This window comes from Dermacentor albipictus, chromosome 9, assembly GCF_038994185.2.
Source record: "Dermacentor albipictus isolate Rhodes 1998 colony chromosome 9, USDA_Dalb.pri_finalv2, whole genome shotgun sequence".
In the NCBI taxonomy this organism is placed as follows: Eukaryota; Metazoa; Arthropoda; class Arachnida; order Ixodida; family Ixodidae; genus Dermacentor; species Dermacentor albipictus.
Genome location: NC_091829.1, coordinates 96,915,341 through 97,037,236, shown reverse-complemented (window position 1 = coordinate 97,037,236; position 121,896 = coordinate 96,915,341). Strand labels below are relative to the sequence as shown.

At 44.9% G+C, this 121,896-nt stretch overlaps 4 protein-coding genes and 1 long non-coding RNA gene across 10 annotated transcripts; 2 read left to right on the top strand and 3 right to left on the bottom strand.

Moving 5' to 3' along the window:
- Positions 1 to 3,035: 3,035 nt before the first annotated feature.
- Positions 3,036 to 14,257, bottom strand: LOC139049535 (ubiquitin-conjugating enzyme E2 T-like). The gene is made up of 5 exons (XM_070525077.1): positions 13,925 to 14,257; positions 13,478 to 13,547; positions 12,627 to 12,732; positions 9,153 to 9,251; positions 3,036 to 6,075 (listed from the first exon to the last, which is right to left on the bottom strand). The coding sequence occupies exons 1-5, from the start codon at positions 14,031 to 14,033 to the stop codon at positions 5,998 to 6,000; spliced, it is 462 nt and encodes a 153-aa protein (XP_070381178.1). The 5' UTR covers positions 14,034 to 14,257; the 3' UTR covers positions 3,036 to 5,997.
- Positions 14,258 to 19,458: 5,201 nt separating this feature from the next.
- LOC139049536 (uncharacterized) lies at positions 19,459 to 28,311 on the top strand. The gene is made up of 3 exons (XR_011508377.1): positions 19,459 to 19,696; positions 24,204 to 24,263; positions 28,174 to 28,311. It is a non-coding gene; the product is annotated as an uncharacterized lncRNA (long non-coding RNA).
- On the bottom strand, positions 28,199 to 37,504 carry LOC139049534 (PHD finger protein 13-like). Of its 2 annotated transcripts, XM_070525075.1 has the most exons (5): positions 37,343 to 37,504; positions 37,026 to 37,072; positions 36,661 to 36,850; positions 30,631 to 30,726; positions 28,199 to 28,712 (listed from the first exon to the last, which is right to left on the bottom strand). In XM_070525075.1, the coding sequence occupies exons 1-5, from the start codon at positions 37,359 to 37,361 to the stop codon at positions 28,435 to 28,437; spliced, it is 630 nt and encodes a 209-aa protein (XP_070381176.1). In that variant the 5' UTR covers positions 37,362 to 37,504; the 3' UTR covers positions 28,199 to 28,434. The 2 variants fall into 2 exon arrangements, with proteins under 2 accessions (XP_070381176.1, XP_070381177.1); XM_070525076.1 differs by lacking the exon at positions 30,631 to 30,726.
- A 628-nt stretch (positions 37,505 to 38,132) lies between these two features.
- LOC139049532 (rho GTPase-activating protein 39-like) lies at positions 38,133 to 95,542 on the bottom strand. 4 transcript variants are annotated; one of them, XM_070525071.1, is made up of 13 exons: positions 95,408 to 95,542; positions 82,935 to 83,036; positions 80,893 to 81,031; positions 74,286 to 74,366; positions 71,075 to 71,173; positions 68,245 to 68,500; positions 67,803 to 67,930; positions 66,136 to 66,396; positions 60,761 to 61,005; positions 59,615 to 59,915; positions 52,175 to 52,420; positions 49,461 to 49,601; positions 38,133 to 39,580 (listed from the first exon to the last, which is right to left on the bottom strand). In XM_070525071.1, the coding sequence occupies exons 1-13, from the start codon at positions 95,419 to 95,421 to the stop codon at positions 39,572 to 39,574; spliced, it is 2,022 nt and encodes a 673-aa protein (XP_070381172.1). In that variant the 5' UTR covers positions 95,422 to 95,542; the 3' UTR covers positions 38,133 to 39,571. The 4 variants fall into 4 exon arrangements, with proteins under 4 accessions (XP_070381172.1, XP_070381173.1, XP_070381170.1 ...); XM_070525072.1 differs by having other exon boundaries at positions 49,542 to 49,601; XM_070525069.1 differs by having other exon boundaries at positions 38,133 to 49,601.
- A 30-nt stretch (positions 95,543 to 95,572) lies between these two features.
- On the top strand, positions 95,573 to 118,186 carry LOC139049533 (glucose-induced degradation protein 8 homolog). 2 transcript variants are annotated; one of them, XM_070525073.1, is made up of 4 exons: positions 95,573 to 95,892; positions 97,340 to 97,575; positions 114,168 to 114,353; positions 117,548 to 118,186. In XM_070525073.1, exons 1-4 carry the CDS (start codon positions 95,859 to 95,861, stop codon positions 117,836 to 117,838), a joined length of 747 nt encoding a protein of 248 aa, XP_070381174.1. In that variant the 5' UTR covers positions 95,573 to 95,858; the 3' UTR covers positions 117,839 to 118,186. The 2 variants fall into 2 exon arrangements, with proteins under 2 accessions (XP_070381174.1, XP_070381175.1); XM_070525074.1 differs by having other exon boundaries at positions 95,579 to 95,892; positions 117,560 to 118,186.
- Positions 118,187 to 121,896: the final 3,710 nt, after the last annotated feature.

Genomic DNA, 121,896 nt, shown 5'->3' with positions numbered 1-121,896 from the left:
TTACACTGCACGACATACAGTGAATTAATCTTGTGCACAAGGCTTATTAAAGCCATTGAAATATGTACATTTGTACAGAAGCTTTGTTCTCTTCAAGAGTCTTAACAAAACAGACTACTGGTACAAATTTGAATGGTCTTACTCCTTTAGACTCACAAGCGGGAATTGCGACATGGCTCTCAAAAATGCTCATAAAGAGCACAGGGCTTCCTTTCACATACACTTTCGAATAGATTACAATTACATTAACTTGACTCCAGTTAACTCGATCCCAACCAAAGGTCACGTGTTGGGCCCAAGCTTTCATTATTTCAATCTTAAAATTGGCTTTCGCCAGATAATTGAAACTTGACCAGTCAGCACGTATGACCCCAATAGCGACCCCTTTAGTGGCAGCATCTGTCTTGGCAGAGCTATAGACCCAGACGGTAAATTCTGTTTGCCCCCGAAGCTTACACGGAGCAAAACATCATTGCTACACAGGATTCGGCTCAGCGTTGCTTTCACCCGTCACTACGCACAACTCATCGGCCAATCGAACAGCCCTGATTGTGTACACTGTCAGATGCCCGAAACACTGCAACACGTACTGTGCGACTGCCCAGCATATATGCTGGAGCGAAGGACGTTAGACAGTTTCCTAGCCAGCGTTGGCAGACTACTGTCGGAGGAAGCTATCCTCGGCCCATGGCCTGACACTGCAATTTCAATGCGTGCAACAAAAGTATTGTTGAAGTTCCTGCAGGACACCAAGCTCGACGAACGGCTCTAGCGAGGCAACTGTCTCATGTACATAAGCACTCACCACTTCTCTTATCATCATCATCCATCCCAATACTTTCACTCCCCTTCCCTCTTCCCCAGTGCAGAGTACCAGACTAGAGCGCACTAGCTCAGGTCGACCTCTCTGTCTTTCCTATCAATAAATTCTATTCATTCATTCATATAGGGCACTGAACGTGTTAAACACGCATGGAAAAATCTCCCATCGAAAACACTTATTTTCTGCCTGTTCTAGGTACATTTTCAAGCAATAACCGTTGCCGACAATGTCTGATTACGCCATTTACCAGATTCTAACACATGCCTTTTTTTTTTGTTAACAAAATTAGGCCTGGCATTGCCTGCACGGTGCAATCAGAAACGAAACCAAAGCCACCTTCGTGACATTCGTATGCTTTACCGCATAACATGTATTGCGGCGAAGCTGACTTTTGGAAAATGTCCATCATTGTCCAACACATATCAGACCCTTGCCCATTGTCGCCAGAAAATCGGGTGCACCTTAGATTTCCACTTTATTTAGGTGCTTTAATGTCATCGCTACATTAGTTTACTTTGGATGTGCAGAAAGTGGGCGCATGTTTGACTTAGGGGGCCATGTTCCAATCAGGCAAATACTGCCAAATGAATTGGTGGTGTTTTGGAGATTTTCTTTCACATCTTGTTTATTCGACCTGTCGGATAATTCGATAAATTTTGTCGGTCCCATCGTGGTCAAATTAACTTAAGTCGGCTGTTACAGTTTTGTTACAGGTAACCTTAAAACGTTATCGTTTTAAGGTTACCTTAACCTTAAAACGATAACGTTTTTGTGTTACACTACAAATTTTCTTAAATTGAGGTTTCCGCATTACGATTGTGAGAAATTCTTTTCATTGCAATAGCAATTATACAGACACTCCAGGTGCATTTTTGCCATCAGTGTCACCATGATGTTCCTTATAAAGTCAAAGGGCGATAACACCGTTGCCGCATACCATACTCTGCAAGTGCAAGTGAAAGCGTGTGAGGGGAGGCAAAGATTTTACTGCGTACTCTGCGACCGAGCACATTGTATCTTGAAAGCGATCTGCGTTGAGGGCAGAGTGTAGGCACTTCGATGGCTCATACCTTTGTGCATGCTGCGTTCTTGCCACTCAGCTTGCATGAAGTGACAAACCGCACGAAGGTCACTTTGCTCTCTTCCTCCGCGCTTCCTCGCGCAAGCGTTTAGACAGCGACTGTCCTCACTCATTTTGAGTGTGATGTGTTTGCGTTTGCCTGCGTGCGCTCACACCATGCTTAATTTAGCTAGTCAATGAATGTTTACAAGTTCATACGGCTGATAGAACTACTATCCTTACTTTGGGTAGCTGTCTATAAACGCGTTAAGGGCCACAGAAATTCTGGTGTTGGCGCTGGTCGTCCAGTGAGTGAAAATTGCCGTTTATTTTCTATATGGCACTAAAATCCTTCTACCACCAAAGTTGCTCGTACTTTGTCTGACAGTCTTTACAAAGTTACTGATCGCAATTTTGGGAATGACAGCCCAAAAAACAAGTGTCATGAAATAAAACACCGACAGTCCATGGCTTATCTGTTGAATCTTTCAAGACACAAATATTAAAAGTGCAAAACAATAACAGACGATGGGCCCATGCAAGAGGCTACATTTCCACCAGAAAGCTCACCTTCGTGCATATCGCTCATGGCCAGCGCCTCCAGGTAAACATTACGGTTACATAAGCTGCAGTTGACGGTAAGTGTGAACAGCAGTCGGGGATCTTTGAATGCTGTTGCTTTCCTCACTTAAAGGCAAAGCTTAAGTGTCTTCCAAATTTTTACTTTGCTATCGCAATTGATGCCTCACCTTTCGGATGAAACTGCAACTTTTGTTCACATAGTATTAGGCTTAACAGATAACATGTCATAAATGAGTTTCTCGGCTCTTACACATAGAAACAGCAGACATGTTATCCAAGAGGCTAACATGCCCAACATGCAGTGCGCAAACTATAGTGTTGGAAGGCCAGTGGTTTCATTCCCACTTTCAAAATGGTCTTTTGCTTTCTGCTTTTGGCGCAGTGATAAAGACCCAGCAAATTCCAGAAAGGGAGTCTACAGAACTTATTTGTATGAAAGTATGTAGACAATGAGGCAGCATTTTTTTGTCTCAATTCCTTGTGTAGCTTTGTAAAAACTGTACGCTTGGTCGGCCACAATCAATTCGCCGTGCGAAACAACAGATGAAAGAGCATCGACAAGGCACGAGCTGGCTCTCAAACATACATCTTTATTTCCAAACAGTGAAGATTGATTTCACAGTGTCTCTTGAAGGCTGGCACTTCTATATGCCAATGTTCTAGCAATAGATAAGGCACTAGTAATGAACAAACCAGACAATCTTCTCGGGACCTTTATGTAGTTCAGTGTACGCTAACATGAACATGAAGATGCTATCACATTGGCACATGTACACTGCTTATCTTACTCTGGTGACCATTTTTCAGCGGTTAACCACTGTTCGGATTAAGCCAAACTAGGTCAGCATTAAGTGTAGCAAAGCTAGTTGACACCGTCCAGTCAGCATGGAACTGCATGATGCTGAGTACATAGCACATTAATACATGGAACACGTTTTTGTAGCATTTGGAATGTTGAATTGCCTAGTGCTGGTATGTGCATCCATTTTGCACACCGCAGTGACCACGCTGTTGAACACAAATAGAATGCATGTGGTATCAATTTTAACTGACAACCATAAGGAACACATTTAGGCTGGTATTAACCCTGTAATGCCCCATGTATCACACACAAACCATCACATTCCCAGCATGGAAATCAACAAAGAATTCAGAGGAATTCCTCTGGTAGGCAATAAATAAACCAAATGGTTTGGGAAGTCTTAGTACATATGTATGTCAAAATTCAGTTTTCACTAGTGACAAATCTGAAGCTTACAGCTGGGAATAATGCTGTGCATGACACATGAACAATGCACAGTCAACATTACATGGTTAAAAGTGTCTGCATTGTGCAGCACAACATAGGTGGCGCCATGAATGAAAACGTTTGGTTCCTACCTAAGAGTGGAATTACGGTAAGGCTAGCTGAAGCCAGAAAAGCAGGAAATTGGGACGATTCGGGGCAAGCCATGTCTCCGTTACATCATTCCCCAATTTCATCACTTTGGCACAGAAAGCTGGTATGATCTGCTTGTTCTCCGTCCTTATTCCTTCGTAACAATTCCATACTTCCAAACATGCCACGTCAGTACATGATTCAGGAAGCTCCAATGCTTTGGCATCAACGTGTCATTACTTGGACAGTGCAAATTTAGTAATCAGCATTGTAAGTGTCCAATTCGCCAGTCTAGATATGCAAGAAACACAAACACATCTCAAATGGTACCATCTAAAATACTCTGTCAATTAGCTAAGAAAGCTGGACTTTGCTGAAATAAACTAGACATAAAATATTGGAAGTTTTGGAAAACCAGGCTTAATTCGTAAATTTGACTCTGGCTAATTTGATCCCAACTGAAGGTCCCAGCTGGTGCCCATAGATTTCTATGGGCCAGAACCTGTTACTTAAATCCCAAAATTGGCCGTCACCGGATAACTCAAACTTGACTCGTTGACATGAATGCACCTGACCCAAATTGTGACCCCAATCCAGACGCCAATGCCTGCAGTATCTGTATAGGCGGTGCTCGAGTACAGTGAATGCATTGGAAGACGCGTTCCCTCCCGCCAAAAACATGTATTTTTAGGCCTGGCTTGGGTAAATTTACAAGGAATAATAATAATTATTATCACATTTACACAATTCTAATATGCACCTTTTTTCCCCCAGAACACTGGGCTGAAAATTGCTTGCGTGTTGTAGCCTGATATGAAACCATGTTCACAAACACCTACCGTTAATGACCAGCATAATCACCATTGTCGTCACATGGCAACAGATTGAGTTCCCATGTAGGATGTCGACAACGGTGTGCTGCCTTCACTGTTTAATTACAAAAGCTCATTGGAAAGAGCAGTCATGTTACATGCTAAGCTAATGGCAACAAAGCCATATCATGCGCTTTCAGCGTTCAAGAGAACTGCACGTGTCATAGGATGAACCAGCAAAGCAGTTAGTCTAGGTTTGCTCCACTACCCCGTTTACAGAGCCACTTGATAAATGCAGAGTATCAAGCGCTTAGTAGACCATAAGAAAAACATTTTGCGCTCTGTAGACAGCGATAAACTGCTGTCTGAGAGTGGTGTCAATGTATATCGGGTGTAAATAAATTTCCATTCTGTGAAGATTAGCTTCACTGGTTTTGCCGTTTCCTGATGGTGGAGTCACGCTGCATCTTTCTTGTTAAAGGAGCTTATTCTAATGTAATTTTTACAATAGTTTCTTACTCTGGACTGCTAAAGACATGGTGAAAGTTAGATTCAGGGGTGTGTCAGAATAGGATCAATGCTGCCATACAAAGCAGCACTGTGTTTGAGTTTTCTTTCTGTTTCTTTTTTAATTCCAACCAATTCAAGGTCCCATCAAGGTTAACGGATGACGGTAGTAGTTGATTCTGCGGCAACATTATTGCCTCGAAGTATCAGAAATTTCAATGCTGTCATTGCAAAGGCAAATCATGCATGACAAATATGCTATGGTATCTTAAGTATTCTGTTTTGGTTGGTATTGGTTTCGAATGACATACCTTGAAACAGCTTCACAACGCCAAGGAAACATTCTGCTCCTTAGTTCACTAAAGCCTGAATTTTTTCTAAATGTGACTAGTGTAGCGCTTGATTAAAAAAAAAAAAGAAATGAATCCATAGGTCACCGTGCTGGTGTGATTACTAAAGCTAAAGCTCCCTCCAGAATGGCTTTCTTTTGCAGCTCATTTCCACGAAAGCTTCCATTGCATAATACAGAGTCCAATGTAAGGCTCCAAACCTGTCGGCACAGTAGAAAATTGTGACACTGTAACACGACGGTACACAGAACCTGATCATGAACATCACTGCAGGGCTGATCGTAAACATAAATAAAGGCATGAACAGGTTTGCTCAGTGAAGAGATTCTTGCAAGCCCATATGCTTAAAATCTTAAATAAGTAAAAGCATTGAGGTATGAAGAACTCATTCTTAGTTCCCAACTCTTCTTGCAGGATGAAATGAGGAAAACCCATTGGCCCAAACGGCCGCAGTGTAAACAAAACTGGGTCGGCGTGCCGAAGGCTCAGCCCATGGCGTGTCGTCGCGTGTGTTCTGCGGCCAGCCTGTTGAACATGTCCCTCTGGTACTTGAACTGGTCAGCCTGGGAAGAGGGGGATTGAAACAAAAAGTGGTACATAGGAGTCTCATTTCTTTGTGTTCCAGATGTTTTTCCAAAGTGCAACAAACTAAATTTCTGTCTAAGTAACACATTTGCAGGCTTTAAATTTGATAACAGTATGCTACTGAACATTTTAGTTTTTTTTAATAAGGAAATTTAGAAATTAGTTTTATGCTAATTATTGAATGAGTTCCTTCTTTCCTGTCGCTTTGTCTATGCCTGCCTCTTGATTTCTTTTCCTTTTCCAAGTTTTCTGGCATTCTCCTAGTATAGTAAAGTAATTTAAGATAATTAGTGTTCCTCAGGCGACATGGCCTCTTATTTTCTGCCACTGTCCCTCAAAGGCACCTTGTAATCAACGTTGAAGTCCTCCGAGTTGGAGTTCGAAAAAAAGTGTTCGAACTTCAGCATCACTCAAAATACAAACTAGCCTTTCGCACCAGCCTGCTACGTCTGCGAATCAGAGACAAGAGCAACACCAACAGTGGATAAGCTTTGCCGCACGACCTGTCGTATAAAGACGAAAGTCACAAAACCCATCATAACATTTCAGTTTAACCAAATTTTGAGCAGAAGGCGCCACCAGTTCACAAATGTTTCACGTACTTCACTTGCCTCGGGCATGGCTAGGGATGTGCATCAACAGCCACGTGATTACATTGGGGAGCAGCACCTAAAGGCGCTACAGGAACACTAGAGTCAAACAGTGAACCAATTTACTACACATAACATACGGTCAGGTTCTGGCTAAACCACTGTGTTGTAGGTGCTCATACTCTGCAGTGGCCACATCTACAGCCAAAGCTACAGAATCAATGTAGAATTTAAGCTGGGCTAGTCGGTCTATGTTCATGGTGGTGAACAGCGCGGCCGATGGGAGAAGTGGCACCACACATCTATCCTGCTCGCATCTGTTGTCTCGTTGTCTGCAGTGTACACCATGTTGCTGTGGAATGGGCACACATTTCAAGACCTCTGTGCTGGGTACAGTACTTGCAAAGCCTCCTGTATTTTTTAAACGCACTGCCCAGGGACAGTAAATTAAAGACCGCTTAGAGGGTGCCATGTTCCCAATAGTCGGTCACAATTTATGGGGCACTGTTAGCATCGTATCAACTTTCTTTCACTGCACGTCATGTGGAAACAAAGTAGTGAGTGCGGCACGGCAGCAGTACTTGGCGAACGTACTAGTCCATGCTCAAGCAACACGAGGTCCGGGAACGCGGCCCCAACACAGTGGACCACAGACTACCGTGTACTGTAGAGGAAGTCGGGAGGCATTGTAAAATATCAGGAGGTTACGGTCCCACATTTAAATGACACTCTTATACGAAATCACAACCACGTGAGCCCAACAGATAACGAAGCCAAGAAAAGCATAGGGGAAGTTATTCATAGTTGTAATTGAAATATAGAAATGATAAATTCAAGGGAAATGAAAGCGAACGTGAAAACAACTCGCCGCTTGCGAGTCAAACTTACAGCCTTCGCATTATGTGTTAGATACACTACCAATTAATTGTGCTAGGGCGACGTCACTTCCAATGTCCACAATATAGTGTATTTATGTGTGTGTAACAATGGGAGTGTTATTAGCCAGTTAGCATCACATAATGCGAAGATTGTGGGTTCGGCTTCTACTGGCAACAGGTTCTTTTTTTTATCCACTTTCATTTCCCGGTATTACTTATATACTTCAATTAACACTACATATAACTTACCCTATGCTTTCCTTGGCTTCGTTATCTGTTGGCTTCATATGGCAGAGATTAACAAAAAGTAAGTTCCCCCTTTTTTTTTTCAGTTTAGTGAAAAGATTGTATGCTAGTATTCACATCTGTCTTTAAACAGTCAAACCTGTTTATAACGAACTCGATAGTTCCACGAAACGAGATTGTTTTATCAGTAGTTCATTATGTATGAACCTGCCGTTAAAAACTACAATATTACCTACAATGAAGCTAGCATCAGCAGTTACAAGTTGACAGCACTTTGGTCCAAAAAACCAGATTTTCAGTGTCTTCTTTGTTCGCGGTGCATTCCCACACATAGCTGCAAACTTCTGTTAGACATGTTTATCTACAGAACGAAATGCGGCGGCTTGTCACTCTCTAAAAATGGCACCCAGATCCGATCGCCTGTCACATCAACTGCAAGTGCTGTCGGCATTTTTTATTTGTGAGCTTGTTATATATTTTACTACCAGTGAGACATGACTGAATTCTGCACACAAGAGTGAAGCGTTCTAGTTGGCCAGAAGCGTAAACTTCAGAAGCTACTGCGCAAAGTCGCCATTTTGCGAAGGTCTCAGACACCATGGTCTTGGCATTATGAATCGACATCAGCTCCACAAGAGTCGCAAAATTACATTATCTATGATGCTTCGGCCAAAAAAATATGTGATGTTCGAAAGATAAAACATCACTGCAAACCGTTACCAGCAATCGGCAACACATAAACAAAACCAAAATGCAAACGTGACCAAAACGTTGTTCCTAGCATCCTGGAAACACTAAGATGCAAAAATAATATGTGATTTGGCATAACCTTAAGTCCGCAAGCTGTAGTTGTAATATATGAGGCAGCTATTTCCTGGACAGCATCGCAGATCTAATACGACTGTATCGTAAAAATGCATGGAGTGAGACTCCTATGACCACTCTACTTGCCTAACTTCTGTAGGGTTACTTGCTAGACATGAAACGAAGTATAGGGTCAACCTTGTGATCAGTGTTGCAGTTTGCGTGAAGGTATCATTTGAGACAGGGAACATGAGACAAAAGCCCTGCAGCATTTAAACGAAGTAATTAAGTTACACAGTGTTGCCGTGATTTACAGTAAGGTACCTCCAATAAAATGTTTTTCACGAGACCATAGGAATAGAATGCAGCAGTAGCAAGGAAAAATTACTCAACGAACAAAACCTGGTTTCTATGATGGCATCATCATCATGGGGACCGCACTTAAGCAGCATCACAATGGGTAAATTGTAACGAGGGATAGATTAGTGAAGTTCCACTGCATATGACATTCACTGTCATGGATTGTAGTCAACTCACAAGTTCTGGCACAAGAGGATCGTCAGGATTTGGCTGTGCCAGCAGGGCGTGAAGTGACAGGAGGACGACCTTGAGGTTCAGCGATGGCCGCCAGCGACCCTGCACATAACATGCCATGACAAAGAGTCGATTGCCAAGATTTTACGAGCCTTGCCCTCTTGTTTCAGGGCCTACTAAAGTAAGCATTAGCGAAGATAGGCCGTGCAAACACATACATACAAAAGCCACTGGAATAGTGCCCGAATCTGAGCCAGCTGGTTCACCGTCAACTGTCAGCTGTCAACAACCGTCAGCTGAAGCAATGCACAAAAGAACATGAAGTCACGAGACTTCATGTTCATTACCACTGTCCTGTTCATAGAATATAATATGTTCACATATGCCAGCGGAGTGGGCAGGGAGCATTCCATCGTCTTCTTGATTAACAAACATCTGAAAACTATGCCCACATTCTTTATTGAAACATGAATATAGACAGCAGCACTTGCACGGTGAATCATGTCGCGTTTCTTTTGAGCATTGTTTCAGTAGACAGTTTGTGCAAACTGGCTACTTCCTCATGTCCCCTGACACTCTGCTTCCCCACATGACACATACGACCGCAGGAGTCAGCATCACAGTACGCAGCGACGACAACAGATGGTACCAGACTATACTGATGCTAGTGCCATCCGATGACTTGGATAGCTGAGGCAAAAGAGAGAAAGATAAAGTGCAAGAAAGTGCAGAACAGACCAGAATGGTGGAAGCCGAAAGATCAACGCAATGGGCATGAAACTCAGACGTATGCTCACAGCCGTTCACAGCACAAACATAATGAACAGCGGTAAATGCCAAAGCCATTAGCATATGTCTGTTGCTCTTAAGAATTATAGCAGCGCATTGGTGCAGCTTAAACAGAGACTGTAATGTATGCCTACTGTTCTGATTGGCCGTTTAACCAGGAAAATCAGTCGCTCACGTAGAACGCCACAATGGTATGTAAGCCGACGGCCTCGCCAGAGCCATCTCCAACTGCGATTATTCAGGGCAAACTGATGGACACCGCCAGAACAAGTTTGGGCAATTTCCAAAAAGACATTCCTTCACATGATTTGGGGCGACTAGGGAGCCAACAAGACACAGAAGCCCTTCTGGGATACCACTGGGCTCAAACTGCCTCATCTATGTTGGAGACGGGGTCATTGTGCTCTCCGCTTTCCCTGTTTGTGCACAGTGATGTGTGTATTTTTGAGGCCAAACCAACATTAACTTCTCCTCGGAGGAACGGAACTGCAATCCTATCGATTGGCAAGGAATGGTGTCGTCCGTATCCTGACTCTGGATTGGGGGAAAGTGACGGGACCAGGGCGACGGAAGTGTTAAAAGATGAGACGGACACTTGGTGATAGAGATTCGGCAGCTTGAACTTGAACACCTTGTACAAGGCAGCTTGAACTTGAGCATTTTGTACAAGAATGATGCAAAAAAGCATCATTCTTGTACAAAATGCAAATATGCAAATGCAAAAAGTGTTTTAAAACATCCTGGATGGCCCAGCTATACATTCTTTACTCCACCATGGTGCCTGAGGTTTGCACATCTTCAGACCCCCAGTCACAACAGTACCTTCCTGGAGCACATTTTTTTTACCAGATGCCATAAATTCAGAGTTGCAATCATGCAGTAGCAATTGTGCTGATGTGACTATCACTTATATATGTGAGCTAGAGAGGCTAGTGTGAAATTTCAGGCCAACGGCAAGACTGCCACCTTGCGGAACACGTTTCGCATGTAAGGAACAGCAAAACCAATGTGCCTTGGCAAAAAGTGCACGATGAGAGGCTACAAATTAAAAGGGCAGTAAATACATTATATTCAGTCGTATCCATGATCAGATTCTCCTCAACTACAAACAAAGCATTGCTATCGCTCACACAATGCTTCCACTGTATTCCAAGGAATTGTTCGACTCTTCCTAGAAATTAAGCGGGCACACGAACAACCTCATGAAGGCACATACACACCAGAAAATGATGATAAAACAGTCGCAGTCATGTTACACGCTGACAATCAAAACAAGCCCAGGTAAGATAACCAACCAGCTGAAATTAGTGAGCCTATTTACAATAGGTAGCAGCAGGCTACTGCTTGTTTCTAGATGTTCCAACCATGCTTGCTACAAGAAAAGGAATTGCAATACAGTTAAACCAATATGACAAGGTGCCCACTACGTTGGCACTTTCAAGTTCTCTTTTTTTTCCAGGTTTTCCCCAACTACTTTTACGAAAATTTCCTGGCGGTCTATGACCCTAGAGGTTCAGGCAAGGAAATATTACTGGGTTAAAACTTGCCAAGTTGTTATGCCATACCATAATTTTCCGTCAGCTGTAAATCGGGTGAGATGTACTATATCAATTTGACTGAATCAGCAAGTTTCATAATCTTTCAACCACCCAGCCAGGCTCACACTAATAAAACCAGCAAAAGACACCATTATTTGCGAATCTAGGTTCGGTTGAAAAATCTACTTCGTTCTGGCATATCACTAAATTCACAACTGTCATGATTACCCATTTAGTGCTTTATTTGAAGCAACCAGTGTGAAAATTCTTTCTTTTTTCCCTGAATTATCTGGAACTGACAAATCCCCTAAAATATCTACGAAAATTTTGACAGTAAACACTCCTGAATAAGTTATTTCTAAACTTATCACTTGGAAGTACTCATGCTAAAATAGTCACCTCTATGTGAGTACTTGAGCATGAGTTCTAACCTCCCGATACCCCTTGTACACTATATTTGCATAATACTTTCAATCCTTTCCAAAGTTAACTTGTGAGCGATTACATAAAATATTCATCCTGGCTATTAAGTCAGATGCATGCGCAGGTGCATGGAAGTGGTAAACACCCCGAATAAGTTATCTCTAAACTTAGTCTCAGGTTTTGGAGAAATCTATGTATTCACATACGAAAAGTAACCATAGTGTGCATTCCAACTACTGCTAGTTGGCATGAAAATCCATGATACAGCATCAAAATGTTAACCTGTTATGCAATGTTACACTTTCACCTCTGTTTACAAGAATTGAAATTTGGGTAAGCTTGTACGATTGCATGATGCCAATTGTATGATTGCATTGAGGATGCAAAAGTGACGACGACAAAAGAGAAAACAGAATAAGCACTAACTTCAAACTAAAGTTTATTCCCAACAAAAACCACTTCTTTAACCGCCATCACAAAAGTGATAAATCAAGAACACTCATGGCACGAGTGCCCTCAAAACACCAAAACACAATCTCTGTGTTGGGGTCAGGAAAAGCAGCATTTACCGTAACAAACATCAGGGTTTTTCACATTTTTTCACATACCAGTCAGTAATGAGAACCGACTTGAAAAACGATTGTATGCATGAGCCGTCTTCATGCCTCAAGAGGCTATGACAAGACGTTATGGTTAGCTGCCAGCCGAATCCCATTGCCTGCCTCACCTTCGGTGGCATCTGGAGCACATCTAGGCAGATGCGGCCCGTAGAGTCCACATTGGGGTGGTACACCGGTGTCTGGAAGACTGCAACGGGTGCCTCAAATGGGTACCTGCACAGTGCAGCCACCAGACAGAGAAATCCTCACCTCCATGCAGAAATACCTGTGCCAACAGGTTGCACGTTTGGGAAAGTTGGTCGATCATTTACCGTAAAGTGCAATCATCAGCCAGAATTTGAAAAGGATGGTTAAAGTCAACTCCGCCAGAGCAACACTGAAATATTGGAAGCATTGCACTGTTAGGGGTGCTTGATCACAAATTATCTCGCAACCGCATTACGAGATAAGGGCACCACCCACATAATTAACTGAACAACTAGTCATGTGACAGTTTCCAACGGACACAAGAGAGGCTACTCTTGAGAGTAGCGCCTTGTCCTGTCATCTCTGTTGTGTCCGTTGTTTTGCGCTAAACAAAGTAATTATGGATTCGCACCAAGTAGCCCGCCAACGCATTGTGCTGAACTATTTTTCACAGGTAATTTTGGCTACATCGTAAGAAGATTGAATTACGCTGCACTTAAGTAACAGTGTGAAAAAATTATTTTCTTTGCAAGGCTGCTGAATGAGATTATAAAGAAGCAACGGGCATGCATATATATTTGTTAAAATTTTCTTTCGCAGGATGCTTGATTCGATCGGCACCTCACAACTGTCTACGTATGTACCGGTGGACTTCGTAAGATTCTGTCGTTGAGCATGCGGGTGCACATTCTGGACGAGAAAGGCATGCGCTCATCAAGTTTCAAATGAGATACGAGAAATGACAGCAACAATGCGGCGTTTGGCAACGCACCTTTCGGGGATGCGAATGTTGAGCTTGAAGGTTCCGCCTTCGTATGGTGTTCCGCTAGCTCCGGTGATGGCTGCAACGATCGAAAGCAGCGACAGGCTCAGATAATGACACCAATCGTGTGCAGTAACACGAACTCGTCTCTTGAAGTCAACGAGGGTAGCGATGGGGGCTTGTTGGTGAATCGATCAGGAACACTTTTGATGAAGCGCGAAACCTAACACGGACGCGAGGGGGCACTTATAGAAAGGCACATATATCGCTGTGTGTTGTCTTTTTTTGATTGTGCCTTCTCATGTCTGTGTTAATTACGTTTCGCGCTGCATCAAAAGCGTCTCCCGAAACGTGATAACTGCGAAACAGGGGTAGAAACGAAACAATACTTGCGCTCCGTTACTCGACCCATTCACAAATGTACGGCCGTTCGCGCCTCGTAAACGAGATACTCACCAGCTTCAAAGTTGTCCAACATATCGGCGACCGGGTTGCACACGATGCCAGGAGGCAACTGCGAGTTTAGCATCTCCAGCTCTCTCTGAATACGCACGTTGCGAAGCATCGTAGCTCTCGGGAAATTCGTCCCGCAAGGCTGGGTGCGTCGATATACTTTTATGATAAGAGCTCCGTGCCCGTTTGTCCGTGCGACACTATGCTGGTAGGAAACTGACACACGCAAAAATCAGCATACAACTTCAAATGACTTATCGGCACGCAAGTCTGTTCGTAGTTCGTGGCTCGCGGTGTCGGCCGTCATTCCATAAAGGCGCGCGCCAGCTGGAAACGGATTGGCCAGCTGCGTTATGACGAAGGCCGTGAAATTGCTGTTCGCCTTATTTTGACGTCTCTGACTATTTTACCCCGCGCATTTTGAACAGAATTTTTGCACAGATGTGTCCTGTTCTATCCGTATTCTTACACCGTGGTTTTATGACAGTATTTTGCGCGGAGACAAATGCAGCCTCAAATCCTGCGGAATGCCTCTTGCTCATCGGTGGAACCATTGTGGAAGTAAACGGCCCCTCACTACACGGTTTACCGTGTTTCGCTCAGCACTATTCCTGCATGAGGTAAGGATCGAGGTGGTGTTATACATCATCGCGGCCATGAGTTCGTACAGCCTTGTTATCCTACGTCACGACTTCCAAAAATGTGCCGCAGTATAATTCAATTGCCTTATTTGGCTGTTTCGCCTGTTTTATTGTCGGAGGCCGGACTTACCGATGCAAAAGGCACGTTCTCTCGCGCAACCGAGTTGCAGGACGCGATCGTCGCTCATTCACACCGGCGACTCGCAGAGGTCGCGTGGCCAAGTACGTTTTGCAAACGGTCACTTTGTTCGAAAAGCGACTATTTTGGGTCGTCGTTCGATTTTTTTTTCTCTCAATCGACGTTTGCAGTCTCAAACTTACTGAACCAGTCAGCGGCGAAGAAACAGCCAGCTAGGACGTCTGTTGACGATTATTTTACACGGCGATGACTGTGCGCGCAGACGTGAACGGCAGCAACCGCGAAACATGTAGGTGTGAACCACGTGTGAACCTCGATCGGTCGATCTACCTTTGTCAATCGCCGGTCTCGGCGAGGGCAGGGAGTCTGGAGGTTTAGTGTAGACAGTGTAAAGACGCTGTGGTCAGTGGCGGCGCCGCGATAAAATAAAGAATCTGACTCTGTGTCGCTTCAAAATTCTTTCTCTCGATCCTCACTCCCGTTCCGGACCCCATAGGCGCTGAGCCGTGCTTCCGCAAGGACTGCAGAAGTAGCATCTTTTCCACAACACAGTTTACCACACCACACACTAGGTCGGCGTGTAAACATTTCGGAACTCTTGAAACCGCTTGCCACTGAGGACTTGTATGTCGTTATTTTCCGGGCAAAAGTTTCCAACAAGAAAGGCCATTATATATTACATTCCGCCCCCCCATTATTAATTATTATTATTATTATTATTATTATTATTATTATTATTATTATTATTATTATTATTATTATTATTATTATTATTATTATTATTGCTGTTGCATCACAGCTGCACTCTGGAGTAGCCAGCTGGGTGTGTTAATATTAAAAAAAAATAGAATATGAATCGAATAATTCGGCCTTCGAATCAAGTAGTCGGTATTCGTAAATATGAATATTCTTCAAATATTTTGAGTCCTATATGTGCAATCAAACGTACAATTTGAGCAAATATTCGATAAATTTAATCCCCGCGACCATACCAGACAAGAAAATTGGGAGGACGCCAGGCACGTACCCAGGATTTTTTTTCGGGGGGGGGCCCACCACCTCCATCATCATCATCATCATCATCATCATCATCATCATCATGTTTTATGTCCACTGCAGGACGAAGGCCTCTCGCGATCTCCATTTACCCCTGTCCTGCGCCAACCGATTCCAACTAGCGCCCGCGAATTTCCTAATTTCATCGCTCCACTTAGTGTTTTGTCGTCCTCGATTGCGTTTTCCTTCTCTTGGTACCCATTCTGTAACCCTAAATGTCCAACGGTTATCTAACCGGCGCATTTCATGACCTGCCCAGCTACATTTTTTCCTCTTGATGTCAATTAGAATATCGTCTATACCCGTTCGCTCTCTGATCCAAACCGCTCTCTTTCTCTCTCTTAACGTTATGCCTAGCAATCTTCGTTCGATCGCTCTTTTCGCGGTCCTTAACTCATTCTCAAGTCTCTGCCCCATATGTCAGCACTGGCAAAATGCACTGATTGCACACCTTACTTTTCAGTAATAATGGTAAGCTTCCAGTCAGGAGCTGGCAATGTCTGCCGTATGCAATCCAACCTATTTTTATTCTTCTGTGAATTTCCTTCTCATGATCAGGGTTCCCAGTGATTAATTGACCTAGGTAAACGTACTCCTTCACAGTCTCTAGTGGCCGACTGGCGATCCTGATCTCTTGTTCCTTTGCCCGGCTATTTATCATTATCGTCATCTTCTGCATATTAATATTCAACCCGACGGTTACACTCTCTCTGTTAAGGTCTCCAATCATTTGTTGTAACTCGTCTGCATTGTTGTTGAATAGAACAATGTCATCGGCAAACCGAAGGTTGCTGAGATATTTGCCGTTGGTCTTTACTCCTAAGCCTTCCCAGTTTAATAGCTTGAATTCATCTAAGCACGCAGTGAATAGCTTTGAACAAATTGTGTCTCCCTGTCACACCCATTTCTCTATAGGTATCTCCCTGCTTTTCTTGTATAGAATTAAGGTAGCTGTAGAACCTCTGTATATATTCTTACGCGAAGGACGAACCAGTAAGACGAGAAACTATTTACAGATTATATTTACAACAACGGTTGCAGCGCTGACCGGTTAGATTCACAGCGCGAGCCCAGTTCGTTCTTCCTACTCTTTTCTGGAGTGATGGCGCCCACGCACCTCGTTCAAACAAACAAATACCACACGCATGTAGCAATATTTTTCAAGCTTTTTACGTAAGCGTTCTGTAGTCCTTGATTACGTTGTGCCTCTAGACTGCTGGTATCTCTACTGAATCAAATGCATTTTTGTAATCTATATAAACCACATAGAGAGGCTTATTGTACTCTGCAGATTTCGCGATAACCTGATTGATGACATGGATGTGATCCATTGTAAGGTATCTCTTCCTGAAGCCAGCCTGTTCCCTTGGTTGACAAAATCCAGTGTTGCCCTTATTTTATTGGAGATTATTTTGGTAAATATCTTATATAATACTGGGAGCAAGCTAATGGTTCTATAATTTTTCAATTCCTTAACGTCTCCTTTTTTTGTGGATTAGTATAATGTCTGCATTCTTCCGGTTTTCTGGGACCCTTGCAGTCGATATGCACTTCGTATAAAGACCCGCCAGTTTTCCAAGCATTATGTCGCCTCCATCTTTGATTAGATGGACTGTTACTCCACCTTCTCCCCCCGCTCTTTATCGTTTCATGTCTTGCAGGGCCCTTCTGACCTCATTGCTAGTTATAGGAGAGTTTCTGTATGCTGTTCATTACTGTGTCAAAGTGAGGTATCGTGACTCCTCTGGTTACTGTATACAGGTCAGCTTAGAATTTTTCCGCTGCTTTTACTGTATCTTCAAGATTGCTTATGACATTATCCCTCTTATCTTTTAGTGCATACATCATGGTTTGTCCTATGCCAGGTTTCTTTTTTACTGATTTCAGGCTGCGTTCATTTTTTTCCGGCTTCTTCAGTCTTTCACATGTTATAGTTTCGAATATCAGTTATTTTCGCCTTGTGGATCAGTTTTGACAGTTCCGCGAATTGCGTAACGCTGTGCGGCCGCCCGTCCCATGCAACCACGTAGAGCGCAGGACTCTGCGATTCTAGACGTACTGCGCTCACCGAGAAAGGTTAGAAAAACACCCACATAAGCACACCAGAGAAGTGGCTGCGTGAGGCGGTTCAACCGATAACTGTAGAAGCGTCATTCAAAGCAAGTAATTATTCTCCACTTCCGGCGGCGTTTTCTCTACTTCCTTTTTAAATAAAATAATGTTGATCCATAAATATTCTCATAAACAACGGTTAACATTTTTATTATTCGCTTTTGCTTGCAGTTTCGTTGTTGCGTTGGCTCTCTCCCTTAGTAGATCGCTTAATTTCTAAACTCCCTGCGATTTTTGTTTCCAGTTTCCAAATTTACACGAAAAGTGCTATACAATTAAGGAGAACAGACGAGGTAAGGGGCGACAGTCATCTTGCTTATGGGTTTAAGGGTTATTGCAGGGTTTCATGATGGACGCTCTTTCACATCATTTTATTTCCCACCTTATCTAACCCATATCACGTGTATATGGTTCCGGGCATCTGCCAGCGTCGCGGCGAGCCGTAACTCAAGGAAATAATGAAGTAAAGGGAAAAGTTAAACGCAATTGGCGTTTTCTCCGGCCGCAGCTAGTTCCATGAGAGTACAGACCAGCTGAGTAACAGCCGCATCCCTCTCCTGGTCCCAGGATCAGCCTAAACAAAGAAGGTTGAACTAACAAAAGCAACAGCTATGCGCGTGACGGATGAATAAATGGTGACAACTGAACGCATCTCGAGTTAATCGCGCAGGTGCGGAATCTATGAGAAAACTGTCCTTCACATTACAAGAGATGCCGATAACTGCCACCATCTAAAAGGAATGAAAAAGGCAGCATAAGGCTGACCGATGAACAGCTGCCAAGTCTCAACATTAATCTGGCGGCGCTTTAGGAATGTGTGAGGAGTGGTGGCGTGGGTGGGGAGGGGGGGGGGGTATGCCACTTGATTTCGGGGGGGGGCCCGGGCCCCCCCGGGCCCCCCCCCTCGGTACGTGCCTGGAGGACGCTCAATCTTCGCCTAGAGGAAGCTTTAGCTCGGGCCCAACTCCGACGCGGCCTATTCAAATACATGTAAAACGCAAAAACGTTTTTCTGAGATAATCCTTGGACCGATTTTAATGAAATTTGTGGCACTTAAAAGAAAAAGTTGAATTCTAGTGACTGTTTGAAGCGGAAGCTTGTTTTAGGGCCTGTATTTTGTGAAAACGATTTTCAAGAATTCGAAAGTTCGGAAAAAAATAGACGCACTAAGTGTACAAATTAATATATCGGCATCAAGAACAAATATCGCGTTTCTGTAAACGTCATTCATTAGATCATTCAAAACGGACAAATTCGATATGTCAATTTATACTTTACGGGTAATTGTTACGTTGTGTACAAGGGTTCTGCAAAAGCTGCATTTCCATATTGCTATTTTTTTAGATCATATGGATGTTGTCCGCTTCAGATGCACTATTAGATGGAATTTACAGAATGTAATATCAATTTTCCTTGCTGAGCTACATAGTTGTAAACTTCATCGTTTCGTTTTTTGCGAATTTTTAATAAAGAATTGACGATCTACATAATATATCGGAAATTAACAGTCGCTAGATATTATGTTTTTCTTTTAAATTCAACAAACCTCGTCAAATTTGGTGCAGTGGTTGCCGAGAAAAACGAATTCTCCTTTTACATGTATTTAGATATCAGCACCCGAGCTAAAGCTTCCTCTTAAAAAGTGTGGAACGCGATAGCGTTCAAAGATGCTTGCTTCTCGGCGGCTGCAGCTTATGTAACCGTAGGAGGGACGCACGTCGCGTTCGAGAAGCAAGACGTGCCCCGCTTCGGCTCTGAGCGCAAATCTTCTTTTCGTGCGACCCACACGGCCTAGTGCCTCGCCTCTTTATCAAACGCTTCCTGAAGGTGAGCTCTTTTCAATCATTACGACCATTATTGCAACGTAACCTGTTTTCGGACCGTATCGACGCCGGAAAGTCTGTTCACCGTAATGTTTACCGGGAAACGCTGGCGGCTAACGCTATGCACGAAGGCGAGATTTCTTGTAGAAACGCAGCCTCTTCCGTGGGCCGCGATGCGGCGTAGGCGAGCGCCAGCTGGATGTGTTGCAAGGAACCGGGTATTATGGTCCTTGAAATTTGCGCGCGCTAATCTCGGAGGCTATGGTCGCTCTATTATTTATTTATTTACAGAGTACCTACATCGCCATAAAGGCATTACGTAGGGGGGAACAAAATACAACCAGTAATACAGAGAAGCTTTCAGACAGATATACTGACAAACAGAATCACTACAATAGCTGTTAGAGAAAGGCATACAAGTAACGTGAAACAAGCATGTTCCAAGATATATAACACATACATTTGTTTTACAAGAGCGCCGTCACAGCATTGAATAGAATAGTTCGTTATTTGACACATTTACTATATCATTTGATAAACTGTTCCATTGTCTAATTGTGTTGGGGAAAAAAGAGTAGTAAAAAGTGTTTGTTCGGCAGTTATAGGCTGAGATCTTTTTGTTGTTATCACAGCGAGTCGATATATAATCTGGTTCCAGGAGATAGTTATAGCGATTAATACCTGTTTGATTATTATATATTCGGTGCAATAGTTTAAGCCTTAACTTCTGCCTACGCATATGTAGTAGATCCCATCCTAAAGTGGCCTTCATTTCGGAAACGCTAGAGTACGGGCTGTAATTATTGCAAACAAACCTTGCTGCTTGGTTCTGTAGTTTTTCCAGTCTATTAATGAGGTAATCTTGATAGGGATCCCATATTACACAAGCATAATCAAGTATTGTTCTAACATGTAAGAAGTATAACGTTTCTTTAACTTCGCGTGTTGCCTGTTTAAAATTTCTGTGAATAAAATGTAACATCCTGCTAGCTTTTGCTATGACAGTGTCAATCTGTTTATGCCAAGTGAGTGATTCGGTAAAATAGACTCCTAAATACTTATATTCCGACTTTATGTCGATAAGCGTGCCATTGATGTTATATCGGTGCTGAAATTTGGATAATTTTCTGGAAAAACTTACGCTACTGCACTTTTCTATATTTAAATTCATGTTCCATTTTTTACACCAGATCGCTACCTTATCTAAATCTGTTTGCAATGTATCTATGTCATCTTCAGTGGTAATTTCTCTGTAAATCACACAGTCATCAGCAAATAGTTACACAGTCATCAGCAAATAGTTTTATGGGTGATGTAATTAGTTCGACAATGTCATTTATGTAGATTAAAAATAGCAAGGGCCCCAGTACGCTTCCCTGAGGAACGCCCGAAGAAACAGTTATTGGTGAAGATGCAACGTTGTTTAGGACAACAGACTAGGTTCTTCCGTTTAGGTAGTTGCGTATCCAATTTTGAACGTTTTCGTTTTTATTTAATGCAGCGAGCTTTACATCTAGGAGCTTATGGGACACAATATCGAAAGCTTTTTGAAAATCAATAAAAACCGCGTCTACCTGACTATTGTTATCAATGGTTTTAGATAAGAAGTGCTGGAATTCTATTAGTTGTGTGTTGCAGGAATAACCTTTTCGAAATCCGTGCTGAGAAGGTGTAAAAAAAGCGTTTGAGTCAAGGAATGCAGATATGTTGCTATATAAAATGTGTTCGAATATTTTGCAACATATTGACGTTAGTGAAATCGGCCTATAGTTTTCTCTGAGTTTTCTATCGCCCGATTTAAAAACGGGTGTCACGCTTGCCGTTTTCCAATCTTGGGGAATGAGGCCTGTTTCAAGGGAAAGCTTATAAATGATCGTTAAATACAGAGAAATGATGTCATGACACTCTTTCAGGACTATCGATTCGATTCGGACTTTCGATTGGTAGAAACACCGGACAAGGGGTTTGCGTTTCGAGTTTGTATGTAACAGAATTATGTTTTCTCGTATATTCAAATTATATTCCGACGCTATCATGTCTGTACGTGGTATGTAAGTCGTACTTTACAATTTTTCTGATGTATTTTACCCTGAGAAAATGAATTAGTTCACTAACTTCCTTGCGCTACTTGGAGGGCCTGCATTACATAGGGAATTACGCTATACATCGCTCATGGAGCCAGACTTTTCCTTCTAAACCACAACCATTCACAATGCCAGGGCCGCTATTTTGTAGCGATGCCTTATTCTATGCTATTCTTATTATCCACCACACACGTTGATAATGTGGGCAGACCGTCGCTCTGACCACTGGCCAAGTGCAAGAAGCCTGAAAAAGCATAGCATCGGAAAAGGCATTGCTACAAAATACCGGCCCAGGTATGCAAGCAAACTGCTTATTTGTTCCTAATGCTCCATTGGAATTTTGAATAAAGAAGGCTTCATAAGTTGCAATGTTATGCAATGCAATGTTATTCACAACATTGTGAATAATAGGATTTGAACCTAATTTTATATAACATGTTTGTCCCTCCTCAATAAATGTTTTGTCGACATCATAATTAAGGTGAAAATGAGTATATTTTCATATGAAAACTGTTCGAAAGGTATTACATATTTCTGGCACTATTTGACCTGCATTCGGTCTCAAATATTACGATTTGCACACCGCTAGGAATCGCCCAGCCACGCCATCTCAACATCCAAACAGTCATCTCTGGTACACTGTTGTCAGTCCTTTTAGATAATAGCCTTTCCTTTCTTTGGGGGGGGAGGGGGGGGGTTGTATTTCTTGGCCTTACCCTTGACAGTTTAGCCGAGAGTAATAAAAGTCTGGTCAGCTGGTCACTTGGAATAGCAAGCACAAATAAGTACAAACTTACCGTCATCTCGACGAGCAGTCCCCAAGCCATTCTGAAAATTTGGCAACGATGCACGGCCACACCTGTAAGCCAAATTTGCATGAGGAGATGCAATTCTGGCTTGCCCATGAATTGAACCATCATGATTACTTACCCGCATTAATTACCCAGAGATTTCAAGAAAAACCTATGGATACCCCTATTTATAGCATCTGCAACAACTCTGCTTGTTCCACTGTGTTGGCCCAAATCCTTGTGCATCTTGAAGGGCCGAGGGCCAAATTCTAGCACATAAATAGCTTTCATAGAACACTTTTCCCACATACAGGCGCCGACAAAAGTGGTATACTCCACGCAGCGGGAGCCGGAGCAGCTGCACACTGCATCGCGACGCCATCTACATTGACAAGAGTCAAGCGACATGTCTGCAGATAAAGGGCACCCATTGGCTGTCTCGATCCCAGATGTTACCTGTAGATGGCGTTGCGATGCAGTTTGCAATTGCTCCGACTCCTGCTGCGTGGAGTATACCACTTTTGTCGGCGCCTGTACATAAGCTCAGTTTAGATTTTGTCGTAATATCGCTTCACCAACGCAAGAAACAAAACTTATCTAGCAAACAAAACAAGCTCAGGGATTGTAAACTACGTTGAAGGAACCGCAAGCTTAACAAGCTTCGGCAATATTAAAGACATAGGCTACAAGGAATGCAGTAGCAATGTGCCAACATCGCACACCTACCGTTAACGCACGTGGAACAAACGTGTCAACTTGAAGGTCAAACACAAGAGCTTACACTGCACTGTTAATTGTACAAAATGCCACACAGAATGTGCTTTTCTTCCACGCTTACACCATGGAGTGCAACTTTTCTTTTACAAATATTATAGGGCACATAGGAATGTTCACTCTCCAAATTCACATGACTATTGATTAGACTATCAATGACTATTAATGTAGATCATTATTTTGCATACAGCTTGTATGTATACAATGTGTGCATGTTGTTTTTTTGGTAAATATCATTGAATTTTGACTTTGTATGAAATGCATACTTGCCTTTTTTTGTTTTGCGTGTGTTATAGATTTTATATTACATTACGATTTTCCATTACGGTTTCATAGGTCTTCCTGACATTCCACTCACTCCAGGGCGTCTGCTTTGAAATCGCAACTCAATAAATTTCAACTTTAACCCACATGCAGCAGCAGCAGGTTGCCCTAGCTTGGCATCACAAGAAAGTAACCCATCTTAGCAATCTTCAGAAGCAGAATGAATGCCGTCACCAGACCTACATAGCTTTGAATTTAAATTTCATGAGAACCATTACAGGGCTCCGCAACTTTATCTCAACCATCTACGACTATGACTGAGAACCTTGAACATTTCCAGAGAGGCAATTCAGTCTGAAGCAGTACCACTTTTGATTGTAACCATTCAAAGCATTAGGTAGTTCACGTTGGGAGAACAAGGAGATCGATACTTTTTCAAGTTATAAACATTTGCATGGCATACTGTATACTTGCTTGAAAGCATAATATAGTACACCGAGTGAATGTGCCTCGCTTACGCCGGATCCTTTTCAAGACAACTTACACGTTCCATGCCATTATATGCGTGGGTGTCTGCTGGGCTTTGTTTGCCTTACAGATGCTGCTTCGATTTGCTGGTTCAGGGGGCTCCTTTTAACCCATGTGTGACCACACAAAGGTAAACTATACGATCCGGCATCACAAGCTTACGAAATACGAGATCTCAGAAAATCTTAAATGTTTTAGTTGTGGCCGAGGCTGGTAAAACCGTATACCATTATGTTCTCACTTGCTAGTACCAGCTGGAAATGCAAATAATTGACTGTGGATTCTGGCTGTGGTTTCCCACAACCCATGGTTGGAAAACTTTTGATGCCTACTGTACAAATACAGTGCTGAAGCTGCCGAACACACACAGCTGAAAGAAAGTACAGTGGCCTCCACAATGCAGCGGACCTGCGAGGATCAATTATGATGCTGCGAAGACGCGAAAGGCAACACTGCTTTGGTGCCTTAGTGCACAATGATGGCATAAGGTCTTGCACATGCCAAGACCTCCTCTAATAGCAGCTGGAAACATGCAACATCCCAATGGCTGACATTACTGCATGCAGCTCAAATTATAAAGCCTAGACGTGAACTATCTTCTCTCCAATGATGTGCAGAGAGAGAACACAGCATAAAATGTGCAGTATTTGTCAAAAAATAATGAAGCCAATGCATGCGTTGACTTCCATTGAACTGACATTAAACAGTCTGCATCACGTTACGTATGCACAGCTCAAAAGCTTTAGGTCTGTATCCCCAAACTTCTTTATGCAAGTGCCATCTTCAACTGGCCAAAGCCAAAATGTCTGTCAATGAGGGAAAGGCAAGCTCTCATCCTCAAACTCCAAATCTTTCCAGTGCTGGGAGCACCATAGAAATGACAGATCTGACCTGGATTTATCTCCAAACGTGTAGCGGCTCTGTTGCTTTTGAGGAAGGCTGTACACGAGAGACTCAGACTCGTGCGAATGCATTAATGCAAGACTCCGAGTATACCGCAAATGTGGCGACACTGTAGGATCTATATTTGTCCTCCCATGGAATAATAATAATAAAAAAAACTTCCTATGTATACAGCGGCAGTGTTTGAGAAGAAGCTGGCTAATAACTAATTGGTAAATGTAGGGATCCTGGTCTCTACACATACATTACATATGTCATCTGTAATGTATGTATCAATGTATGTATGTATCAATGTATGTAATGTATCATCTGTAATGTAATGTACTACGCATGTTAGCTGAACCCAAAATTGGTGTCATGAACCAGAGTTTCCAACAAGAAGCACTAGAGGGAAATTGGGCACTAATGTCTATGGGAGCTGCAAACATGGCATTCGGACAGCGCAGGACGTATTTGCCTGAACTATGCCCTTCTAGCTCCAAACTACTTTGCATATTATTAATCATGTTCAACAAAATGTTGCATTATAAATGCAATCATATTCAAGCTGATTGTGCATGTGCACATATTCTTATTGGTTTATGCGTTAAGAAAAATATGGTTGCTTGGAAATTTAGGAGCAGATATGGAAAATAAAAGCAGATAAAGTGTAACAGATCCACAAGTGCAAAGATTAGACAAATCTATGTACTGCTGATCATTTTCATAGTAGCTGAACTATTGCAGGGCTGGAATCCCTTTAGGCAATACCCTGTCACACGGACACTCAAGTCTCTTGGACAAAAAGACTTCGCCTAAAAAATAGTTTTGCTCACAGACACACGACAAGGACCGATCTCTTTTTAAGAAGCGATCTTTTCTGGAAGCAGAGTTCGTCAATTTCCTTTATGCCCAAAAAGAAGTAGCCTCAAAACAAATGGGGGCCAGCAATTATCATATATTAAATAAAAAGAAATAAGCAAATGTATATTTCTCTTGTCGTCTAGGCTCTTCGTAAAAAATAATTTTGTCTCACAGAAGGTATAGTAAACCCAGTAATGCTCATTTTCTTCTGTACCATAGTAAGCGGGTCGAACACTCTGTAAACTACTACAATAAATCTTTACATTAACATCTCTTAATCTGGTGTTGTTACATTTATTTGAAAACAGTGTAATAAAATGTTTTTACTTCATACTTCTGGATACATCTGTTTACTTTGGCCGAGTTTGTTTCAAACGCTAGCGCCAAGCTTTCTGTATAGCCTATCCAGAAGCAAACACTAAAAAGAGATTGTCGGTGCGTGTGTCTGCCGCGCAACACCTCTTAAATAAAAAGTCTTTCAACTTGGTAAAAAGACTGCTTACGTAAAAGAGTTTTTGCGTGCTCGTGTGACAGAGGTAGGAAACTCAGTCAAAAACATGCTTGAACTTGACTCTCCTGGTTCGGTTTAATGTGGCTCTATAAACCGAGCGTGTGTGGAAATGTGCACTAGGAAGAAGAATGCAAGGTTTCCCTGCTTTTTGCGAGCCTCTGTGCATAAACTTACTCATGCATTTGGAAATGTACCTTTGATTTGAAGCCCATGCTTGACTTGGTCAAGATTATGCCAGACATGAACGTGCCAAAGGAAAGGCAATGAGCATATCGGGCAGGTTCACGCCAGCGGTCATCTTGTGCAAGTCGAGCATGGGCTTCAAGTTGAGGTATATTTCTGAATACAGGGAAGGGGGTGGGGGGGTGGGGGGGCTTAGTTACCACGGTAGGTCACTGGGGGTACAACTTGCGAGCAAGAAATTCAAGAAGGGGGGGGGGGGGGGCTGCCTGCCCCCTCAGCGCGTCTCCTCGAAGGCAGGGTGGACGAGTACAGTGCCGATAAAAGTGGACCATGAAAAGTAAAAGCAGATAGACAAGAGAGCCCCGGATGGTGCACCCGTTCGGGTTGGAAGCACACTATGGTGTTGGGCTAGTTGGTGCGCGTTTCGACTGGAACCGTTGCACAAACAAAGAGGATGACGGCAGAGAGAGAACATAGAGCGTTGGTCTTTTCTATCTATACTCCGTTTTATACTTGGCAGGCAATGCTATGAAATCTGTGCAAGTATAGTGTGGTTGAAGAAGTGTCACTCCTCACGCTTCAAAGTGCTCTGCGATACTTTAAACTAAGGATGGCTACTTTATGTTGAAACTACAATTTGTAGACGAAAGGCTAAGTCGAATCAGGCATTATTCCTACACTTTTGCACTTCCAGTATGCGTAGCACTGTTTTGGCCACACCGAGCACAGTGGCCATTGGTTGCCAAAACGTGTCACTCCACTCGTTGGATAGTAAACAAATTCAAATCTGCAACGCCTTCCTTGCAGTAGCAAAATATAAGACAATGTTACGTCGAATTACGTGAGGCATGCGTATATTTCTGTATTTCTCTTGTATGTGATGTACTACTTATTGGTTGTGAATGCAAGAAGAGAGAAAAGTTTCCCTAGCCTCTGTAGCGTTGCCTGCTGTGTATGAAACGAAGTGTAGCTTATTCTGTTAAGAAGACAGTGCATACACCCTGCACATGACGATAATGCAGGAAAGGGAGCTGGGCAACAGGTTTTGTCTACCACCGCATGTGCTGTGTGTGTACAGAGAGTTACAAAGATGGAAGCACCAGGCGCACACAACTGTTCCCAGCTAGAGCATTAGCTCGTTTCCGCTGAAATTCAGCACACAGGCAGAATTTTCTGATAGTTTTCGTTTAACACTATGTCTGCGAGCATTATTTGCCCCGTTTCTGTCCACGACAAACCCAAAGTATGTGTTGCCTGTGGCAATGGCACTAAAAAAAAAACATTTTCATTTTGCTGCAACGGAATGGCAACACTGTCGGTCTCCTATATGGCAAACATCCGGCAACATTACCTGTGCGTGAAATTTCAGCACCAGCGAGCCAGCAGTTTAGGTACGAGTTACGTACACCCGACACTCAATTCATGGAAGACTACTAGGTGCAGTGTCACCCTTCTTTGTAGGATAACTAAGTAAAAGCCTGTCTGCATTTTGTCGTCGTCCTCTCTGGTTTCGTCTTAGCTGGAAGCAAATGAGGGAAGCACTTGCTGAGCTACTCGTGCAGAGTGAACACAGCAACAGGTGGCATTATCCCCACCGCAGGCCGGCCAGGGAAAGGGTGCAAGGATGCCAAACAGCCAAGCTCTTTATCTCAGCCACACACACTGGGTCACCACCCCCCCACACAGAGAGGCCTGCCCCCGTGGGGGAGGCAAGGAACGCGCCCCGAGGCACACCGCGAGTCTGTACAGCGGCCACCGCGAGGCCCGAGCAGAAGACTAGAGTGCCGGCGCATGGCGGCGCGCCCCCCCAATCCCGTGAGGTCCGCACCGTCACGCACACACACGGTCGTCGTCAACACTGTCACGTCGAGGGCCTTCGCCGCTGGGGTGGCGTCGTGCCGCCCGCACGTATCCGCTGCGAACGCCTCGTCGTGTGCTTGGCCTCACGACAGCGCTGACAGGTGAACTCATCGGGAATGTTGTTGCGCCGAATCTTGGCGCACGACAGGTGGATCCAGGTGAGGCACTCGGAGCACTCAATCATGGGCCGCCCGGCAAATGGCTTCAGGCAGAAGCAGGTGATCAGGTCGTGAGAGTCGTCGTCCGCGAGCGTGGTAACCTCGGACAAGGTGCCCCCTCCTGTGGCGAAGCGACACAGAAATTGTGGTCAGCGCTCCGTACTGCCGATTTTATGAGAGGCGGTATCTTAAATCAAGAATATGGACATCCAAGACAGCCCATGCCTCCATGTGCTCAGCAATTATTAAATGAAAAAAAAAAATTAAAGAAATAGTATATTGAAAGTGCATCCACATTTCAGTTCTTGCATCCCATGGCACCTTTGCCTGTTCAACCTATTGGCTAGGCCAATTGGTGCCATAGTGAAAAAAATACTGCCAAAGCATATTAGTTGAGAACATGAGCTCCAAATCAGGCGAAAGCTTTGCAGCGACAAGGGGAAAATGGAACCACCACTGCCCCAGTGAAGCCAGGGGAAAAGGCTTTCACCTTCCTTGCTGCAAAAATGTCACAACACACCCAAAAGAGGCACATGCAGTGGCGCGAGAATTGTGCGCACGTAAGTACAATTTTGCAACAGCAGTCGGAAAGCTTCCTTGAAGTGTGCTTGCTAGGGACAACAGGTGTGTGGTTCCTCAAGTTTCAGTGTAAAAATAGTTCAAGAGACGAGCCAGTTTACTGCACTGTGTGTGCTCAGTATAAATGTGCGAAAAAGATCCATATCGATAATTTCCAACTCCACATTTGCTCCATCTCGACAAACCCACTCTGTTACTATGGGGAATGGTTTCATTGCAAACAAGTCATGCCTTAATTAAACAAGGTATCACACATTGCCATGCAGGGCAAAAATAAAATGTTAAAAGGGAGCGCTGGGAAGGGGCGTTATTTGCTCTTTCACAGTGGCACACAGAGCTCAGATCTGTTAACAGCAAAATGCAGCTGCACAGCCGGCACTATCGTCTGTGCCATCCGCTGACGACCACTGGTGCTATCGGTGAGGGTAAAAGGGTGCACTGCAAGAACTAGGTGCCCAAATTTGGCTCGTGTCCACTTTCCGGCAGACGAGAGTGACAGCTCTCGTGTGCTATAGCGATGATGCTGGGTCACAGGCACTTGCCGATGCATACATCAGCAGATTGCAAGCACCTTGCCATTCGTCAGTTCTCACGCCCCGGGATCGAGCCAGCATTTGTGAAAACTATGACTCACAACGGGATCATAGTGCAAAGAGAGATGTCTGGTTAATACAGTTCAGGCATATGACACTGCTGATCATGATCATGGCACCATTGGTAGATGGCATAGATGGTATTGCTGGCTACACGTTCGCATCGTGCTGTTAGCAGATCTGAGCCACGTGCCAACTCTCCAATGGGGTTATAGAACACTGAAACCACTGGGAGGGTGACACCCAAATTTTCTTTAAGCCTACAGGTGGACAAATTCTCAGAGTGCAGGAAGGTGTGAAGCTAAACATTCCAAAAGGTTTGGTGAAAACATTAGAAGGTAGGCGATGTCTCCTAATAAATGATAAAAGGGCTTGCAACAAACTACTGTATTTACTCGCATATTGCTCGCACCTAGCACACTGGCCATCAGATGTCCGATTTCTTTTTTTTTTTTTCAAATTATGCAGGAGGATTTCCCCCACATAATAATCACACCCCTCAACATTGCATCTATCTCTAGCTGAAATAAAAGTGCGAGCATTATGCAAGTGTATACGGTACGCTTTCCCCATTGGAAACCTCTGCTCTGTTTTATCTGCTATTCAATGAAAACTGCAGCTCCTGTCTTCATTCTATAAGGAGGCTGCAGTTGACTGCATGTCTTGGGAACACTTTTCGTTCCCATGTGACTAAGCCTTCAAGCTCTGCACAGTTCGTGAACTACAAACCCTGTAATGCCCCCTCAATTACTTTTACCAAGTGACAAGCCACATTCTCAACTTAACGTCGGAAAAACATCTAAACAGACAATCGTCACACCAGGACGTGCAGTGACAAAAGATATGGATCAGGGTGCTAAAACTCACGCAAGCCGTCGGACTGCATTAAGAGCACGTGGCTCATTGCGGGCTGCACAGTGGCACGTTCGGGCGGCGCGGCAGGGCAGCCCAAGGTTTTGCCAACTGAAACGGGGGGTGGGGCAAGGTGAGCACTCGTGAACCAGTTGATCAAGAGCAAGTTTGCTCCGGATCGAAGAATTCACATTCCACTGGTGGATCTGCGGAGGGTTCGCGCATTTCACTAGTTGCATCAAATCGACACATCCAGCGCTTGCGTGTTTGTCCCCGCCAGTGCACAGAGTGCTCCTGACAAGCCAGCCGAGCGTAAGAGAAGAGTCTTGCCTGGTTTTAACACTTCGTGGAAGCATCAGGCCACAGCACTTTTCACGACGGCTGCATTTATGCTGACGCGGCACTGAATCTGACATACTTTTGCACTTTCTTTTTGTGATGGCTGTATTTTATGCTGATGCAGATGTTATCATTCGAAGTAGCGACGCCCAAATTACCATGGTGCCCGAGTAATCGCAAAAAGCTTAAGACTCAACAGAAACGAAGTGGTCTTTCTGCAATAATTTGGCGTGAAACCGTTTTTTTGCTTGCCACACATCAGATATGTATTTGCCAAACCAGAGCGCTTGCTCGAGGGTTTGACCAACTGCTGCAGATCCATCAGTGGAATCCACGCCTCACTAGTCACTCGTTTGTCACCCTTCACGTAGACGAGCCACAAATTCATTAAAAAAAAAGGCATGACAATATGCAGTGCAGACAACAAGGGCAGACGAATGCATTTAAACCCTCTTCTCTGCGCTTTCCCACTTTTATCTTCACTATACAACCTTTCAAAACTTCACTAGCAGTAGAGTTCATCACACATCTATATTGCCTGCACTGAATCTGATGGCAAAGCCACCTCTCATGACATCATGCCTTGCAGCCTTCCTATAGTTGAATAGCAGTAGCATCTGTTCCAACTTGTCAGCTTTTGCCAGTGTTGAATCCGGAGAGTGAATCTCAATATAAGAATGTGGCACAGCATGTAGAACATGCTGGGCATTGCAGGGTTAAAGGCAATTAGGTCAAGTTAGGTAATTACACATCAAGGACAACAAAAAGTCACATGTCTGCTTGGGATTAGTAAATTGTTTATCAGTAAAGGACTACAATGCTTTTTAAATGTTAAAGAAGGAAGGGGGGGACACAGTAGAGCAGGTTGTGAGAATGCCTCCTGCACAGGAAGTGTGCTGTAACATGCCAAAATACTTTGAAACCCATGAAGTAATGTCAACCACCAATACTGCATTTTATTTTAACAAGTTAGGCCTTCATTTTCATTGCTAGTAATCAAGCTGTTCCCACTAAATAAATGCAAAAATAGTGTTGAAAAAATACCTTACCACTTTGAAAATGATTTGGTGTTGCTTTAGCGTTCCTTTAGTGTTGATACTGCAGATCACTTACAGTAAAAGGCAGAATGAAGCGAGAGAGAAATTTGCAAAACATTACACCAATTTCAAATTTACATCGTACATCATGCTTCGTTTTACCCAATCGCTTATAGTCAGTTTGTTTTTATAAATTATAAATGCAGTCTTGGTCATGCATTATGCTAAAAATATTGTTTCCCTATTTAAAGAATCATCAATTGAGTTCAGCGTGTTAGAGGCACAGAAATGTACGATTATCGTGCCATGAATGTGGCTTCCTCATAGCGTCACATGTTTGTGACAATGCATAGACGGGCCAATGAGACAAGTCATACTTAAGATACACATGGTCTCTTGAGTCAAATGCCGAAACTACGTCTGTTCTAGCCAATTTGTATGTCATCACATTCCAGAAAACACATCTAGGCAAAGACTGAAGTGCGTGATTTTCATGCAATGAATGTGGATTTCTCATAGTGTCACGTGTTTGTGATAACACAGATGAGCCAACGAGACAGGTCGTACTTAACATACACATGGTCTGTCAAGTCAAATGTCACAACTCCAACGTCTGTTCTAGCCAATTTGTATGTCATCACATTACAGAAAACACAGACAGCTCTGAAATCAAAACAAGTACAAAAGCAGAAGATATAAACCGTGCGTCGAATTCAGAGGCATCACTGCTGCCTCGTCTTTGTGATAACTCTCAGTGCAGCCACTTTTTGGAATAAGGTAATGCAGCAAAGCCATGTTTAATGCAAAACATGTTAGATAAACTGCTTATACCAGAGTTGGGCATCGAAGCGGCAAGGAAAATGCAACACGCCTACATTCCCAAACATTGCATTTGGTTGGACAGTATTCACCTCTGATTGCCCAGCTATGACCTGCAGCACCGATACATCCCTGCACTGTATTTGCCATGTGACTAGTGACGAGGTCACATGTACAGGGTTACAGAGTTGTATGAAGGAAGATAAAGGTGTTGCTATTAAGATGGCCTGCTTTAGTGCTGCTGCATTCAACAACAAAATGCATGCCACTTATTGGTAGACCACAACACAGCATAGACAACAAGTCATATCATAAAGGCTATTGGCAATCTATAAATATAGTGTTAAAAAAAGAACACCACTCAAAAAGAATGGTGTGTCTCAACTTGCGGATGAACCGAAATAACCGCTGCCGCCGTTAGTGTGTCACCTCCTTGAAAGGCGAGTTTATCTTTTCAGCAGCCTAGGAGACTTCGGAATTTTTCAATTAGAAACTTGTTCGAATGCTTTACAGTTACGTGCACGAGGCTGTCCTTAAAAAGTATCCAATTGTACAAATTAGACTTGCATCACTCGAAGGAAGTTACGGCCCAGGGTTTCACCGAAATGAACCTGCATGCTGCATGTACAACTTTTGCTGCAGAATTGCAGGAAGCCAGTGTTAATTGGCATTTTGCATCCACGTCTTTATCGCATCTGGCGATCACCCAAGGATATCCCAATATTGGACAGCACACACACATTAATACACTTCGTTACTCGAGTGGAACTTGTATATCATTGGCTGTCTCAAATGCGTGCCTTTTCCAAGTGCCCACACGGCATCTTCACAATTTATAGGCAAAAGCAGTCACCGATGCTGCCATGTAACTTGCGTGAATAAAGACGGCTGCCATTATCTTAACAGGTACAGTTGCATTCTCTACTGCTCAAACAAGTGAATTTAGAGGTGCCCTTCTCACAATACAGTGGCGATTGTTCACACATGCCCTTCATTACTAAGTTCATCACTAAGTACTTCATTACTTCACCAAAGGCACAAATCCAAAAATGTGCTCATAAGCTGTGCAGATGTTATGATGTGCGTAAAGTAGACATGTGTAGTTTAATACGTCACGGTCGGTGGAATGAAGGCGCAGATGACAACGCCGCCGCACTAAGATGAGCGGCTACGGTGTATAGATTCCACGTGCACGTTCACAGCATCGAGACGAAAAAGAAGCAGGTGGAAAAGCGCGTGAGAGGGTCAAGAGGGAGACGGTGAGTGTGGCAGACGTGGTGGGACTGAGAAGATGGTGTCCAGGGCATGGGAGTAGTGGCCTTCTGAGTTCCTGGCCAAAGGTTGCCGCAAGCTCCCACATGGGCACCACACGCATCGCCAAGCTCCCTCCCACAGCCCACGGTTGGCAAATGTTGCAAGGAAGTCTAACCCGGGCACAGCCAGCATCTCTACTACCATGCTCCAGCTCCAGCTGGCGAACGCTGAAAGGGCGTCTGGCCATTGCCTCCTCCTCATCCAACCCCGACGTGCTACAGCGCCATCAACTGCCGCCGCTTCATCGCGTTTGCACCAAGGTCAAACCTCGCTGCCAGCATCGCCGCAAGTCCCACAGTGTGTCCGCCATCTGTACCATGACTCGGTGGCATTTTTCCTTTACCCATTATAGGGACTTTTCAACAGTGTTGTTAATGCTGACTTAGTTTCTATTACAATTTTTATGTTTGCTATGAATCTGTACAAACGGCCTTGTCTTTTATATTGCTTCAATAACAATAAAAATAAATTGGCAATACTGGCTTTCAAGTGCTTTGTTTTAAAAAGCATCCTAAACATGAACCGCACAGCTTCGTGACAGTGGTGAACATATAGCCCAAGCACAAGTGCGACGAGATGTCTAGGCACAAAGCCACATAGTTTGTGCTATTATGCAACACGGAATATTTCCGTGATGCAGAGGCTGCACGGTAACGACAGTACGTGAACACACTTTCTTGGGATCAAACGAATATGTAAGGCAATCAAACTACTGCTGATTGCCTGGTTTTAATACATCATAAATGCACTTGTGTCGCGCATTCAGGTTTCCATAGTATATCTTCACGTCTTGGGATTCGTAAACAAGCACAGAAAGCTCAGTGCATAAGTGTAGTGGCACTCAAACATGGCTGTAAAGTGATCGCAGCACCTTATCACACAGCCACCCCAGTGCAACATCCAATAAGCCACCATTTATTAGCTAACAAACCACTGCTGAAGGCCATGAAACAGCTTTCTGTATATGATGCATTGCGACTAGTTCGAAAGGTCTTATCCTGGGAAGAAGGAGTATTAGATAAATGCTCAGAAACAATGTTGAAGAACGTAAGGGCAATATGCATAAATGTGGACGAGCGCTAAGCTAAACCACGGCCAATTGAGAGCAAGCAGTACACCTGGTTCTTGCGAGCTCTTAATTGTATTCTCAAACAACTTACACTCAGCAGTATGTAGAAAAAGCTGCACTACTTTAATGTCACTTGGTCTGGCCATGTGTGGACAAAGGTGCACAGTAAAGAACCAGCAACATTATAGCAATTTCTAAAAGCAATTTCTAAACATGTATAATGTCAAACGACCAGATGTACAGGACAGAAGGATGCCTTTGTAGTAAAGATGACTGCTTGACTAAGGGCAGCACGAGTAGCCATGGAGAAGTAACAAGCAACATTAACAGTAAGGAGGATGCGCAAAAGATGGCTAACCTGCCTTCTTGAATGGACTGCTGGGCAGTAACCACTTCTTGTGCGGCCATCTAGCAATCTAGCATGTAGTGTCTTCTCCAGGCAATAAGAAATGCTGTGCATGGGCTGGCAACTTGACGAAATGGCATTACGACTACAGGCTCACAGTACACAACAGCAAACTTGCCGGCTCGCAAACGCCGCTGTAGCTTGACAGCGATGCGCTGAGACCCAATGCATGCACTTTGGCTTGTGTAGCAGAGTTAGATAATCTCCTACTGCCATTTCTCGAACTATCAACCACCAAAAGTGGCCAGTCGACACAGTTCCAACCTCCTTTCTGGTTTCGGATTACGACTGAGCACCTCGGGTGAATGGCTGCGGTGCTGACGTCAGCACCAGGATTCTGCTGTCAAATTTAGCACTCCTATCATACTGGGAAGTTTTCCAGGCGGCACTGCAGCTTTTCATCTACCAGGTCGCACGAACTCGCGCGAGGTCCGACTTTCAGACGTTCAAGAACATGGCATACACAGATGTGGCGGTTATGTGCAGAACCGTCATTGAGCACAAGCCCGAAACCAACGCAATGCAGTGTGCCTGGCCCGTGACAGACTTGCGTGCACGAGTCGTTGACGCCTCGCATGCGATACTGTGCCGTGCATTCGAACATGTCGCGGTGTGCGCTCTGTTTGTCCCCCGCTGCGGCAGTTCACGGGCAGGTCGAACCGACGATTCGAATCGTTTCGTGAACGTGTGCAGGCATCGGGCACACACTGCCTTTCCAGCTTCAAATACGTCCTCACCGTAGGCTGCAAGTGCGAACACGGTATGCGAGCGTCCTGGCGATGCTTCGGTGCGGCACTAACCTAGCAGCAGCCAGTCACCAACCGTACTACGTCCGCGCTAGCAGTTCGGCGAGGCTGCAGGAAAAGACCACGAATCGAAAAGTGCGGCGCAGATACCGCGCCCAAGCCACGAACGCCGATGCCGCCATTGAAATGCGAGGACGGCCGACGAGTCCGACCCGGGCTTGTGGCCGTGTGCCTCGAATGCACGGCAGACTTCTCGCGTTCGGCGCCTTCGATCGGCGTCGGGTCGCGGCGACGGAACAGGCTAGCCCCTCTCACCTTGCTCGCTGTCTTCTTGCTTGACGCTGTCGACGCTGTCCGCCGAGCTGTCGGAAGGGCTGGCCGCGTCCTTTTCTTGCAGCTCCTCCTGCTTGATGCTCTCGTAGTTCTCGTACTCGAGGATGAACTTGCAGAACGAGATGAAGTCCTCGGAAGTCCGCTGGCGCTTTCGCGGAGGCTCGCCATCGGCCTGCGCAACAACGAACCGTAGTGAGCTTCAGCGATGGTGGCCGAGTGCACGATCACGGTCCGCCCGATCCCGCTAGCCTATACATGGCGTCGCGGAGAACGTCACCGCAGTGTTCGGGCCCGTGACCGCCCGCTGGGCCAGCAAAAAGAGACACCACTTTTCGAGTAGCACTCACCGTCGACGAAGTGAAGCACTCGCTCCTGAATACAAGTGTCTTGGTGCCTGCGAGACGAGAAGACACGGGGTAAGAATCGGGGTCATCATGACAGCAGTCAAGACGACCAGGCTGCCTGCTGCCACACGAAACATTCCGACAGCCGTCAAAGGCCACCGGGACTCGATGTCCGTCTCGTGAGAGACGTCGAAGGCCCTAAAACACAGTCGCCCGGGCGGCAGGGGCACAGTGGAAACTGCCCATCGCCGTACCTCTCACCGAATGGAGGGGGGGCTACCTCCCAAGTTTTTTGCCGGCCAGCGCCGACAGACACCTACCATTCACGTCTCCTTCCATGCTCGTCAGATGCACGCTGGTGGTCGGAAACGATCATTACATTATCGTCGAGGGGCTCGACCAAACTACGGAAACTTTTAGTCGAGTGGGAACGCAGATCACTCGCTCCAACAGCCAGACGATTTCCCGGCATTCCTCATTGCTCGGGCAAGCTCACTAGCGCCTCTTGACGGCGGGGGTGTCCGGCCGATTAGCCACTTAGCCATTTCGAGCCACTGCACCCACCTTTTCCGCAGAATGGAATCGCCCGCTGCAAGATTCCGAAATGATACCGGATCGCGTGTCGAGTTTTATGCATGCGTCGAGTGTGTACGAACCGTGCACAGTATATACGCATCGTTCCATAGTTTGCTCTGTTTGACGCACCCTCTTCGATGCTACCGATTGCCCTGTTGCGTTTGCCGCGGCGTATTCTGCCTCGCGTGCTTCTTACAAACTATTGCCGCCTTGTTGCTATGCGATCGGCGTAGGAGGAAAACGTGCAGCCATTAGACAGTCTAGCAGAGCGTTGTTTCCGCGGTACGTCAGCAACGGCACGCACTGCACCTTCAGCGGCCAACTACATCCTTATAACTTTCACGGTACCAACCTTTCTTTTCTACGTATTGTCTGTTCAGCATGCAAAAGGTCTCAGAATGACTCATCAAAGTTCCTCTTCTACGGTCGAAATAGGTTCCGATTTTCGCGTTACCTTACGGTGTTTCAAAGTACACTGCAGCATCTGGTTTAAGTATGTGCCACCTTTTTTTCCATACCGCACAGGCATCGCAGTGCTTTGCAGACTCTCTTTATTGTCACTAAAACAGACTGTACATTTTATTGACGTCGTGGAATAAATACATACATTGATGAGTTGCCATTGCCAGAGTATTTAAGCAGGCTCTCTCTCTAATAACAGCGTGTATACCATCAGAATGATGATGCCGCACAATGCAAAGCCCCCTGTTTTCCCTATATGACACACACACACACACACAAAAAAGTACAATCTAAAAAATGCAAATGTGAAGACACAAGACTAGAACTTTACTCGAGGGGGCAGAAAGGCAGCATAGCATCTGTTCACTAAGTGACCAGGCCGCTAAGTAAAGTCACTACTACGCGCTATGTCAAACTTGGCACAGCCAACCCCAACTGGTCCTGCGAACGCTGGCGGCGCATGGGTTTGCCACTTGTAGATGAAATGAACGACTCCCCTCATTCACAGGCACAGCAGCATGCAGACATTGCATTACTCGCAAGCAAGGCCAGTCTGCAGAACTCCGCATCTTAACTAATCACAATTCTGCGTTTTGAGGGAACTCCCTTCCACTAGCTCGCTGCAGGATGCTAGGGATGCAAGAATGGCTGCACATAGTAGGAACAGAGGCAAAATGCAGTTGTAGTAAAACAATTTTGGGCTTTTGTAATCATGTTACCGAAAACGTCACAATTGCAACACAAAATTAGCAGCTATGTGTAAGCTCATCCGCACAAACGGCTAAAACTACACATGCTTTAGTCTTATGGAAAGTCTCTATAAACATAGGGGGATCAGGTGCCTCCGTTAATTTGATCTGTTAGCTCTGTGCAGTACCAGAAGCTGCAAAACAGCATTTTGTCTGGTAGCACATACCTACAGCAGCTTCACGTTGGTGAGCAAGCGCAGTAAAACAAATTTATGGACTTCTAGCTAGCGAAAAAGGCTCAAGCTCGAGGCATTGAAACCTGCAGTTTTTCGCACATTGCTGTAACCGAGTGGGAAAGTAACAGTGAAGCGCAGTTCCCTCAAAACACTCGGCACCCGACTCTGCAAATAAGCAGATGCGCTAACACAATTGCAATGCTCCACTTTCAACAAATAAGATGCGCTCCTCCCCCAACAGTCTTTCACACTAATATACATCTTTCTTGTTTGCAGACACTCATCGTAGATGACAACAAAGATCAAACGTGTAAAGAAAAAAAAAGTTTCAATGTAGATGACAGCCAAAATGTGGAGGAACACATCTGGTGTCGCACTAGTTGTTCGACGTGGCATACACTGATCGGAAGCGTTCCCAGTTCGATGGGAGCTGTGCGGGTAGCAGCTCAAACGAGGGCGAAGGCCCCAGCCTTTCACAACAGTCTCTCTTTGCTGGCAACGTGAAAACAGCACATCTTGATCAAGACGTAGATATGCAGGTGTACAGAAGAGTCCATCAAACTTATCCTATGACAGTTCCATCCTCTCACTGATGCTGTAAAAGTCAGATAGTGGGCCAGCATAAACAAGAAAAATATGTCACGTTTTCATATTCAAAAGCAGCATGCACAGAATGCTCAATGAACCCACTGTCATAAAAATACAGCAATGATAGTAACCTGTTGACAATTGGTATGGGTAGAGAATAGAATAGGATCAATGTACTAACTACTTTGGCCTAGGTCTTGTTGCATGTCGCGCTCCATTCCACCAACACAATGCACTGCAGCAAAAGCAGTGAGTTGTGTCAGCCAACCGGAAAAGACAACCAGAAGGGCTCCTGCACTGTCCACACCTGATCATGTGATGTTAACTGAATGGTAGTTTCACGGAAGGATTAGTACCGCAGAATGAACAAGCTGCCCCCCCCCCCGGCTGTATTGTAAACGAAGTGGCCAGCTCTCATTGCTGATTGGCCGACACAAACTCCAGCCTTGCCTACACTGCAAGGAGTTGGCAGGACAGAGAATAGCGCAGTTGCACACATTTCTGAAGTCACATCAGTGGAGATACATGCCTTGGCACCATACACGTACATTACTGCCCGGTGCAATGTCTGTTAGAAGGCACAGGGCACTTTGGATGCGTTGTCTACAAACACCACAGCCACATTTGCCAGTCTCTCAGATGGTGCTGACCATTCCAATACAGCATTTAACCTCTGACACGCCACTGCGCATAACGAGAATCTCGAGGGTCGTTCTGCACCGCTGTGTACAGACTGTCATTCTTCACACAGGCAGCAACATTGAGCTAGCGTTGCGACAACTGTAAGTTCAGCAAACCAAGTTTGTTTAAAAACATCACACCACAACAGGAGCGGTTCAAAGGAGTTTTAAAATAAAAGCTTTCTCCTCTCATCATTGGTGACATCGTAATGTCACCAGATTCCTCCTGCTTGCACATCCCCTTTTGTAACAGCTTTGGACACTCATTTCTTTTTTTTTTTTTCATATGATGCATAATTGTACAACTACATTAGAATAGACATGGGTGAGCGTGACAGGGAAAAGCATAAGGAAGCATCACGTCACTTCACAGCATTGCCTTGTGGCCCAAAAGCCAAACGTGCGATAGCTCGATCAACCTAGAACTCTGACGAACGCCACGTTTGAACATCCATGTGCACCCTGCAAGTAACAGTGCCAGCAGCAACATAATCGTGGTGCCTGAGTGCCCAGAACATCTGTCCGGCATTAGGAATTTGCAATGTTTGCAAAGATTAGGCTCAACGTCGCATAATGAACTTTTGTAGCATCATGAAAAGTCGGTAGGATGTCTGCTTATGGGAAGCATTCTCGCGAATGGCAGGAAGAGCAGACAACAGTGCAGACACAGCACGTGAGGTAACCCCTGTACTTCTGAAAATTTCTCCACTTGGTGCACTGCCTTTCAAAAGTGAAGGGCAGCACCAGCTAGCTGAAGTGGTTGACACACTTCAGTAAGGTGACTCGTCAGCTCCAGGTCTGTATTATTTTGTTACTGTGCACCCCCAGATTATGTCAGGGTGTGGGATGTTTCTCAAGCAACTCCTCACTGCAGGTGTCGCTGAGGAGTATTATTAAGTGCAGTTTACTGCCTTTCCAGTGAGTACGCTTCAGTGAGTTCACCCCCTGAGTGGATCCGGTCTAGTAATACTGTCATCGTGTTTTCAACATTTACTTTCAAAGCACTGCAATATAGGAGTGCTCTTCAAGCAACTCCTTACTGCAAGTACCATTAACTCATTTGGGAGTGCTACTAAAGGGGCTGTGCTACTGCATTCTGCTCCCAGAAGCCAAGAAAGCATGTGATGACGAAGAAGCCTTAAGAATAGAGATGTAACTGTACGCAACAGGTCTGCGATAAATGCCAGCTATGGCAGCTGTATCGGGGACTGCTTCGCGAAACTGATCTCAAAAAGAGTGCAAATGGCGTCAATGCTCAAGGTAATCGCTTCTAATATGTTACACCACGAAAAAACAAAAAGAAAAATGGAAGGATAGCATCTTGGTTTCGAGACTTAAGTGTTTTAAACACGATTATGTGGTATTAGGATTCCAAAGCATGAAGGCACCCTTCTTTATCGCTAAGCACCAATTGCTGACATAAAGCTACTGCCACGAACAAGTGACATCGTGCCTCAGTGATGCACTGCCCACTATGACTTAGTTCAGCATGTGAACCCATTGTTACGAGGCACCACAAAGCCGTCATTCACTTAAGATTAGGTTTCATGCAATCAACAATAAAGATGTAAGCCCAAATGCACAGGTCTTTTCGGGAAAAAGAGGTGTGTAGTGTTTCGAGTAAGACGTGAATATCTGGATAATAAAACTTTGGCTGTTCTTGACTGAACCCATTTTCCCTCCTGGGCTGTGTGGATAACAGAAGCCGCACACCGGACAATAAAAAAAAATCTTACTGCTTGCCAGAAGCCATACTTTATATTGCAGAGGCAAGGCTTGTCCACTGTTATTTTTCTGAGCCTTCCATGTGTTGCATACGCTTGGCTCATCCAATAATGGCAGTGTGTTGAACACAGATGGTGATAAAAAAAAAGCATTGACAAGTGAGTGGGGATCTGCAGCCAGGAACGGCATTCTTGGTCAACCACTTTCAAGGATACGAATGATTTTGCCTGACTTGGTGCCGGAAACAAGCAATACTGGTCCTGGCACCACGTGCAGCTTGCATGGAGCCTCACAAAGGCCATAGCATCCCCAAAAGACATCAACCGAGAATACAGTCCCAGTTGCAAGCACACCTTGTTCCAACTTATCCTAAAAGGTGGTGCCACAAATAGTTATATAATGTGTGTTCTACAGGTGTGTTTGCAACACTGTTAAGTAACAAGTTCCACATCCGAAACACATGCAAGAAATTTGGGATCAAGTGATGCTGGGCAGTTCTTCAAGCTATTGATGCAGAAGGCCGTCTAACTTGTGTTTCGAAATGCTTCAAACAGAACGCTAAAAATTTAAGTAACATCAAAGAACATTGCATGCTAAATAACAATAGTAAAGAAAATTATAAAGTAGCACTTAAGTGAAAGGGCATAACTGCGCAGCATTCTTTTTGGGCCACAAAATAGCGTACATGGTGTTCGTGCCTGAACAATGGTATTCGTGTACAGTCGACCTGCATTAATTAAAACTCTTAAATAACACATCCTTTGTTTGAGTGATCAGAAGTTAAATAATGCATGGTCCAAGCAAGATAATTCTGAATTATTATCCAACAGATATTCAGGTCTGTGGACTGGAGCAAGTATACAAATGAATGCACAACCTGGGCTCTGCCGATGCCCCAACTATACTGCCAATTGCACTGCTGGCCACGCTTCATGAGCGTACTCTCACTAGCCACATTTTGTTGCATCACTGTGCCCTGGGAAACCCAAAAGCTTTGAACTGAAAGCCTTTGTTTGAATAGCTTAATCTGCATTGAAAACAAGAGTGCACACCAAAATTTTGACATGATGTTCGAAATCACCAGAGCTATGAACTATCAAGGGTTTAAATTATCGCAAGTTGACTGTATCAATTTAACCTGGGCCCAAATGACCAAAGTAGACAGTGTCAGAAGTGAACTTGATGCCACAATGAAAGGCTTAGATGAATGCTACACCCTTGTCAGTACACCACACACACGTGGGCACAAACAGAAATGCACATGCACATGTAAACAAACAAACAAAATGGCAGACGCATACCACAGCAAGCATTGCAAACAGATTTCTGTCTCCTAAAGGCAGTGAAAGTGACTTAGGTATTCAATAGGCTCCACAAGCATCAAACCTTAACACAGACAGGAACAAAACGAGGCAGCCTCATAAACGACACATCATGAAACGTGGACCAAAACCATAAAGGAAAGGTTGATCAAGCACAGGATAAAATGCTTCGCTGTACAGCTAAACCTCGATATAACGAACTTCAATATAACAAAATTCTCGATATAACGAAGTATTCAACTTTTCATAACCTCTTGTCCATACAACGCCATGTATTTATAACCTAAACATAACGAAGTGTGTGTGCGATTTCAATAAAACGAAATTTCACTGCCGCCGCAAAAGAATGCCGACACAATAAATGGAAACTTCCGCGGAAGCATATGGTCACGTGATTGAACTACAAGCGGCTGCTTGCAAACGCACCTCTCGTATCGCGTGTCGTGCGACAAGAGCGACCGCCGAAGTGGAGTCGCATCATGTTGTGTATAAAGTCCAAGTGCGAGAAGATCCTATCGCGCCTCGCGCACTGTGTGCTTAAGGCGCGAGTGAAAGTGTGCGAGGGTGAGACAAGAAAGATGGTGGCTTAAGGGGTGCCGCGTTCCTGCGCGAGCAAAGGGAAAGAGGGGGAGGGGAGCGAGCTAACGCGATCAAGCGCGCGCGAGGGGGCGGAGTAGGGTGGGAGGGGGGTAAGCTGGCGCCTGCCTCGATTTCTGGCGGGCATCTGTCTCGGCCATGGCTGTAAGCGCGGCTGATCGCATACGTAGACGCGCACCCTGCTTTAGAGGTAATCTGCCTCGCGTGCAAAGAGACGGCGTGGCACCATGTAAGCTGTCTTGCCGCGGGTTTAGTATTGGAGGTTGCGTAATCTCGAGTTTCGGTGACCCGCTGGAGCGAGAGGCAGCCTAAGGATTCGCTCCCTGCCGCCAGCGCTTTTACCGATAGCGTCGTCCCAGTGCGGGCGACGCTATCAGCCGCTGGGGGCGGAGTGCACGCGAAAGCATGGCTGGCTTCGCTTAATTCCTACCGCCGATGTGAAGATATCGTCGACGTACGTGGCGTGAAACCGTATCATTGGTCGCCGACTCCCAAATCTTATCAAAATGAAAATTTTCATTCAAATTCGCTTTTTACGACTGCCCGATAATTAGGAAAACTCTGCGGCCCCTTTCCGTGTAAGAAAAATCGATCGGTGACTGTACTTATTTGCATAAAAGGTCGAAGTTCAATACAACAAAATTTCGATATAACGGAACAAACTGCCGATTTTACCGACTTCGTTATATCGAGGTTTAACTACAAAAAAAAAGGACTGTCCATTCTAAAAGCAAGCACAGGTAGATCAAACATCCGTGCCATGTAATGAAAGGAGGCAATCACGAAACAGCAAAAGGCACTGTAGAAGGCTCTGTAAGCTAAGAACAAGGAGAATGAGCCAGGTGGTGTAATATAAAAAATGTGCGAAAATGGAACTGTGCGCAAACTGTGCGCAAACTGTGCAATGATACGAACGCAAAAACTGGTAAACCGTAAAAGCAAAACGCAAAACTTATAAAACGGATGAAGAAAGTACTGTACTAGCATCTTCGGCAGCGCAAAGCAAAGTAATGATACGACGCTCTGACATAACTCGCAGTCTCTCTGAAAAGGGGCCATTCCAACTGCTAAAGCCGTTTAAGACGAGCTGGTTGGTCCCGATAGAACCTGATGATGTTTGCCAGAAATTTGGTGGATGTGGTTGTGGGTATGATGGCCACACGTCAGACCGCATGCGAAATTGTGTCACGCGTCTTGTGCTTTATAGTGATGAACGCAATGCCCGAGGCGCAGTTCCAAGTCATCAGTCACTGTTTACTGAAAACATTTCTGAGAAACGAGAGAAGGTGACAGAAAAGAAATGCCTGTAACGATGGGATGTGTGGAGAGGCCAGAAGCAAGAGCGTTACTGCTGGTCTGGCACTCCATGTTGGAGTTAAAGGGACGCTGAAGAGAAGCGCTAAATCAGTTTTCAGTGGTAACCCACTGTCTCAAAACCTTATCTGCATATTGATCACCAGTGGAGAACTCAGTAGAACTCAGTAGAACTCAGTAGAACTCAGAACTCAGGAAATCAGTAGTGTCAGTGTGATATTGCAAATTTTTTCACATGTTTCGGCCATAGTGCTGAAGCAACACGGGGGCTGTGAGAGGCACGTAGTGGAGAGCTCTGGATTAGTTTTGAACTATCTGAGGTTCTTCAATGTGCACCTAAATCTAAGCACACAGGCGTTATCGTTATCCACACATTTTTGTTTGTGCGCGCTTCCTGACTTGCCAATCCTCGGCTCACAGTGAAGCTAACCCGTATCCTCTTCAGGCGCAAATTAATTCTGGCCTGCAAATTTTGTTTCACAAGGCCTCCTGCACCTTCAGAATCATTAAAAGCATACTGCAGCAGAAGAGATGAGGACTTTTCAGTTCATCAGTGAGCTTGTCAAGTTTACAAAATCTGTAGCACTTCATACATAAATCCTCTACAGAAACGTCAGATATCTCAAAGTCAACCCTTTCATGTTTAGCGTACTTGGAGAGCACTCAGCCAGCCATTAAAAAACACGTCTGATATAAAACATTGTCAGAAAGGAAGTCAACCAACTACGTGATCACACCGGCACTGAGCAGCCACCAGTACGTCTGTCTTCCAAGTTCTTTCACAAAAACAGCTTGCACACATTGTTCAAATTTGTAGTAGAGGTCCAGTCAGAAGTGCCCCAAGATGTGTACGACACATTTTACGCTACATATTCTTGCTAGCGCTCTTGCCTTTGATGCGCTATCTTGGCGCATACAACTGCAAGCGCAGTGCCTAATGGTGATATAGAACTGCAAAAGTGTGCCCTTCCAATCTAGGTTAGTTGGCTACATCTCACCAGTGCCTCTTTAAAAGATGGGAAGATATGGGTAATGACGTGGAAAGTAAGAGAAAGATGCCAGGTGACAATGGCCAGACCACAATTAGCATCGGTGGTTTCTGCCGATGTGCGTCAAACTGCCTCGACAGACGGGAGGTGTCAGAGCAAGGTGAAGATGATGAATATGGTTTTTAAATGCACCAGTGCATTTTGTTAAATTGACAAAAATATATAAACGAATAGAACATTGCTGTTAAGCTGTTTGGCCCACTGTACCTGAACTGTTAATTACATGCAGAAAAAGGATGGCTGCTCTCAACATTGGAACACCGTGTCCGGTGCAATGAAACTGTCTCGTTCATTTCATCCGACTGTATCGCACTCCTTCTTGCCATGTCAAAAAGGTCAATATCAGCTCAAATCGTGCTAAGGCTTTGTTCAAGTCAACGGAAAAAGGGATGGGTAAGTGAAAAAACTGAACGGCACAGAGTTGAAAGTCAAAGTGTTCTTGCTTAGACATTTTTCCAGAGTTTATATTAAGCTCGCTCATGGTGAGATCTCCTTTAAAGCAGCTGAAGGAAGGTGGAGGTATACAAAATTATGTCCACAGTTTGATGCTTTCTTGTGTCCTGATGTGAACTCTGGTGCGTGGGAGTATAAGTTTGGGGCCCTCGGGCAGAAGAGTGCTGCATGCAACTAAGGCTATGAATGCTCCGTTTGCAGCTTGATGGCTGTACCAAATGTGAAACTGCATGTCATGTGCATTTGTCACATGACATGTCACATGCTTTTGCCTTGATTTCTCATCTTTCTAGTCATCCTGAGCCATTTCTTTCATTTCGCACCCCCACTACAGGCTCTATAGTCTGTAAAACTTGAATATGCAAGTTGTACCCTTGCCCTGTTGCTATTCGTGGCTATTGTGCTGGAACCGCCTGCTACCTTTTCAAGATAGCGAATCCAAACAACAGTGTGTAAATCTGTCAGGTCACAAATGAAAGAGTGTGAAACTGAAGTTCCCAGTGCATAGGCTCACTCAAAGAAACAAAAGTGCATCAAACTGTCCAGCACGAAACAATGGCAGCCCATGCTGGATAGGGAACCTGGAAGACAGCATGCGGCACTACGTTTCTCGCTTAAACAACATTGCACAACTGTATGGGTAATGCACAGCTTTTCCATGACAGTTGGCTTCGAAAAGAGAGTCCATCCAGCACTGCTAAGCATCTGCCGGTAACTGCCGAGTAAAGTAAGTCCAGCTAACTGAGGTGAAGCACACACAAGCATCCACACAGATGAGACACTGCTGCGAATGAGTGTGCTGCCCTCTGGCTTCTCTGAACTGCACTCAAGGATTGCACAAGCCCTGGTCATGTGATGAAAGTTAAGCATTACAAGGGTCGAACGAACAAGAGCTCTGCTATGACAAAGCAAACGCAGTCGTCTCTAAGATCCATCTGCGAGTGAATGCACCGGACTAAACAACAGTCCAAGTGTGGCCCATCAAGAGGACGCACGGAGCAGGCACAATCCAATGCTTGCTGCACTTTGGTGTAAAACAACGATAATGTAGGTGTGGTGATAATCTGTCAAAATTACCACCACATATGCTCAGACTTGCACCCACTTTTTATCCAGCGCACCGGTATTGTAAATATGTAAAACACTATGAGTTGCCCAGAGCCTCAAAGTCATTCATGAGTCACGTTTGCTGACTACAAATCAGATCGAATACTGAAATTTTTGGACAGATGATCTGAGGCAGTATTGAGTAAAATAAAAAAAAGAATGCAACTTTACCAGCCCAACAAATGCTGTGATTACAATGTTAAAAATGGAGCTAATTTAGGTCAGAGTAGCAAGCTAGTGAGTAATGTTTCAACAGCCCTTTAACCTAATGCTGGTTATTTAGGTTGATAATGGCAACACGAAAAGCAGTTATGCTGAGTAACTCCTTGTTCGTCTACAAGCTCAGTTCTGTCTTTGGCTGCCTCGTGATTGGCTAAACGGTGTCTGTGAGGCAGTTCCAAGCCAATCCAGGACAGGGGAGGAACAACTTGGAACGCGGCCCACGATGCAGCAACACAACATGAATCCATGTTATCAACAAGGTTCGAGCGCCTGCCAACGTGCACTGAGAAAAGAAAAACGGCATGTTGGCAAGCTGTATATTGCGAATTGTGAGGTGTCATGCGGAAGTCACACCTGACAGATCACAAGCCATCCGATTCACAAGTGGCAGCTGTCAATTGCCAGGCGCACCACCAGATACATAACTAACATGTCTGACCCGACTCCTAACTACGTTCTTGTGAATCCACTTGTCAACAACAGCAGAAGCGAGCGTCGCAGATTGAGCGTTTGCGACACCTGGTGGTCCAAACACCCCCGGCAACCGGCGGTTGGTAAAACCCGCGCACTTCAAGAGCACATCGGCCGCGTCGCACGAGAAAGACCAGCAAAGGCAAGTGGCACAAAATGTCTGAGGCAGCCACCAGCACTTGTTCCACAGCATCGCCAAACGGACAATGAGCCAACAACTGATGGCAACAATAGCTGACTTCAGCTGCATTGCTGAAGTGACGAGAATAATAATGATAATGATATTAACAGTAATAAATGTATCTCGCATAACAAAGTAACATGCAGGCTGCAACGAGCCCAAGTCAAGGGGCACCAGATCGCTTTCGAGCCACCGGGAACATCTAACGCCAAGTTACACAGCTTCCTTGCTGCATGCTTTTGCACACTCAAACTCGCCCAAACATAGATGTTACATAAATATATACTGGGAGTTCTAACTTGATCGAAACAATGCTAGTTTCCTCAAGAGTAGCAGGGGCTGAGAAGCTTCCGCAAGACATTTGTTCCATCGTCTGTTCGACACTTGACCTCCCCAAGATAGCGTACTGAGGCAATGTTTAAATCAATCGGCATCAAAAAGCCACTGCCTACTCTGCTGGCCATTGTTGGCAGTCAAGCAAGGCCGAGCTGCAAATGTTCCCAACAACACTGTTCGGCTCTTCCTTCTACTGCCATTGCTATCACATCCATAGCCTCCGTGCTTGCTTCGAGCTGCCTCAGGCTTTCAATGCCGCCTGTCTTTTGTCACACGGACTCTCGTCACAATGAAGAATGCGAACAATGAACTAGCCCGTCCGTCTGCTGATACAGCGCTGCTTGGAGCAGCTAAGGTCAGCGTGGATTAGCGGGGGTCATAGGACGCCCTCCATGAAACTGGTGTCCAACGTCTGAATGAGGGTTCGCACAAACGCCATCTCCTTGCGAGTGTTGTCAAAGATGACTCTCGGGTCGTCCGACGTGCAGCGTAGGCAGTTGGGTGCCATCACCATGGCCAGATTGCTGGCGTCCATCTTGGTCAGTGCAGCATTTTCAGGGGCAGCAAAAACCTGCAAGGAAAGCATTCAGGACTTGGACTGCCTTATCCACTCACAACCCGAGTCAGGGTTGGTTGTGGTATCAACATCTTCCAAGCCCAATACTGGTGCCCATGCATTTCTAGGTTCCAAACTTCCGTTATTTCGATCCTGAAATTGGCCTTCGCTGGATAATTCGAACTAGATCAGTCACCATGCATGCGCCTGCCCCTACAGTGACCCCAACAGCAAACCCTTTAGTATAGCATCTGTCACGGTTGAGCTTAGGGGACACTGAATGTGTTGAACACACATTATGTCCCGTCTAAAACACCTATTTTCGACCTGCCCTAGGAAGACTTTTAAGCAATAACCGTAGCTCGCGATGTCCGATTACAGTATTTTACCCGATTCTAACACGAAGCTTTTTTTTTTTTTTCAAGAAAATTGGCTCGAAAATTGCTGGCACAGCAAATTGGACACAATACCAAACCCGTCTTCATGGCTTTCAATGCATTACCACACAACACGAATGCATTTTGGCAAAGCTGACATTAAAATATCATGCGACCTTAGGAAACCGGCCACCACTGTGCAATGTATAGTATTAGACTCTTGCCTATTTTTCTTGCTAAAAAAATCAGGTGCGCATCAGATTTCTACTTTGTTTAGGACCTTTAACGTCATTTCTAGGTTAGTTCTCTACTCTAGACACACAGAAAATGGGTGCGCGTTTGATTCGGGCGCCTGTTATAAAGTGAAAAATACTGCTAAATGAATCAGCGGTGTGTTCTGATGGGTTTTTTTTTTTGCAGCTTGTTTATTTTTATCAATTTCGTTGGTCCCGTCAGGGTCGAATTAACAAAAGTCGACTGTAGTGCTAAATAAGACAAATAAATAAACTTAAATGATACAGTACATGACGTTAAATGAAACGCGCCATTAGTACTGGACACTAGCTCGCAATACAACTGACACCTTGTCATCCCAAGCAGAAGCACATTATCAAGATGATTGGCCCAAGCACCATAACTGAGCAACAGCTGTTGCCACACAGACACTTCCTTTTGCAAAACTGTGCGGCACCTGGCAACAGTTGTGCATTACATTCCTTTCCAATAATGTTTGTGTTAGTATAATTTTCATGCTGCCTTTGCATTAGACTTTGTTTCCCCCCAAAATATTTGTGCGGTAAATGATACACAAGTTGAATGTTACTAGCAGACGGCTGTACTTCTGTGGCTCCATGTTCCAGGTCTGACGATTCAGTGCCACCATTCAAAAGCACTTTTTCCCTGAACACTAGTAGTGCTTTAACAGTTTTAACAATGACATGTGTCTTCTTCCGAAATTCACAAGCCAGTGAGGTCTGACAGAAGCCAAAGTGAATCCACAGAAGGTCAACGAAAGTAAAAGAAGAATGGCTTCGCTGCGTAGGATGGAAAATCTGCATTTTGTTTACTGCTGCAGTTAAGATTCAAACCTGGGCTATGGTGCCTAGGTTGAGCTGATGGTTGAATGAGCTTGCCACTACAGAGCCATCAATGCGCAAATACAGAGTTCGTGCTATGGGATGCACGGCTGTCGTGCCCCCCCGGTGTTAGTCTTCCTTGCACGACTCTGGTGTCTCCTGATGTTTGGGGTCCCCGCATGACACACGAAAGCAGGAGTCGGGTGTGACAGTTATGCCACTACAAGAGATGGCGAAAGCTCTCCTATGCTAACACCACCTGATGACATGGATAGCGTGTGCGGAACAGGAACTGACTTTTCCCTTTTGGGCTTTGGGACGTTGGCGTGCTCGTAGCAATCATGTGCATTGGTGCACTTCGTGGGATTGTTTTGTGGAAGGTTTGTTGTTGGTCACTACTATGCTGACCCCCAACGACGACCCCTTCTAAGAGCAGTGTCTCTCTCGGCAGAGCTTAGGGGCCAGTGAATGCATTTAACACACGTCGTATGCCATTAAAAACCCTACCCTAGAAGCATTTTCAATGAATAAAGGTACCTGACAATGTCTGATTACAATATGTGCCAGATTCTAAAGCGCGCCTTCCCTTTTCCAAGAAAAGTGGGCTGGAAACTGCCTGCATGGTGCAATGGCATAAGAAACCAAAACTGCCTTTGCGGAATTTGCAGGTTTTACCAATTAAAAGCCCATTTAAAATATTGTGTGGCGAATCTAACTTTGGAAAACCGTCATTCATTTTCCTTGCTAAAAAATTGGGTGCACATTAGATTTCTACTTTGTTTAGGAGCTTTAATGTCTTTTTTGCATTAGTTTTCTACTTTGGACACATAGAAAGTGGGCGCACATTTTATTGGGGAGGGGGGGGGGGGGGATATTAGAATCGGGTTAATACTGCCAAATGAATCAGCGGAGTGTCGTAGTTTTTTTCTGAATCTCGCTTAATTCAACCCACCGGATAATTCGATTACGTTCGTCGGTCCCGTCAGGGTCGATTTACCGCAATTCGACTGTAGTAAAGTAAAAAAAAGAAAGCCATGCTTTGACATAGGTGATAAGGGTAAGGGTTCACGTGGTGTCAGCCCACAGGCCTCAGAAACAGTAACGCATTTTCGGTGTTTACAAGCGTGCACAATACCTGCAGGAACCGGATGAGATAGGCGAGGACACGCTGATTTAGCTCGGGCATGCGCCGAACCAGTGCCAGCACCACCTGGGGCTCGCCGCAGCAGTCAACACACTCTTGGTACAGGGCAGCCGGTATGAGCGGGTCGTGCAGCTCTCGGTACCACAGCTTGAGCAGCGACGCCGGCACGTGCGGGTCGCTGCCGCTGGTACAGTCCACCGTTTGCCACTCATCTAGCCGCACCTTCAAGGCATTGACCTGCATGCGGGGTGATAACGTCCGAGAGCTGAGTGCTTTGATCAGCAGCATCACTGCTATACAACCTAACCCCGTATAGCAGTGCAGGGTCGGATATATTAAAGAATTTCATTTCTGCAACCCACTCCTCATTCTAATGTCAGAAAACATGAGAGAGGGTAGTAGGTTATAGAAAGAACAGCAGAGGGAAAATAAAATGCAAGACTATACACATTATTTTCTAATTACAGTAGAACCTCATTGATATGATCCCGTTTCATGCAATTTCATGGCGCCAATGTTATCGGCATTATCAAGAACACAAAAAAAAATGACCCAATAAAGTTACTTTATTTTTACCAGTTAATAGGTTACCAGAAAACACAATTTTTCGGCACCAACGTTAAGTACATCGCCAAACTGCAATCGCCTGATAAGTTTTCCAGCTGCAAGATAAACAAGAAACGGCACGAGGCATGGTGATCGAGAGCTGCAGGCACCCACCACAGCAGCTTCCCTGCAGTACTTGCCCGCCCATGTCACATAAAGATGCCATTTCCTCTTCCGGTAGCAGCAAATCTCCTCACGGGTCGTCGCAAGCCACATTCAGAGCTATTGCCGCCAACTCTACTGTGATAAGCATTTTCACCTACCTGTGTACACAGCAGTTCATGTGGCGTGGTGCCATTGGAAGCGTACGGCACACATTTAATAGGCAGTAACCAAAATGCAGTGCCGTTCCCTCCAGCAGATGGCGAGAAGTGAGCGGCGTGTTTCTCTCTGGTGGCATCCTATTCTGTCGCCGCCCACCAGCTCAATTTCACTTCGGTTTCCCATCAATGTGCTAACACGCCACGCAACGGAAAAACAAAAGCGTGTCTTGGGCCACTCGGCCCCACCAGCTTGGCGTGTGTCGGCGTCTCGTGCTGCAATGATTCTCACCGATTGGGCACATGAAAACTTCTCACCGAAATCCCCCGCCCGAAGAAGCTGCTGACCCAGGTTGAATTCGAGCAGCGCAAACGTAAGCTTGCTGAAGCCTCGAAAACTGTAACACACGTCTTGGGCCACTTGGGCCCCACCAGCTTGGTGTGTGTCAGCGTCTCACGCTGCAACAATTTGCAGATGTCAACTACAGATGAGTCTGCCAATTTTTTTAGTGACCTTGGCTCATATGTTTCTTTAAGTTAGTACATTCTCTCTTGCATTTCTTTCTCTAAATTGTATGAATGAGGCTCTACTGTATACAATGTTAGCTGAGGGTTTGTTAAGTACACCATTACAACGCAGTGTAATATAGGTAGAATAAAAGCAACGAACAACACTTTATACAATGTCCATTATAACATAGTCTATTGTTACGAGTCACATTTATCCTCTCTAGAACTCGGTGAATACACACATAGCTTACAGTGGAAATGCACAGGACGATGAGTTAGTATGTAACTGCCAGAAAATCCTGCAGGCAAGTGAGGCAATGAGCACACTTATCAACGAGGTGCGCCAAACGGTAGAAGGAAGAGCGATGACAGCAGCGAACGGGAAGAAGACACAGAGCAAAGCGCAAAAAGAAGAAGAAAAAGTAAGCACACTGCACCAGCCATGGTGCCAGTGTAATGTATGTCACGTGGTATGAGTGCTCTTTGGATGTGCAGGAGTTGCCTAGGCAATGGAGAAGTCTGTGCTCCAGCTGCTTGTTCGCGGCGGGCACTCAGCATGGAGTGCATTCACGTTGTCACTCTTTGGCCTTTAGTTTGTGTACGGAAACTTTTCTCTTTGCGCATTTCTTTTTTTGTCAAATGCGAAGACCGTCGGAGAGGCCTGTCCCGGACCGTTAACCTTTCAACATTTATGAATGTAAAAGTGTGCAAACGTCCCAGTCGCACGCTTCGATTGTCAGATACATGCAGCTGCTTAGTCAACATGTTTTGCATGTGTGCAGACTGAAAACTGTTTTGGTTATAGTGGGGTACTGGTTATAGTGTGAATAGCATTAGTGATTCCAATTACTTTTGTATTACGAGGTCTAAACTGTAGAATACAACAACAAAATTTGGAGGAGGCCTAAGCTTCGCCTTTAAGAGTGGAATGTGATAGCATTCAAATATCCCTGAGTGCTTCTCACGCTTCCCGGAAACTGCACCTTATGTAACCTTAATGTTCACCTGGAAACGCTGGTGGCCAACGCTATGCACGAAGGCGAGCTTTGTTTTTTTTTTTTAATAGTGTGCAAGGAACCAAGGGAGCCGCGCCGCCCCTACTAAGACAGACCTCAAACGGCAGTTGGAAAACGCTATCGCATTAAAAGGGGTTTGTGTTTGAGTTTCTGTGTAACAGAATTGTGTTTTCTCGTATATTCAAGTTACAATCCGATGCTACCATGTCTGTAGGTTATGTGCAAGTCATACTTCACTATTTTTCTATGTATTTTACCTTGAGAAATTCATTTAGATGAGTCATTTCCTTGCGCCACATGGAGGGCCAGCGTGCTTTGGTATGCGTGGTTCAAAATTCTTTTTGCCAAAGCGATGTCCAACACTGGATGCCGGACGCGGACGCCGGATTTTCTGTGACACGGGGCCCTTAACGCTATCACGTTAAAAAAGTGAGTTGTCAGCTTACACATTTTCTGCCTTCCAAACTTGCACAACAATGAGAAACAATGGTGCATATTAGGGACAAAGAAGTTTGGAAAGTCCCTCATGTATTGAGGTCGAGGTAAAGAAAGTAAGGCAACAAAGAAGGCTGACTGCACCAGACTTGCGAGAAGTGCTTTGATGTTTCATAATTTACTACACACGATGCACTGTGCTTAAAGCACAGTGCGTCAAGTTTACTTCATAAAGGTGCTACTATCGCTGCATGCATCTTTATATTTTTGCCTTGACCTCACTACTGCAACACAATAAGAACAGCCTACGGCACAAAGCTGCTGATACTGACAGCAGCCTCTTACCCGCGTTCAGAAGCGAGGACCTTGACTAGAAGCTACTGCTCAACACCACTGAGCGCAGGACATCACTGCCATAACATTCTTTGCCATAACATTCTTTGCCACTGCCATAACATTCAGTAACATTGTTTGGGGACTCGTGTGATAAGGCATTGCTTGATGAGCAGTATGACTTCAGTGCCTTTAAATGGGCGCCGATAATGCTTGGTTCTGAAATTCAGGCTTGGGAATTCCTGGGGGGAGAGGGGTTGCTTTTCACTTTCTGGAGGCGATGTGAAGCGCTAAGAGGAGGACCATATACGTATAAGAGTATACAATTCACACCTCACTCTCAATGAGCAGCTACTCTCGTGCTCAGTATAAGTAGCAATGTGTGAGCGCGTGGCTAAGTGCTCCCCAAGGTTGGATGCCATGTTCCCAACTTAAAGGGAGAAGGTTTTGCTGTTGTTGTTTCGAACATCACCCCTACGTGCCTGCTTTCGCACATATTGCCTATCGTATTGTTTAAAACAAGCCACGTTTTTCTCATAAAACGTGCATATATATTCTTGTGAGCACAACATGTGCCTGACTTTCATCTTCATCATCTCTACATATCATCATCTATTGTACATCTCCCTCATCTGTATACATCATCAGTAGCACAGCTTGATCTTCGTGGTGGCAGCACGAGTTCGGCTGGAATAAAGCAGTTCCTTATAAGTGGTGGAGGTACAGCATGAAGTCCGACATCAGGGCATGTTTCATTCTTAATGCTTCAAATGAAAGTCGCGAAAAATTACCTTTGGCACCCTACGCGGCAAAAACATGAATGTGCATAAGCGGCCTATCACGTGATCTTCCATGAGTGTGTGCGGTTCCTGGTCCTTTTATTAGCTTGAAATGCAGCACACTTATAAGTTTTTTTCTAACTTACAATGAGCAGATAGGCCTTTGTTTGTAGTGAGTAGAAAAGTGCGATAAAACACACCAAAGACGAAGCCTTCACCTTTGAGGAGTTGGCTTGGCTTGGCTTGTTTATCGACAGAATAATGACGACAGGGGCCAGCCAGCCATGACGTAGGCGTGTACTTGGGGGAAAACGCTGTACAAGTATAACAAAAGTCTGTACAACAGCACAAACTTATTGTACTAGCTTTTTATTTTCAAAAGTAGTTGAAAAGGTCATATATAGGTGACTAACCACAGTTTCACTCCCCCTGTGAATGCAGAATAATTGGTGGCTTTCACAATTCGCATGGCGGGCTATCATTGGCATTGACTCTCACTTCTGAGCGTTGCTCTTCCTTTTTCAGAGGCTGCTCAGATAGAAAAATTCTGCATACAAAATATCCACACGCTTTTGGAAGCAACCGCTGCAGGTGTAAACACTACCTAAAGTGAGCTTTGCGTTGCGCCATAAAAAAAATGTCCTTAACAGTCAGTTCACAGTCCCTTTAAAGGCAAAATCTTTGTCTCTCTAAAGAACCTCAGGAGACCAGTGGCCACATTTTGCGCAAGCTGGTTATCATTCATGCTTCTGGAAATTAAAAGTGCCACCATCTCAGAATTTTGTGCTTGATTTGTCGCCTCTCGCTGCATCATCACACAGGTTTCTGCATTAGCACTCAATGCCTGCATTTGCCCATTTCTCTTTTTCTGTATGCAATTTCAATATACGCAATATAGATGTCACTGCAAGCTCACCATCTCTTTTCTGCAAAATTTCACTGATTGAAGTGGTATAGAACAATGACACAATGATAGAGATGCGTAGCACACAGAGAAGGTGGCCACCATCGGTCCTTATCATTTTTGTGAGACCAAAATTTTGCACATAAAACTGGGGGAAAAGGCGAAACCAGGCATGAAGGAGCGATGTTTAAAAGGAGAACAGCAGAACCTTCTCCCTTTAAATCTGGAACACAGTGCCGATCACCACCACTAACTAACCTGGGAGAGGGCTTTGCCATACATTCAAATATAGTAACTCATACTGAGCACAACAGGAGAATAAGGTAAACCAAGGGGATCAATGTCTTTTTATTAGTTACAAACATAAGAAGTCAACAAACAACGATGAGAGCAAGCTAACAGAAAATAAATTGTTATGTTTCATTAAAATGCAGATACAGACAACGACCAATTTTTCGGACATGCCCAATAATTCGGACTCCCTTACGGCACCCACCACAAATTCCATAGTGCTAACGTATAACAACATTTGAAATTTTGGACACTGAAACCCTTTGCCATCCCATTTTTCTGACTTCTTGCTGTGGCCGCAGGTTCAAAAGGGCGTTAATCGAAGCTACCATTGCTACCATTTTGATTATCTTGCAGTGTCAGACCAGTGCTCTTGCACGCTGATCTGCTGCCACCTGTAGCTGCAGCGGCAATGTTAGGCCTAGTTGCTTCGACATTCGCTACCAAGCTTCCTGCTGTTTGGTGCCGTTTCTCATTGAAAGAATTCGCCACTGTCAGCAATGGCACCAAATCCACCTTTGCGATTCTTGCCAATGGCTTCGAAGTGCGGAAAGCACGACGTTGCATAATGCCGGTTCCTAAAAGTCAGCTTCGCCGCAGTACAGCGGTGTTACGCGGACTAGCACATGCAATGTATTGCAGTAAAGCATAATGAGTGAAAAGAGGCCACTGACGGAACACAGTACAGTAGAACCTCGGTCATACGTTTTGGAAAATTACGCGAAAAAAAAACATACTAATTGAGAAGACATATGATTAGAAGTAACTAAAGAATTTGACAGACTTAACTGTATTTTATAGCTACGTAAGACGAAGCAGTGCGCAAATCACGCATGAGGCACGAGGTGCCGACTTCGTCGTCAAGCTGGTGGGGCTTCGGCATCCTGAGACGCATATTGTTGTTTTTTCCTATTCTGTAGTGTTTTAAGGCGGCAACAGGAAACCAAAACGAAATCGAGCTGGTGGGCAAGGCTGGATGCTGCTGAAGCAAAATATCATGATCACATCACGACGCCTGCAGCAGGGAACAACGCCGCATTTGGCTTATCGCCTACTAAAAGCGTGCAGATGCTTATCGCAATAAGGGTTGGTGGTGATAGCTGTGAATAAGGTAAGTGACAGCCTGGGAGATGATTCGCTGGTACTGCAATGAGAAACTGAGTGTGCACCAATGTTTTCAGAGGAGACAGGCGGGTAAATATTGCGGTGAAGCTGCCTTGGTGGGTGGTTACTGTTCTCAACCACATGTGCTTCTTGCATTTTCTTGTTTATACGGGATCTACCGGTCGGAAAACACATAATACGATTGCAGTTTGGCAAGGTATTGAATGTTGGTGCCAAAAGATTGTGTTTTCCGGGCACATACGACCCAGTAAAACATAAGCGCAACTTTATTGGATCACTTTTTGTGTTCTCGAATGCTAACGTTGGTGTCAGGGCAATCGTGTATAACATGGATCGCATCAACAAAGTTCTACTGTATGTATTCTTTAATTAAACATGCATGAACCCACCGTCTCCTGTCAGAGTACAAGCATCGATACACTTAATAACTGTACTGGCAGGCCTTCAGAGCTATTTCATACAAGCCTGTGACTATTTGAGCCCTTTGGGGTAGTAGAGGGGACACACATTTATTTTCTCGGACTGCCTGATTTTTCGGACGCTCTTGCAGCCCCTAAGAAGTACGAAAATCGGACATTGACTGTATAATAAGGACAACAGAACTGAAAGTGGGCAAAAGGACAACACGTTGCAGGTAGGAGCCAAGCCCACATCTTCTGCTTTGCAAGCACAGTTGACCTAATGTGGACGCTGTCCTCTCCTTGAATTTTTTGCGGAATTGTGTATGTATAATATTTCCTTGTTACCCTAAAGGCCAGTAGTTAAGGGGTATGACGTGAGGCGCGAGTCAAATTTACATACTAATAATTTCGATACAATCCTTGAAAGTGGCAGAATGGCAGTGCAGCACGACGCGGGGAGGCAGTTCGTTCCAGTCCTTTGCTGTTTGTACGAAGAAGGATCAGAGATGTGCAGAAGTACGAGTGCTCTAGGGATAAATGGCTTTAAAGTGGCTTGCGCTACAAGACTAGGTCAAGACTTGTACTAGATCTAGTCATCAGATTGCTAGCTAGCACCAGCTACGGCTATGGTGTCGGACCTGGAACATACTTTCAAACACACGCATCATGCAGTACGTGAACTCAGGAGCACGCACCAGGCCAATAAACCCTCGTATGCCCTTTCACAGCATCAATGTCAAGTTATTCGGAGGCAAGGGCAGAGAAACGCACCTCATCGATGTCTCCCGGCACACGGAAGATGCCCTCCGTCTGGGCACCGTGCAACCGCAGCACGGCCTCCGACAGGGTTGTCTGCACCCAGGGGAGGCAGCGGTCGGGGAAGCGCTCGCACTGCAGCGCCATCACTTCCTCCAGACGGCTGCCAAACATGGAGGGCCGGAAGAGGTGCGCCCGCGACTGAGCCACCTCCTCGGCCGTGGGCCGCCGCAAGCCTCGCTTGGGCCCGCACTGGGCGCCGCGCTCGAGCCTTTGCGCGCAGGCACCGGCATAGGCGCCCACTGCCATGTCGTCCCTGTGCAAGGCATGACCATTAACCCCACATAGCCCAACATATCGTTTCGCTCAATTTGACACCCCCAAACTCCGACTTTAAGCATGGTAAAGTTAAGACAAAGCCCATAGTAACGTTTCTTGATATGCCAGATCAAGTTTTCAGTTGTAGGTTGTTCAGGACACTAATTACTAATTATTTGTTATCTATACTAATTAGATGTCACTCAAAAAACATTTAACTGCTTTTTTTGTTACTATACTCTCTCTGGTCAGAAATAAAGGCGAAGTTCTTTCAATTTTTCTTCATGTGGAATGTTTGAATTTTATGGGGTTAAAACAGGTACATCAAACCACCTATTTCCATTATAAATACAATACCGTAGCAGCCAATGTGCTCACCACAAGGGTTTAACATGTACAATTTTTTTAATGCAATTTGTGAAAGATTTCTTAGGCATAGCTGCACAAGTGCAGCACAACTTTGGAGAGTTCACAGGAAGCTTCAAAAAACTAAATTGCGTGGCTTAATGTGCCAAAACCACGATTTGACTACAAGGCACGCTGCAGCGGGAGACTCCAGATTTATTTTGACCACCCTGGATTCTTTAGCGGCCACAACCAATGCACAGTGCATGAGCGTTTTTTGCGTGCTGGCCCTATCGGCATGTGGCCGAAAATGAGCCTGTGACCTCAGACTCAGCAGCACAACTCCATTTACACTGGGCTACCGCGTTGGGCCAGAGGAAGCTTTGCCCTTCCCGTCCTTTCTCATTTATTTATTTTATTTACTTCAGTAAACAACGAATTACTGTTGATAACGTTTATGTGCAGTCTACTAAAGAATGCACAATTGACGACACCCACCGGTGCCGCTGGACGTAGCTCTCCAGGTAGGGCCGAAAGGTGGCCGATGGGGGAAAGATACCCAGACAGACGGCCATGAGCTCCCAGCCACGCAGTAGGCTCTCAGCACGTGGGTTGTCCGTCGTCTGGCGGCAGATTTGCATGTACAGCTCGTCCCGCAGTGCCGCCTGGCTCCAGCCTCGGGTGGCAATCTCCACCGACACCTGCTCGGGTGCAGCCTTCCATTTGCGATCGCCCATGTATGCCTGCAGGAGTGGAGAGGGAGGAGGCGTGGATTAGTTAGGCCAGTAGTTCCCGGCACTTTCGGTGATCGCGGGCCCTTTGATCTCTCCACATCTCATCCAGGGCCACCTTAATTAAGTCATAAGAATGCGTGGCAAAAGAGACACAAAGCTGGGGTCATTACGACTAAGAACAGTACCTGGCTGGACTGCATACAATCATACTTTGATACACCCAACTCTCGTTCGTTCGACCCTTGTGGGACCCTGTGATTCAGTTGAATTATCCGAAAGGTCAAATTAAAGAATGGTGACAAAATAACAAATTCAAGTCACTTTTATTGCTTCAAATAGTCTGTATGCCTTTTTGCTTCTTTCTCTTGAAGCGCAAATAAACCGGCACATGGTGAAGAGTATTGAGATATTTAAAATAGGGATGCGCGAATACTCGAATATCACGAGATGAAATCGAGTAGTGAACATTGTAATAACCTGATTCACTAATCAAATATCTACTATTTGATTTTTCAAATATTTAATATATGTATTCGGTGTACAAACCCGCACAGTGTCATGTGTTGCATGTGCCGCAGGGCCCCTCGTGCTCGATGCTGCCTAAGCGAGCGTTTCACTTCATTTTCAGAGCAAAAGAACTGCCGAGCGTGCTGCAGATGGGCTGCCCCGGCTGACGTGATCGCCGACTTAGTCACTGCAAGCGCTCCTGATGTTCACCCAATGCAGGAATAGCACACAGAGCACCCAAATGCTGCAATTTGCAGAACAGTGCCGAGTCGGTTGGGCGCCCCTCTGTCGGTACAATCTCTGTCAGTACAAAGTTCATCCAGGACCACAGGACCAATGGAAATGAAAATGACAATGCAATGTGGACAGAGGGAATAGCAAGAAAAGCAGCCCGTATGTCATAAAGTGTGAAAGCATGTGTGAAGGTAGAGTCGATTAGCTGCCGATAGGCAAGCAGATCATATTGGATACACAGTGACAAACTTCGTGTAGCATCAACAGCCGTCAATCGAACCCACACTTGTGATCTCAGGACTGATCACCGATGAGCCACTCGTACGAACCCTTATAGCAGCAAGCATTCCGCGTTGGCTTGTGACCCATTACCACGTCGACCAGCGTCACGTGACTTGATATGACCCTCCAGATTTCAGAACCTTTGACAGGTGGTAAATCATGCCAAACCTGACAATTAAGTGGTGCGAATGGCAGCTCTTTGCACTGGACATGAGCCGAGCAGTGACAGAATCACCAGAGGAGCAGTCCTTCAGTCTGTCACACAGATTGGCTTTACGATAGATAACCCATCTGCTGTAAAGATGAGATAGCCCTGCTGTATTTTTGGAAACAAAAGTGGAAAGCAAAACTTGCGATGCAATAAAAAAAGATTGTACGGCAAAACACAGCCCCACTATTACACTGACAACCTAATTGGTGTTCAGTACAAAAGAATGTCACTAATTCGTTAGTTTCATAGTAAAGAAAAAAAGCCTTTCATTCTACTCCACAGAAATTCTATTCATAAAAAGAATATATTTTACAGACATTTATGTACTAGCACCAAACTGTAATTGGCGCTGGCATACAAATTTGGTGAGAACAGGAAACACCGACCAAGATGAATTTTTATCTGAAGTGATGTGCTTAAAGGGACACTAAAGGTTACTATTAAGTCAACGTGGACTGTTGAAATACCATCACAGAAACCTCGAAACGCTTGTTTCGTGCCAAGGAGAGACTTATTTTAAGAGAAAATGCGTTCTGAAGCGTCCGCGTACCTCTAGCGCAGTTCAAATCGCCCGCCCTCCGATCGAGGAGATCTGACATCATGGTCTCATAGTGACGTTGCGCCATCGGTGAGTAGAACGGCGTCCGCAGACGGCGCTACGGCTTTTCTGCGCAAAACGCAAACGCGCGGCCAGAAACAGAGCCAAGACAGAGCCGACAGCAGTGCGAAAGCGGGAGTATGGTGGCTAGCGGAAGGAGGAACGCATTACGTCCCACGGCACACGGAGAGTCCGTTTTCATTAAACTATAGGCTGCGACGAGCTCGCAGCGTGGTCGGCTTGGTCTGTGAGCCTTTTCGCACTCGCAACAGGGCATAAAAAAGTGCGAATCGACGCAAAACTCGGCCTAGAAACGTGCTTCGCCACAGCCAAGCTGGCATGACCCAGATGTCGTTTCCCGCACCGCCACCAGGCGCCGCTACTATACCGCAATACGCCCATAAGCTGGTACTTCATTCTATGACGCTAACTTCGACGCTCGTCGCAATGGACCCTGACACCGACAGATTGGCTCGCGATGGTGGGCTCAACTTCAGCGATTTGAGCACCGACGAGCGCAACCTGCTGCTGAGGGCTCGCACTGCCGGCGTCGTTGCGTACTACGACGGTGGCCTCGACACCGGCTCTCCGGAGCAGGAAAGCAACGAGGGCTTCCCACGACATCACATGGACGTGGCATTCTCGCTGCTTGTTCCAAATGAAAGTTTCGCCAGCCAGCAGAACCCTCACAGCACGACGCGATAACGAAAGTACTGAAACTCCAAAGCGTGCGCGGCGCAGAGCCGTGCGCGCAGAGTCGAGCGAAAACGAAACCTTTCGACCGCCCATACTACTGAAGGGCAATGTCAAAATGTTATTTTTTCTTAGAATCGAATAGACGTAGACAAGTAGCATTTTTTTCCGTTTTATAATCGAATGAAATGATATTTTTAATACGAGTAGTTGAGTATTAGTAACATAAATTACGGGGAGACCTTACGTCATCGGTTTAGTACCGGAATGTCGCTGGGGGGTCTCAAATCGTGTCATGCATTTACCTCAATTTCTCGGTTACTAAAGCTCTGTTCGCGATTATATTGACGCCTTAGACGTTCTAGAACATTGCTCTACCACTTTAACTTGACTTTCTGGTAACCTTTAGTGTCCCTTTAACTTTTTCTTAATGGATGTTCTGTTTCCTGTTCTCGCCGTGATTCTTCCTGAGCAGACGGGATTTTGCCAGACCCTCGACTGTATACTAACTTGGCATTCCCTTTATTAAGAGTAGAATGTACTGCATATCTTGATTTCTATGTACCTAGGTTACTGATAGCTTGCTACATTCTTGTAATGCAATGCTAGGAGACTCCCAAGTATGTGTAGCATCATATTTTGTTGCCCAATGTTTGCAAGTATTAAATTTTGGGAAACTTTTTCTGATATTCGATACTCAATTTTTAACACGACAGCGTTAAGGAGCTCGTGTCGCAGAAAAGCCAGTGTCGGTGTTGTTGGCTGTGAGTGAAAAATCCCGGAAGGCAATTCATAAATAAAAAACAGCTTGCAACATGGGCTGGGTGGGAATCGAACCAGGGTCTCCAATGTGTGAGACGGAGATGCTACCACTCAGCCAAGAGTTCGATGGTTCAAAACGGGACAAAAGCGCCTCTAGTGAAAGTGGTGTTGCCTTAGAATCGTGCCGTAGAAAGTTATACTGCGGTGTATATCGGTAATTATGAGCATGCAAATTACAGAAGTCGCAGTTAGAGGAGTAGCGAAGTATGTTTCCGCTACATTTCTTTTGCGCTTGGCGCACATGCAGAGCCATCTTGCAGCAAACACAGGAGACCCTCTCCTAGCAATGTACGGTGCTGCCCCGACAGGTGGCACGCCACTCGCCCGCTTCTCCCTTTTGTCTCGTTTGAGAGCATTGGGGCCGTGCAAGGACCGGTGCGAGATGCCCCAATACCCTTGCGTTCAATAAGTTTGTGTGACTCAAGAGCATGCCGAGCGAATAAGTGGACGGTGCGACCGGGGTGCGATAACGCTATCGCGTTCCACTCTTGAAGGCAAAGCTTAAGTGTCCTCCAATTTTTTTTCTTGATTCAGTTCATTCAATATTCGAATGGAACTATACTATTCGGTCTTCACACACCCCTAATTTAAACGCTTTCTCAGTGTTGGACTGTCATGTTGATGACAGTGTCATTGTTTGTGAGTGGCCCACAAACTTCAATACTGTCAGTGGTGCTCACCAAATGCTCTAATGGGACAAAAGAAGTAGTGCCAGCTAAAGAATTCCTTGTGTTTTCAAAGTTTTTAGTAACAGCTGCGCGCATGACGGGACGCTGGTTAGGGCCAGTGGGGTTCGAATTAATTGAAGCAGCATGCTTTCTCATTCAAAACAAATGAGTTTTCCTTAACCAGCAATGTATGGTTTTACTGGGACCTTTCAATGAATTCAAATTAAGCACAAGGTTGAATTAACTGAGGTGGAACTAACGGGAGTCAACTGTATAACGCGTGCATCTTGTACTGTGTATGGACTGTGTAGATGGACTGTGTATAACAGTCCATCTTCATGTGTGACTTCATCAATCACGAGCTTTGGCTGTAGTATTCAGTGCCTTCTATGTCATCGATTGTGCATGATCAGCAAGAAATATGGGTCGGATAATAAAACAGAGTGAACAATGTGACAAAGTCGAGACTTGACAGACACAGCCTGAAATTACAACTTTAATTTGCACTGTGTGAGTGCAATGTTTGTGCTTTCGTGCCATTGTTTGCACTCACATTCTGCTATTGAGTGCATCTGGCACAGTGTGCCAGGAGTGCTGTCAGCTGTACAACATGCTGCCGTGTCCTTTGCCGAGTCCTCCAAAATCTTTAAAACTCCCCAAAAGTGATCACTCAAGAATACCGCACTGTATTTTTGCTGAAAGTTACTCTGTGTTTGGACGATGTGCCAAGCTATAATGTTTGCAAGGTTCTAACCCAATAAAAGGTCGTTCACTAGTTTGGGGTCTGCGCCATAACCTTCTGCACTTTTTTGAACACAGATCTCAGATGTTGGCGACAGTTTATGGGGTGTGCTTCGAGTAATGCCAACTTCCTTTCTGCGCATGCTACTCTTGAGTGGCATGCAGAAGTGGAGGAGTGGCTGCAATGCACGGGAATAGTTGTCCGCACTCTAGCAACAAGCAATACCGTAGCAACAGGAACAAATGTTTCTGTAATATACACCTCAGCAGTGGGCCACAGGCTCCCTCACATTTCGGAAGGACTAGACAGGTGCTGTAAGCACATAGAAGGCTCTGCCCGCACGCGTGGCAACCGAGCACGACTACATGCACGTGCGACAGACCTGTATGAGCTTGAAGAGGTGGCAGGCATCGTGCTTGAGGGACTTGTCGGTAGTCATGATCATGGGCTGGCGGATGGGATCCTTGGACCAGGACAGCATGTCTCGCAGCGAGAACTTTCGCCGAAACAGGCCCCGCTTGTGCCGGTTCAGGTTGTCCTGGGCGTACTGGACAATGTCACTCTCTGACGGCGGCTTGCGCTCGGCGGACAGCGGCCGCAGGGCGGGCGATGCCTCCCGAGAGCCCCCCGCCACCTGGAATGACTGTGCACCGCCCCCCCCAACAGGAGAGATGAGAACGAGCAATAGTACCTCCCTGAAATAAGCGAGCATAGCATGAAGTCTAGAAAAACACAATTAGGTAGCCCAAATCACTTCCAATTGCTAATCTTTCTAGGCCTAGAAAGACTTGCAATAAAGTGACTTCACCACATTCAGAGCAGCAGCGTCGTGGTCCTGCCAGTGTCGTGATGAGAGTGGCCCTCGTCGTTTTCCCATTGTACTTGGGTTCAAAACAACATTGAGAGGAATGCCAAAAAGAATGCCCCAGCACAGAGTTTTCCTGTGAACTTAAGGGGAAATTCGGGAACTGCATCCTATCAACTGTACTCCTACCGTAGAACCTTTTTCGTTCTGACCTCCCTGCCTTCTTATCTCATGGGCCAGGTGGATCTGCCATGGTACAAATACTACTTATGCATCTTGCCACACGGTTGACCCTCGTTACAATGAAGCCATATTGGACGGCAAAGTACCTTCATTTATGATCACAGGGGCACCTGAAATTTAGTGCTGCGATGGAACAACTGTCTGAACCGGTGTGAGGACTGTGTGGAAAAATAGTGTAGGGTACATAGAATAGTATGTGTACTTTTAATTACCAGTAAGTACATTATTTTGGCTAGTAAGAAATAGGGGCATCGACTTCCTGATTCGCCCTTGTGTACACATTAAAAGTACACTACGTCCTAACACTGGTGAGAAACGTTACAGATTTACCTTGTTATGCCCAAATACTGAGGTTCAACCTTTCAGCCTGCTCAAGAATACTACAACCACGATGCACAGCAGTGGTGTGTTGAACCTTGTCACAAAATTGTTCTATTCAGCCTTTGTAAATGCACTGGCAAGCAGGTGAAACTGCCCAACAAAACATGAGGATTCTTTTGTCAAGTGTTCTGCAGGAGTTGCGTAACTGAATTATATTGTCAATCAGCAAGGTGTAGAGTACGGTTCCAGTGCTCTTTTTATACTTTTTGAGAGAAAAAAGAAACAGCTGGTAGGGCGCACTACGCTGATATCTGTGCATTAAAAAAGTAGTCTGCATGTCATCAAGTCATGTCATCAAGGCATGTCATCAAGCAAGTCAGCAAATACTAAATGGGCATTCCCATTAGTGGTACATTGTAGTGCACATTGGTCAGCTTAAACAGTGCCGTGATGACCAACTATTATGTATCTGCCGACTCTCTGTGATGGTCAGGTGCCGCCTCGTGATCAAACTATGTAAATTAAGGTGCTTCACTAAAAAAACAAGTACACCTTGCATATTTTATGAACACTGCTGTGCTCACTTTGCAGTCTGCAGTCTAATATCCTAGAATCACGATTAAGGTCACACTGTACCCGTTTCAAAAATTTTGTTTCCCAAGTAGATGAACACTGCACACCTGTGACTTCTCCAGCAGGCTTCCACCATCTGGCCTGGAGTGACCAACTCGCCGCAGGGAAGCATGCTGCGTGGCCGCAGGATGGCCGACAGGGGAGCCTGACGTCCAGCTGCCATTATCACTCTCAGCTGCACACCAAAGCGTGACAGATAAGTTTTGGTTCCCAGTTGCGCTCGTGCTTACACAAGAATGACGACACTGTACTAAGTTTGCAGTCTATTTGCAGGAAGGGCCACAACAAAATGTGACAATTGATATATGGTGATAACACCTCTTGCAAAAGATAAACAGAGAACAATAATATTAATAACAACTTTATTAAATAATAACAATCACTGATACTATTGAAGAACAATGTGCAATGCCTTATACTTGGTCTGCAATGGCATCACATGTTTTCAGCAAAGCTCGTGCAGCCAATGTATGTCTCTTTGGTTCTTACCAGAGAAGCGACCGGCAGCCGTGTCGTGGCCATCTCCCTCGTCCTGGGAGGACGATGGCGACGATGGGGCGCTCATGGCCTCGTCGTCGGCAAAGTCTTCCTCGTCATCGTTGTCGTGGCCCCAGTCGCCGGCCGCTGAGGAGGCTGAGGACGAGGAACCGTCCTCGAACAGGTCCAGCCGGTAGCCCAGCAGCTTGGCCTGCTCCAGGATGTAGTGGTGCAGCGGCAGCTGTGCCCCACATCGCAGCGCTTCCCGCTGCGTGTTCACATGCGCATGTACGCACAGTAATGTTAGAGGGACCATGACTGTGTTCTTCCAAGTCTTCACAGTTTATCACTGTTGTTGAGAGTATGGCTACACATGCAAACACACCGACTTCGTCCACCACTAATAACTACGTATCACACACACTACACACACACTACACACTACACACACACACACACACACAAATTGCGCTCACTACAACACATTGCAGCCTGAAATTGCAATTTGAAATCGCCGCTTCTAGGCCCCTCCCACCTTCAGAAACCGTCATTTTGGCATGGACTGTGTGAAACCAAGAAGTGCTGGGCCACTGCTGTCTCCTCTGAAACATTCCAAAACTATGCCTGCACGCCATGCTGAGAAGGTGCATGCCCACCACCGTGCGAGTGGCATCTCGAGCTGACCGCCGAGACACACAGGCGCAAATGAAACCGTGCATATACTGAGCACATCGACCGCGCAGAACACCTTTCATTTTGACCCCCATCAGTATTCCCAGACTGCTCTATGGTTCAACTGCAATATAAAAAAACTCAAATATAGATTTTCTACTACACCACCTAAATTTTGTCAGCTTGCTGTGGGATGCGTATGGTTCACTCAAGCTTGAAAATTTGGTGTCCTGGCCCCTTAAAGGCACAATATCCTGCATTTTGAAACACCTGTTTCCCACGTGTGTTTAGTGGGCACAGTTAGGTGCCTACAACCCAGAACACAAAGCTCATCACTGCTGGTTGTAGGGTTGCATGCAAAAGCAGAGAATGGGAGCCCTCCACAACGAAAGCTGTCCACGCTCTACCAAGACCAAGCATAATATACCTAGAAATGCGACAATGCTACTGGCAAACTATGCATTTTGGCATGTCCAAGCAGACATTACACAAATATAGAAAGTTATGTGTAGGGACTGTTGTCATAGCCATGGGTGGTGCTGGCTAATATATCCAAGGCCGGACTAGTAAAATACCTAGGAAAGCTGATGGTAGGACAGCCACCACCGTAGCTCAGTCGGCAGAGTACAGCACGCATAATGCGAAAGATGTGGGTTCAGCTCCCACCAGAGGAAAGTTGTCCTTTCTTTTACTTGCATTTCCCTTTCTTTCTATCATTTCTACATTTCAATTAAAGCCACAATTAATTTCTCTTATGCTTTCCTTAGTGTCGCTGTCTCTTAGCTTCACATGGTTATGTTTAGGAATAGAAGTGGCGGTGCAGGAAATGTGCCGCATCATTAAGTGCCACTGGTGCATGTCCAGAGATCTTTACTTTGGTGTGCCGCTACTACGTTCCATCATTGCATGTCCTGAAAAACCCATATAATGACATCATGTCATTGAAAACTCTTTATGAGCAAATTACTGCTTATGAGCGATGTGTTGTTAATTTCTTTACCACTCAAATCAGTTCACAACAAAGTGCATGTTGCAGATGGCCAAAAGCTAGCTGTCTAGCAATCTTTTGATGATCACTAAAGGGCGTTTTCTGGAGCAAGAGCCAGGGATGCCCAAAGAGCGCTAATCTCGCGAACTGTTCAAACTGCTGTTTGCCCCACCTTAGTCGCCAACATTATGTGACTAGGCTACAGCAGCATACAATCAACACTGCTGGATTGATCCAATGCGCTACTTCTCAAGGCTTTCAGAACATGCCACAGAGCACAGTGCACACTGCTTACAATTCTATACTCGAGTGCCGCCCCATAAACCCCTCTCAACATTGCAATTCACCGATACTATATGTGCCTCACTTAATCTGGGTTTATTGACAACAGTCTCAGAGGCATAGACAATCTCCTATTTGTTTTCCACAGTAGCTACAGGTGGAGTTATATGGCCTATGTCACAAGGCTAAGCTTTTGCATTGCACCTAAATTCATGCTATGCCACGTGATTCCTTCAGATATTAATCATACCTTCAGCTTGAGCTCTATCTTGTACCTCCTCATAAGTGCCTTCCTTACTAGGAAGTTATAGAAATCACGCGCAAGCATCCTTGAGTAGCCAAAGTTCCATGCCCTGCCTGCTTTCTTTTGTATACTTTTTTTCGCATTTTTTGTTACAGCGGTTTACGTCCCCAAACTCTACGTGTGCAAATCCTAAAACTTTCTATCAACTTAATTTGACATAGCATTCCACTAGATGCACACCTCAATGGCTAACATTCAGGACCCCCATGATTATGGGCAGTGCAAAAAAACATGGACTGAGAATTCAGACTAGGCAAGGGCTGAATCTTTGGATCCCAGTGCTTGTACACTTTGAATTCTTCCCAGCACATGTTAATTCCAAACAGTCCGTAATAATGAACCTACACCAACCTGCCCAATGCTGCTGTTCTTTTATACAAGATCCTTTAACACGCGGTGCAAACTATGATGGAGTGGTAGAGCATGAAGCTCAGTGAACCAACATCACTGAAAAACAAGTGTGTGGCAGCTGGGCAAGCCAAACTGCTTTGACGGGGCTTTTACGCTGTCTTATCACATCTTGCATGCGTTTTGCAATGGCTCCAGTGAATGAGCTCTGAGACACGTGAGCTTCCGCGAATGAGAAGAGGACAGACCTTGCGGTGTTGCCTTGGAGACGGGGCTGGGCTCGTCTGCGTGGAGACGGTGCATGTTGTTGGCTCCTCCCGTACCTGTAACGGCAGTCCAGCATCACACTGAGCCAGCCAAAAAAGAATGTAGCTGATGTCAACCTCGGAACTGTCAATCAGCTTGCATCACATGGATCCTTATTTACTTGGGTATGGTATGGCGTGGAGCTGGAGCTGGGCATTTATGAGCTGGGCCTGTAACGATTTTGGGTCTTTGTATGGAATGCGCCTTATGCTCAAAGCCATTAATACCTATGTGTATATTTTTCTTCTTCTAATGCTACAATAAGAGACAGTGGTCACGTACACAACAGGCCATTGGTTTTTATGACCTTTGCAAGACATTGAGTGTTGTTGCTACCTGCAATATTGGGGGGTGGGGTGTAACGATACTACCAGCTAACTGTGGTTGCTGCTTACAGCACCAGTATGCTACTTACCCATTGGAGCTCACTTTGCAAATGATTGGAAACAGAAACATGTTCAGACCTGCCAACCTTAGCAGTTGAAAAATACTGCGCTACAAGCCAGAAACTGCTAATATTTCCTGAAAAATATTAAAAATTGTTTTATTACCCAAGATGTCGACTGTCTGTTAAAGAAATTCGGAAAGTGTGTTCTGTAGAGACGCCATAACAGGCATTTTACTCTATGGTAGCAGCAAGAATGATCTATGTTACAGACAAACGAAAATGTTCATGCTTATTCACGAATCATTCACCTAACGGCAGCCAATATTTTGGTTCCCGTTATACGAGCAAGTGGATAGTGGGCTAGAAAATCGTAAATTTATTACTATCGATATGACACTTGTAAACAAGCTAAAAAAGTTGGGCAGTTTACGATAAAAGCGTAAAATTTGGCAGGTATGCAAGTTTTCTTTTTATTTCCACTAGATGAACTGGGCAGAGAGAGAAGCTAAATGACTTTATGACGTGGATTAAATATTTTTTGTCTAGGTGCAATGTTCAAGTGCCAATAAAGCAGCCGTTAATGAGAGAAAAGCTTTTTTACTTTGAGGAGATATCAGTGGGCTAGTTGGTCGACCATAGCTGTAGTGGCAGTGAAGCTTTAGAAAAAGATTTAGATAAATTTAGATTTAGAAAAAACGCTTTAGATAAGAGAGGCGCGTTAGCCTCTATTAGTGTTCATATAGGGATTTAAAGGTGAGCTGTTGCTACAATAAGAAAATGTTTTTCGGTTGTTCAGATAAATATGCAGGAAATCTTGAGGTCATAATGGGCTGAATGATAATGAGCAGTTTCCCTCAATACCCTCAAAAAAGTGGACAGCCTGGTACGTTAAATTCCAACCACATGAGCCTGCTTTCTGCGTATTTTCGCTGCATCTCAATTAAGCTCAGCTGGAAGTAGCACTCCCACACATCAATATGTATTTACGCTTTGTTCTGCGTTGAATGTCTCAAGCTAAGAGTACAACCAGACAGAATGAAATAATTAAGCATAAAGCCAGCCCAATAAAGCACAATGATTGCAACACGACAGGAGTGGTTCAGAACGACAAACACCTTCACAGAGGGGACAATCATTTGTGCCCGAGACTGTCTTCCAGGGATGCTGCTGCGGTGTTCTTACTACAATAGATTAATAGCAACTTGCCCAAACTTCAGTGATACTGAATACACAACAAACCAAGTGACTCGGAAGGCCCACTGAACCAGTCTCATTAAACATGCTTCTAATGGCATTGTAGGCCTGCGGTGAATCAGCCAATCATCAGTCTCGGCCACATCTGGTCTTCATGGCATCTGAAATGTTTGATACATCAACCACACAAAAAGCAATCGTGCCTGCCGCTAGACCTCATGGCATGCAGACTGGAAGCATGACAGGCACAAATAGAAATTAATAAAATGATTGAAACCATGACTTTACATGCAAAACAAATAATAAATAAAAAAATGGAAACAAAATGGTGAGGAAACTGGCAGCCTGTTCAAAGCAGGCACCCACATGCAATCTGGGTTGTGCCACAATGGATGCCAACTTCATGGCTTAGGTCGCAATGGTAACTGGATTCTCGTATCCCGAACCAACGTTATCCAAGAAAGACTCTGCGTTCAATCCAGCCATTGAAGCTTCGGAACGCACACTAAGGTTGATCAAGTCCACGTCACTGGCACTGTAGCCACAAAATAAATGTGATAACTACAGTCTGCAATAGCCAGATCATCACTGTGTAAGGCATAAGCAGTGCAACATGGTAACATGCGTATGAGCAGGCTAAAATACTCTAGCCTCTGAACGACCATACGGAGCTCACAGACAAGGGAAGCCAAGAAAAGCACAGGGTAAATACTAGCTTTAAGAAAATCAAGATTAAAGCGGGTGAAACGATAAGATGCTACAGGTGGGAGTCGAACCAACATTTTCTGCATGACGTGGGCAATGCTTTATACATTAAGTGACAGTGGCGGCTCTTGTCTCGCCCACTTTCTAGGTTACTCGTTTATGCGTACAGGTTCTGGCCCTGGTAGTGTTAGCCAGCACCACTCATAATCATGGTGGCGGATGTCACAAGGTATGTGACCAGATGTCATGGTATGCTACCTTTAGGAGCACGTGGCTGGCCTATAAACCCTCGTGCACTACCTGAAGGCATCCAAGTTTCCAAAGTCGAGACCGTTGCTACGCAGGTCTAGTTCCCAACTATATGCATATGCCAACTGGATTAGGGAACAGCCGCCGCCACAGCTCAATCGGTAGAACATTGCATGCGTAATTCGCAAGATGTCAGTCCAGCTCTCACCAGCAACAAGTTATCTTTTCACCCACTTTCATCTCCAGTTGCTCCATTGCAATCAAGAACTCCAGATAATCCCACCCCCATGCTTTCATAGGCTTCATTGTCTGTTGGCTTCATATTGTTGTAAGTTACAAAAATCTGGCCCTTCGGTTACACTTGTATAGCCTCTGAGAACAAATTTCACTTACATAAAAATCATGAAAGTAAGCGTTTTTAAACTAACACTGGTTGGCTGCATTTACCACTCACAAAACATGGATGACAGCTCCTTTCTTGCTAAGGAAGAATTTAAGGCAGAACGTAAGCCACGATATTGCTTCCATTGAGGCACCCTGGCAGCTGGCACAAAATAGCAATTTGATAAGAGCATGCTGCGGAGTAAAAAATGCAAAATAACAAAAGGGGCACTTACTCTGGTCTGCGTTCCCACGGACTCTTTCCTAACGGGCGACCTCAAGACCTGCTCTTCAAGCTCTGTGCTCTCTTTCAACGTCTGCAACACCCACCACGCCCCAATGCACAGCGTTGAAAAAAACGGGAAGAAGCAAGCCGCGGCAGCCCAGGACCCCACCTCGCTGTCCTACTATTAAAGTGCCATGCAGAAACAAGGTCAATGTCTTCAGGCAGCGGATTCACCTGTGGTGACCAGAGAGTGACCATGTGTAAGATACTGCTGGTAGAACAGTGCCTGCTAGTAAAACAGTGGTGACGAGAACCCAGCTGGGCTAAGCCAGGTGCAGTATTCTCAGTGACCACTCAATAACTTTTGCGAGATTTCGTGCAACTAGTAGCAGATGTGTTGACATCTATGGGCAACATTCCCGGCACAATGTCAAGAGTGATGCTGCTCATAGACGCCGACGCGTCTGGTGCCGAGTCACATAAAATCCTGTGAAAGTGATTGTATCCCAAAAAGTGACTGATCGAGAATACTGCCCCAGGTTTATCCTGGCACCTGACAGAGTAAAGAATCCATGCAAGGCCCCAATGTGGCCAGATAGAAGTTAACTTAGTCCCTATATAACACAAGCGCCTACAGTCTGGGTGCCTGTGCTAGCTTGAAAGCCATGGATCAGCAAATGCAAGGTTATGTGGCCTTGTTCAATAAACGGGTGTCCAAGCTTTCTTTAATATGAGGTTAAACTTTGGTTCCACACAAATCTGCAGTCGGATGACACACTGGCCTCTTTGGTAACCACAAGTTGTCATCCGTCAAAATGAAAAAGGGTGCGAGACCCCCCCACAAGGGTCTGTGCACAGCACATTGCACGGGTGCCAAAGAGCATGCGGAACACACATGAATACAACACAAATGCACACCAAATGTGTAAAAACCACAGAAAACATACAGGAACACAAGAATGGCAAAAAAGGAACCAGGCAGAAAAGAAACTGCGGGCACAATGTTGCCAACCAGAGGCCATCGTAACAGGGCATGACGCCGCCATCCCGTCATTGGAGAGGGTGTGTAGACTACAGCAGGGAGCGCTGCCTGCAGCCCGACCAAGCGACCACACAGAGAATGACATTCTGCATCATCAGCGCTATTTGCAAACCAAGCCACATCGGTCTATATCACATTGTTTCCTAAGCTCTTGTTATATATACCGTTTCGGGAACACTTTTTTTTTTAACACAATAATAGTCAATCTTGTATGCCTTTCTTTTCTTTAGCACTGCACGACTGGCACTTTCCGACCAAGGGTGCCTAGTGAGTCTGGGTATCTTGCAGTGCTCATGATGAAAGAATACCAGATGTGCAACGAAAAATGCAATGTATGTGAGATTGATGACGACTGCTCCATGACAAAATTGTGAAAGGTGTGTAAATTTGAAATCAGTGCAACTCGCCATGAAAAGAACTGGCTCTGCAATAACTGTTTTCCGAAACACGCCAGATGTTTCATCACTGATCATTTCTGGCGCCCAATGTTGCATATCACTGCTCTGGTAAGCTCGTACCAACAGGTAATGTGCATTCGGCGCTCAAAAAGTGTCAAAAGGCGCTCTTTAATGTCACAAGTGTGACATTAAATCTTATGTAGTAAAGAAAACATGTGCACAAGGCGTTGCACTTCTCTCTCAGTTTCTAATTTTTGTGTAGTCGTCATACTGTATTTGATACCAATATACCTGTGCAACCAAAAAAATTTTTGAAAATTTTTGGTTTACATATTTCTATTTGCAGTTGAGTAAATCAATAACTGCACTATGGCAACTGATCCCTCCACAGCTCACATGCAAGGGCCAGAGGAGTTCTCATCCAAGCAAATGGATTTTTTTCATGAAAGACAAAAGCACATGTCACAATGACAGTGCCAGTTGGACCAAACCCCACCGACTATATTCAATGTGGATTTAGTGAACACGCTGCCTCTACACTTGACCATATTTCATAGCACACAGAATGCGCATATTATTTGACAGGGTTCATAAAAATTTCAATATTTTATTTCAATGGTTTGCAAGGGCTAGGAAAGAGTCAACAGACTGTTAGCGTCCACAACATCACTGCGCTGCACCTGGTGACACCATTCTGCCGTTGCGCAAGAACTTTGTGCAATGGTAGCGGGTCACCAATTAAGCAAAAAGTTTGATAACTCTTTAAGGAGACTTATAAATCCCAGAAAATAAGTGTATATCTCACCTAAATGTGCACATAACACCAAGAATAAGCATAATCCACGAAAGGAAAAGATATTTAGCGGAAACTTTTTCAGCAATAGGGGTGCAATGCCAGGCAGAAAACGGGAAGTGAGCTCCACCCCAAGCCTCCTATGGTGTCATTTGGAACTTGTACAGACAGCTCTCGTCATGTGCAGACTGGAGGTATACACTGCATTTTCGCCACACTACCTGTGCGATAGCGCTGGGACATTGCCTTGATCTGTCTCCTCTGACTTCTGCTGTCCTGTGTTCCTGCTCTAATTCAACAAATGATGCTTGCTGCCTGCGATTCAGTGTTGGTTGAAGTCATTTAGCCAGAAACTTTGCACTCAACAGCAAAACTCGGCAAGAAAAAAGAAAATTCTGTGTGTTGCCTGTAGGCCACATTCGTCCAGAAAGGGTTAACAAATTTCACTGACCAGATACTAAACAACTGCGTTTCTTGGGGGAAAGCTAAATGAATGCGAAAAGTAGAGTCGGCATCACAAGTTTAGAGACTGCGAGACCTGAGAAAAAGCTGAATATCTATGCAGCCTAAGAACACAACATCGTCTCTGGATCTTCAGCCTGTACTATTACCATATGTGAAGAGCAATGGTGTTGCACTTTTTCACTGGCTGAGGATGCAAGTTGCTCAAAAACTCAACTTTTTTTTTAGAGACTGCAAGCTTGTTGACGCCAACTGTACCCAACAGTTCAAATGACAGTCAATACATGCCTCCATTGAAAAGAGAAAAAATTATGGTCCCCTTTGAGGCAGACATGCACATAAAGAAGTGCTACTAAACAAGAACAATCGTCAAGCAGTGAAGTTACAATGAACAGTGAAGTTACAATACTGTTCCACAACTGAAACAGGCGTAAGCTCCAATAACTGCAAGGCCTAAGGCCAAGTGGCAACATGCTATGTTTCTTAAAGAAGGGAATTGCGCTAAAAAAGACACGGACGAGTAAGGACATGGACGGGCGCAAACTCGCGACTGATTTTATTCAGAAGGAACACAAATATATATACCTAGATTCTTATTGCCTACTCATTGCCTAAGCGCACATGCCAAGAACGTTTTTTCTTTCTTATACAAATTTATACTGGAATCGCTTACACAATCATCACCTGACTTATCAATGTAAAAAGCTTCTGCGAGTTCACGTGCTACCTGGTTACGACTGCGCCTTAAGATTTTGGTTCTAGCCAGCAAAGGCTGGCATGCTTTATCAGGCGTAGCCAAAGGGCATGCGCCGCAATGTAAGGGCAAATTTGACCCTTTTTCGTTAACCATAGAGAGCTTGTGTTCCCTTAGTCGTTCATTTATACAACGGCCCGTCTGGCCAATGTAAACTTTTCCACATGTCAGGGGAATTTCATACACAACCCCGACCGAACACCTGACAAACTGGGTGGCGTGACGTTTGGTGCAGTCTCGCACGCATTCCTCGCCGGAGACAATCCGGGGGCACAAAGAGGCCAACTTGCGCGGGGCAGAAAATACCACCGGCACACCGTAGCGATTGGCTACATTCTTCAGGTTGTGGGAGACCCTATGAATATAGGGGAGATATATATATATATATATATAGGGGCGCCCGTCCATGTCCTTACTCGTCCGTGTCTTTTTTAGCGCAATTCCCTTCTTTAAGTATGTACGACCGACTCGCCCAACAACGTGCTCTCCTGCTATGTTTCTATTTGACTTTTCTTGTCATCCTTCCTACTGAAATTTGAACTACAAAATAATAAAACTCCCTAAAGCCCCAACATCTACTAATATGACAAAAACTTCAACTAAATTCATCTTTCTATTCTAAAGTATAAAGAAAGGAGAGGAAAAACTGCTACATATGCACATGCATTTGGGATGTGCGCAATGTGACTTCAAGCTTGATCTGCACATATGCAATTTCAATCTGAACCTACTATAAACTGAGAACATTCAGAACAAAAATATAAATGAAATAAATTTTATCTAAATACCACACATCTAAAATGGCAATCATTTCGTAAGTAAGCTACAGGCTACGTAGGACACTACAGGTGGGGCTCTGTGCAATATGTCTATGCTACGTCTTTTAAATAAAAAACAAAAAATGAAATGAAAGTAACGCCATTATGCCCATGCCATTTTTACTTCATGGTAATACAGTGATTATTAGAACAGGAAATGAACATGAAAGTTCCATTTCTTAAGTTTGTGCGGAAACAATGCCGCAGGTACATCAGTGTGACGTCACAGATTTCAAAGAGTTCACAGATGACGTCACAGATTTCGAAATAACTTGTAATATTTGGGCCACTTTGAGTAAAAGCTCTCAAAACTTGCTACATTCACTCTTTGGCTTTTTTGGAATACTGCAATGTAGTTCATCTTTACCGATAAAGGATTAACTAGGCCCGAGCAGCCGGCATCCAATTCTATGACGTCACACCAGCGAGCTGTTGCGGGAACTTCACGGTGACATCGCCACCCCTCTTCCATTCTTGTGTCCCCTCTGGAGCCTCTTACCACGATAACAGTGCCTTTTTCGGTATTGTAAAAGAGTGCTTTACTAACACAAACCAAATTATTTCTCTCTTTAGCTTTCCTTCAAAGAGTCTTTATTGCTGCTAACAAGAGTGAAATTTCCATCATCCATACAAGCAGCTTAGTTGACAAAAAGAAAGCTGCCTTGAAGACAAGTAAGGGGGTCACCAATCTTTAAATGTAATTAATAATATAACGACACTACAGTTCTGAAAGTTTCACATGGCCTGGGCCAGCTGAAATACAGCGCTACCTTGTCTTCTATCCCAAAGCAAAAAGAGTAAGAACAGTCACCATGGTCTTTTTCAGAGATATCCACATTGCCTTGCAACTGGACAAACCCACAGAAAGCAGGTACTACAACAAAGAAAACTTGTACGGGCACAAACTTTGTCAACATTTGAGTTTTATATGTGCAGAGGTTATTGCAGAAGCGTGGTCTTAAGCCTTACTCCTTAATTCATGCTAAGCAGCTCTTCTGTTGAGGAGTCTACCACAACATACTTTCGCCTTTTTAATGCAAAAGCAAGGACAACTGATGGCTTTAGATGCAAATTGGACGTTCCACTTCATATTAGTAGTTCCCCCTGTACTTTGAGAGCATCGGCAGCCAAGAACTCTGCAATATCCATAGCCGCTTCTCACTTCAGCCAGGCACTTGTATAAGATGTTGAATCACGCGAGAGTGTTATACTATTGGAAAGTAATGCCTGAAGGCTCAAGTGCATTCATCATGTGCCTTATAAAATCAACTGGGCAGATGTTCCAAACCTAACGCAATACAAAAGATAAGTAATAAGCTAAGACAGAGTCACAGATTACACTTTTAAAGCACCAAATATACACCAGTCACCAGTTACACCAGACAACGTAAAACTAAAACGCAGCTGGCAACACAAGCTCAAAGTTTGCAGATTAGCTTCTTGTGATGTTGAAGACTGCAAATGCATGCGCCTGACGTTGGAAGCCACTGCTAGAATAAAAAGTGACTGCTACATTACGTTAAAGTATAAGTGAAAACTCCACCTGGAAAAATTTCACAAACTACTCCGGTAAAAAAGAACAGTCTGAATTAACGAGAATGGAGTGAAATTTTTGATGTCAAACTACTATTTTATTGATGTCAGTTTTTAGGCACAGAATGAGCACCTTGTGGTATGGTGTAACATTAAAGAAGGACTTAATTTATTCTGCTAGTGAGCGAGTTCCTTGCCACGTAAAACCAATAAAGAAAAGAAAGATGAAAATATACCACAAAGCTGAATGCTGAAGGCATCATCTTTGCTACACCGAAATTGGTGATTAGTCTGAATTCGATACCTCGGAACGCTGCTTTAGAAGCATGAAAAACTTCCACAGTGGACATAGCAGCTTTTCTAACATGCTGGAGCAAAGTTAGTTAATTCTATACTAATTAAGTTAGAGCTCAAATACCATTTCATTGCCTTTTTTATAATTATGCTCTACATGGCCAGAAATTACAGCGATCAAGTTCTAATTTTGACACTTGTGGAATGGTACATGAGTGGTCTTTGTTCTTTGTGGTGTTGAGAAGAGCTTTCGAAAGCTTAATGTATCAGCCACATATGACTTCATGTAGTATCCATATGAAGGCATCGTCAGTTTGTTTAACAGAACAGCAAGTTTGCCTTGACCGAGGTGTGGATGATTTTTTTGCCGTTGCATGACTAATTGACCATTTTAATAGTACAGCAAAGAGGAGAAAGGAAAAGGGGCCAGTTCCATGTAGGTTGTCACTTAACTGCTGCTTCTCTAATGCAAATCGGTCGGCTGCTTCAGCATGGACGAATGAGACGAGGCAAGAGCACTGACCTGAAGCTTGGCGAGCGGGATGATGTCGCAGTTCTTCGGCCGGTGCCAGACGGTCAGCTGGCTGCTGGCATTGTAGTAGTAGAAGCGCGACGTGTTCTGGTCAAACAGCTCCCACCACTGGTTGTCATCGGTCAGCTTGCTGCATGTAGAGAGTAATCAATGTAACGCAGGCAAAAGTAAACAATAAAGTAAAACGAAGTAAATAATGCACAGTTTTAGTCTCAACTTGCCAACATTACTCTCTGCCATTTTACTTTAAAATGATCTTCTTGAAACACTGTCTCCATCACAAATTGCAACGTGATCTTTAGGCGTTTGCAGGCATGCCTTGGTTGCCCTTTTTCTCCTTACTTGGTCACATTTATTTTTGTATTGTCTTCTAATTCCCTTACTCAATGCTTTGAATGGAAGACTGTAAAATGTTATCACTAAGTAAATCGCCACACTGCGACGCATTACCATTACCACTCTCAAACAAGGTTTTATGCGGGATCCAGCCAAAACACAATGTTTTACTATTTAAGTCTATGTGAACGTACGTGAATATGTCGACTTGGTTTGCTTGTAAGCATTATAACTATTTTACTTAATCTGTAAAATTATGCATCACATTTGGTCTGCTTCAGATACTCCAACATATGGTATTTACAGAACTGAAATATCTGTTTTTAGTGTAGAGTTAAAAATCTGTAAGCTTTGTGCTTCAATATATTTTTAAACTTACTAGGTTTTGATAATTTTCGTAAATAGGCAAACGAGGTCTTTAATCAGAATTATGCTTTCTTGTGTTGCTAAATTTAGCTTTTTCTCTCAAATGAAGTAAATTTCATTCAGATCAGTCAAGTGGTTGTCTCATAAAAGCATTTCTGCATCTCACATGTATTTGGAAAGGAAAATCAGAGTTGGCCCTAAGCTAGAGTTTCCTCGTTAAACAAAGCAGTATTCTATTAGGACCAAGAGTGCGGTACTGGCGAACCACATGTTTTCTGTTTTCCGGTATAGGCTCCCCGCCCCCCCCCACAAAAAAAGTCCAAGTTGCCCTTTACCCTGCTGGAATTTTGTACAGGATTACATTGTTGGTTGCTTTTATTTCCAGCAGCACGACCTGGTTTTCTTGGCACACACCACGCTGTAGTCAATCCATTTCCCACATCGCATACAATGTTACAATGGCTAGATAGACCTCTCTCACTGCTGGCAATTGCAAGAAATAGCGCAACGTATATGAATGAGAGGTGTAATGTGCCAGGTAATTCTACGTAAAATTAAGTCTAATACTCTTACGTTCCAAATATGGCATAATTATTTCTTGGAAGGTGTTGCAGATCCGGGTTGCGATAACGTAATACTATTCCACTCTTGAGCTTATTCCAAATCTGCCATTAGCTCACTTTGATTAGCCAAAATATTTCGGGCCGCATTTATTTTTGCCTGCCTGTTGTGCCGTCGAAAGAATTTTGATTAATCATGGAAGGCCAATGGTAGATCTAGAATTAACCCAAAGTGGAATAGTTTTAAGATATTGTGACCCTGAATTTATTTACCACTAAGCGAGCAGAGAGACACGTTTGTGCAATCAACAGCCACAGTGATTGCGCTTGTGACCTGAACAAACTATGTCACTTGCTGGAAGCACAAAGGAGCACAAATAATGAGTAATTTTACGTAACCTTACGACCCCAAGCTTTACTTGTAACGTGTGACGTACTTATTTCGTAGAAAGCACTGCGGATAAAAAAAAAAGTTGCATTGCAAAATGTGAACAATGAGACATTTATGAGGGGTCACGGGGTGACGATTCACTGTTTCAGAGGTTGCTTTTGCAACATTGCACTTCCTTCCAAACCTACGATGAGTCAGCTCATTTCAAGTGCGCCTTTGTGCATGCTTGTTCGAAGCTCAGCTGCTCAAGAATGATCACCGTGTGCTTGGCAAACGAGCCCCGCGCCTGCACACGATGCACTGTCCCTGATGCAGGCAATGGTCCTGCTTTCGGCGCCACCTCTGTTGCCTCTACAAAAGCGGAGGCACGGCTCACTCACATCTTGACGCCTACGGGTGGGTCCCAGACGCACTCGCCCGTCGTCAGGTTGGCGTACATATGCTCCTTGGTGCGAGGCTCGATTATCTCCACCCATTCCGCCCTGCGACAGAGTGACCAAAACAGCACGTCGGCACAAGCATCTCTCTCTCTCTCCCACATTTCACAGTCAGGAAAAAGTGGCTGTGAGAGTCTCTGAAGCAACGCTATACAGCCTTTTCTCTCTCTCTCTCTATTTTTGCGTTGCAAACTTCACAGTAGCAGGAACCACTGCACAGGTGATAGGCACAACAAGACATCAAGACATGCAAGCGAGGTGAACACAGCGCTCAATGGTGTCTGCACCTTCTTAACACACGCCTTGTTATGTGTCACTGCATTATGTGTCACTATGAAGAGTTTCCAGCTACTGAACATGCACTAACTAGCCCAATGTGGAGCTCTAGGTGAGCAGACCTTCGCCGTACAGACTGAGCAATGGCAAAGAACAGTAAACATGGCCACGACCATGACAATTCCACTGGTTGTTTGTAGTTAAGGCAGCAACAGCTACAGCATGCTAGCACTTGTGTGCCAGCACCCAACTGCGAGCGACGGTCTTTGGCTGTGTGGAGTTCATGCGTACTGACCTACATCTCTCGCAGTATTTAATTAATTCCATCTCACATAACTTCAATGTTCAATTCCATCATTTTAACACTCTCTCATATCTCTACCAGACAATGTGGATGTCTTAAAGGGACACTAAAGGCAAATACTAAGTCAACGTGTACTGTTCACATACCATTCCAGAAACATCGCAATGCTTGTTTCGTGCAAAGAAAAAACTTGGTTTGCGAGAAAATGGCAGCTGATGGCAGCAGGATGGCAGCAAATACCTTTTTCGAAATTCAAATCTCCCGCCATCCAACCGGGGGAGTGGTGATGTTGCATACGCCGTCACCACCCTTTGCTGCCGTTGGTGAGTAAAACAGCACCCGACAGATGATGGTGTCGAGCCAAGAGAGATAAAAGAGAGCGGTGGATTCACCGGTGCAGACACTTTTTGGTCAAGTGGCGCAGACCGTTCGCACATCCCGCGACATCACATGGAAGTAGAATTCTCTGCTACTTACAGTTTGTGTGAGTTTTGTGAGCCTGCAAAACCAGCGCAGCACTGTGCGATAACAGAACTACTGAAACATGAAAGCGTGAGCGGCGCAGGGTCGAGCGAAAACGAAACGTTTCGACTGCCCGCGTCGTTGTCAACGGTAATTTCAATGAGTTCTTTTTCTAAAAAATCAAATAGAACTGGACAAGTAGAACTTTATTTCATCTTATAATACAATACAAGGATGCTTTTTGCAACGAGTAGTCGAGTACTAGTGACAGAATTTAACTGAGGAATGCTTTCGCCATTGTGCAAGTGCTTGAATGTCCCGGTGGAGTCTCTAATCATACCCTGCATTTACCTCAATTTCTCGATTAGTAAGGCTCTGGTCACGATAATATTGACGCCTTAGAGATTCTTGAGCACTAATCTATCACTTTAGCTCGACTTAGTATGTGCCTTTAGTGTCCCTTGAAAGTTTCTAGAGCAGTTTTTACAAGAATAACTGCCTTGTTGACTCCTTCTGCTGCATGTGTTGTCCCTTAGTTCCAACGACTATGATCATTGTGTAATTATCATCATCACTATTATTATTACTGAACAGCCAAGATGACAACACCTCTCATACAAGCCCCATATGACGGTCACATGGTAGCGATGGAACACAAACAGGCAAAGAAAAGCAGAGTTGAAGGATGACATGTTTACTCCCCAATCTTATGTCCAAGACACACACACACACAAAGAAAAAAAAGCAACTGGGTTGCAATGATAGCAGCTGGCACGGTCAGTAGTCGTCTACTTGAAGAATAGGGCTCAAGAGTGGCCCTCTATTTACACGGCCTTCATCGCACACTCCAGATAACATGGCGGCTAATGCAACACTTCCAGAACCTAAGGCATTGAATAATACAACAGCCATGCATTACGTCAAAGAAGCGGTTCTGAAAGCTGCTGCAACCGACGCTAAAATAATATGATGCAATGAGCACATCTCAAGGAGAAGCAGAAACGTAAGCCTGATAACACAGCAAAAGATTACAAGTATGATGCATTTGCAATCATCATCATCATCATCATCATCATAACGATCACCATCATCATCGTGTTTTATGTCCACTGCAGGACGAAGGCCTCTCCCTGCGATCTCCAATTACCACAGTCCTGTGCCCAACCGATTCCAACTAGCACATGCGAATTTTTTAATTTCATCGCTCCACCTAGTCTTCTGTCGTCCTCGATTGTGTTTTCCTTCTCATGGTACCCATTCTGTAACCCTAACGGTCCAACCGTTATCTAACTGGCGCATTACGCGACCTGCCCAGCTCAATTTCTTTCTCTTGATCTTAATTAGAATATCGTCTATACCCATTTGCTCTCTGATCCAAACCGCTCTTTTTCTGTCTCTTAACGTTGTGTCTAGCAATCTTCGTTCCATCGTTCTTTGCGCGGTATTTAAATTGTTCTCAAGCTTCTTTGTCAGTCTCAAAGTCTCTGTCCCATATTTCAGCACTGCTAAAATGCACTGATTGTACACCTTCCTTTTCAACGATAATGGTAAGCTTACAGTCAGCAGCTGGCTTACAGTCAGCAGCTGGCAATGTCTGCCGTATGCGATCCCCATTTTTATTCTTCTGTGAATTTCCTTCTCATGATCAGGGTTCCCTGTGATTAATTGACCTAGGTAAATGTACTCCTTCACAGACTCTAGAGGCTGACTGACGATCCTGAACTCTTGTTCCTTTGCCCGGCTATTTATCATTATCTTTGTCTTCTGCACATTAATCTTCAGCCCAACTCTTACACTCTCTCTGTTAAGGCCCTCAATCATTTGTTGTAACTTGTCTGCATTGTTGCTGAAAACGTCATCGGCAAACCGAAAGTTATTGAGATATTCACTGTCAATCTTTACTCCTAAGCCTTCCCAGTTAAATAGCTTGAATACTTCTTCTAAGCATGCAGTGAATTGCATGCAGAGGGATTGTGTCTCCCTGTCTGACCCCTCTCTTTATAGGTATCTTCCTGCTTTTCTTGTGTAGAATTAAGGTAGCTGTAGAACCTCTGTAGATATTTTCCAAGGTATTTACGTAAGCATTCTGTACTCCTTGATCACATAATGCCACTATGATTGTTGGTATTCTGCTGAATCAAATGCCTTTTCATATTCTATGAAAGCCATGTAGAGAGGCTTATTATACTCTGCGGATTTCTCGATTACCTGATTAGTGACATGAATGTGATCCATTGTAGAGTATCCCTTCTTGAAGCCAGCCTGTTCCCTTGGTTGACTAAAGTCCAGTGTTGCCCTTATTATAGTGGAGTTTATTCTGGTAAATATTTTATATAATACTGGGAGTAAGCTAATGGGCCCATAATTTTTCAATTCTTTAGCGTCTCCCTTTCTGTGGATTAGTATAATGTTTGCATTCTTCCAGTTTTCTGGGACCCTTGCAGTCGATAGACACTTTGTATAAAGAGCTGCCAGTTTTCCAAGCATTATGTCTCCTTCATCTTTGATTAAATTGACTGTTATTCCATCTTCCCCTGCCGCTCTTCCTCATTTCATGTCTTGCAGGGTCCTTCTGACCTCCTTATTAGTTATAGGAGGAGTTTCTGTATCCTGTTCATTACTGTTTGTAATTGAGGTATCCTGACGTCTCTTTCCACTTCCAATTTTTCCACTGCTTTTATTATATCTTCGAGATTGCTGATGATATTACCCTGCTTATCTTTTAGTGCATACATCTTGGTTTGTCCTACGCCAAGTTTCTTTCTTACTGATTTCAGGCTGCGACCATTTTTTACGGCGTCTTCAGTCTTTCTCACGTTATGTCACTTGTTTTCGCCTTGTTGACCAGTTTGGCAGTTCCGCAAATTCTATCCTATCTCTTCTGTTGGACAATTTCACTTTTTGTCATTTATTTATTAGGTCCTTCGTTACTTGGGAGAGCTTGCCTACTGGTTGCCTTGGTGCCTTGCCTCTCACTTCAATCGCTGCCTCTGAATCCAGCCTCGTTACGGTTTCATTCATTACCTCTATGTCATCATCATCTTCTCTCTGTTCTAAGGCTGCATATTTGTTTGCAAGTACCAGCCTGAATTGGTCTGCTTTTACCTTTACTGCCTCTGGGTTGACCTGTTTCTTCTTGACCAATTTAGCTCTTTCTCTCTTCGAATTGAAGTGAATCCTAGCCCTCACTAATCTATGATCACTGCACTTTACCCTACCTATCACTTCTACATCTTCCACTACGCTGGGATCAGCAGAGAGTATGAAGTCAATTTCATTTCTTGTTTCACCATTAGGGCTTTTCAAGGTCCACTTTCTGTTGCTACGCTTCCTGTAAAAGGTGTTCGTTATTCGAAGCTTATTCCTTTATGCGAATTCTACCAGCATCTCTCCTCTAGAGTTCCTAGAATCTATCCCGTAGTTGCCAACTGCTTGTTCACCAATTGCCTTTTCCCCACTTTCGCACTGAAGTCGCCCATTACTACAGTATACTGAGTTTGCACTTTTCTCATTGCTAATTCAACATCTTCATAAAACTAATCTACTTCCTCATCATCATGACTGGATGTTGGAGCGTAGGCTTGTACTACCTTTAATCTATACCTTTTATTAAGTTTGATTACGACTACAGCTACTCTCTCATTCATGCTGTAGAATTTGTCAATGTTGCCCGCTATGTCCTTATGGATTAGGAATGCTACCCCGTATTGCTTCTTATCTACGTGACCTCTATAGCAGAGGGCATGTCCATTATTCAGCATTGTATAAGCCTCACCAGTTCTTCTAATCTCACTAAGGCCGATGATATCCCAAACAATACCTGATAATTCCTCAAAGAGTCCTGCTAAGCTAGCCTCACTCGAGAGTGTTCGGCAAACAAAATACATTTTTGCTGGAAAGGCCTGGTTGCCACAGCGTAGATTTAATACATTAGTGTGTCCGCACATATGCAGCAGCTCTTCCAATTATAATCAGGTTTAACACTACAAAACAGCACTCACATTCCAAGCAGCACTGTACTGGAGGGATATCAGTTAAGCTTGACTGCCTTATGTTCTTTACCAAACAGTGAAATATTAATAAATGAAACAAGCTTGCATACCACCTCCACTGAATGCGGCAGCCACAACTGGGAATTGAACCCATAACTAGCAGCATGACATTGTAGTAATTGGAGGCCGCCATATAATGAAGTAGGTTATGTAACTAATGCTTCCAGTTGAACTAACTACACATGCCACACTAATACACATTAGCTGTACTTATTTATCCATGCAACAAAGCTAATGGGGGTTTTCAACAAGCTCACTGGAAATTACTGAGGCCACGTGGTTGAAGAGAAGGGAGGGGGAGAGCTGATGCTAACTCCCCGATTGCAACAACCCCACTACGTTTCCAGAACCTCCTAACCCAAAAGCACTTCCAGGGTTCTATATTGGCATTTACGGGGTCCTGTTTTGTGAACATCCTTCAGCAAGAATTGTTGGAATAGTTGAAGTGATCACCGAGTTTCAATGTTCTAGAGCTACGAAGCATAGCAGAGTGTACATTGTTATATGTTCTTTGCAATACATGGCCTAGCTCGATAATACGAAGAAACATTCATTCGCATACAAGAGGTCACTGTTCCAAGTGTGGACGACTGCCACTATTTTGGGCTATGCACAATACTTTCAATCTACAGGGACCAGCTGACAAAGCAAACCATTGATGCATTTTATATCACTAAACACAACAATACTTTTCTCAGTCAGCCATCAGTCATGCTGTAACAGCATAAATTTTCATTTTTGGAAGACCAGTATAAAAGGGGACAAGGCTTGGATAAACAAATAAAAATTTAGCATTCTTTTTTTTTCTTATTTGTTATGAAGTGTACTTTTCTGTTGCAATATGGTACACTAGAATACATACATGAAGGTTAGATGAGGAGGATAGGCCTCGTCAGGCATATACAGCCTTTAGCCTCCCTCTTGATGTGGCAATGTATGTTTGGATGCTGTATATGAAATTGAAAAAGAGAGAAAAATAGAAACTTTCAAATGTATTTCTTTTCTAGAAAACAAAATTTAGTTGCGAGTTGCAGTCTCTGTTTTGTCCACTTTCTTCATCCTATCGAGTTCTGTGCACTGACCCACTCCCCCAGCCCCCATTTTCAAGATTTTTTTTTTTCTTTAGTCGCACATCAAAAGCCCTATTCCAACGGCAATGAGTTCCTGCAATTGACATTGTGTCTTCCTGCCACCTACAAACACTTCCCACAAGGAAATGGTGAATGCATCCCAACCATAAAATATGCAAGCACATCTGCTCAGCGTGCAGAAACATGTTTTTGATCAAAGGCAAATGTAGTCACCACGAGTATCTGCCAGTCGCAATGTTGTCTTTGCCTAGGACAGAAACAGATGGCACAAGTGCTTGCTAGTTGCAAGCACCAGACCTGATGTTAGCCCTAGGAAGCTTTGGACTACTTCCGGTCAATTTTATTCTCCTATTTTTATCGTCTGCTGCAAAAAGCAGGACACACACACACACACACACACACACACACACACACACACACACACACACACACACACACACACACACACACACGCACACACACACACAAATTGTAGATGATTTCAATTGCAAGCTATTGCCACAAATTTTTGCACATGCCTAACATTGCAAAGTGGCTGAACTGGCAAAAAGCAGCTTTACTTCACCGCACACAAAATATCTCCGGACATTTGCGCCAATGACTACACAAGATTGGAAGGCATTTCATAGATCAGCAGTGCTCTCGCACATACTCTGCTCTGCTCTGCGAGCAGAGCAGCAGAGCAGCAGTGCTCTGCTGTGTTGCCGTTATGCCCTATTTCAATTGCTTGTGAAGCTGTGGGGGACATTACATAAGACAATTCTGCTTGAGAGAATGCAATCTACTTCAATGTGGCTTAACACAGAAGCAACTAGCAGCAGGCTTGGCAGCAGGAGTGCTGCTTTTAAACAAGCCGAGTGATTTTTTATAAACTTCCAGACTAGTTTGCCATTAGCTAAACTATTCTCAGTGCCCAAATTTGCAGGTACAAGAAGTTTGTATAATGTTGGCAGCGATCCTGCAAGGCTGAGACCACTTGAGGCATTATAGTCGCCACCATCATGACCGACAGGATGCAAACCTCAATGCCAGTTACCGTCACTGATACAGGATGATGTCACAGGCCAGATATCACGTAAGAGACTGTCAACAGAAAGTCTAGGAGGCAGACAAGACCAATAAATTTGGAAATATATGACACAACCCTTATGCCTTTGCAAATCATTGCAGCATTGTTGCAGCTGCACTATTTTGCATTCCACTTCCTGCTCAGGGTCAAAAAAGTAAAGGAATAAATGTCACGTTACTTCAAAAAGTAGACAATGCTCATTTAAACCTTACACATTTGGTACTTTTACTTGATCTGGAGTCACAACTTTGTAACTTTTTTGTTTTTTCTTTTCTAATTTGCCTTTGGTGATAGGTGCACAGGCCACTACACCCAATGCAAGACCATTTAGTACAAATGATAGGAAATATAATAGAAAGAAAATAATTCTTTAAAGGAATGGTAATGTTGGGTGGGTCGGGATATCATACTTGTGGAATGTAGCGCAAGAGCAACACAACAAACAAAAGAAAGAGTGACACTGCTTGCGTGAGTCCTTCATCCACTGCCGCTTTTTGTGCTGCTCTTCAGTTAAAAAAAAAGTGGTGCTAGGTCACAGCCTGTAGATCTCTTACGATGGACACTCTTACTAAGCCAGAGCCACACACATTTTAAAATATACATTCCTCACTCTCTCCAAATTCCCTATGGGTGTTGCATTGGATTTTCATCACATTATTTACAAATTGACCACTTATTTCATACCATTAGAAAGTGTTAAAGGGACACCAAAAATAAACACTTAGTAAGTTTAGATTGATAATGCATTCTGTCAAAACTATAGCTGTAGGTATTTGCTGTAAGAGCTTTATTATTAGAGGAAAAAGAACAAACATTTCTTTTTGAGTAGCTTTAGTTTTGCATCATAACTTCAGTGCCACTGCATCGGTGTGACATCACATATTTCAAAGTGTCTTCTCATATTTGGACCACTGTGGCAAAGTGACAGTTCTGGACACTTGACAAGGTCAGTCTTGGGCTTCTTTAGAATCGACTGTATTCACCTTTACCAATACATAAATTAGGCACGAGCAGATGTCATCAAGGTGCTTGACATTACAGTGAACTGGTGCAAGAACTTACATGTGGCAGTGCCACCCATCTTTTGCTTTTTGCGTCTCTTTCTTGCCTTTTCAGGCCTGCTATCGCTGTAAGAGTGGCTGTCTTGCATTGCGCAGGGTGATTCACTAACACAACTCGTAATGTTGTTATCTTCGGTGTCAATTTAACATACCTCGCTGAGCAGTGTTACCGTGTGCACTTTCATAAATCTGGGAGACCCCACAGAGGCACCACTGCATCATGACAAAATATGGGAAGTAGAATATAAATCGCTCTAAGCTTTTTCAGCTGAAACCTATTTTTTTAGTAGAGCACAAGCACAAAAGCACTTGCCTCCTTCTTTTTTGTTCACATGTCTGCATAGGTCACCAAATATGTTCCTTAAAATCGTTGAAATCAAAATAGAATGGTCTAAAATACTTCAGGTTTTACCTGAATGTTGTTTGGCTCTTGATACAGGGCTGTCATACATAATGTAGATTAGGTGAACTTTCAGCTAGAGGCCAGCTGAAACGAAACGCAACTTTGGCAAAGCTGCAGGGCTGGTAATTGCCTAATATTCTTTACTAGCAGTCCTTTAGATAGCACATAACCAGAAGATGCATGCACCTGCCATTAGCGGATGTGACATGGTTCCCAGCCTGTGGCCTTCAAGATTTTTTCAGCGTGCCATGGGCAGCACCTGATCTAGCAGATGACGCCAACGAACCACACTTTCTTAGTCATACGTCACTTCTGGCGAGCGGTAATAACAGCATTGTTTTTTTTCTTAACTTTTTTTTTTAATTTCGCAGTCATATCTACTCTTGCAAGGCTTTCATCGTGCATACGCCATTAATTAAAACACAAAAATTTTCACAGAGGCTGCCTTTTATCTACACTATCTGAAACTAAGCTCCATAGGTGGCCCAAACTTTCACTGCAGTTGGCCTTTCAACTAGTTTCTTTTTCTATAAAGTTCATTAAAGTGAAGTTTGGCTGTATAATGCACTTCTAACCTGTTTATTAGAACTGGAAGAAAATTATTCTAAATGCACTAGGCTCACACTGGCAGGAGAGCGACAACGTAGAAAGGGGCAAACAATTTAACCTGTAAAAGATGCAGCCACATGAAATTCATCCAGATGGGCACAGAGGACTCACTTATTGCCACACACTGGGTATTTCACCCATGGCTGTATCCAATTAGCATTAATTATAGGGGATGGTAGGCATAATATTTTGCATGTTAGAAAACACCGCACAAATTATCGAAATCAGTAATAGTTGCCAAATAAGCTCTTCAATTTCTTATTTTCACAAATGAACTTCTTTATTTGACTGGTTGGTTGATGGGGAAGAATGTCCCAAAGCAACTGAAGGTCTATGAAGGACAACATAGGGGGAGGACTACAGATTAATCTTGACCAGCTGGGTTTCTAGACAGAGAGGTGGTTAAGTTGGTAAGCATTCACTTTGAAGGTGTAACACAGCATAAACAAACAGGGACAAATGGAAGAAAAAGACTACATTGCACTGACTCCCAAATGGTTCTGTTAAGAAAACATCCCACATTTACAAAGGAACCAATGGGCCCCTAACAAATGCCAAAAACAAAAATCTTTTGGACCTTTCGTTCATTCATACGGAGTGTCCCATCCATCCATGGGCCAAGCAAAAACACACGGACTGTTCTATGTGAATAAGACCAAGTGCATGTTGTTTAGAATCTTGTTTACCCATTGAAATTGTCTGATGGTGCTGCCATTCTTTGCGCATGGGTGTTTTTCATATTTGGCGGACTTTTACTATTTGACAGAAGAAGTAAACAAGCGATGTGTATCTTGCAGAAAAAACCTCATTCTGATGCAACTTACGATTTTCTACAACCGCCTAATTGACATCTTGACAATTAAAAAATCCTGAAAGGGAACAGAAAATTTACATCCACCCGAATTGTAGCACGAAGCTACAAAGAAAACCCATACTTGTTTGTCAGAAAGAAAACAAATATGAGCAAAAAAGAACAATTAAAAAGATAGATAATTAATTTTAATTAAATAACTATATGTCAGGAACTAACATATTACTGCCGGTTTCTCATGCATTGGGTTTTATTCACATAGAATGATCCTTGTTTGCTTAAAACTCGGAGCGTGATAGCTGGGACATCCTGTATGTGCTTGACATTTTCTTGAAATCAGTTGGGGGTCAGAACCGTGTCGACGTTTTTTCTGCCTTCTATCACCACTCGTTTGTGCTGTGTTACACATGCCCCTAGGATTCTTTAATGTGCGACTAGCCCAGTACACGAGCATTTCTGCTTTCCAACTCCCTCCCTCATTGAAATGCAGCTGTCGTGACTGGTAACCGAACCCATAACCTGAAGCTGAGCAGCGCATAGGTAATCCATTCAGTGCTAAAGGCGTGTCCACTCAGCAGAAATTCTGCGATTGGCACCCATTTCAAGGTACTAGCCCCCCAAACCGAGTAACAAAACATGCTGGTGCTTTGTGTAACTTCGCCTTGCAGGTTTAAAGAAGGCTTTAAAAAAGAAGGAAAAGAAAAAGAGAATAAAACCTGGCACCGATTCACTTTGCCACAAGTTTGTGGAGGGATACTTGGAAAAATGGTGCCAGTTTCAAGATAAATTCTGAGTGGACGTGCAATGAGCACTGACTGGCTATAAATTCACAACTGCTACATGCATTAAATTCATTAATTAAGGAGTTGATTAGAAGATATACTTAACAAAAGAGTTTATTGCCAACTAAAGCATGCTTTCTTTTTGCCTGCCACTTATGTGAACTCTGGCTTGCAAAATATATCACTTTGTCACCATTTAAAATTTTAATAAGTGAACACAAGTCACTTCTGAAACGCACTACATGGGGGGGGGGGGGGGCAGCCAATACTGGGCTAGCGATACTGTAGGGGGATGTCCAGGTCACTTCCATCATATAGGAAGGAGGGTGATAACTGCACACCAGCATAATGGTCTATGTCTTTGAATTCAATACGAAAACAGCAGCCCCTTTCATGTGCTGCAACAGATGAACATTAGTTCTTTCGAAGTCCTTTTATTGTGGAGTGCAGTACCGTCATTTGTGTGGGTAACTACCAAACTGCAGCTCTCCTTTCTCAACTGTCTGCGTAATCTTACGGAATTCGAAGCATTTACACAATATTGACCAAAGTGTCATCATAACGATGCGACTACAAAGTTGCCTCTGAACTGTCCAGCTGCACATGAAGCCGTTCCATTTTTTTCACTACAAGCGACAGGGAACCCTCAAAGCGAAACAAGTTGGCTGCGCCGAGCAATTTTCACATCACGTAAAGAGAAGCAAGACGGGCTTTCCTTCCTTTCTACGGGGGCAAAAATTCAACCGCAATAAAATTTCATTCACCTGCTTAACGGCACACAAAAGGATGTACCCATGTGGCCCACACACAGAGGTGCCGCTCAGTTGACGGCTCCGACCCGCATCGCGCAAAGCACGCACGCCAAAGGAGGAACGCGCAGCAATAGAGGTGCTTGATCGTGACACGACGCCGTTCCATATCCGCGTGGCGACAGCTCGAACGACAAGCTCGTCGTCGGCACTCAACTCCTTACAAGTGCAATAAACGAGGCACGTCGCAAACATAAAGTAAAACAACAAAAACAACGGGGCAATAAGCCGCCAGGCTGAACAACCTCCCGTAGGCGAGCCACACGTAGGAAGGACGAGGTCTCTGCTTTCGTTGGCTGCTGCGATCGGGGCTTTTAATATGCACAGGCCGTTCCTCTCCTGGGGACAGTATTCTCACGCCCGCACCGGTTGCTTTCGGCGGCACCGCGCCCAGCTGCTCACAGGAGACCCTGTCGGGCCCTTCGAAACGGGACCACGGCAGTCGCCACCGCCCAAGGCCAGCGCAGCGATGTGAACGCGACAAGGAACGTGTCAAGTTTCACTTCGCACTAGCGTGCCGCTAATTTTTTTCTTCTTCTCTCAGCCGAGATCAAACGGATGATCAAGGATCTGCATCTTTTTCTGCTCTCGAAGTCGTGAGACGGTGACCCGATCAAACGCCGCGGGGAGCTCAGAAGCGAGGCGTGAACGGAGATTAAGCAAACGGAAACGAAAGCACCGGCTTACTTTTCGTTGGCCATGGTCGAACCAGGACCAAGGGAGCCCGACCAGCATTAAGCTTTGGCAAAATCGTCTCCAGCCATGTCGAAGCACCACACCGAACCCGCCATCTTGCATTCGCTAACGGAGTGCGGAATTGTGGGACCTGCTGTATGTGCGTGTGTTTGTCGTGTTTGCTTGTGTATGTGTGATGTGGGCTAGGCTATCTGCTGCTAGTCGCACGAGACACACCGTCGTCTGTATTTTTGTGCGCGTAACTCTGCCTGTGCGGTAGTTTGGAGCCTTGTAAACGGATTATGATGTTTCTGTGCGTGTCACCGAGTGTGCCGTGAGTTGCCGACATCGTCGCGACTAGCTGCCTGACCCCCACAACTCTCTCAGAGGTCCGAGAGCAGCCAGCGGCAGCAGTCTTGTACTGAGCAACGCACTGAGCAGCTGGGTTAGCTGTACCGCAGCCATGAGTCAAAGCTCGACATCTCTGAGCAAATCGAGTGAGTAGTTAAATATATGTGAGTTAGAAAAAGACGATGGTTAGTCACATTTCACAACCGCGACTTTTCAGTTGTGCGATGAGCAAGCAGTCCTAGGTTGTGCCAACACGGACGAAATAGTAGTGGTGCCAATTTATGCCCCAAAACTCCCAGGTTTCATTACGCCTGGGTGCTTATTGTATCTGTGTCCGACGCAGCTGGGCGCATTGTAGTAAGGCTGGATTTACAAGTCTAAGGGGAGATAAATCGTATATACAAAAGGCTCTCGCATGCTTCGGGTGCCTTTCGAGTGTTATCTCTCTCTCGAGGCCATAAGTTATGGGTGTTTGGTAATATGAGCTGTCGCTAGAAGGAGCAGTGAAAGGGCCAACACCCGCGCTCACTGTGTAATTGTATGTGGCGCACGCAAGGCCTTCGCCTCTGATACTTGAACGGTAGTGCGACTCACATTGATAGCACTTCCCTTCAATTACTAGCTGAGCTTCTTTTCGTTTGCGCGCCCGAAAACCTTTCGCGTTGCGTTGAGGCGATAGAATAGCTCGGCGCACGACCGAAGAAAGCAGAGGATGCCGTCAAACAGTGAAAAGGAAGCTGCCTTGAAACTTTTTTCGTCGTTCTTGATTGTGGTACCTAAGAACAACCCACAACAGTCCCATTGTACCTTTTTTTAAAACTTGCTGCACGTAGTAAAGTTATATGTGAGGTGGAAGATGATCTTCCATTTCAAAACAATTTTCGGCTGTGCTACTTATGTCAGGCGGTGAAAGCAGCTTGAACTTCAGATATTGTGCAGATTAAGCGCGTGAGAGAGGCCTAAAAGAACCAAGGAACCGATTAATAAAGGCTTTCTTTGTAATACATGTTTCTTTTCTAATACATGTGTGCACTTGGTAAAGCAACTGCATCGTGAATTAGCAATGATATGTAGGCATATTCAGTTGCGGTTCTTCGTGCTTTGTGAAAGTGAAAGCAGATTGCAGACCTGTCACGCATAGATTTTGTTGCAATTCAAGTGAACCTGGAAGTACTTATAATTAAATGCTTTTAACAACAATGTGGGCGTGGTTTCGAAATGCAGTAGTGTCATGTACATCTATTCTATATTTTTACCAAGACCAGCTACTCCTTTGTTCATGAAGCTAGATGTGAAGGATTATTGTGTGAGAAATTCAAACAGCCTTTGGTTGATAAGACAGCCTAAGTGTTTGAGAGCTGCCTGATCTAGGGACAGGAGATGATGATACGAGACAGGTGGCAAACCACTTTCAGCATTGAGGTGGTTTGAGGGCAGAGAAATTAAGTTCTAAGCAAATGCTCTGTTAATATCCATTGGTTCTGTTACCACAATCTTCATAGTTGTGCAGACTTGTAAACTTCTGCGAACACCGTTCAGCTCTAACTGTATTGGAAACTAACTCATCAGAGGGTGGCGTTGGACACTGTGCAGGGTCCAGCGACAAGGCAGCTCCGAGCACAGAGGAGCCAAGTCGGGTGGAGTGGCTAGAGAGGTTAGATGGTGTCCACCTGCACCGCAGTGATTTGAACCGGCTAGTCATGGACTACCTGGTTACCGAGGGCTTCAAGGAGGCTGCCGACAAGTTCCGGCTCGAAGCTGGCGTGGTCCCGCCTGTGTCACTTGACTCGCTTGACGAACGCATCCGGATACGTGACTGTCTGCAGGAGGCAAGCATTGTCTTTATCCCTTTGTGTGTTTCTGTATTGCAGAAGTTCTCGCAGAGGATGTGTACACTCCTTTTTTTTTTTTCTCTTCTCATCACCCTTCAGAAATCCTCTTTCTTCCCTAGACTCCCCTTTGACTTAGTGGATGTGGCAGTGTGCTGCTGTGCACTAAGTTGTCAGTTCAACTCCTGGCTGTCGAAGCATAATGCGAAAATGCTTATGTATGCTGCATGTTAGAGAACCCTCCCGGATAAGATGAGTGCCTAGACATCCACTGTGATGTCTCTCATAGTATGGTATGGTTGACATCCGTGCCTTTCCTGTCCTGTCCTTGCTCTCTCTGTCTCATAGTGTGTGTTGTGTTGGGGTGTTAAACCCGTTCGGTCAGTCTTTCCAGTTGGCGTCCTCGCAAGTAAATAACAGTTGACCACGCCGACTCACCTTCCTTTTCTGCTATTAAATTCCTTTTTCTTTATGTGACCGAAAATGACTAGAGAACAAATTTGAGTTGGTGGAGGTGGTTAAATTCAATTATGGGGTTTTACATGCCAAAACCACTTTCTGATTATGAGGCACACCGTAGTGGAGGACTTTGGGAATTTCGACCACCTGGGGTTCTTTAACGTGCACTTAAATCTAAGTACACAGGTGTTTTCGCATTTTGCCCCCATCGAAATGCGGCCGCCGTTTCCGGGATTCAATCCCGCGACCTCGTGCTCAGCAGCCAAACACTGTAGCCACTGAGCAACCACGGCGGGTTGGTGGAGGTGGCCTTGGGCAGTACATGTGGCACATAGAACACAGGACACATTCTCGGATGATCACTTTTGGAGGTAATTTCACTTTCCCAACGATTGGCTCTGTGTGCATGCGCATAAGGGCCTGCCGTACACAAGAAAGGAGCTCTTGTTGGCTGACTTTTGTGAAACCTTGTGGAAGTGGTACCATCGCCATAAGTGATCGCCCAAGAATATGTCCCCAGGTATAGCTACTCAGTGGTTGCCTCTTCTACAGTTGGTTTCAGTTCATCGTGCATGCACCTTCCAAACTTACTAGTTCATGCCAGCTCAGCTTGTGCTGAGCTTGTGTGAAGTGAGCTTGGCATCTCTTGTGCAAAGCCTGAACTACCTCCCTCCCAAATGCTGGCAATACTGACAATTCTTTTTGCACAACGTGTGCACTGTGTAAAGTGAACGGTACAATGTGGCTGCTGCCATTCTTCACTCGTGAAAACATCGGCAAGCTGCAGTATTGGCTGAACTGTTTCTGAAAGTACAGATGTATTTAACCTTTTTAATGCCATGCTCGAGCATACTCGACTGCACCCGAGACAATTTGCAAACATGAAACATCCATAGACTAGTTGCACTGTCTACTGAGAAGTTGGTTAAACCAAAATTGGATGGTACGTTCTATTTTTGTACGACAGACGGGACCACAAAGTTTGTAGTCCGTCAGTCTTGCTCGTGTCCCTCATTATACGACGTAGTGGACGAGCAGAAAAAGCCTGCACATTTTACGAATGGTGCAGAAATTCAAAAACTTGTTTCGAACACCAAGTTAGGGGACTTCGATATTGATTATGGGGTGTCTTCAAGGCACAATGACAGTGGCGAAGAAGTCACATTGCCAGAGGAACACTAATCTGCATGTCTTAATGATTGGTTGAGTTTTCAGATATGAAAAGTTTGTAAAATATTCAGCTATGTATGACTAATAACTAGCATTTGAACCTAAAGCCTGCTGATGTGTTTGTTACTTTGAAAGAAATTGACTTTAGAAAGACACTTGGCACCCAAAGAGTTAATGGAGCTTGTTAATGTTTAATGTTAAAGTTAATTCATTAATAGGAGAGATAGAAATATTTGAAGTGCTGCGAATTTATAATTTCAGGAGGGGAGCTCACTCACAGAAAACACTCGGGAGGGTTCTCACCATGCAGCTGCAGGTGGCTAGCATGTTGAAGGAGCACGGCCTACATAAACTCTCTCTCTCTCTGTCTCTCTCTCCCCACTTGGCCCATCTAGCCTCCACAAGCAAACTTCCTTGCGTTTTCCCATACCAGAGCTGGAGGATCACGTGATGCATATGTCACAGGCCCTGCCTTTTTTTTTTCTCCTGTCTCTCTCACTTGTGTTTTTGCTGAATGGCGCACTTCCGGTGATGGTCTCACACACGAGCTGTCGCGATTGTCTCAATTTGCGCAGCGGACGATTTTGCGTGCAGTGCACAAGGACATCTGATTAGCGGTATAAGTCATTGCCAGAATCACAGCACTGAGGCGGGCGTGAGAGCACGAAAGAGCATGATCGCAGCACTGAAACACAAAAAAGGACAGTTTCATTCTCTGCGTACACGACGAGTGAACAAGCAGACGAAACTGATGTGTATTTCCCTTGCTACTGTATGAAGTAGAACAAAAACATGCTGACGTTTGGTTTGTATGTTTTGTTATTTCTCTGAATGTTAATTCGTCTATTGAAGCAACAGATTAAACAAATAATTGCTGTTGCCTTGTACGATTCTCAGTCACATGTCACTATGAGCGACATCACAGTACTGCTATGTACCTAGGCGCACTTGCGTGATAGACGTCGACTTTCCAGCTGGGAGCGCGGTGCCCACGAGGGGAAGGGCAAACGGCATTTGGCTTGAAATTTAAGCTTTTTTTCAGCGCATAGAAATGTCATACTTAGCAGACATGATTGTTAATGCGCATTGCATGAACTGCACTTGTCAGCTTAAAATGGGCAGACCTGTTGAGGGGCCCTTTAAGTACAGTGGACATTTAATTTGTGCATTGATAAATTGAATAAAAAGCAAGACATGTGTGACATGCATATTTTAACCTAGAGCACCCTTGAGCGATGCCAATGTAGATTTTTGGCTCTGTAAAGCTGTTTGTTTAAGTATGTGCATAGTGCACCACCTATAGAGGCGCCACTGACGCCACCTGGCAGGCGCTTCCAACAGTACGTTAGGGAGCAGTAGCAGACGACTGCTCTTTGCACCAAGGATGGCTGAAGTTTGCGGATGAGATTTCTCCTTTGTTCGGGTGCCAGACTGCTGCTTCTTCAGTGAGAGCTGTAGGGAAGGCGCTGGCCTCTATGGGGGCAGGCATGAACTGAACACGATGTTACCAGTGTTTGGGACAAGAGCTTGGTCCACATACGTGCCAGGTGCAACCCATAGACAAACGCAATGAACCCCATTTACACAAAGTGGAGCTCGTGTTAACTAGCCACTAGGTTCTGTTGAGTAATACAATGTCTTGATCATTTTTTTTTATAAGTTCGACCTTTGCCGTAATGCTGCTTCTGTACCTCAATAATAGGTACACGTCGTTAGTGCAGACTTATTTCTCAAACAAATCCGCACAGTGCGATGTCTGCAGATGTCGTAGTGATCTTCCTGCTGATGAATACACGTGACATTGCCAAATAAGTGCTGTCAAAGTCACCTCAAGAAGAGTAATTGCGAATTTATTGATGGAAATTCGTATAATAGTCAGCAAAGCCACCAAATGCACGGGTTAATAAGAGCGCGAGCTGGCGATGTACCTCCGATGCAATTCTGCTGCATACGTCGATGAACGGCTGTTCCCGCTGCTGTTTTCGCAATCTTAAATTCCCTGAGGGAACTACTTGGAAACGTACAAAGCTAGTTTGACCAACTTTTCAGTTACTATTAATTTTCTTTCTCGAATGTTACTAGAGAGGGATACCACATGATCTATTTAAAGGCAAGGCTGGGTTTAGTCCATTGCAGTGTAAGCATAATAAGAAAGAATTCAATTGAGTAGAAAATTCACATGCAAAAAGGGACTACGTTGTGAAACAAACAAATCACTTTGCACGATAAGTCTACTCAGACAGCATAGAGGTGTGATGACTTCCCAAACGTGACGCAAGCTTTTCAGTGAAAATGGAACAGAAATACTATATGCAGCAACTATTAGCAATTCTCACCCTGGACTATCTATTTTCTTAACGCATTTTCCAAGATACTGCAATATCTAAGATGACCTCAGGTGAAAAGAATAAAGCTGTTAAAGAAGCACTTGCTCTATCATTCCAATAAGACACAACGGGATTTAGACCCTTTACAAACAAGGCAGGCTGAAAACCTCGCACCTCAAAAAAAGAAAAAAAAAATCAACAGTTATGCATGAAGCAACTAGCAACAGTTCAACATGCACGAAGCCACGCATAAAATAGATGTAAAAACATTAAGTGCATGAGAGCTGGTGCAAAGATTTACCCTGCCGCATAAAACCAGTGATTTCAGTTTTTGCAAGCTTCAGTAGCTTTAAAATACGACGCGATGCATTCGTGCGGTCATGCTGCCTAGCTAGCACAACGCGGTAAAGAAGCAGCAAATGGCAGAAGCAGCAAACAGCATTCAGAACTTTAGCGAAATACCTTTAAATCGCATGCTGCACTGCAGACAAGCTTCGTTGCTTACCTGTCTGAATATCGTCGAGTGGAAGAAACACCAACACAACAAAAGAAAGGATGCATGGATCAATTAATAACTTTCTTGAGGTCCCTCGGTGCGCGTGCAGCGGGCTGCTCCTACGTCGGGCAGAGAGGCCATGCCCCTCCGCCGCGTCGCGGGCCCGATTGACAGCCCAAAACTGTGCTCCAAGGTCCGAGCTGCGTAGAGCTCGGTCCCACCCTTCCTTGGTAGTCCTGGCCCCCGGCCCCAGGGGGCAACCCCAGAGCATGTTAGCAAGGCTAGCTATATCTTTACAAAAGCGACACACATTGTGAGGGTGCGCATCCGGAAAGATACTGTGCAGGAAGGCTTGGCAAAGGTAGGTGCCTCTCTGAAGCTGCCTCTACGTGACTTCTTGCACTCTATTGAGTGCATTGTGCGGTAGGGGCATGGTTCTCTTGAATAACCTAGAGCTTGGTCGTTGTAAGTGACGAGGGGGTCACACTCGCTCTCCCATCCTGCTAAGAGGAAGTCCGGGCTCGCACGGTGAGTCAGGTCTCGTGCGGCCGCGTGTGCCGTCTCATTGAGGTTAGGGAGTGGCCCGTCTAATGGTCCCATGTGTGCCGGGAACAAATTGATGTAGTGTGGGGGGAGGTGTTGAGTACCAAGTATTCTGCCGATGGTCGGAGATATGCTCCCTGTTCCGAAGGACAGAATTGCCCTCTTGGAGTCACAATATACCAAGCTTTTATCGTCTTCTAAGAGTGCAAGGCTGATGGCCACCTGCTTGTCCACCTCAGGACTATCAGTGTGGACCATGCACGCGTTGATGACCCTGCCATCTTTGTTGACCACCGCTGCTACATAGGCTCCTCTGCCAGGATATTTGGCTGCGTCCGTAAAGCAGCATGCTTTTCTGGAGGCGGCTGCCTGTTGGAGGAGTGCTTTGGCTCGAGCAAGTCTTCTGTCAATGTCGTGCTCTGGGTTTATATTCCTGGGCAGAGGGGCTGCCTTGATCTTTTTCCTCTGGCCGGGTGTTAGCCCGTGGCTGTTACTTACACTCGATCTCCCGAGGCGCGACGCCGATTTCTCGTAGTATCCATCTGCCCGCAGGTGCACCGGATAGCCTGGTGTTCTGTGCCTCTTCCTGTGCCTCCACAATCCCGCTCAGTGTGTTGTACATGCCTAATGTGTCCATTGCCTTTGTGCTCATGTGCGTGGGTAGACCCATGGCTCTCTTGGCTACCTTACGCAGGAGCATTTCAAGCTTGTCTCTCTCCTCTTTGGACCAATTGTGCATGGCCGCAATGTACACGAAGTGACTGATAACGAAGGCCTGTGCCAGTCTAAGCAGGTTGTTTTCTTTGAGCCCGTGATGCCGGTTGGCCACTCTTCTCAGTAGGTGTGTGGCGTTCTCGGCCTTCGTAGTGAGCTTAGCGACTGCGACGGTGTTTTTTTTTTTTTTTTGCAAGTGCAAGTGCTTTATTTTTTTTTACATAATCATGGTAATACAGATATCTGGACCGATAGCCAGGGAAGGCTAGTTTGCGGTCCAGTGACAAATTACAAAGACAGGTCAGGCGCAGTTTTGAACATCACAGTATTCCGGAACATGTCATGAGTTAATTATACAGACAACAAACATTTTGAAAATACTCGTACATAATGAAAGTAAGTTAGAGATTCTGGTTATCAAGAAAAAAGAATTTGCTACATTGCTTGAAATTACGTGCGGTTTTAACTTCTAGGGGTAGAATATTCCAGATTTTTGCACCAATGAATTCAATTAACCTTTCACCGTATACATTGTAACACTTGGGTAAGTTGAGGTTACCTTTTAAAGCATGTCTTGTACTGCGAGTTGGAAATGAAAAGACGTTTCGAGGAATAGGAAAGTTAGTGCATAAAATATTATTAACTGAAATTGAGATCTTGTGATTACATAGTGCATTAACGGATAACACATGTTGTGTTTCGAAAACATCATTAAATGTATCACTGGCATATTTTGAGGGGCCAATTATTTTCAGGGCCCTTTTCTGTAGTTTTTGTAAAGGTTGTAAGTATGTCATGTAGGTCACACCCCATGATTCTAAACAATAACTAATATGACTATGGCAAAACGCATAGTAAAGGGATTTGAGTACATCGTGGGGGAAATATTGCTTCGCTTTAATTAGGGAGTAACAACCATATGCGACCTTCTTGCATGCACTATGAATATGTGCTTCCCAATGTATATGCTGGTCAAATATGACGCCCAGATATTTGAGCGAATCAACTTCTTGGATGGGGCTTTTATTTAACGTGATATTTATTTGACTGGTGTCAACATTATTTCTCCTCGATCGAAAAACTACATATTTTGTCTTATTGCTATTTAAAGTCAATTTGTTTTCTGAGAACCATGAAGAAATGTTTGATAACTCGGACGTCACATGCGTTTGCAGTGCAGAAAGTGTGTTTCCTGTGAATAATAAAGCTGTGTCATCTGCGTACATTAGAACGTTTGAGTTCTGAAGAGCATTAGGGAGGTCATTAATGTACAATGAGAATAACACAGGACCGAGCACTGAACCTTGTGGGACTCCGCTGGTGACTGTGCTGTATGTAGAATAATAATCACCCATTACTACCATTTGTTTCCGTGAGGATAAATAGCTGGAAAAAAATTTTCGGGAGTCCTTTGTGACACCATAACATTCAAGTTTTTGCAGTAGTATAGAGTGAGAAACGGTATCAAATGCCTTCTTTATATCCAAAAATATTGCTACAATTATTTTATTATGATGAAGTGCAGAATTTATTAATTGCGAAAGCGTTAGCACTGCTGTTGATGTCGATCTGGAGGGAACAAAACCATGCTGCTGCGGACAAATTACATTGTTTTCAGTTAGAAATTGCTTCAATCCAATCAACCCAAGCCATTCGCCTCAATTGTCATGCCCAACACCTTGATGTGACTGACCACCGGAATCGTGTTGCCTTCAGCGGTGTACAGGCGGACGCATGGGTCGGCGCCTGTGTCCCATCCCTTGGGTTTGGGCCCTCGTTTCTTGGGTCTATATAGCAGCAGCTCAGACTTGCTCGGCGAGCACCGCAGGCCTGTTGGTTTGAGCTACTCCTCAGTGGTTTGGATCGCATTTTGTAAAGTGTGCTCGATTTGTCCTTCGCTCCCCTTTGCCACCCACGTGGTCACGTCATCTGCATAGATGGTATGTTGGAGGTTCTCGATTCGAGCCAGTTGCCTGGACAGTCCTATCATGGCCAGGTTGAAGAGGGTAGGGGATATCACCAAGTCCTGCGGGGTACCTCTGTCGCCCAGTTCGACTGGCTCTGACTGCAGGGAACCAACTCATAGCGAGGCCTGCCTTCCCCTCAGGAAGTCACGGATGTAGTCATGGAGACGTTGACCAAGCCTGAGTGTTGAGGTCACAACAGGAAGCTTTCCAGCAAACGGCGGTGATCCATTGCTACCGTTGCTCCCGCTGATGAGGCTTTGCGGGGAATGATTAGAACCATATAGCCGAGACGTTTTTGCCGATATTTGATCACTCCACCGTGCAACAATTCTCCTTCGTCATTCCTTGAAGCTTTGGCCACCCCACACATGCGAAGGGTGTTGCTTATGTTGCTCTGCAAATGTGAATAAGACGGAGGAACACAATCAACGACGCAGAAAACTACGGTGCACGGCTGGCTTCTTTCCCGAGCACACCTCGCAAGGCTGCCACCAGTCCATTGGCGTGCACTACGCGTATACCTACAGCACCTTTAGGGCATTATTGTAGTGAGAAAGCACTAATGTAACACACTTTATAGAGATACAAAGCAATGTAACGAACACTTAACAACTTTTCTAGTCGTCAACAACTCAGAAAAACAAGGAAATCATAAAAAATAAGCATAATGTCTCACAACCATACCCTACAGACACCTTCTAAAGGCGTTCTCTAATGTAAGAAGTTCTGCGAACCATTAGAAAAAAAAAAAAGAGAAAGGCATGAAAACTTTGGGCAGCAGGCTGTTCTAGTCGTGTATGTTGTGTGGGAAAAAAATGCATGCTTGAAAGTATGCTATTTTTATGAAAATATAGATTTTGTGGTCCTATTTAATTACTGTACATATGATCAGTTACTGCACACCAGTGGGTAGTGAGACCGTCTAGTGTGCCAGTACGAAAGTGTGCATAGGTCGGGTAACAAACTACATCTGTGTTGCAAAGCAGACCTGATGGATTGTGCCATTTCGATGGCAGCCTTCGTTTTGTTGTCAGCCTCCTTTTTTCTTTTCTTTTTGATGGTTCTTTCTGTGGCCCAGAACATTTTTTTATTTACCAACTGCCTACATTTATCGCTATGGCGACATGTCACGCATGGCTGTACTCACTAAACACATATACCCCTATTAACCTAGTGAACATCACCTGAGCCATGGCCTTGTGCATAAAACACTTGGCTGGAATGGTTCAGGGAGGTAGCGGGTGTAAGCCTGCTGCCGGAGGGTGGGGGGACCCCTTACTGTACCAGTGTGCTTAGGAAAGGGCGCACAGGTTGGGTCAGAACTTCCATCTGCGTTGAGTATTCAACGTACTTGATGGATTGCGCCATTTCGGTGGCAGCCTTGGTTCCATCACTGCCCTCTTTCTTTTTCAATGCAATTAGCATTCTTTGGGAATGTCACCTACTATGTATTATGTATCTAATCTCTTTCACACACCCCGTGACCCAAGTTGTCTACTAGCTTCTGCCACTAGGTTTGTGCTGGCTGCTATCTTACTGAGCTGACAATAGGGGCCACTAGGTACGGGACTGAGCAGAGAACTTTGCCACTAGCTGCAAATGTGATATGCCTATTCTTGGTCGACGCCCCAGAATGGATGTGCCATGGTAACACACGGGATGTAACCTTAAATAAATTAAAGCGATTCTGTGCCATCCGCAACAGATACCCTCGCAATGGGTGGGGCCACTAGATGGGTAGTCATTGCAACACAGCCAGGATTCTAGGGATAGTGGGGGTTGCTTCAGAGATTTAAGAGGGGTGCAGTGATTACAACAGGATATACTGCATCCTGTTATCATTTGGCATTGTAGTTGGCACTTTGATTACCGTCGACAGTCATTATATTATGGGTACAGCTTAATATTTTTGACATCCTAATTGGACAAACCCACTTTATTTCCTAGATCTCAAACATACAGGCCACTCTGACTAAAGGAACCAGCCGTGCCATCTGTCATTGTGGCATTGAAAAGCTGTCTTACTTTTTTCATCCCAGCTCCTCATTTGAACTAGATGCATCGTCTTGAAAAGCAGCCTGTTGCATTTACTGCCGCCTCCGATAGGCTAAGAGAATAAGGGGAAATGAGATGCTCGTTAAGTGAATTAAGCTATTAAGGAGGCCTACTGTAATTGAAACCAAGGACATTCGTGCGGCATTTAAGTTTTATGTGTGTGGAGATGCGCCAACCTCGTGCTTCTGTTTAGAGTGGGGCTGAAGTGAATAGAGAAAGAACAGCACACAAACAGTCAAAACTGAAGTTACCACCTCCACACATTGCATTCGATACTGTGCTCATTGAGTTAGGGTAGTGCTTTACCTCTCTGCTTCTGCGGCTATCCATAGATAATCATATATACCAGGCTATTTATATTACTGAAAACATGCTTATTAAAGCTATCCTGTAGTAAATATCACAATTCAGTCATATCACTTGAACTGCTCAAAGAGGCAGACTCAACTTGCAAAACAAATTGCAGTGATGTCAGCCAATTGTAAAAACACATTTTTATTCATCAGCTTTCTAATTAATCAATATAGAGCACACATTCCGATAGGGAAACTGAAGCCCAGGAATGATGAAGTAGTTTTCATTTAGCAGATATCCTGTACTTAGCTTCAGTTTTGAGAAATATATATCTTCAATGTTGATGGCAAAACCTACATATTGTGACAATGGATGACATTTATTTACGAGATGAAGAACGCAGAGGTATCGCTCAGTGAAAGCAGTTCACAGCACCACATGTGACCCAGCCCAGCTTCCTTCTCCTCTTCATCCAAACTCCACTAGCACGTTTCAGTATGTTACAGTTAACACATAAGTGGAACTGTTTAAGCGGAAACTTGACAGACATAGGTGGTTTAAACTGTAGCAAGTAAGCTAAAGTACCAAGTGGTAGATTTATTATGCGTACATCGCAAGGTGTTATGCAGCTTTTGCTGGCTTTACTTATGATTTTACAACACCTTGTGGCTGGCGCAGCGTAGTCTATGTTTCTTCTGTGCCAGTAAACCCGATGTGACTAAAATTTTGTAAGTGTATATGTCCTTCTGTATAAACAGGCTGAAGAACTGCTGCACTGTAAGCGGGCACAATCCTTGTCTAGCCAATGAATGGCTTCTTTGGCTGTGCCCCCAACATCGTGTCCAGTGCTCATAAATTGAAACTCGAACAGCAGTGAAAGCATCTTATGCATGCATGAAAATGTCGCGAAGCACTTTGAGCAGTAAGCGTTCGCGACTAGAACGTTGGAGCAGCGAGAGGTAGTGTAGCCGACCGAGCACCGAAACAAGGTTGTTCTTTCTCGTCGTCGTTGTCTCTCTCCTAGCCACAGCCCCACTGCTCCATATTTTACAGTACAGTTATCTCCCCCGCGGAAAAGGAAGCCGTGCTGGTGACCTACGGGTAGGACAGCACAGGCGGATCATAGTAGGGCTTGAGACGCTGGGCATGCACAATTTCGCGTCCACGGCGGCGATGATCCAAAGGTAGCTCGAGGGGTTCCACAATATAGTTGACTGGAGACGTTTGTTTGATCACGCGGTATGGGCCCTGGTACTTCGACGCGAGTTTCGGTGACAGTCCAGTGGTAGAGGCTGGAACCCAAAGCCACACTAGCGAGCCAGGAGCATAGGATACAGGAGCATTGGAACTTTCTCGATGGTGCTTCTGGCGTTGCTGGTCTTCTGACGTAAATATACGGGAAAGCTTGCGACACTCTTCTGCGTGTGCAGCAGCTTCGGATAGGGTAGTTGTTTCCGTGGAGTCAGGGCGGTACGGAAGGATAGTATCCATTGTGGAAAAAGGTTCGCGTCCATATAGGAGAAAGAAGGGCGAAAATCCCGTGGTAGTCTGCGTGGCGGTGTTGTAAGCGTAGGTCAGAAAAGGTAGGACATGGTCCCATTTGGTTTGGTCGGATGCAACGTACATGGCCAGCATGTCACCAAGAGTGCGATTAAAGCGCTCGGTCATGCCATTAGTCTGCGGATGATACGCAGTAGTGGTGCGATGAATGATGCGGCATTCTTTGAGGAGAGCCTCGATGACGTCGGAGAGGAAGACGCGGCCTCTGTCACTGAGTAATTCCCTGGGAGCTCCGTGGCGAAGGATGATGTGGCGCAGGAGAAACCAGGCGACGTCACGTGCAGAAGCGCTGGACAAAGGGGAAGTTTCCGCATAGCGCGTAAGATGGTCGATGGCCACGATTACCCAGCGATTGCCATCTGATGTAGTTGGTAGAGGTCCATAAATGTCGATGCCTACTCGATCAAAAGCACGTGCTGGGCAAGGCAGAGGCTGCAATGGGGCGGTTGAACGACGAGGGGGATCTTTACGGCATTGGCAAACCAAACAGGAGCGGACATAATGATGGATGAATCGATACATCCCCCGCCAGTAGTAACGAAGGCGTAGACGCGCGTATGTCTTCAGTACCCCTGCATGCGCGCACTGGGGATCGTCGTGAAACGCTGCGCAAATATCCGAACGCAGGTGTCGCGGGATGACAAGCAACCATTTGCGGCCGTCCGGGAGGTAGTTGCGACGGTACAGGAGCCCGTCGCGAATGGAGAAGTGATGTGCTTGGCGACGTAATGCGCGATTGTTAGTGGGTGTCGATGGGCTGGACAAAAAACGCAGCATGGACACAATCCATGGGTCTTTCTTCTGCTCCAGAAGAATGTCCGTGGCAGCAAGGGAAGACTCGGACAATGAGGCTTTCGGGAAGCTAGCCTCGTCTGTGAGTGGCGAACGAGACAAGGCATCCGCATCCGAATGTTTTCGGCCAGAACGATACAGTACGCGAATGTCATACTCCTGCAGTCGAAGGGCCCATAGAGCAAGACGACCGGACGGTTCTTTTAAGGATGACAGCCAGCACAGCGAATGGTGATCTGTTATGACGTCAAACGGGCGGCCATAAAGATACGGACGGAATTTGGTTATGGCCCAAATTATAGCGAGGCATTCCTTTTCTGTGACAGAATAGTTCGATTCAGGTTTAGTGAGTGCACGACTGGCGAAGGCAACGACGTACTCATCGAAGCCAGCCTTTCTCTGAGCGAGAACGGCCCCAAGGCCAACGCCACTGGCATCCGTGTGTATTTCAGTTGGAGCGCTGGGGTCGAAATGGCGCAGGATTGGTGGCGACGTCAAGAGACGACGCAGCTTTGTGAAGGCGTTATCGCAATCCCGTGACCAGGTTGAAAGGTTGTGGCCACCATGAAGAAGCTGCGTTAAAGGTGCAATTATAGTGGCAAAATTGCGGATGAAACGGTGAAAGTATGACGCTAATCCAATGAAGCTGCGCAGTTCTTTCAAAGTCGTTGGTCGGGGAAACTGGGCAACAGCTTGTAGTTTCGCCGGATCAGGAAGTACACCTTCTTTCGACACGACATGGCCGAGGATGACCAGCTGCCGGGCAGCAAAGTGACACTTCTTCAAGTTAAGCTGGAGGCCAGCATCGGCGATGCACTTTAGGACGCGTTCAAGTCGAAGTAAGTGGGAAGGAAAGTCCGGTGAAAAGATAACGATGTCGTCCAGATAACACAGGCATATCTGCCATTTGAGGCCGCGCAAGATGTTGTCCATCATTCTTTCAAATGTGGCAGGCGCATTACACAGACCAAATGGCATCACGGTGAATTCAAATAAACCGTCAGGTGTGATGAAGGCCGTTTTCGGACGGTCTGACTCAGCCACTGGCACTTGCCAGTACCCGGATCGTAAGTCTAAGGATGAGTAGAATTCAGCGCCTTGGAGGCAGTCTAGCGCGTCGTCAATACGGGGTAGCGGATAAACGTCCTTGCGTGTGATCTTATTAAGTCGCCGGTAGTCCACGCAAAAGCGAATTGTGCCATCTTTCTTTTTTACCAGCACTACAGGAGAAGCCCAGGGACTGTGCGAAGGTTGTATGACACCGCGTTGGAGCATGTCTGCAACTTGCTCAGCGATCACGCTACGCTCCGTGGCGGATACACGATACGGTCTGTGGCGTAAAGGCGCATGGTTGCCGGTGTCGATGTGATGGACAACAGTGGAAGTACGGCCTAAGCGAGATTGTTGTAGGTCGAATGACGTGCGAAAGCGGTCTAGAAGATGGACGATCTGGGCGTGCTGCGCTGGAGTGAGGTTGGGATCAATACTCTGGTAAAATGCTGGGTCACACGGCGGCGTGGGAGGAGAAACTTGAAGGGCCAGAGCGTCAACCGGAGGAGAAGCCGGGTCGTCAGGCACATCGTAAAGGAAGCTTGGTTCGATTTCGTCGGCATATCCAAGACACTCATTGTGGAGCAGCCTGGCAGGGCAAGGAAACAGGTTCGATACATAAAGTGCGCTCGAACCTTGTCGAATGGCAAGAAGGGCAAAAGGAAGCAAGAAAGGATGGCGGCGAGCAACAAGCTGAGACGGCGTGAAAAGAACTGTGGAGTTGGAAAACCCAACGCAGGAAACGGGTACAAGTGCGGCAGAGTATGGAGGAATCTCGGTGTCGGCGGTGACGAACACACGACTGGAAGTGTCATCAGTATCTTCAAAAACGTTGGTGCTGAATGGCGACAGCCCGAGTTCAGCACGGGCGCAATCTATAACGGCATGATGAGAGGACAGAAAGTCCCATCCTAAAATCATGGCATGGGAGCAGCGAGGCAGAACAACGAACTCAACATGGTATAAAGCGCCGCTTATAACAACACGCACGGTACACTTCCCTAAGGGTTCAATCGGCGCAGCGCTTGCTGTACGTAATGAAATGGCTGAATAAGTCGTCGCGACTTTTCTAAGGGTAAGACGAAGCTGGTCTGAAATCACTGATATTGCTGCTCCCGTGTCTACAAGCGCATGAACGGCAATGTCTTCTGCATAAACTTCAAGGATGTTCGCAGGAAATAAATGAGGTCTTGAGGAGTTCGCTGAGATCGCAGTTCTTGCCTCTGGAACTGCGGTCCTTAGTTTTCCTCTCGGATAGCTTCAGGACGACGGATAAGCGGCGACAGAGAACGCCGACGGGGAGACGGAGACCGACGGGTATTGAAGGGTCGGGAAAGAGGAGACGAGGCTTCGAAGGGCTGAGCGGCAGTAGCAGAACGGGACGGAGAGTCGAAACCGTTACTTTGTGCCCTCGGAGAATCCGAAGGATACCATCCACGCCGGCGGCAAAGCCGTGCTACATGCCCAGGTAGGCCACATGAATAACAGATAGGCCGATTGTCATGGGTGCGCCATGGATTAAGAACGGCGGGCGTAGACTGTTTGAAATATTGGCGAGGTGGGCGCACGGGCTGCTGTGGCGGCCAGTAGCTGCTTGGGGGGGCAGGAGAATATGTTGCAGCTGCTTGCGGAGGTGAGGGACAGGTGCTGGTAAGTCCGGATTGATTACCTGCAGAAGGAGGCCTTGGATTGGCGACAACGGCAGCGTACGTAAGTGGCACAGGCGTAGGAGGCGGTTGATGAGCAAGGGGTACTGCGTTAGCGACTTGTTCTTGTATCAGGTGACGGAGATCTGGAGACAAGCGCGGCTCTGAGGCTGGAGCGACTGGCAGAAGAGAGAGTTGGCGTGCCACTTCTTCACGTACAAACTGCTTGATGCTGTCAAAAAGTTCTGAACTGCAAGGAGCCGAAGTGACGCCATCACTCAGAGCTGAAAGCGCGACGTCCGGAGCGAGAGCTCGGCGCGTAGAAAGCCGCTGTTTGCGCAGCTCCTCATAGCTCTGGCAAAGTGCTATGATGTCGTTGACCGTCTGAGGATTCCTTGCCAAGAGCATTTGGAAGGCGTCGTCTTCGATGCCTTTCAAGATGTTCTTGACCTTGCCATCTTCGGTCATATCAGGGTCTATACGCCGGCAGATGTCAACTACATCTTCAATGTAGCTCGTAAAAGTTTCGCCCTTTTGTTGGGCACGACAGCGAAGCTGTTGTTCAGCCCGAAGTTTGCGCACAGCAGGGCGACCGAATACTTCTTGAAGTGCTGTTCGGAATGCTGACCAGGTGGAAAAGTCAGCCTCATGGTTGCGGAACCAAAGATGGGCGACCCCGGAAAGGTAGAAAGGGACGTAGCCAAGCTTGTCAGCATCAGACCATTTGTTGTGGGCACTCACTCGGTTGTATGATGAGAGCCAGTCCTCTACGTCATGATCGTCAGTTCCATTGAATATGGGAGGATCCCGTTGGCGTGGCGCACCAGGACAGCCGACTGGAGGCGGTGCCATGGGTGGCGCGGTAGGGCTAGTCTCCTCAGGCATGGGAGATGTGACAGGGATCGTTCGGCTGCGGAGTTCCAGGTTGGCAATAAGTCCAGCACCTTCCACCAAATGTCGCGAAGCACTTTGAGCAGTAAGCGTTCGCGACTAGAACGTTGGAGCAGCGAGAGGTAGTGTAGCCGACCGAGCACCGAAACAAGGTTGTTCTTTCTCGTCGTCGTTGTCTCTCTCTTAGCCACAGCCCCACTGCTCCCTATTTTACAGTACAATGTAATCACTGAGTCACTGGTTTCTAAACATGGAGTTGTAGCGGCGTTAGTATAGAGTGCTTGTGATGGCCGCCAAAGATGAGCCGAATCATCCAGGCAAGAGCAAGGATAAAGAAAGCTGATAAATATGACAGTATACAGATAAAGAATGATAGTATACTGCTCTTCTGGACAGCCACTGCTGTTACTCTCTGCCATTATTATACTGCCTGAATCTGCCAGCTGGCCATGGAGTATTGGAATCTGAAATAACCCACTGTTACAAGTGCAGGTGAATCTGGAACTGGAAATAATGCACTGGAGTAGTTTAGGAATCGTTTGCATTTGAATTCATGAGCATTGTATGTATATGTGATGTTGAAATAAAGATTTAAGATTTGATTGTGTGCCATTGATTCCCACTCCAGGGCCGAGTGTTGGAAGCGGTGGCCCTGCTGAATGGTCTGCGCCCTGAGCTGCTTGACAATGACCGGTGCCTGCTGTTCCATCTGCGGCAGCAGCACCTCATCGAACTCATCCGCGAGGGGCGCACCGAGGAGGCGCTTGCCTACGCCCAGGACCACCTCAGCGAGTGCGGGGAGGAGAACCCACAGGTGACAAGCTAGATCTCGTGAAGCTTTAGTTACATTAGGACAGAAGGTTAAATAAGGAAAATTGAGGACATGGCAACTGTCCTATTCCTTGTGCTTAAGCATTCAAACAGGATTAATTCAGTTAAGGCACCTATCTAAGCTGTATGTTTTTTTCCGGGGTTCTTGTATAGCTCCTCTGGAAAGGAAGACGACACATTGCTGAATTACGAACTGAATCTTTGTTTATGCTCAGAGGGTATATTAGGTCTAATCGCAACAACACAATAAAATCCGGCTACATGTATCTACATTCGCTGTTCTTCGCCCCAAAATTGGGCAACAGCTAATTTAGATACATGTAGCACCATTTTCTTGTGTGTGTTCATCATCAGTCCTCATATGCGGGAAAAATTCGTTAGTTCGAATTTCATGAGGCCGAAAAAAGATATTCAAATTAAGCAAATGTTTCATTAAAGGGTATCAAGAAAATTATAAACAAATGCTTACTATGTCATCACACTTTTATTTACTGAATGGATTGGTAAATCCTATTTCTGTTTTGCACAAAAGCAGTGCAGAACCTGCACTTCGTCATGGTAGGGGACTGATTGGGCACGCTGTTATTTGAAGCCTGCATGCCAAAAACAGTTGTGAAACACGCCTTGAATTGCCATCTTCCACGCGTCTACAAGCTTGCTGACAGCAGACCATATGTCAACACTGCAAGTTTTGCGTTGTCTGAGCACAGCACCATGCGGCTGAGCACGCATGACATGTAAAGAAACTTCAGGTGGCAGTATTCCGTTTAGGAATTCCAGCATTTAGGTCCTTAAACGTGTCCATAATGAGCACAGTTCACAAATATAAAAACTTTTCGGTTTTGGTGTTAGAACCTTCTGTCCATCATGCAGAGATATTCTTGGAATAGCTGCTGTGTTATGCAGACTTTCTTGTTTGCTTAGCACAGAACAGGTAGGGTTGCCCCCCTTCAAACACCTTGGATTTTTTTACTTCCCTATGTCAAGCATTGAAAACTCTTTACTGATCAACATGTTGTTGCCGACAAGGACGGTGAGCCATTCCTTGCAGTGTTTGCAACCATGGCAAGGGTCATCAGGGCCGGTATTTTGTAGCGATGCCTTTTCCAATTCTATGCTTTTTCAGGCTTTTCGTGCTTGGCCAGTGGTCAGAGCGACGGTCTGCCCACATTATCAACGGGATCAGGTGGCCGTGTGTGGTGGATGATAAGAATAGCATAGAATAAGGCATTGTTACAAAATAGCGGCCCAGAAAACGCAAGTGTTTTCTCCAGGAGCATATTGTAAAACAACCTAGTTTCATCACAGTGGAAAATTTTCTCAGGTGTAACCTGCTCTAACAAAGACTGCAGCTTTCTGTAGCGATACTGCGCGACGGCAGAATCGGTGGCAACGCCGCCTTCGCTGCATATCTTCTTGAACTCGGTCATTTCAATTCTTGAGAAATTTCTCAGCCACCCATCACTGAACTTAAAGTCCTTGCTGTTCATTTTGTTTTGTAATCACTAGCGCCTCCTATGTTTTTCTCTGCTAGTTACGCAATAAACATCACTCCCAGCTGGGCATAGGCCAGTGCTGATTCAACCGCTCACCATTGCGTCCGTTGTCCTTTCTCTTATCAGTCGTAATCCACAGTAATCAAGATATAACAGATATAACACATTTTAAGCGCAGGATCCTCCGCCTTTTGTTTCAAGATGCAACCCAAGACCGGCACCCACTTAGCAATCATGGCCTTTAACCACACGAGCAGAGCCGTCTCGAGCTTCACGTAGACACCTTAACTCGCATTATTCTATTTGACCACGGTTGATTCTCCAGTCTCTTACAAGATCTTATTTCTGAGGAAATCCAAGATCCTATGCTTCGAAATGCTGAGCTCCTTGCTGACGCCAGCTTGTGTCAAGGCCGATTTCTTTTCCGTTGTCGACCTGCTGTAGGGCTTTGCGTGCTTCGAAATCATTCGCAAAGATGACCACAGTAAATGTTCTCGATGAGAAGCACGACACCACATAGCAGGACGCTCGGTCGTGATCATCGAAGCAGCTAGGTCTGGCAATGCAGAGCGTACAACAGCACAATATGATCACTCGACCTCGCTCCAAGCTTGCCAAATGGACCCATCAACATGTGGCAAAACACAATTGTCTACAGCCTCAGCAGCTTGGCATCTGAGAGTGCTGGTTTGAGGCTGCGAGATAATCAAAATGGCGGTGATGGGGCCTTCGATTCATGCTGTATTAGTCTTGGTGTCGGGCAAAAGTCCCTAAAATTTGACGACAAAGAGTTTGAGTATCTGAAATTTCAGACGTCCTTATACATTGGTTCTATGGAATGCGTGGCGGGGCCTTGGAGGTGTTTGAATAATCGGCCATCTGAAAAATCGCTCGCTGACTGTATACCCTTTGAGCGTAATCATTCAGTTGGTACTTGAGCTGTGTGCCGTCTTCATTCCATGCTATAAAAATAAGTGTCTGCCGATTTCCCATGAAGTATGAGCCAAGTAGCTTATTTGGGAACCATCATTGTGTAGCTCGTTTAGCTTTTTGAAAATTCCATCGTATGCAGATTTCAAAGCCAGGCTGGGGCCTCATTCACTTCACTACTATCGTTAGCCTATTTACATTGACGGAATAGTTTCTGTAAACGGAAACAGCTTTCTTCTGTAGTTTACGGAAAAACTGAACATGAAGACTGGATGAGCCATCGTGTTGCCATGTTGTTTGTGTATGCTAGTGCTGCATGTCAAACTACACAAACCAACTAGCTCAGCTTTCTGCCTTAACCATCTTACTTCCACCACACAATGGCCTTGAGTAACGTATTTAGTATAGTGGAGACATACCTGAGAGCATGAGTGTTGGTAATGACACCTTGTGGAGCCTGTAAAGTGCGTGGTGTATGTTGAGAACGGGCTAAGATATGAATTTGGCAAAACTGTTCAAACCAATAATTTTATCACACTAATAAAAGTCACCACTTACACCTAACTATTTTAAAGCGAGATGTCTGATCATTGTGTAGTTGTGCTGTAAGTGCACCCTGGACCTAAAGTTAAGAATCTGTGAATTAATCACTCCTTGTGTCGAACACAACAGCAGATTTAAAAAGGTAAATTTTGCGATCCAGTTCAATTTCTTGTGTTTGCATTTTATTGTAGCATGACTGTACCGTTAGCTCTTTGCACAGGTGCTGTCTGAACTGGAACGGACTCTGGCACTGCTGGCGTTTGAGGAGCCACAGTCGAGCCCATTTGGGGACCTGCTACACCCGTCTCAGCGGCAGAAGGTGGCCAGTGAAGTGAACGCTGCCCTGCTGGAGGACCAGAACGCAACGCGGCCACAGCTGTCCGTAATGCTGCGCCTATTGCTCTGGGCACAGGACCAGCTGGAGCAGCTGCCGCCGGGGGCGCCACGGTTGCGCTACCCGAGAGTAACACAACTGGCCGACCCGTTCCCTCAGCAGTAGTAGTAGTAGGAGCGACAAAGACACACCGTTTGATGCCCATTGTTCTTTGCCCAAGTGGTTACTGCACTGTTTGACTTCAATGAAAGCTTGGTGCGCGAGGACAAAACGCTGCACTTCAATCGCCCGTCTGCTGCCCATCTTCTGCACGTGTGTGGGGAAGCAAGGTGACCTTTTCTGCAACGACGAGGCACATCTGCAGAAAGCACTTCAGTTGTGCGACAATCGGGCAAGCCCGCAGAAGTGGTACTGTTTGAGGGCTTATCCACTATTCCCGGTGGGTGGGAGGGAGGAGTTGGCAGATGTCACCCCTTTTTTTGACATAATAAATATGATTTCATGCTTGCACTAGCAGCTGCACCATTGCACTTTTAATCCACCATGGTAGTGCAGTGGCTGTGGCATTTCAATGCTCAGCTTGAGGTCGTGAGTTCAATCCTCGCTGCACAATCCACTTTCGGACGCATGCAAAATGCCAAAATGCTCGTGTACTATGCATTTGGGGCACATTAACGGGACGCCAAATGAAAATGCCTAGTTTGTTTAAAGTATTCATAAAGGAAAAATGAGACGTCCACCCAAACGTAAGCTAAGATAAGCTAATCATCTAAAGCTCCATTACTCCTGTGTGATAATAAGTAGATTAGTACAAGTAAAAAGAAAGCCCCCCATTTTTCTTTTAGTTCGGAAATTCTCGCAGCACCGGTACATTTCAGTGTGACACCATGGGTTCAACATATTTTGTTCCCATTTTGGCTGGCGTCGGCTCAGTAAGTGTTCGCAAAACTTGCCATGTTCAATTCTCAGCCCCTTTGAAGAACTATGTAGTTGATTTTTACCGATAAACAATGAACTAGGCCCTAGGAGACGCTATCAAAATCCATGACATCACGGTGGTGCCTCCACTTTTGTCTTGTACCTTTTCTAGCTTACCGGGCCTCTTCTCGCGGTGAGAGTGATCTTTTTGGTTTACTAATTGGTGTAGCAACACAGCAAAATCCTTTTTCTTTTTAATGTACCCCTTTACGACACCCTTGCGGTCAGAATTATACCAGAGACCCCCCCCCTATTACACCGTACCACAGAACCGCACAAGTTACTTTTCACTGCCTTCCTAAATGTAGACAATTTGTACAAATGAGTTGTATAAATAGTGCAAATATGTACGAATGAGTTGTACATAAATGGAATTTGTGCTTGTGCCTAATGTACCAATGTAGTGCTGCATTGGGAAAGGTGAGCGCGTGCTGAACATTGATTATAACAACGTACTGTGAAATTCTGTCAAGATAAGCTAAGCTCTACAGGACCGTGAGAAATCTGTCTTGTCAGAAGTTTGTTTTCAAAAAACGTTTACCACGGGGCCAGCTCCGATTTCCCTATTCAAATCCTTGTGACACGCAGAAATGCCCACTTAAGACGACCTCTTGTCTGGTGTGAACGACATTTGGCCCATTTGAGAGAGAAAGTAAATTGTTGCAACTTTTGAGAGGATAATGTTGACTTAATACCTCTAACATTTCACAAAAAACTGCCAAAAAAGCAAAAAGATTCGGAGCACAAAGTTAACAAATCTGCAATTCAACACCAACACGGAGATCGCAGTTTTGTAAACTTTTGTAAACGGTACATCACGCGAACAAATATGATGCATAGTTCAAAGCTTGCCTGACATTCTTACAATGTTTACGAGGGTTTTGTAAAAGCCCTGCTCGCAAATTACTGGTATATGTCAGTGTATAAATAAATCAATTTTGTCCCCTTAGATGTATTAGTGGGCACACTTTGCAAAGATGTAATATTGTTTTTATTGCTGAGGTAGAGATAAAAACTTCTTACTTGTCTTTCTTGAAGTTTTGGAACTAAAAGAAGATATGATGGAATAAATCGAAAATTCCACTTCCTGCTAAACTTTAGGTTCTTCTTTTGAAGATAACAAACATCATCAATATACCCGCCATGGTTGCCCAGTGGCTATGGTGTTGGGCTGTTGAGCACGAGGTCGCGCGATCGAATGCTGGCCATGGCAGCCGCCTTTCGATGGGGGTGAAAACACCTGTGTACTTAGATTTAGGTGCACGTTAAAGAACCCCAGATGGTCAAAATTTCTGGAGTCCTCCACTTCGGCGTGCCTCATAATCAGCAAGTGGTTTCGGCACGTAAAACCTGATAATTTACAAAAATCATCAATATCATTGCAGTGGCTGTTGAGAGAAAAGTATTTCTCCGTTCCTATGTACTTAGACTGGAGCTCCCAAGCCAAAGCTTACTCTTAACAAATTAGGTGTTTTAGATGAGATTAGCCGATCAGTGTGATCCTGGTTAATTTTGCTTCGGCCGAGCTGAGCTGGTTAATGGCAATAATCCGGTTTTCAAAGCAGTTTCGATGAACTTGGCAGGGCTACAGTTGTTCTTCTACTGCATAGGCGACTGCAGTGCCAGCGTTTAAGATCCGTAGTTATTTCGCTCATTTTTATTTTACTACACAGATGTCAAAACTTTTTCAGCTACGTTGATTCAGTCTTCGTGTTCTACAGCACAGATGGCTGCCATTTCTTCAGCGCTCGAAGATCATGTTATTGGAATCGCACGTTTACGCTGTCTTTTTCCTTGTTCGTAAATGTACTGCTTCTGCCAATGAAAAGTACATGTACAGGGCGTCCCACGTAACTTGTGCGAAAATGTAAAAATATGCAAGTGTCCTGTAGCTGGGGAGAACCAAGGCAGTGTTGCTTGCTGTTGCTTGGAGCAAGTCACAATTTTTCAAATTTTGCCTGATTACATGATTAGTTATTTATTTACTAATCAGATCTTATAATCAGAGCAAAATTGTTCATTAGGAAATTGTAGGCCATCATAGAAATTTTCCGATGCATCTTTCTGTGCTAAATACGTACTATATAAAAGATTTTCCAAGCATTAAAGACTGAAAAGAAAAGTGCCATGTAACTAGTCACATGGCACTTTCCGCATGCTCTTACGGGCTTCTTTCAAGCTTTGAAAATGGTTGTGTACCACATGTTAGCAACAGCAAGGTGGATTGGAAATTTCTCGTGGGCCTGCAATTTTCTGATCGACAATTTAAGCCCCCAGAAAATGTGGGAAATAGCCTAAGAATGTGAACGCAATAAGATACCAGTTTGAACGCTTCCTTTGGGGATGATATCTAGGTTAATGGGATTGTAAATCAAGTAGTGATGTAAATGTAATGCGGAGAAGGTAAATGAATTATTCGTGAGGTTTGTCTATGAAATGTAATTTCGAATTTTTTTTTATTCCAACCAGTCGGTCCATAAGAGCTAAAATGTCTTCATCGCACTGGAAGTTCTTGTAAACTGCATGCAACTCAGTCACAGTCTCCATAAAATATATACTCGTCGCGCATCAATATCGGAGTTCCTAAAATCCATGTGCTGTGGATTCCAAGGAGGAAGTAAAGGTCATATATTAAGTCATCAGGTTCGATTGCCAAGAAGTGGATGCCATGAGAATGCAACGGTAGATCTTTTTTGAGTGTCTGCTGGTGCATGCCCCACAACAGGAAAGCATCCCCAGCACTCTAGGAAGACATGTTCGATTGACTTGGGCTTCCAGGACTCCATGACCCAATGACTCCACCTAGTTTTCTGCAGCCTACGACTGGGCTTCTTTCCTTGGCATCCATTATGAACGCGAATAGTCCACTAGTTATCTACACTAGGCATTACATGGACTGTCCATCACCATTTCTTAATGCTAATATTGACTGGAATATCGGCTATGCTGTTTGCTCTGATTCACACCTCTCTTGTCCTGTCTCTTAACCTTACCCTTAACATTCTTCGTTTGATCACTATTTTCGGGTTCCTTAACTTGTTCTCTGGCTTCTTTGTTAATCTCAAAGTTTGTGCTCCACAGGCCAACTCCTGTATTGAGCAATAAATGTACACTTTTCTTTTTAACGATAGTGGTAAGCTCCTTGTCAGGATTTGGTAATGTCTGTCTTATGAATTCCACACCATTTTCTTTTCATTTCCATCTCATTATCTGGGCCCCCTCTGTGTAATGGACCTATATAAACA

Bases quoted from the DNA above. Each gene is read 5' to 3' on its own strand.
- LOC139049535 (XM_070525077.1), bottom strand. From the start codon at position 14,033: ATGCTTCGCAACGTGCGTATTCAGAGAGAGCTGGAGATGCTAAACTCG. The intron at 13,548-13,924 runs GTGAGTATCTCG...CGATCGTTGCAG, and splicing joins GTTGGACAACTTTGAAGCTG to CCATCACCGGAGCTAGCGGA. The intron at 6,076-9,152 runs GTGAGTTGACTA...CCCTCTTCCCAG, and splicing joins ATCCTCTTGTGCCAGAACTT to GCTGACCAGTTCAAGTACCA.
- LOC139049534 (XM_070525075.1), bottom strand. The intron at 36,851-37,025 runs GTGAGTGCTACT...GTTGTTGCGCAG, and splicing joins AGTGCTTCACTTCGTCGACG to GCCGATGGCGAGCCTCCGCG. The intron at 28,713-30,630 runs GTGAGTTTTAGC...GCTTCGCCACAG, and splicing joins AATGCAGTCCGACGGCTTGC to GAGGGGGCACCTTGTCCGAG.
- LOC139049532 (XM_070525069.1), bottom strand. The intron at 71,174-74,285 runs GTAAGTGCCCCT...TGGCTGGCTCAG, and splicing joins CCGTGGGAACGCAGACCAGA to TGTGATGCTGGACTGCCGTT. The intron at 66,397-67,802 runs GTGTGCAGTGTT...GGCGGTGCACAG, and splicing joins GCCTGCTGGAGAAGTCACAG to TCATTCCAGGTGGCGGGGGG.
- LOC139049533 (XM_070525073.1), top strand. From the start codon at position 95,859: ATGAGTCAAAGCTCGACATCTCTGAGCAAATCGA. The intron at 95,893-97,339 runs GTGAGTAGTTAA...GACACTGTGCAG, and splicing joins GACATCTCTGAGCAAATCGA to GGTCCAGCGACAAGGCAGCT. The intron at 114,354-117,547 runs GTGACAAGCTAG...CTGTACCGTTAG, and splicing joins GCGGGGAGGAGAACCCACAG to CTCTTTGCACAGGTGCTGTC.